At 34.5% G+C, this 144179-nt stretch overlaps 1 protein-coding gene and 1 pseudogene across 1 annotated transcript; both read right to left on the minus strand.

Moving 5' to 3' along the window:
• Window positions 1–20185: 20185 nt before the first annotated feature.
• On the minus strand, window positions 20186–90670 carry SCN7A (sodium voltage-gated channel alpha subunit 7). Its single transcript, XM_031678410.2, has 25 exons — window positions 90380–90670; window positions 71950–72188; window positions 68588–68700; window positions 68126–68215; window positions 66960–67088; window positions 65458–65549; window positions 60416–60622; window positions 58185–58254; window positions 56241–56382; window positions 54430–54636; window positions 48306–48402; window positions 47379–47617; window positions 43883–44056; window positions 42080–42436; window positions 38854–39291; window positions 36240–36345; window positions 34516–34670; window positions 32288–32461; window positions 31282–31389; window positions 29536–29814; window positions 28732–28785; window positions 27829–27966; window positions 26278–26382; window positions 25688–25958; window positions 20186–23032 (listed from the first exon to the last, which is right to left on the minus strand). Exons 1-25 carry the CDS (start codon window positions 90408–90410, stop codon window positions 21966–21968), a joined length of 5082 nt encoding a protein of 1693 aa, XP_031534270.2. The 5' UTR covers window positions 90411–90670; the 3' UTR covers window positions 20186–21965.
• Window positions 90671–90784: 114 nt separating this feature from the next.
• LOC102543033 (DNA primase small subunit-like) lies at window positions 90785–121580 on the minus strand (annotated as a pseudogene).
• Between the last annotated feature and the right edge of the window lie 22599 nt (window positions 121581–144179).

Raw genomic sequence — 144179 nt, forward strand, 5'->3', positions numbered from 1 at the left:
TCAGGGCTGGGTAGGCGTGCCTGTGGAAAGATATCTTTATAAATCATTTTGTGCGGGGAGGCGTAGGGGGGTGTGTGTGCGCGCGCGCGTTTTCTACAGCAGCCTGCTGGGAGAAAGAGCGATGAAAACAGGATTGAATTAGCTTTCTCAAAGAGAAACAGGAAATTTCCACCTAGGGAAGAAATTGAAAGATTACGACGTTGAGGCAGGGTGGATTTCTGGATTTCGGCCTTAAAAAAGGACATCGCTCTGCAGTGTAAACATGAGTGATGGGCATTTGCAGCCATAGGGTTATTTACTTCCACTCCTTTTATTGTGAAATGATACTTTGTGGGAAAGACACAGAATTTCAAGCCCCAGGGTTTACTTTTTTGGGCCGCTTACTGAGCTTGTGAGATTTGCCCTGGGGCTTTGGACCTGAGGTTCTTTTAAGAGGTGCTGTCGAAGGAGGGAACCTGTCAGTTTCTGAGGCTCTCCACTGAAGAGTAAACTCGGTCACTTGGGGATAATTCTCAGTGCCACATCATGGCCATGTCACTTTCTCTTCCTTAATTGTTTACAGACAAAGGAAGAAGAGTTAACTGTACTAGGAGTGACAGCCTTTTTGATTAGATGCAGGCAACATCACTGTCTTTTCTTACCACCTTGAAGTCCCTCCTCAACTAAATTGTCTGTTGTATAGTCACTAAGATGTAAAATGAGTTCAATCAACCCTTTTTCTTATAGCTCTCTGACATCTGATCTCCATCTTATTAGGAAATAATCCATATGACATTCAGAATCATTAGAACCCACAGAATTTCTAGTCCATGTTAATTTTTCCTTAAGAAGTTAAATTAGAGCATAAAGAACCTAGTTGATTAAGACAAAGAAAAAATGATCAATACCTCTGAAGTTACAAAATTGAGTAATATAATTAACACGGATTTGATCAAATTCCCTACTGAAAGCTTTAAAGACGCAACCAAGAACAAACCAAAGTGCTATATTATACAGAGTGAGCTTATTGGATTTGTTATTTCTAGAAATGGTGCAAAATGAAGGCAAAAATAGAGTCAAGATGAACTGATAAAAGATGGCACCATATGGAATTACTACAGGAAATTAGGGTCACTTTCAGTGGTTAACATCATACAGCACTACCCAGAAAACATCACTTGGTAGTGGTGAGATACTAGGCTGGGTGATCCATTGGTTTAGTGAAGTATAGCAAGTTTTATTAATGGACAAAAAAGTTCTTCCCACCTGTGTAGTAGGAAAGGGATTTGGTATCCCTTTGCCTCTGCCCCTTAGAAAATAATATACACCAGGTTTTGCCACTCTGAGAGTCTGTTCAATATACCTAGGTTCTTGTTAGGTCTTCAGAAATAAAACCAAATAAAAGTCCTTGGTTTGTCTGAGGGGTCCCTAGGGGATTTTGCCTGTGAATTCATTGGCAAAACATGGTGTATATTATTCATTATTTTTTCTAATTCTCTTTCATCGCCCAACTATTTATTTGCCTTCTATTTTGTTTATGTACCTTTTTCAGTCTTGCAAGCATTTTGTAATCTGTTGCCTTTAGTCTATGCTATCTGTGTTTTTTATTGCTTTTTTTGGCAGTCCTGGGATTTTTTTGTTTCAGTTTAAATTCAGAAAAAGACTATCTGAGTCTCTTATTAAATATTACACTAAACACCCTGAGAACTCACCAAACACTAAGTGGTGGTATCACATGCAGATGTAAGTAGGTAGTGCCATTGAGAAGTTTAAAGGTAGGCTTGAATTACAGGAGGCAGAGAAGATACCTGGTTGACACCAGCCAATAACCAATACATTTTTGGACTATTCACAACTGATCTTATAATTTGAGGAGAAAAAAGTAGAGATGTTTATACTTTGAAATTAACAAATTTCATACTTCATATAATTCATATAATTACTTCAAAACCAGAACTGATGAAAAATTTTGGTTTACTTAGTGGTAATATAGAAATCTACACGTCTATCTTTTCCACAATTGCCACTCCAATTTTTCCAAACAATAGAAGCCTCTGGAAACGATAGATAGGCAATAATATGAAGAAAATAAACTAAAAAATAATTTAGTTTAAATAGTACTGGTAGACTTTATTTTTTCTCATTAAATAAGATTCTGATAAAAACCAATTACACTGTTACAAAAATGGAAGAATACAGCTACAAGTTTTTATGCATTATGTAGCTAAAAATAGGGTCAAAAGTAGAGTTTCAAAGTAGAATTAAAAAGAACTAGAACTACAATTAAAACATGTACAAAATACAAGGAAGCATATCAGACATAGGTTGGAGTGATAAGAAAGCCAGACAAAATGCACAATGAAACAATAGAAAAAAAGCAGTTCCCTAAAAATGTATCAGCATCAGAGTGACTGATGGTCTAATTTGACATGGTCTTGACTTTTTGTTCCAGTAAACTCATGTGAATAAAAATAAATGAAATCAATCAATCAATCAATCAACCAACCAATCAATGTGTTGTGTTTTGTATGTAGTAGATGCTTACTAAGTTTATTGGTTGATCAACTCATGAAGAATTCTTCCCACAAGGTCAGAGAGCCCACCCACGGGTCCTTTACCAGGAACAACACTTTTGCTGATGATGTGCTTTCTATGGTATGTTTTTGCTCAAAAAAACACTGATATCCAAGTCCCCTTCTTGCAGAAGCATTAAACTAGACAAGGTTACACAGTACATGAAACATCTGCTTTTAGACATTTGGGCAACACGACACACAAAGCTGTGAACCCTGAGAGAAAGGAAATAAACAAGGTGAGTCCCATGATTGTCCCAGTTCACTACATGAAATTGGTTTTCAGACTGTAGCACAGAAAGAAGGAAACCCCAAAAGAGCCCCACCCTCTTCCTGAGTTGAGAAGACAGAAACTAGAGTTTGAGAGGCTGAGGCAGCTGGAATTTGTGGTCTAGAGTACCAGAGAGAAGGAAAGTGCATAGAGAGTATGCCAGGGACCTGCAGGTCCATTTGTGGTTGATACTGTTGCGCCATTGGGTGAGAACAGACATACCTAAGGCCAGGGAAAGAACTCATGGAAAGCACCATGTCAAAAAATTCTTGGTCCTCACACAGGGCTAGAAATAATTTGTGTTCCCCTAGCCGAAGGGGAACGACCTCATCACATGTGAAATGTTGGTAGGCTCCTTAGAAGGGTTTTGCCTTCGTAGTGGGTCTAAATTAGCTTTAAAGTTGCTCTGGATTTACCCTAACAGAGCTTAAAAGCAAGATTTAAAAGGATCCAACTGGTTTCAACCTAGCAACATAAAATTATCACTGACTGCCATTCGTTTTAAAAAAATTGCCACACTTGCAAAGAAGGAGTTTATACAGGCCTTTTTTTTTTTTTGAAGTTGTTTTGATTGCTGTCGGAAGTAGACTATTGTCAAATCGGAATGTGTATTCTAGGATGTAGTAATAACTGAGTTTTGCCAGAGTAGGAGATGTTAAAGCAAAGATAGGTGGAGTATTTGAGAAAGAAGAAACAATGGAATAAATGTTCACAGTTTGTGGGTCAGAAGTTCTGAGTGCTTTAGAGAGAGCTAAGAGAGGGAGGGCTCTGCCTGGGCAGGTCTGCAGGGGCCCAGTGTCCAAAGGGTCTGAGATGCACTTGTAAGGACTTGTTAGCTCTTTATAGACCCCACATTCTAGGTACTGCATTTGTTGTTTAAAGATCTCCACTGCAACTTTTTATCATGTAAATACTAATTAGTTAAGGTTTATTTCAGAAATCCCAGATTTCAAATGATCAGAGTACCATTGTTGTGGAGTTTTTTGACATTTAAAAAAAAATTGACATTGTGTTTTAAGCAATTCAGTAAATAGACTCAATTTTTGTAGTAGTGAGGAAAGGTCAAAAAGAAAGAAAAAAACTAAATTTTCTTTAAAACAGAATGTGTTTGTATAACGATGAATAGGATATGATAAATTTTAAATCTGAAGCCTGTTTAAGCAATATCTAAAATAGCTACCTATTCCAAAAATATTCTGAGAATGCACCATTATATGAAATGTAGTGAAGATAGACCGAATGGTAAATAATACTGTTTTTTTTTATTGGTCAGTATATTTTTATAAAAAAATTCAGAAAAGTAGTTAGATTTAACACAAAATTATTTTGGTCCTCACCAGTAAAACTTGTTGATATTTTAATATATAGCAGACATTGTTTTAAAAACTTGTTTAACCCATTTAACCCATACAACAACTCTTGGAGGTCAGTAATATTATCATCCCTGTTTTTGCAGGTAAGAAAACTAAAATATAAGAGGTTAAACAACTTGCCCAAGGTCACTTAGCTAATATGTGGACAGGCCAACGTGTCAGCCTAAGTAATCAAGCTCTGGAGTCTGTGAGCTGAAGCACCCAGAGATGTTAGCTCCGTAGGAAAGTGGCTATGCTATGTCTTACAAAGGCAATATACACATTTAGAGAAATTGTCCAGGCTACATTATAATTATGAAGTGAAAATAAAACTGGTAAATGTAGAAGAACAATATGAACATGAAGTAAGTAAACCCCTCAGTAGTTCATTTATTTACAGATAAACCTGTTAACTGAAATCAAGCGTTAGAGAAGTTAAATTGCATTGTATTATAGTGGAAAGAGTACAGAAGCCAGTGCCTGACCTTCCAATTACTACTGTGTCGTTAATTGGGCAAGGCTTCTAATCTCTGTGTGTTTCACTTTTCTCTCCACAAGTAGGAAGCTTTGTAGTACATTATTTTTAAGGTCCTTTCTTCACTAACTTTTAGATTTGTTTTTATATGAATAGGTACAGTTTTTGTAAGTCAGATTTAAATATTCTTGAAACATGTTACCTACTGGGGGATTGTCGTTTGTGAGCAACATGTATTCATATTTTTTGATGATGGCCACTTTAGGAAGGTGTTGCCAAAATGGCTAATTAAGATCTGTTGATATAAGTTAAGGGAAATAATCAAATGAGACTTAATTGAATAAAAACCATAGACTCAGATACGAAGTTATCTTTACAGCACTGGATTATGATGACTGTTTCCTTCAGAAGTACCCCAGGACACATTCCATAACACTGCAGGTGGACATTCTGTAGATACTATTAATTTGCATATACAACGTTCAAACTGTTTCCTCCTCATACATTCATTTTTGATAAATGCTACATCTACTGCCCCCTGGTGTTCAAAATAAGTCAAATGTTTTAGGAAATCACCTCAAAATCTTTTATATTTTCTTTTTCTTCTATTTTTTTATACTTTATTTTGGTGGGGGGCAGTTTTAGGTTTACAGCAAAACTAAGAGGGAAGTACCAAGCTTTCCCATATACCCGCTGCCCCCATACATGCATAGCCTCCCCCCTTATCAACATGACTCTCCAAAATGGTATTTTTATTTGTTTGTTTTCCCCCAGGTTTTTTTTAAAGTTTATTTATTTATGTATTTATTTAACAATATCACATTTTTAAACTGAAGTCTAGTTGATGTACAATATTATATGTTGCAGGTATATAGTATAGTGAGTCACAAGCAAAGCAAACAAGTAAAGCATCTCAGAGATATATATACAAATTTAAAACAAAACAGAGGGACAAGAGACATAAGTGTAGAAACTAGCATATTTAAAAATTTTTTCTAAAAATTTAAATGTAATTAAACACTTTATGAAGCACAATTTAATTTAAAAATATAATGCCTCAAATAAAATTTGTCTGCATTTATGAACAAGCTATTTTTACTTCTTTCATCACAATAAAATTGGATAGAGAAAATTCACAAGTGGTGGTTAGGGTTACCAGGTAAAATCACTGGCTAGACAGGAAACCAAGGAGGAGAAAAGGAAAAGGCTTATTAGTTCTGTCTGAGTAGCATTAAGAGAACAAGGTAGGTGATAGAGTCCATGAGGGACACACACTCTTCAGAAGAGATGTGCCTTCAGGTCCTCAGGGAAGTCTATTAGTTCCAGGGCTTTGGTTGTCTTCTAAAGCCTGAACCCATCTTATATTGGATTACCCCCAGGTGTGGCAAGGCTTTGGATAATCCTCAGCAGACTTCTAACAGGTCTCAAACCTGAATGCTACCCCTTATTTCTCCTTTACTTTTCCTACCTTCACTAGTATATGCTTTTGAAGGGAAGGAGAAAGAAAAAGAATGGTACATACAAGCAGATGGTGGGAGACATCTGACAATGATCTTTGCCTTTTTTTGATGAAATGCAGAAACATAAATAACTAGAGTGCTATTCCAGAATTTCGTGTCTTTGCTTCTGGGTTGGCTTTGAGTGCCTTTTGTTCATAAAGAAATAATCAAAGAAATTCTAACATATGTTGACACAAGAAGAGGTCAATAGCAAACGCTGGAGATTTGGTGGAAAATAGAAGCTGTTTGTTTTATCTAAGCAGAAGAGAAAGGAAAGAAGTATAGAGCAAACATTTTTTCCTGAGATAGATCTTTTTCTTTTTCTTTGTTTCCTTCTTTCTTTTTCCTTCCTTCATTCCCCTCTCCCTTCCTTCCTTTCCTTTTCCTGCCTTCCTTCCATTATTTCTTTTTCTGGGGGGGAAATGCATACCAAATTCTCTCAAATTTATTTGTTTATTTCCATTACTATTCTCCAATTTTATCTTGAGTGGCACGAACTTCTATCTGGGTTACTGACACAGTGTCCGTATCGCTTTTGTCAGGCTTCTGCATTACCAATTCTAACCAATTCTCTATACTCCCTATTTAATGAGTGGCCCTGAAGATGATGGTCAAACCCTCTAACTTATGCATTACCTCTAGCAGGAAGGATTTTACTTTCACACTTTCTGATGGAGCACTCAGACCCAGTATCTGTGCTTAACCCATTCCTATCATTCTGCAGATCTCAGATATCACATTCTCTAAATCCTGCTTGAGGTACTAAGTAAGGTTAAATTCCCTTCCCTCCTACTTCCACTATAGCCTGAAATTCCCTTATCAAAACATTTATCACATTTTATTGTAATTGTTTGTTTGGGTGCCAGCAAAGGCTTCCCAACAAAGTGATGCTTGAGCTGGACCTGGGAGGATATTCATGAATTATTTAGGTAGATGGGGTTGAGGATAAAAACCTTCCAGGCAGAGGGAATGTCCTGCACAACTGCAGGTGACCTCGGTTTCTATTTGAATGAAATTTAGGAAGCACCTGGGAAAATGAGAGACTATAAGCCAGGGGAGGAGGAGGCATGTGGTCATAAAAGATCTTGAATTTACCTTGATAAATCGTCTGGACTTAATCCAGAAGGGTGATATTTGACATGTTTTTAAAATATGAATTCTCACCATCATATTTGACTTTTAGAAGCATCATTTCTGTTAAAAAAAGAAAAATACATTTTACTCTGGCAACCCTGGGAAGGATGGTTTGAACAGAGGAGGAAAAATAAAGATCTAAAGAAACTGATGAAGTAAAAATGGAGCAATATGGTAAAAACTGATAGTTTTTTTCCCTTAAAGGAGAGTTTTTTAAAAAGTACATACTTACTGAATTCAGATAGGAGAATAGATAGAGATATTTAGGATAGAGCAAAAGTTTTTGACACGGGTAACAACAAATGACAATGATGATCTCATTAACAATCCTCTTCTGCCCCCCAGAAAAGTTAATATTATAAGCAAAATAGACTTAATGAGGGAAGATGATGAGTAAAGATTCATACATACTGAGTTTGAGCTGCTGGAGGACGTCCCAGTGGAAGTGTTTAGGAAGAAATCTGGATGTGTGGACTCAACATAGTGCTGTCATTAAAAGAAAAATCCAAATGTGATATTTAAAAACCTATATTTTAACATCAAAGGAGTACACAGAACATAATCTTTGAATAAAGTAATGTCCTTGACAGAAAAAAAAATCTTATGTGTGCTTATATACTTTCTTAAATTGAAAACTCAATTTTATTTGGCAATGTCACGTTGCATGTAATTATTTACTTGACTTCTGCTTGCCGCTTTAGGAATCTACATTTGGTAGTAAAACACAGAGAAGCGAATATCTGGTGTACCCCAGCCCCAGTGTATCACATTTACTAAAAAGTAGTGGATGCTGTGGCGTGTTTCCCATCCCCTGCAGGAAAAACAAACTCATTCCTGAAATTAGAGGGATTCATAGGCTCCTGATGGCTTATAGCTGTGATCCTGTCTGGGTCTTATCCTTGACTGAGGGGAGCATCCTGTCTCAAGGGGTGGCCCTCCCCCAGAGGCAGCCCACATCCAGTGACTGGTTAATGGGAGGGCATAAAGGCCCAGTCCCCTTGCCTGGATGTAGGTTAGGACTTCCTGTGAGTTGACTGAGGCTGCTGTTGCAACTGCATGGCCATTTAACTTCTGCCCGACCCTTCATCCTTTGCTTCTGCTCGGCTAAGTCTGAGATGACTTCCCATAGAACTTCCATACAATTCCTTATGTCTGATTCCTCTGGCAATATTTCTGACTTTTCCTTGAAAGCCTGAGAATAAAACTGTTGGAGGCCAGAGAGTGAATTGGCTGATTGTTAGAGCTGTAAGAGCTACTGAGACAGCTGGTCTCTCCAAGCCAGCTAGATGGCTGCTTACAGCAAGTGCGCAGAGTGGAGGAACTGACCCCCATTATAGAGAAGTCGGAAGTTGAGGGCAGGTGAAAACTCCTCATAGATTTGTACCATGGACAAACATTAACAACCTCTTGTTTGGAGATTCTATTATTATTTACATTACTCTTTACCATAGATTTTTAGTGTGATAAAAACATGGAGTTTACCCCAACTCAAATGATACACAAAAGATTTAGTACGTACAGACATCTTTCACTCCAAGTTCTTATCAGATATCGTATTATATTCTGTGTTTCAATAGCATTGTTGAAAGAGAGGCTACTAATGATTTGGCCATCCATACGTACTTCTGACTTATGGACACCCCCAAAGTGTATAACTGAACCAGACCATCAGAGAAATGTAAACCGAGACCCAGCTGATACCATTGCTTTTCCTGATCTCTTAGGCCACCGGCCCACAATGTGGGATGTTAGCATCAACCTCATGGGAACTGGAGAGGGAGGAGGATGGTGACAGAAGGCTGAAATGGTGGCCGCTGGCTAATTGCAGCTTTCAACGATCTACCCTACAGGTTTTGGAAGTCTCCCATATTATAAATATTTGGGAAATTATCTGTATCATTAAGCTAGGTTGGCAAAGACATTCCAGTTCTCAGTTATTAAAAACATAATGACTCCATTTCGATTGACTTACTTCCTTTTACATTCTTCTAACAATCACTTTGCTTTCTATCCTGTTTCCAGTGATTTAACTTTGTACTATAACTAGTTATGAGCTGTAGAATAATGTAATCTTATCTTGTTTCTCTCCTAGGTTTGAGTTCAAAATTCCTATATCTAAACAAAGCTAAACAAAAATGTTTACTGTCAGTATTAAAGAACATCTTTAATTTTTTAAAAAAGATGAAAGGATGAAGCATACTCTTGTGTTTAAAAGCCTGGGCTTTAGAGGCAGGAGAAGCTTGTTAATTGTGTTATTATGAGAAAGTCATTTAAATACTCTATTCCCTATTTCATTTTGGGAATACTAACACCTGCCTTATATGCGTCTATGAGGATTTCATAGGGCCATATTTATATAAAAACATTAACACATCAACACTAGGCTTTGTACATAAAATAAATAGTTAATACTCCATAAAAAATAGGTACATAAATAGAATAATAGCCAAGTTTTTGAGGCATTGGCACACAATCGCATTAAATCCTCACTGCAATCCAGGATTTATTCATTTTTATTATTCTTATGTAACAGATAAGGATACTAGGGCTTATCTTAAATAAATAGCTTTCTATGCAAATAATGAATGATACTATACCACCTCTTTTGACTGGAAACAAAAATCAACAACCAAAGGGATGAGGGAGGAGAAGGGGGAATAGCTATTTTGATATCCTGGGCTGATTATTTCATAATTAATATCACAACTAAATCTATTTCTTTTTATTTCTGCTAAAGAGCCATTTTTTTTTGCTCCTTCCATTATCTGAAAATTTTGATTAGATACTGGACATTGTGAGTTTTACATTACTGAGTGCTGTGCTTTGTATTCCTTAAGTATGATATGCACTTAAATTCCTTTCAGATATGTTTAGTCTTTTTGAGGCTTGTATTGACACATATTTAAGTCAGATCTGGAGTAGCCTTTAATACAGGGCAGAGATCCTGACTTAGTTGTCTCAGGACACATTCTGTCGGATTTCATAATCTTGTGCTGACTATTGTTCAACAACTAAAAATGTGTGTTTTGTGCATTTTGTTTTCTAATTATTTACAGTGAGATGGAAATTCCTATATCAGTTAATCTTTTGTAAATGTAAGCAGAAGATTCTGACTTCAATTTTAAATAACCTTAACTAAATCCCTCTTCCCCAATAATTGCACCGAACATTAGTGACAGCTTAGAATTTAATTTTTTCTCTTCCATATTAGCGTATTTAATTTTCATACAGATAAGTTGAAGTAACTAAGATATGGAGAACATAACCATAACAGAGTAATGATAAAAACAAAGCTTTCTACACACAATCAGTAATATAGCATCTCCTAGATGAATTACTCTATAATTTCAGAGAGAAAAAGCTAATCAGCTACAGCTAGTATTATGTCGGACTTACTGGTAACATAAGAGCCAAGAAGGTGAACAATATAAAATAAAACAAAATAAACAGAAATTATTACATTGATTCCTTACAAATATATGTAAATGCTTACCATAATAACAGTTTATGGTCTGGTTAGGATAGTATACCACATTTCCATCTTCTTGTTAAAGATTTGTGTAAAAGAGTGAAGAGGCTTCTATTTGCAGTATATGACTTGGCTGTGGGGGCTATCCACCCTCCCCCCAACAACAGCAGCAATCAACTTTAGCCAGTTCTGTCGATAATTCCGGCAAATGGAGGTGATTGCACAAGGCTATTATAATGTAGGTTTAACACATAGTCCGTGACTGGGAAAAAAAAAGTGCTCACTATTTTTTTCATCTAAAATAATAAAAAGATCATACTGGAGATTAATGATGGCTGTTCCAGGAAGGTGTCTGGAGCCTCCTGGCATTTCTTGTCATTGGTGTTAAGAAAATGGACTACAATGGATTCGTAGCCTACAGTCTGTTCCACTGTAGCACATCAGCACTCAACACTGCCTCACAGGCACCCATCCCATTTTCAGGTGACCTCAAGCTGCTTTTGCTCCTTACATGCTCTGCAGTGGATGAATTGTTCTAGATTTTCATACAAGTGGCTTTCAAATATTTTATATTTCTGTTTAGCACTACGGTTCTGGTTACTGCTACAATTTAGGTGGGTTTTCAGTAGGAAGCAATGCAAGTCAACGCGAGCTAATGCACGTGCAATTGATGTCTTGCAAAGCTTTTAATCACAGTTTCTTCCTGTACAGATCAATTGCTAATGAAGGTATCCAATTACTTTCCTTGGAGTGTGTTTGGGAATAGCATTAAGTGAAGAGATCTTGATATGGCCACCTGTTTATAACCGTGCATTATTCATGAGACCTTTCCTGTGTATATCAAATGCTGCAGCACTAGAGATGCCTGGCAAACCTCGGCTCGTTTTGCTTGGGTTGCATTGCAGTAGAATCTTTGTGTTCACTGGAAGGATGCAGTGTTTTCTTCTGTTGAAAGCAATGTAAGGACAGGGAAGTATGTTTAATATTTTAAGACTCAAGAGAAAAGCAGACATCTTAGAGATGATTCTTAGTCACTATCTGTGACGTAAAAGAAGGGAAATCAACACATCCCTGTTAATCAAACTGATGCTACAATTGCAGACTTTCTTGTCCTAGATATGCCAGTACTTTGCCTTGATCTAAAGAAGATTCACTCAGTTGAGAGAACGAATACTCTCCGCCGCCAGAACTATCAAGCATGATTGATAGAACAATTAGAAAAATATTTATTCAGCAAAAGATAGCTCTTTCATATACTGAACCGGCACAATGCATCCAATGATCAAATAGGCACTCCTATTTCACACTGCACTATTTTATGGGTTTATAATAGTTTCCTTCCAATTCATTTGGTTGGGATTCTTAGAGAGATCCGGACTGAGCAAAAAGTAAAAGCCAGTGTAGGATTGGAAACTCCTGTCCATGATATCCATATGGCTAACAAAGAGCCAGTTACAATGGGATATTATACTAGACTGCTATGCTTTCTACTGCACTGCTGGATAACGTATTTCCAGGTTTAAACTCTAGAGAATATGATTCTGCTATAATGGTGTGAATTTTTTTTTTAAGATTTGGACATTTGCCTGGAAATTTGGGAAAGAGGTTTGGGTCATGTCTCAAAGGTTCTTATTTCTCTTGATAGCTTAGTTAAAGGAGACCAAATGTTTCCTGCTACTTTATGATTATCTGAACCAGGTTCTTCTATCTTGTGGCTTATCATTCATTGATTGTTGGCCTTCTTTGTTTCTTAACAGATGGCCCACTTCTTCATCCATGTTCCAGTCAGTGGAAAGAAGCTGAAAAGGATAGAATTTAGTTATTTGGCCAGTCTTAACGGGGGAAAAATGGTTATGAGATATGGTGTTTATTCCAGCAGGCTACATATCTAGCTAAGAATCAAGAATGCTATTGCTGTATAAGAATGGCAGAATAAATTGGGGGGAACAAAAAGTCATTTGTAACATACTCAGAATCTTCTTAATGATGAGAAAATAAATCTCATGTGCATCTAAAATGTACACTTATTAAAAGTAGTTTACTGATCAGTTTTCATTGCTGTGCCTTGGACTGTCTGCTGCTTTGCTCAGAATGACAGAGTGTGGTGCCCATTTGGAAAGGAGGCTACTATCTCTGTTTCTGCTAGATGGACTGGAACCTTTGAGACCATTAAAACTCAGTACCCTTGATGATGGATTTGCAAGTGCTCAGGCTGAGCTACGGCAGCAAAGACATGATTTTCTGAGCAGAGAAACTTCTAGTAATTGGGAGTTGAAGCTAGTGTGTGGTCAAAGGCCAGATCAAGTCTTATGGGGATATTAATTCAGCAGCTGTGGTATATTTCCTTCTATTAATAATTTGAATTGTGGCATATACCACCTTTAGTTATTTTTATATCGTTTTATTTATAGTCTGTTGCGCCACTTAGATGACAACTTCTTGAGGTCAGAGAGTGTATTTTACTCAGTTTTTATACCTAAATATACAACTTGGTAACCAGAACAGACTGGCTTGTTAGTATATATGAGATAGCCTATGTTAGGAAAATTTTAACACAAAAAGAAAATGAGACTCTATTTTGCATATTTTCAGATATTATTTGTTACTTGTTCAGACTTTTTTTTTCACTCTGTGTTTTATCTCTTGCCTCCTCCTTCCCTCACTTTCCCCACATTCAGACAGAGTACTGATTTCTCCTTCCAAACTCAAGCAAATCACGGGTCAAGGCAGAAAAGGGAAATAGCCTCTAAGTCCTCTGGCCCTTGTTTTCGAAAAGCCTAGATCCTTAGGAAAACTTGTAAGTTTAGGTTTCAGATAAAAACAAAATATCTTGAGAAAGCAGAGGAGAAAGGTGACATTCTGCTCTTCAGACTACAGAAAGAGGCTCTCCGTTTGAAAAGAGGAGTGCTTGTTTCACGGCAGGGCCCTGAGGGAGGTGGGAAGACCTGAACAATTCACTCTATCAGTCTCACCACACACGTCACTCCTGTCACTGCTTCCCCAAGCTTTTCTTGCTCATATCCAAGTTTCCTTCCCTAACTCCCATGTTCTCAGAGCTGTATATTTTTCTCTGTTGTTCTGAGCAATTGATTCAGCTGTGGTTCCAAGCTTGTTAACACACACAGCAAAATGCAAGTATCATAGAGTGTACTCTTCAATAACACTTGCTTGCTTGCTTCCTTCCTTCCTTCCTTCCTTCCTTCCTTCCTTTCTTTCTTTTTCTCTTTCTTTTTTTCTCTTGATTTAAAAAGTTTTTAAAAAAATAAATAAATAAGAGAAATAAGATTTAAGCTTACTTTGAGGGCAGTTATTACAGGAGATAGAATTTGAGTTCTTTCCATTTCAAAACTATGAAAGGCCAGAATTTTAGCTGGTGTATGGATCAGGGATAAGCTCTTATTATGGAAAAAAAAGTCACATTAAGAGGATAATTTGTGGAGAGTTTAGCAAAGGGTCTTACAAAAGACATGGGCAAAGTTTAAAGAGAAATCAAGGGATTGTGCTTCTAGGCCTGAAGGTGGGGCAGGAAGTGGCATTGGGGTGCAGAGGGCGTGGTTACTGGAAGTGCCCCAGGATTAGATATAGCTATGAGAAAGGGTCCTCTAGAGAAGTTGTTACCATAGATAAAGAGTGGAAATTAAACCTAGTAATCTGGGAGGGAGAAAAACACTTGTTCTGGTGCTTCTTATTGGCCAAACCCAACCAGAAGCCAGAGGACAAGAGAACCTAGGGAAGCAACCATTGTTAGTGACCCTCTAAGAGCACAGAGCAAGGAGAAGGATGGAGAATGGTTTGGGCACAGAAGAGGGAAGATATCCAGTACAGTTGAAAATTTATGGTTACAAATGCATTATTTCTGACAAATTTCATTTATTCCTAGATCATTGCTACCTAATAGAACTCTCTGAGACGATGGGACTATAGTAAATTTGTGCTATGTGGTAGATTATAGACACAGATATTTACTGAGTACTTGAAATGTGATTAGTGGGATTTAGAAAATAAATTTTTAGTTTAATTTGGATTCTTTTGCAAATTAATTTAAATTTAAACAGCCATATATGGTTAGTGGCTACCATATTGGCAGTGTACATTGATCTAATTGTACAATTATCTAATTGTTTCTTAAGCTTCATGTACAGTAGAATCACTTGAAGGGCTTATGCATTTCTGATTTATACTTAGGTTATTGAGTTTTCGTTTCTGAGAAGTTCCCAAATGATCTTGATACTGCTAGTCTGTGGAACACACTTTGAAAACTAGTGCACAGGATCAGAACTTATTTGGACAAAAAAATGATTATAATTTTTGATGGTCTAATTCAGTTTTTATTACTATTTCTTACTGTGTTAAGTATTAATGCTTTATTAATAATGATAGTTCTAAACATCTTGATTAGTGACATAATTTTATGTTTCTTTTAATATTTAGCATTTAATACTAATTTTATAGTATTTTTAGTAATTTTTAGAATTTACCCATATAATTGTCCAAATAAACTGCTGCCTCATTTATGTCACATTGGAAAATGAGATATTCTATATAATCAACCTTCTCTTTAATAGTTTAAATAGACCTTTTAAAAATATATCATGGGACTGAGATGTCATAGATTATATTTTCCCTGCTCTTTTCAGTTAAATATAACTGGAAATGGCATAAAAGACAACCAAAGAAGGACTCTGAGAGTAGTAAGAAGGCTAGCTAGTCTGAGATTGAAGGACTGGATAAAGAACACAGTGAAGGGCATCTTGCATCCCAACATCCCACAGCAGGCGGCCACTCGCCTTTGTTCTAAAAACAGAAGGCTAATTCTTTCCCTAGATCTGAAGAGGGTCTCTCTGGCAACATCAGACAAGCCTATGCTACTGACAAAGAGGATCTACTGAGAGCCGTACCAAAAGAAAGGTATCTGAGGAACAATTCTCCTTCCTTGCTGGGCCTGAGACTTCTCTTCTCTGGAGAAGCAGGTGGGTGGAACTGGCAACAGAGGCCCAGCTGCAGCAGGTGGCCTGATCCAGACAGCCTCTTTGATCCAGAAGTCGGCCTGAGACTCTCTTTCCCTGCCCAGACACCTGAGTGGATGGGAGGAGCCAGCAAGGAGGATGCAGCTATAAGTAGCCATCTAGAAAGTCTCCTAGTCCTCATGAGCTATTAGTAGAAGGACCCTCCCTCTCTCCTTCCTCCCCCATCTCCTGTGAGAAGAGCCAGGTTGACTGACCTGTGGAAATCTCTTTCAGCCCCTCAGGCAGCAATAGCAGGGACCAGTGGGCTCCCAAGCCACACAAGTTAAAAAAAGACCAAAATAACACCTCAAAGTTTCTGAAAATTAAACTACCATGAGAATCATAGCCCACATAAATAGCCCAAGACTGTGCTAAACCTAAACAGTATGATTACCTGCTAAAATAAAAGATTAAAGTAGAATCCAGTATCTCTTAACATAATAAACAAAATATCCAGAGAATGATTAAAAAAAAAACACCCAACATACTAAGAACTAAGAAAAATAACAACTTGGAGGACAAAAGAAAACTGACACTAATTCTGAGGTGATTCAGATGTTGGAATTATCTAACAAATATTTTAAAGCATCCATTATAACAAATGCTTCAACAATTAGTTATAAATTCTCTTAAAACAAATTAAAAAGTAGAAAATCACTGCAAAGAAATAGATATAAGAGAAAACTAATGGATTATAGAACTGAAAATACAATAACAGAAATAAAAAAAAATTCATTAGATAGGCTCAGTAGTAGAATGGTGATGATGGAGAAAATCAGTAAACTTAAGTACAGAACAATGCAACTCATCCAACCTGAACAACAGAGAGCAAAATAGATTGTTAAAAAAAAAAAAAAAAGAACAGAGCCTCAGGGATCTATGAGACAAGAACAAAAGATCCATCATTCATGTCATTACCATCTCAGTAGGAAAGGAGAAAAAAGAAGGGCTGAAAGCTGTTTGAGGAAGCATTAGCTGAAGAAGTCCTGAATTTCGTTAAAGACACAAATCTATCATTCCAAGAAGCTGAGTGAATGTTAAGCAGGATAAATACAAGGAAATCCATGCCAAAGATACCACAATTACAAATTTTGAAAACCAAATATTAAAAATTATTGAAAGAAGCTGTAGGGAGATCACATATTACCCACAGCAGAATACTAATTCAAAAGACAATGGATTTCTTATATGAGGTTGTGGAAGCCAGAGGAAATGGCAAAATATTTTCCAAATGCTAAAGGAAAAGAATTGTCGACCACAAATTCCATATCCCGTGAAGTTATCCTTCAGGAATAAAAGAGAAATAGAAATCTTCTCAGAGGAAGAAAAGCTAGAAGTATTTATATTAGAAGATATATTATTTTTAAACATTTAGTAATATATTCTGTTTAATTTAATATATCAAAAATGTTATCATTTTAACATGTAATAAAAATATTAAACAAAAATAAAATCTCTTAGATTGGGTAAGCGCAAATCTTCAAATGAAAATTACTGATGAAAGAATGAGGGAGCATCAGGAAGGGAGAAGGAATAATTCAAAGAGCAGGAATATGGGCACATACAAGGGACTATTCTTTTCCTCATGAGTTTTAAAATCCTATTTGATGACTGGAACGTAAATTGTAGCACTCTCTGATTCCCATGACAATAATATTTTAAAATGGGGAAGACAAAGAAACTTCAATGAGAGTGAGGTTCCACATGTCACTCAAAGGGGTAAAATGCTGATACTAGTAGACTGTGTAATTTGTAGATAGATAGACACACAGATAAGTAGATATAGTAATACTCAGAACAAGCACTACCAACAATATACACTTAAAAGCATTGTGAATAAATCAAGCTGAAATCCTAAAATACTTTCAGTATTGTGCAGGAAGGTACGAAAAGAGAACCAGAGAAATGAGACTGAAGGGAACAAATAGAAAACAAATAATAAATGGCAACCTGAAGTGTTAATATATCAATAATCACCTTAAATGTAAATTGCCTAAATATACCAATAAAAAGTGGATTAAAAATGTGACCCAGCCATATAGTGCTTACAAGAAACCCACTTCAAATTCAAAGATACATGTCTATTGAAAGTAAAAGGATGAGAAACAGAAAGATTTCCCTCACCAATGTAGGCAGGCATTATCTAATTCGTTGAGGGCGCAAACAGAACAAAAAGGTGGAGGAAGGATGAATTCCCTCTGTCTGTCCTTGAGCTGAGGCTTCTATTTTCTCCTGCCCTTGGACATTGGAGCTCCTGGTACCAAGGCTTTTAGATTCGGATTCAGGGACTTACACCAAAGTCCCTCTGCCACTTCTTAGGCCTTTGGCCTTGGATTGGGAGCTACACCATGGCTTCCTGTTTCTCAGGCCTTTGGATTTGGACTGAACTGTACTGCTGGCTTTCCTGGTTCCCCAGCTTGTGCATGGCACATCTCAGATTCTATAATTGTGTGAGCCCATTCCCATAATAATAAATTTCGTGTATGTCTCTACATATCTGATTAGTTTTGTTTCTTTGGAGACCTTGACTAATACCTTTTTAAGGATAAGGACAATGTTGTTTATCTCTAAATTGCTGTGCCTAGTACCTAGGTGGTGCTCAATAGATCTTTATGGAAGGAAGAAAAGAAGGGAAGAACGTTGATGAAATTTTGTATGAATGGGGACTCTGAACTCAAACGAATGGGTCATTTGAAAATGTTACACTCACGAAGTCTAGACTAATCCAGGAGTAGGGGTGTCATGCCACCTGGATGGTTAGTAGAGTACATAGCTGGAATTGAGAGAAAACCCTTTGAGCTAATTTGTAATGTTGAAGAGGTTCACTTACAGATGAGGAGGTGAGTTAAGTGTCTGACTCTGAGTTTTTAGGTTACCTAACAAAGATGAAATCTCCACCAGTGGAGTGAAGACTCCGTTATACACTGGGGGCACTTTACTGAGTGTTAGAGCTAGAGATGCAGATTTGGAATTTATTGAAAGAACCAGTTAAGGGAGGGGAGGGTTCAAGAACAAAAGGGCAAAATTAAGCATGTCTCGAAGAGGTTCAGTGTACCCAGAGTAATTCTGCTCCAATTTTCTATCCAATCCCTGCTGTGAAAGTTTTATCCTTTTGATTCCTTCCTCTCTTTACTATCTACCTTGAAGAACTAGAAACTGGAAACTTAGTTCTCATCTCCATATGAACTCCTCTCCTTAAAAGTGTCTCTGTGTTGAATACAGTTACTTTCTTCTCTAATTGATAACATCTTTCTTTTCCTTCAGGGGCTCACTTTACTAACATCACCTGCACTTTGTAATGCAGAACCCATCATTCTTTCCTGTATACATACAGCAGTTTATCTGAATAGTACAAAAATTACCATATATTATAGCCAGCTGTATAGCTATGTTTTCCCCAGTAGTCAGCAAGTTCTTTAGTCTCAGATTTATCTTTATATGGATCTATGTGCGTGTATGAATGTACATCTATCCAGGCTCCGGGTTTACCTCTAGTATTGAGCATTCAATAAATGTTGAACGAAAAATATCTATAGTTTTATCCTTTGTACCTTTCCTTTTTCCAGAGGTTGTTGGTACTTCTAAAATTCTTTTCACTTGGGGTGGGGTGTGGGGTGGGAGTTTGGGGGCAAGAGAGAGCAGAGAGAATGAAGGCGATTCCTTATCTCTGTACAAATTTAATTCATGTTAAACTTCCTCTGTCTTTACCTAGGTCAGGTCATTCATTACTTGACAGTGACCATACAGAGTGGGTAAATATTAAGGCTCTGTAACTAGACCTGGTTTGGATTCCTGGCCTTGCTAATTACAAGTTCTGTGTCATATGAAAGCATTTATAACCTTGTTAAGCCTGATTTTTTTAATCTACAAAATGAGAATTATCATTGCTTCATGAGTTGTGAATGCTCAGTTCATGCATGATAAACACTTAGCACAAGGCTGGGCGTAACAGTCTGCTCAATAAATGGTAAGCTATTTCCAATACCTCTAAAACCATGTTAAAGTGAATTATATTTATTAAAGATGTATAAAGACAAATTTTAAAGAAGCAGGTATTGATAAATAGTAGCATAGCAATCAATTTAATTTCAGCACTACCTTCCATAAGGCAAATTCTAATAATGTGGAGATATATCCTGCAAATTTAGGATTTTGTTAAGAGGAGTACTTTTTACATTTTTTCAATGTCTAAGGGTCTCTGGTAAGCTTACTAACATGTATTTTACAAAATTAAGTTAATCCAAAGGCAGCACAAGTATTTACAGTTTTGAATTTTGAGCCTGAATGAATAAGCTTTAATGTAAGGCTCATTTAAAAAAGTTCTTATACAAAGTTGCCAATATAATTTACCAAAGAAAAAGAACCAAAGCTTAGTGTGGTTAACAGGTTGTATTTATTATTTTCTTTAGTATCTAAAAAGTAGACTATATTGTAAGATTTTGCTAAAAATAATTATTTTCATATTTTTGGAAGGTTAGTGGCAAACACGATTTACAATGAAAAGATAAAATTTTCAAACTAAAATCAGTTCATAGTCTTTATAGAATTGACAGAAGCAAGTTAAGATTCAGTTTAAATACCTGACGCAGTTTCCACATTAAAGCATTTCCAAGAAATAGAAAACTGAGATGCTTAGATAAAGCACCAGCTGTCACCATGTCACCTAATTAACACTATATCTCATGATGGAGAACAGGAGGAAAGAGGAAAGGAACACTTATAGAAAGAAACAGAACCCTGAAATTACATTTGCTTAGGGGATCCCCCGAAGGCATCTTGGTCAGGTTAATACATTTCTGAGCAGCAGAAATAGATTATAATAGTTAAGGCTCAATCAAAATCATGCATTTCATAATAAAATACAATTATTAGTAATACTAAACGTCATACAACATATTTAAAGCTTGTCATTTAAGTCAACAGTATATACATTTTCTTTTTGAATCCTTTAGGACTTTGTAGGCACACTAAAATCAATCTTCATACAAATGAAAGAAATATCAGCTCTCAAAGGGCAGGGATGCAAGTGATTGCATTTTTATGATTATGTCAAAAACAACTCTTTGTATGTATCTTTTAAAAATAATTTTAATAGTGAAAATTAATGTTTAGGATTTTAAAGTTTTCAAACATAAAACATTTTACAGAGTAATTATTTATGTGATAAGATAGAAACAACAAAACCTTGAAAAGGTAAATGAGAAAGTGAAAACTAACTTGCATACACTAATACTATAAAACACCACCGCAAACATACTCACACTTTGATCTCCTAGTTCAGGGTCTGCACAGTTTTAGTGATCATTTTCTTTCTCAAAGTTATTTTAAAAAAAAAAACATAAAGTATAGTGAAAAAGTACTTCAAAGGGGCCACTGTTCCCCAAAGAGAAATGAGAAAAATTAGCAAATGAAGGCCATAACTGTGGTTCCCTTTATTGTTGCTGATTGTTCTAGGAATCCATTCTATTAGTGAGCTGGAACTTAGCTGGAACTTGGCAAAGAATTGAGAAACCAGGAATCCAAGAACAACAACAAAACAACATTAATTTCCATTACGAAACATAAAATAAAACAAAAACCGTCAAAAACAAAACCGATGCTCTAATCAATCTTTTTCAAAAGTGGTTTGAATCAGCCCAAGAGTCTCTGTGATCGATCTCAAAGGCACTTTCTAAGAACCGCCTTTCCTCTTCCCTTAATTGGCATTTGTCCAGGCAAGTAATGATTTAATGGTCTGTAGCATTGTACTATTTTTTTAAAACAGCATCCCACATTAAGAGAGTACTTGTTTATTTGTAACTAAGTCCTCTATTAGTGGTAACTTGAATCACATCAAGTTAAAGTAGATATAAAATATATAAGGAAGCTCTTATTGTTACTCATCTCTACCACGACTCTCCCCATCCTCCAGAAGAAGCACACACCATAAAAGCCATATAGAGAAAACAAGCATTGGATTCTCAAATGACAAGTTTAACCCAATCTACTCTGCAGTGATATTAAGGGGTTCTCTTGGTTAGACTGAATAAATAATGGTAAAAGTGAATTGGACAAGGGATCTTGTGAGCACAAACTTATCCTCCATGGGTTGTAAACAACTGATTATTAAGTGATATCTTTACTTCCTCTGATCTTTGCTTTTATTTCTGATTTATACTTTCAACATTTTGAGGATATATAAAGAAGGTGAAAAGGTAGTAAGTGGGATTAGAGCTGGCTTTGAATAGTTGACTTTCCTTCAACTTTGTCAAAATGGGAATCTTCTTTGGCAGCTTGAACTTCCCTGTCACCATCTATCATGTGACTGTCTGATGTGTTTTTGTCGCTCTGCCTCAAGCGGTAACTTTTATAAGCTCGCTGAATGATGGTTGCTGAGACTGCCTCTTGTTTTCGTTTCAGAGTGGTTGTAATTGGCTCATATGTGATCTTAAAAGGGTTGGCTAACATAAATCCTGATTCTATTTCTGAAAGAACTTTCTCCATCTTCACATCTTTACCCACAACCCGCTTTGTTAAAGCAAGCAAGATGTCAAGGCAATGAATCCTGTCCCCAACAGCCATGGGAAGATCCATGGCAACGAGCTGGCCCTTGTTCGGTTTTGCCATAAAAAGAGGCGGATCAAGAGCGGCTGCAAAATCTGAAAGCTTGCTAGAGTCTATGTACTGTGTTCTATCAGGATCAAATCTCTTCCAAACCTGAAAGAATTTCCTAAAATCATCTTCACTCAATGTCTTGGCTCTTTTTTTGGAAGCCATATTTAAAAACTCCATGACAACAACAATGTACAGGTTTACAATGATCAGCCATGATATGAGGATGTAACTGACGAAATAAATAACCCCGACAAAGGGGTTGCCACAGTCTCCTCTAACCTGAGTCCCAGGGTTAATTTTATCAGGATCACAGTCAGACCCTTGACTGTTGAAAATGGCATTGAGCATCCCATCCCAACCAGCAAATATTGTAACTTGGAAAAGACAGAGCATGCTGCTGCCAAAGGTTTCAAAATTGGACACATCATTAATTCCAGCTTCCTTTTTAACATAGGCAAAATTGTACATTCCAAAGATGGCATAGACAAACATGATCAGGATGATGAAAAGACTGATGTTTAACACTGCAGGGAGGCACAGCATCAAAGGAAGCAGCAGATCATGGAACACCTTTGGTCCCTTCTCAGGACGCAGGATGTGGATGATCCGTGAGAGAAGTATCAGCTGCACAAGGGAAGGAGGTACAAGGTAGTATCCCACCATCAGAGGCAGAAATAGTCCTTGGTGTAGGAAAAGAAAGCAGGCAATACATTTAGAGGAATATAAATTGTTTTACATTTCAGTGTTTTCTCCGAATACACTGAATGTTAAGACAATTTTAATTAATCCTTCCCATATAATATTTAGCATATATTGAAAGTTTGGGTTAAACAAATACTAGTTGTGGCAATGCTCAGAGTGTTTAGCAAAATTTGGAAGAGAATTATTTCTACCATTGTTGTAGTAATATAGATCAAGCACTTCTGAAGTCACAGATGGCATGAATCCATAATACAGGACAGTAGTCACATTTTTTTTCTGATTGTAGTTAGATCAAGAAATATAGTTTAATCCAACATTTATTGGATACCTAATAAAGGTGTCATGAAAATATGCAAAGACGAATGAATAACTTCTGTCCTCAAAGACCTTATAATCTAGAGAGTAGAGGTAGACATTTAAACTACTTATAATACAGGTCAGAAAGATCTAATTGATAAATACAATTTTAAAAACCTCTGACATTCAGTCATTCACAGATCAGAATTTATTTATTTCATAAATAGTATTTGGGCACTTAGGAGCTTTAAATGTGAATTGAATTAATGAGTATTTGCCTAGAACTTTTCTTTCTGGCAGTGTGGAAGGATGAGGGACTATGGAAATGAGATATATAGCTATAAAAGAAGGTGAAATTATAATTACCATGAAAACATAAGGGATGCTCTCTGGAAGCACTGGAGAGACTGTGGTTCATTTTCAGTTGAGAAGGTGGAGAAGGAAAATCCCATGAAATTTCTACATGAAGTTTCTGAATCCGGAAGGACCATGCCTCACATTTCTGTCATTTGGTCACTGTCATTGACATCATTCTGTCTGACATTCTATCTTACTGTACCCTCCTCTCCGCAGTGCTATAGCAAACCTACTCTGACTCAAATTTTCATTTCTCCTCCATCTTCCGAACTCTTTCCATTATGCAGGAGGTATCCCATTTAACTGTAAACAACTTTTCACTTCCTCATCACTAGATTTTCTTCACTTCCTTTCTTGTCTAAAATCTGACCTTATCTTGAGGACACTATTTCCCCTGCAACACTCTCAAGCACAGACAGATCATTCTTCCCCATTCCACATTTCTCAGAGTAGAAAGGTTGAACAAGCAAGCATCTTTCTTTCCAGTGTGATTTTCAGATACTTTTCCTTCACATCAATTTTACAAAAAAAAAAAAAAAAAGAAATTTTGCCGGTCTGTGGACCACACCATTCACCTACACCGCCCCTGCCACTCCTCGGCTCTAGGACCTACTCACTCCTTCTCTTTCATATTCATTGGAGACGTTAGTACTTGGCTCACTGCTGCCATTTCCATTCTATCACCTACCATCAACAACTCATTAAAAGGCTAATCTTTCAGTCTTTGGCCTTCTTAACTTTAATAATCTCCATCGTTTAACTTTAATCATACTCATCTATGGCTGCATGCTGGATCCAGGATACCTGATCACCTGAGATCTCAAATTCAGTTTTCTCTGATTGCAATTTCCTCTTTCCAGACATCTGATTCAGTAATGCTCATTTCAGTCTCTTAGGGTTCTTTCATCCTATTTTTGTCTGTTTTCTTCCTATCAGCCCCTTCCCGTCTTTATGTACTTTTCTAGCAAGCTTCTTGTCCTTGTCTATCAATAGTTAGTTGCATTGCCTCTACTTCCAGCTACATGAGTGGAAACACAGCTGGGCAGACACTTTTATCTACACTTTATCTGCACCTTTCATTACTGACTGCCTAGAATAGTGCTTGACAATAAACATTTAAATATTGGCCCTATTCTTGTGGAGCTAACAGTCTAGTATGTGTTTTATGGGAAGCAGACAAAAAAACCCAAGCTTTTCTCTGCCTAAGACACTTTTATCCTTGATTCTTTCTTGGCTACCTCCTTATCCAGGAGGTCTTTATTTACATTCTTCTTCCTCCATGAAGTTTTCTCTGGCCCCCCTTACTGATTAGATGCACCTCACTCTATTGTGCTGCTCGCTGTAGCACCCTGAATTTCTTCCCTTAGCATAGCCGTAACAGCCCAACACTAAAATGTACTGTTTATTTGTAATCCTCAATAGATTATAAACTATGTGTATACAGAAATTATGCCTACCTTATTTGCTACAGAATTCTTTGCATATAGCATAATATCTATTCACAAAGAGGGTAATCAAATATATTTGTTAAAGAAAACACTGGGATCTCTAGAGTGAGAGGAAACTTGTGACAAATTCATTAAAGCCTAAAACTCTGGTGAAAATAGTAAACAGTTTTAGAGATTAGAGGAGAGGGAACAATAATGAGTTTGAATGGTTACAACATGCTAACACATAAAGATCCTTCTAGGGTCATCTTAGAAAAATAATGTATGTGATATACTGAAGGGGTAGTCAAGCATTTACCTGGTGGTCTGTCAGGTGAAGTCTATGTGTCAACTTAAGAAGTATTTTTAATGTCTGATACCTGTTAGGCATGTGTACATGTATGAATGCAAAAATATAAGGCACTCCTGTTGGAAATAGGGTCCTGACCTGTTTTGCTTATATGAGAGACTATAACTTAGGAGATGTTTACTATAAGAACTTGCCTGAATTAACATTGTTACAAATAAAAATCTGACTAAACAAAATCTTACCTGTGATAGAGAAAACCACCACCATAAAATCAAAAATGTTCCATGCACTGGTGAAATAGTTACAATGGAAAGCGATGAGCTTCAGCACACATTCCCCGGTGTACAGCATAACAAAAACTGAGTGACTCCAGTAGAGAGCAATGTCCATTTTTGGACTCTGTTCATCACTTTGTATCATAATGGTTATTGCTTGGAAACAGATAAGAACCATAACGATGACATTAAAAACTTGATGTGTTACCAAGTCAAAGATGAATCCTTGGAATTTGTTCTGTGTGTAGAGAAAATATGTGTAATATTCTTATTAACACGGTATTTATACCTACACATTGTCTTTAGATTTACAACTTCCCTCCCAGCATAAACAGGAGAATAAGTTAGGACTAAGTTTTTACCAAACTATAATTATACCATATAGTTCAAAGCAAACAAATGAAAAGATCATCAAAAGCTTTGTCAAGGAACATATTTTTAAATTTTGTCAAAAGCATTTGTTGTTAAGAATTTTTAAAACACATCTTAATTTGTAAGAGAGAATATATAAAGGATACTTTTTCAGAAACTTAAAAAGTGTCTAGACATTTCCTTACTCCTGGGCGAGGTATTGGTTTTTGAGAGTCCTCATACATCAGCTTCTTCAGCACACGGTATTGTTTCTTCTGTTTTACTGTTATAAAGATATTTGAACCTCCTTGGTAAAGAAATAAAAGAAAAAGATATTAAAATCGTATTTAATCCAGATTTTACCTTATGTGAATATGCATTTTAGAAAGCTTGGCAATTACTGGTTTAATCCTTTAAAAAGGCTTAACTGCAATGGACTAAATCATGCTTAACACGTCTGACTTTCTGCACAAAAATCCACACAAAACACTTATAGAAGATACCCTGGAAATGACTGACTTTCAGTTGTCTTTTGATGCACTTTCCTGTGGGTAGTCAACCCTATTTTAATTTTTTAGTTACTGAAGCTTGTCTCTTGCTAGACAGAGACAAAGGAGAAACAGAAGGGGATATCTGGAAAGGTTACCAAGGAAAGTTGAACTCAAAAGCTAAAGGTAAAGTTGGTTTGCCCTTTTTATAAACAGGAAAAATGAGAATTGGTCATATATGTGTTTTTATATGTTCCTATGTTGCTTAAGTTTCCAAATACTATCAGAAGATACTTTTTCACTATTATTTCAAAAGCACCTTGTGCCTACTTCTTCATAGCACCTTCTAGGGATTATTCATGTTTGTGTATCTAGTCCTAATTTTGGTATCTTATACAGAATACACAAAGTGAGTAAGAGTGAAAATTAAATGTGTTAATCTAGGAATTAGAAACTGTTAATGCCCAAGTCAGGACTTGGTCACTTAAAATTGATAGGGATCACCAATTTGAAGCCTCCAGAAGCAAATCCTAGGATGTTATCCCATTGGGTTGAAGTCCTTAGGAAACTGAAGCAGCCAATCAAATGTATAGTTGATCACTGATCTCTCTAATCCCATCTGATTTGTGCAGAGGCAGAGTGATTTGTTTCACAAATTCTGAACATGGCTAAACTTTGACGACATGGCTAACAGGGGAATTTAAAAATTATACTCTTCTTTGATTTATTAAAAGACTTTACTATACCTAACAGAAAGTAGGTCCCTGTGGCTAAAATAAGTGGATTTATATGACTTTTGAGATGTTTTTATTAATTCAAGAACTCCTATTTAGGTCATCTAATCAGGATTAATGACTTTCTCTACTTCTAGCAGAAAAAGCTATTCCAACTGACAAAGATGTCTCTGCTGGTTATGACTCTGAAAGTGTCCAGTAAACCAGAAAGTAAAAAAGTGTGTTTTTTTTCTTCTTGAACTTGTTCACATATTTGTGCAAATGCACGTTATTTATCAGCATGTCATTATTTACAAGCAAATATATAAAAACATTTGTAATTTTTAACTTTTACATTTGTTTGCATTTATTTGAATACAGAAAACAATGTAAAGATGAACATTTTAGCAATATTCATCAATATGCAGAAACATCAATCATTTTTTTTAAAGTACCAAATAAAAATGACATCATGCAGAATCCAAAAACCAGTTATGTGAATCTGGACGTTTTTTCCCTCTCAGGCACTTGATGAACAAAGAATATTTATACTTATCTTTACTTTATGCTTGTTGAAATTAGCAACAATAGCACCAATCAACATACTCAGAGGAAGAAATAATCCAATGATAATAAAGTCAATAAAGTAACAATACATGTAGATCGTGTCTTCAAAATTAGGCTGCATATCTACCTAAAAGTTCAATTAAAAAATAAGCAAAATAAGACAGAGCCTAGAAGATTTTTAAGGCAGTGAAAATACTCTGCATGATATTACAATGAAGGGTATATGTCATTATACATTTGTCCAAACCCATAGAATGGTAAACTGGACTTTGAGTAATCACGATGTGATACTGCAGGTTCATTCTTGGTTAAAAAAAAAAATGCAGTATTATGGTGAGTGATGTTAATAATGGTGAAAGTATGCATGTGTGAGGGCAGGAGTATATGGAAAAATCTCTGTATCTTTCTCTCAATTTTGTTGTAAACCTAAAACTGCTCCAGAAATTAAGTCTTTAAAAATAAAAATAAACTAAAAAGTGAGAAAATAAACAAAATATTGATCCTGAATTTTTAAAACGTAAGATTTGATTTGGAAAACAATTTATGACAAGAATATCCAACAATGCTACTTGAGGCAATATTTCCTATTTGTTCTTTGGTAAAGGAATATCATTGCTTTGTTTATGTGAATTTTAGAGTTTACTGCATTGGTTTAGTCATTGCTATGATAATCCTTCAAATGGGCCATTTGGTCCTCAACTATCCTATATAATCTTGGAAGGAGTTCATTGTTCAAGAAATATTCTATCTGAAATGTATTTAATTTCCATCTAGCATAAGCATTTGCTTTTACCATGTTAATTACTCAATTATTGCTTGTGTCCTGTTCCTGAATTGCAAAAATCACTTTGACTGAACCTTAACAATGGCTCTAAGATTATATTGTACTTACACCAGAAGAATCAACTGCTGAATTCATAATAGTGATCCATCCATTAAATGTTGCCTATAAAAATGGCATGTATTTAATTCTTATGGAAATCTTATGCTTCATGGCAAATAAAAATTAAAACTCAATCTGTTATTAATACTGTAAAATACGTGATTAGTAAGGCTGACCGCACTTCAATTTACTGTGTAACAGATCTTTACCATTTTCATTATTACATTTATGTTGTATATTAACAACTAATTAAATCTACTTAGCTTAACTGTAGTTAATAACTTGAAATATTTTAAGATAGCATAAATAAAAAGAGATAGATAGACGGATCAATGGTAAGTAAACATATGCTGCCCAAGTGTCATAGTTACTTGTAACTTCCATACATGTACTTTACTGAGAGGGAGGTAGGACAGAAATGATTCACCTCCTTATATCTGCTAGATGTTGGGCAATGGAGTAGCTATTCCTCAAAGCACTAAGTAAAAACAAAATAGTAGTAACCTGAGTTAGATGAAAATTGTGAACTTATTATCTGATCAGTGATGGAGGAAACAGGTTTGACCAGCACCTACCATTTCCTCTGGCAGTCATAACTTTACGTCCACTCTTTCTCCCAACAGGGCAACGGCTATATTTCACTGTTGTCTTTCCAACTAGGCTTATGCCTAGTAAGTATGTCCCATAACATGTATCTACTAACAAATAACTGCTTAAGTAATCTAAAAACAACTTTATTAATCACCTACATTTTGTTATGTTCACTTACAATATGGATGAACGTATAAGTAACAAATTCAAACATGTACTTACTACTTGAAGCAGTGAAAGAAAACTGATTCCAACATTATCAAAGTTCAGTTTTGCATTCTCCCATGACATGGATTCATTAAACACAAGGCTTTCGCATTGACTTCTATTCATGACTTCAGATATAGGAAACCTTTCTCCACTTGTTGGGTCAATACATTCATAGAACGTGCCAGCAAATAAGTGTATTCCTATGATGCTAAAAGCCAGCCAGATCATAAGGCAGACCAGAAACACATTCAATGTGGGTAAAGTTGTTTTTATCAAAGCTCTCACTACCACCTGGCATATAAAAAACAAACATGTAAACTTTAGGTAAGAAATGTGGAAGTATTTTAATTAAATTGGAAATACTTATTAATGTAATATCATGAAATAACAACAAAAAAGCTATCTTTAAATATTTAATAGGCCATATGCTGGTATTTGAATAACTTAAATAACAAATTTCAATTAAACTATGTATCAAAATTTCAGATATTCTCATAATTTTTGCACTAAAAATTATTAAAAGACAACAGAGCTGATTAGTATAAATACTGGAATAAATAATTATTTCACTGATTTAACACATTTATCCATTTCCTATATTATGCCAAAAATGGGCAAAACAACTGCAGCTGTGTAAATGCATGAGATTATTTAGAAAGCATGTGAGAGTAAAACAGGCCCAGACCCAAGTCTTGGGGATTCTAACTTTAAGGAGGATTAGCTTACAAAGGCGACGATAAAGAAGTGGCAGAGGAAAGAAGAGGAAGACCAAGAGACTGCAGATCAATGAAGCCAACGCAAGAGACCGTTTCAAGAAACAATGGGCAGCTGTGCCTCACAAAACCACAGAGCTTCTCTCTGAACCACTCTGTCTCTGGTGAGCCACTGCAGAGTGGGAACTTTGGGAAATGAATCCACCACCTTAACTTGAATGGCGGCAATAGTCTATAATCACTGCCTCCGTTTCCTCAATTCCCTTTATTCTTTTACTATGACAATCAGAATTTTATTCTTATCACTCCACTAAAGCTGTTACAGCAAATGTGAACCAGTGGCTACACCCAATAAATATTTTCAATATCTCTTTGTTATCTCTTCATCTTTCTTTTATCCTTTACGCTTTTGACTCCCTTTCCCCAACCTCACTTCTTTCTTTTTTCTGATTCACTTTTCTATCATTCTAACCTTTCCTTCCCTCAGCTGTTACTGAATACATAGCCTTTTGCCTGTAATTTCTTAATTATATTCCTTAGTTTTCTGTCCTTGAATTAATATTTTGACTTTTAATTGCTCTTTATTTTGCTTTTAATTACACTTAACTTTATCTCTAAAACTAAGTCACAGATCCTTTGTTGACTCTTCAGATATTTTAAGAGACCCACTAATGCCTCTGATGAAAAAAAATGCCCTATTAGAAAATATACATAAATGTAAGAATAAAAGCAATAAATATGGTTGAAACAAAATTTTCAGTAGTAAAGTACCCATATCTTTATTGGTCTTCATATCTTATGAGCAAAATGGCCTCAAATCTTAATAAGCATAATAAACTTTTAATAAACTAATAAGCTTTTAAATAATAAATAATCATAATAAACTAATAAACTTTTCTTCTTTATTTTTAATTAGTAGTATATACATTTGCTGTATTAATACTGTTAAACATACAAATGAGAAGACAACAAAGATTGTTAATTCATGGAAGTTTATTAATCCTAAATATAAACCTACAGATTAGATTGGAAACTTTTCTCTTACCTTCATTCTTTCAAATTGAGATAGAACTCTAAGTGCTCGAAGGAATTTAATGGACATAAGTGGTTTTAGTTCTTCCCGAGATTTGCCTATTAAACTAAGACAAAACACCTGGATATATTGAAAAAAAAAGTGAATAGGATTTAATTTTAACTTTAATCAAAAGAGTATGTAAAGTGAACTTTTATTACAGAAAAGATACACAGTCAAAGTCTACCAAGAAATTTGCAAAATATTTTAATATATATTTCAATATATCTTAATGATGATTTACAGAAAGGCATAAGAAAACCATTTTCTGTAAAAATCACTTTAAAAAGATAAAACAAAATTCTTTTCTGGTAACAGAAATATATGTTATTGAGATAAAGAAAAATTTGTATAGTTGATATTCTTTATCATCAAGGATTAACATTTATATGCATTTTTTATTTTGAAATTAGATTAAGAATCTCTGAGTGAGGGGTGTTTATTGGAGGATTTCAAGAGAAGTGAGTTGAGCTGACTTCTGTTTTACAATGGTGTGATGTATGTGGTTGCTATGTGGAAAAGAGAATGAAGGTGTGCAATGGTGGAAATAGGGGTCTCAGTTTGGAATCTATTGCAGTGAACCAACTGAGAAGTTCTGGTAGCTGGGATCAGTGTGGTACTGGTGAAGATTATGGTAAGTAGTCTAATTTTGGATGTATGATTTAAAGGTAGAGCCAACAGAATTTAAATATTTTAGAATGCTAATATTTCAAGATACTGTGCAATAAAACTATTCTGTTAATAGATTCATAGGTAACAATTAGAGTAATCCAGGAGTTAAGTGCTGAACTATTAAAATTTTAGAATCAAAGGGATGGATGTTAAACATTACAGATGAAAAAATATGAAATGTTGGTAACTGAAAATGTATAGATAGAGGGAAAAAAAGATACAAGTAAATGGAAAAGTAAGTCAGAGTAGAAGTAAAGAAGAAATAGTAAATCAAATAGCCCTTAAAATTTTTCTTGAAAATACGTACAATAACCACAAGGAAGTCTAGTTTGTACCAGCCATTAGTGAAATAGGCTTTAAGACCATATGCCATCCACTTTAGAAGCATTTCGAGAATAAAGATGTAAGTGAAGATCATGTCAGCATATTCTAATAAGATTTTAATAGTCTTTCTTTGATCAATATATATATCTTCAAAAGCCTGTGGGTACAAAATTTAAAGATTAGTGTACGTGTAAGTTCTAAAAACTCTTTTGGCATAGAGGGGGAATGAAAACCCATCTCTAGATAGTGAACATTGTCAAAGATTGTAGTCTCAAGGACTCATTGACTGGGTTTGGATTTACTAACATAATCTATATCCATTTTCTGATGCCATGTCTATAACAGACATCATTAATTGATTTAAGAAGCTCTTCTTATAGAGACTGGACTTGGCCTCACAATTGTTCTAAATAATAATCCAAAAGTCAGTTAATAAAACTGAAGAGATGGAACATTTAATCACATCTGACATGGTTCTCGTACCTAATTCCACATCTCACAGATATATGTCACTTGCTAATAGAGGAGCAGAGATTAAAAAAAAAACCCAAAACAAAAAACCAAAAAACCCAACACCTGTGTTTTCAGAAATCATGTAATTTCAGAAATTACATGAAAAAGTCACAAAGTTTGTCAGATAAACCAGTGGAAACACATGAATATGATGTAAAACTATGTTCCTCCAAAGTTTTACAGTTTTAATAGGTTAACTTCAATTTCACTGTGGGAAGCAAAATCTGATAATGTTATTCAAAGCAATTTCATAGTATTTTTAGCACTGAAAAAAGGCAATAAAGTACCAATAACCTCAGGCAGACTTGTTTCAAAGGGCATCTGAGCTCAAAAAAGTAAACAAGGATGAAAATAATCTTATGTAAAAAATGGTGTTTCCTAAAAGTCTACTATTAAATAAAAGTAAATATAGGCTAACAATAGTTACTGACCTAATTGAACCAATTATGGAGTAAAAGTGTCTGTATAGGAAGATTATAAATACCATCTAAAGTTATTTTCAAGTATTTTATTTTATTACATGTATTTACATACCGAATAGTTCCATAATGCAAAATAACATAAAAAGATATACAGAAGCCTCCACTTCAATTAAAACATTAAAAAAAAAATAGTCAAAACCAATCTGTAGCAGTTGAAGTCCACAAACTCCCTACCCATATGGAATGGGGAAGTAACTGTGAGGGGTCAGAGATGATTCTGGAATTCTGGTAGTGTTCTATTTCTTAAGCAAAGTGACAGTTACTTAAGTGCACTCACTGCTGAAAGTCCTTTATGCTATACACTTATGATTTGCATGGTTTTCAGTATGTATGGTAAATGTTAACATAAAGTTTACTTAAAAATACATGCAGTATAAAGTCTGGTTCCCAACCATGATTCCATCATCTCTGTTCTATGCATCTCACAGTTAACTATTTCTTGTGTATCATTCTCAGATCTTCTTTAATTAAACACAAGCAAATATCAATACACATTCTATTTTTATTCCTCTCCTCCATAAAATGTAGAATGCTGTACATTTTACTCTAGATCTTTCTTTTTTTCACTTATCACCAAATCTTGGAGAATTGCATTATCAGCATGCAGACAGCTGTCATATTTTACAGAAAGCTGCACAGTATACTATTGGATGATTGTACCACAGTATATTTAAAGTCACCTAATATGGATTAATTTTGCTTTTCAATCTTTTGCTATTACAAAAAATTCTTCAGTGCATAGCCTTGTAAATACATTTAATACATGTTTAGATTTTAGGATAAGTTCCCCAAATTAAGATTATTGGGTCAATGGGTAAATATATTTGTAGTTCACAGGTCCTTAAAAGTATATGCAATATTTTTCTTTCCTTATGGAACAGATATCAAGGTACTAGCACAATATGTGCATATTATTAAACTATTTCATATATGAAATTTTATTAAAATAAGAAGAATTGGGTATTTGTTAACATTCTGCTTTCCTGTTGTCATTAATATATTTTGAAATTGTATTATTTATTTAATATTGATTGAGGCATAAACAGATTCTCTAAGAAGCTGTAATGTTGTATCTTCCAAAATTAAAATCATAGAATATGAAATGTGGTGTTATAATAAGTATTCTGGGGAAAAGTAATTTGACATGGTGACTTCATGAATAAACAGACTTAAATGCATTTTTTTCCCCATAAGAATCTCACATAGTCTCACTTACCAGAGCACCCGTGCTGAGTAGAGTGACAAGGCCAATGAAACCCTTAAAACAATTGTTTTCTACTATTTTGCAGCAAGTTTTCCTTATGTTCTGCCAGATTTTTCCTTTCTTGGATTCTCTACTGATTTGAGCAGATGAAGATCTTCGTCCATAACCTGCCAAGAATGAAACTATTCATATAAGAACAAAAATACAGAAAATGCATGAAAAAATAAACATCTCAAATGTTATAGTATTTGTTTACAAAATTTAATATAGGTGGTCTCTGACATAAAAACATTTGATTTTTACCCCAACTGTAGTGACCACTGCAATCATTGAGGAAACAAAGAAAAACTTAACTTGTGAGTTTGGTAATAGTGGGAGGAAAGAAACTGTGAAAGGCAGAGATGACTTAGAATATCCTCTTACCCTGCTGAACAGAGTCTGAGAATAGAACTTACCCCCACGCTTACCTCCACCTCCACTTAAAAAACACACATAACACACACAACACACACCATCTTCTGAATATTACTTTTGTATAATGCCTGAAAACTTATCCTCTGAAGATTCACATGGCATAACAAGCATTTCCATTTAAATATACAAATATTTATCACATGTTAAGATACATAATGTCAGTAAAGTCAATTAAATTAAACCCACTTCTTAGGTGGCATGGGAACAGAAATTTTGATTGAGACTATTTAAGGAGCTAGCCTGGATTCCGAAGTACTTTGTGGGTAGGGGACATGTGAATGAGGTTGAATTCTACCTTCTAGTCAAGAGAGTTAGCATAAGGAAAACCTGAAGCTTGAGAAGGGAGTGATTAATAGGTAAGAACATGAAGAACAGAGGATGGGTGGAGTTTAAAGTCAACATATTTTAGAATTTACCATAGAGTCAATTTATACATCTTTGGTCAGAAAAATATAGGAAATGTTTCCTTTTTGGTTTTAGATGATACATCTCCTAGGCCTCAAGCTACTGAGAGCAGATTCTTATTTTGAATACAGGAATTTGGGCATTCAGCAGTTACCATTTTGATGATTTCCAGTGATTTCAAATATTCTGAACCTATAGTTATTTGTTAATCTTGTTAGGAAACTAATTTGAATTAGTTTGAATTAAGTCATTGAGAGGTGCATGCTATGTATCTAGTGAGTCAGTCAACTGATTGAAGCCTTATATATATGTCTTAATATACATGTGGAATATAGAAGCACATGACTATTGCATGATTTATTTTCCTATGAAAGTTATAGGATGTTTTCATATGAGTATTTTAAATATTGACCCTATTCCATGGGTTATAAAAACATACACACACACACACACACTAATTTAATCTTTTTAATAATCTCATGAAGTGAGTCTTATTAATGTCCTCATTTTACATATTAGGAAGTGAGTCAGAGAGAGGAAAAGTAAAATCTAGTCAATGGTGGACTGAGATTTGAACTCAGGCTATCTGATTTCAGAACCAATCATCTTAATTACTGCATTAGGTGCCCTAGGAAGTAGGTCTCTTCCCTCTTTTTCAAATACTGACTTTTTCCTTGATACTTACTATAAATTTCTATTGGGATTCACATGGGTATATGCACATGTGCATTTGCGTATTCCTTAGTCAAATTAATACACTTTTAAAAATTAAAACTGTATTTAATAGTATTATTTAAGTTAGGAGAAATTTAGTCTAATTTCAATATAGTGATCAAAGGAACTTATTTTTTTCTTACCATTTTTAAGATGCTTTGGCTTTTCATGCTCATAAACCATTTCTTCCTCTTCAGAGATAGCAATATCAACTGTACTACATTCAGATGAGCTAGATTGCTTTACCTTCTGAAAAGTAAAGTCCCACCAAAAACATTGTGATTAAAGTTTCACTTACTCACTGTAGTCAAAGTTTATTTCATTTTCAGAAAAAGGAACATTATGTACAGAAAGACTTCTGTCAAGTGCAAAAGATTTTAGGCCAATTTCCTGATTGATACTAAAATGCATATATATCTCTGGGAGTTGAAGTTTTAAAAAAATAATTTTAAAGTTTAACTGAAGCAAAAATAATTTTTACATTAAAATTAACAGTTAGTTAATAACACTGTTCTCCTAAAAGATGTATAGGCTATCTCTAATTTCTAAAAGGAAAGATCTAGTTAGAGTATATAAAATAGGAAATTATGAATATTTTGTTCTACCACTTCACTTTTTGCACAATAGTGTCAGGAAATAAAATTAGGAAGTTTTGTTTGCTTTAGACTAGATATAGTCAATTGTAAGATATTATAGTGCTCAATTAAAAAAATAAAATATCTAGCAGGATATTACTCTTAAATAAACAAATCTTTTAAAAATAATTTCATTTCCCTTTGTATTCTCTTTATTCTTGATGAAATAAGGGTATAACAATGCACTGATTTGGGAGTAGACAACAAATGAATATTATATAATGTTTAGGCATTCAATAACTAAAATTATACAATTTATATTTAAATGCTTTATTAGAGTTTTAAAAAACTACCACATAAACTATTTAATGTGATTTTCCCCAAACCCTGTGCATAGTTGTCATTCTAAATTTATAAATAAATAATTAAGATTAAAATTATAAATCACTTTGGTAGAAGGTTACTTAATGGCATCAGAAAGTAACCATGATATATTGCTACATTATGAAAAAATAAGTTACAAAATCTGATGTAAAGTTTGATGCTACTTTTATAACATTTATATAGTTATATATTTGTAATAAAAGATGAAGGTTTAAATAACAAAGAAATAAAAGTATGTATCTCTGAATTATCAGATCACGTGTGATTTTTATATTTTATTCTTTTGCTTTTGGTAGATCAATGTCTTAAGTACTCATGGCCTACATAATATGGAAAGTGTCTGACTAAATAAATATATAACAAAATATATAAATGAATAAATCTTCTGTGAGTAGTTAACCAATCAACAGGACCAAATAACTATGCATTTAAATGACAACTTCTGAGACATCGACATTTACAGTTACATTAAGTTCCATCTTTCCTGTAGACTTTCATATCTCAGACTTTCTAATGAGATTGGCAAGAAGTTTCCCAGAACATTTACACATGATGTAGCAATTTTACCCAGAAATGGATGGTAGTACATGTCTTATGTTGTTATTGTAATTTAAATAAAATAAGCTAGCATTCTATAAATGTTCATAAATGTTTGTTTTAAGTGAAGATATAGAAGTGTGCTGAAGAAAAGTTTTTTCATTTTCTAACAATGGTATTAATTAAAGGAAAATGAACCTAAGAATACCGGGTGTGCTAAGAAGTGAGAATGTTTCTTTAAAACAAAGATGCCTTCATGAGAAACTGAAAGGACTTTGAATAATTGAAACTTAATTCCTGTTAGAAGGCCAATTTGATAAGTTACTGCAGAGAGAAGATGCCAAGCCAGAAGAGGTCTGGGAGACAAGATGATCCCAGAGACTTTGGGGACTTGGAAAGAGACATTTTCTGCCCCTCCCCATGCCTGTGGATGATCTAAAATGACTCCCTAGTGAGGTTCTAATGCAAGAGGCTCACAGTGCAGATGTGATCTCTATAGATGTAGCTTCATATTAGAAAATATCTCTTTCTAAGATATTATGCTCTTGCAAATGAAGATAATAAGTGCCCAATAGGGCATACATTTTAGAAGCTAAGTCAACAGCAGTATCTGCCCTTCTTTGAATGTGACCCTTTCCTGTTTTTTTGGGTTTTTTTTTGGCCAGGGGTTTATAAAGTTACAAAATGTTCACAATTCAAACAGGTGTTTTTCCTTTGTTCTTAGTTCAACTCAGTTATATATGTTATATGTTGCAGAAACAAACTGATGAGAATCTTAAAATTTTAGCAAGCAAAAAAGCATCTTGGCAATCTTCTAGTCCAATCTTACATTTTAAAGATGATAAAGCCAAGGAGAGTTTAGTGATTTCTCCAATAATATACATTGATTTAAAAAACTTAGTTTTCTTCAATATGCTTTTAATCACCCCACACTGCTTGCTTACTGATAGAATAATTAAATTATCTAATGTTTATAAGTGCATACTATATACCAGGCATTATTCTATACACTATTAAGCTATTTTTCTTAATTCTTCTATCCTCCCTGAGAAATAGATACACTTTTACCCTCATTTATAGACAAGGAAACTGAAGCTTAGAAAGCTTGAGAAACTTGATTAGAAGCACAAAATCAGGCTCAAGGAGTTCTATAGCTAGGATTGAATGGGCAATCTAACTCTGGAACATCCCCACTGATTCGCTTCCTTACCAAAAATGCCTTCAATCAACAATGAGCAATCATGACACTGAAACAACTTACCTCTTTGCTGCTTCCATCACCTGACTTGCTCTGAATCTCCTTATTGTCCAGATTTTCTATATCAGATTCCTCTGAAGCAATCGGTACTGTTTCTGAGACACTCGGACTAGGGATAAGTGATTGACTTTCATTTTCAGTCACTGTGTTTTTCTTTGTGCCATTGCTTTTTTCTTTATCTTTGAGGAAATCTTGGGTGTTGCTCAGTTCAGAAAGAGTATGGTCAGAAATGTTCTCTTTAACATATATATCACTGACGTTGTCCATTGTTTCCTCTAGAACATTTTGTTTTTTGCATAATATTTTAGAAAACACATAATTTATTCCTTTTTTAATCCTTGCTATTGCACGCTGGAGATTTTTTGCTTCATTATTCTCTTCCATTGTTGCAGCCTTGTATGAACTAAATGAGCTGACCAATGCCAGAAACAGGTAAAGTATCTGAATGAGGAAGTAAATGAGGTTAAATGTTATCTCATTTTTTTGGTTTCTTTCGGAACTACCACAACAAAAATCTATCTTTTTAAAAAGCTGACCTGAGATTTGAAAATAGCATACAAACTACAATGGTGTTTAGACTCTTCAGTTCTTACTCATCTACAGTGGGTCAGGTGCTGTGCCAAGAGTTTGTATAACCAGAACTCATCGTAAGGTCATAACATTCTATGAAATATCATTTGTTTCTCTTTTACAGATGTGAAGGACAAAACTTAAGGATGCCTAGTACCAAAGGTCATACAGGTTGAACTCAAGTCTGTCTTATTCCAAAGCTTGTTTTCTTTCACTAAGCTAGGTGAGAAAATGAATTGCTATTCCAGGTGGCTGACTTCTCTTCAGCCTCAACCCAGGAAGATGTGTAATGACATCCTCATTGGTTCTGCAAACCCCTAAGGAATCTCACGGGGGGAAAGCTATCCCTGGTTCTGAAGCCCACATTTAATTCTCCTTGTGACATGTAAGCATAGGAATTGGGTAGGTTAGTTGATTCTCTGTGGTATTTCATTTAGTCAAATAAGAAAGAGATGAGTGATGGAAGAATTATTCCTAATGTTTGCAAGCTATTCTGAACACAAGAATAGTGTGTATTTTGACCTTTGCTGTCACTGAGAAATATGATTAGGGCATCTTAAGTTTCCAGAGAATCAGATTTCTATTTTGTTTGTGATTGTAGAGTGCAGATTATAATGTTGGCATTTAGTGTTTCAGATTTATACTGATTATTCTCTTGGACTTAGAGTAATTACTTGAGTCTTTTGCAGTTTTATCTCCTCTCTTCAGATATTTGAGCTTTTGAAGATTTAATTTACTTTATGCATTACATTATTTTTAAAGGGAAAAATTCAAATGGTAGACATATGTAAGAATATGTATAAAATTTGCATAATATTTTGCTGCCTGTATTTCTGATTTCTTCACATATTAAGATTTGCTCTTTAAAACAGTTATACTGATAATTTACATGTACATAAAATAAAATAATTAAGTATATGAAGATATGCAACATTCATTTGTTAAAATTTCTTTCAGAATTTTGGAACTATGTGAAGAGATGAATTCTCAATTTATTAGAATTCTCTAATAAATTGCTGTGTTTCTCATGTACATATGCACCTAAAATAAAATGAAGTACCTATCAATTCATGTTCAGTTCTAATGGATTATTTTTGCTTCTCAATACCTAGATATTTATATATCTTAGGAACAGAAAGAACCCAAATATCAAAACACTTTTGCTCCCTACATGCTCCCTACAGACATATACATGCATACAAACATATACAGTGAAAAAAATTTTTAAGTTTGAAAATTAAAAAACTAAAAAATTGAAAATGAAGTTTCAAAAGACTTCGGAATCGTGTTTAAAAAAAGACTTTATAATACTATAAAATGCTACTGTTTTGTTATAAGCATGCTCTGAATTAAAAATAGCCTAGTCTCTTAAAAGATTAATAGGAAGAGTCATGATCCGTTCCTTGAGGGACCTTACAGTTTAATAAGGAATATAGACAGGTACATTAACAATTAGACATAATGCCAATGTGATGTGCATGATAGGGGTATGCCCAGGGTAAACAGAAGCAATGAGGAAATAAACTGATACAATGGAGTCTAACCTGTGATTTTTTTTACTCTTTTGGGATATGTACTTCTTTGTTTTGTTTTGTACTTTGTTCTATTTCTGCTATCCTTTTTTTTTGAAAATTGAAGTACAGTCAATTACAATGTTTCAATCTCTGGTGTACAGCACAATGTCTCAGTCATGCATATACATCTATATATTTGTTTTGGGAGATGTACTTGATCTCTATGACTTATAAGTAAAAAAGTAAATATTGAGTCCTTTTTTTTCCTATTAGAATTTTTTCTTATAAGCTATTTCCTTTTCTTAGAAGTAAAAGGTACTTCAATTCATGTAACACCACTTCAATTACTAGAAATTTAAAAGTTAAAGTGTTCCTTCTTAGTTAATGCACAATACTTTTATAGACCAGTAGTTTTCAAACTTTGCTGCACAATCTAATCAAATAAGGATTTTTAAAAAATCTGATGACAAGGGTATATTCACCTACTGATAAAATCAGAGTCTCTGGGAATGAATCTAAATTATTAGCACATCTTTATTAATTCCCCAGGTAATTCCAGTCAAATCTGACAACGAGTGCTACATTTAAGTGCTTCTTAAAATTTAATGTGCATACAAATCACCTGGGAATATTGTTAAAATGTAGATTTGGCTTCCATAGGTATGTGATGGGGTCTGAGAGTCTGCACTGGTAACTATCTCCTACATAATGCCAGTGCTACCTAGAGTAGCAGGTTGTACACCAGTGCTATCTAATGGAAATATGATGCACATCACACATGCAATTTGACAGTAGTCACATTCAAAGTGTAAACAAAATTGGAGAAATTAATTTTACTAATATGTTATATTTAACTAAATGTATCAAAATATTATAATTAAAATGAATTCAATATAAAAACTATTAATGAAATAATTTACATTCTTCTTTGGGGTAAGACTTCAAATTCAGTGTATTTTACACTTATAACACATCTCAAAGTGGACCACTCATATTTTAACTGATCAATGGCCACTTGTGGCTAGACGCCACCATACCAGACAGCACACTTATAGACTGCTAGCTCCCTTCAGTCCTCATCATGAAAATACCAGACTCCAATATATTAGTTTTTCAAGGAAAATGTAAAAGCATGGATTACTTACCAATAAGTTTCCAATTAAAATCACCATCATGTAAAAAGGAATACAACTGAATTGGCTTGCTACCTTAAAGCAATCCCATAAAGTCTCTATCCACTCTCCACAGAGAATCCGGAACACATTCAGGAAGGAGTGGAAGAAATCATGCATGTGCCAGCGTGGGAGTTGACAACCTTCGTCTATGTTGCAGACACATTCTTTGTAATTGGAACCAAATAGCTTCAGGCCAATCACAGCAGAAAAGAATGTGAATGTGAACAACAGCAGGACTAAGTCTTTCAAGGCCACCAACGAGTTACTAAGAGTCAGCATCAGAATATTAAATGTTGGCCAATATTTCCCCAACTTGAAAATTCGCAACTAATAAAGCAATGTAAGAACAATGAGAATAAGGAAAAACAACAAAAAATCTGGTCACTATTCATTACGATGTACATTTAAAATTTTTATCAGCATCATACACATACCCATATGTAGTCTTTAATGTAATGTTCAGTTTTGAGTATTATTAATATTAACCACTGAAAATTTATTTTATGTACAGTTCTTAATACATATTCTGTATTTTTTTCACTAAATCATGCATATCATCTTCTATCGATCTGTCAATTCCCATTCAATATTATGCTGTTGTAATTACTCTAGTTTTATGTTTTAATATCTGGTAAAGCAAGTTTCCATTCTTTGTTTTGTTTTTTGCAATATATTGAATATTTTCGTACATTTTGACATATAAGTGATATTGGAAAAGTCTTTAGGTTCCATCGAATTCCATTGACAATTCTATTGTGTATTTATATTTAAAAATAACATATGAAAGACTAAACACTACATTCTAAGTTTAGCTTGAATATTTCACTTATTTTCACTAGATTTTAAAATTTCTATTTATATGGCACAAAATCACCTTAATATTTGGGTCATCTAAAATCTGAATATTATTTTTATATGTGCTATAACTTTGCCAACTTTTTCTGGTATATAGTTGGCTTTCTGGACTCAAGGATAGAACTTAACATTTATTAATTTAAAACTTAATCATCTTAGATCCAGTCTTTCAGATATTTTGATACTGTCTTTTGTCACATCGTCTATATTTCCCAGTCTCATTTCACCCATAAATTTGATAAATACATGTTTTATATACTTCTCTTACTTGTTAGAAAAGTTTATAGATAAGAACTTAAGATACAGTTTTGAAGAATTATTTGGATAAGATCAAATCTACTTAATTGTTCTTTATTCCTGATACATTCCTTCAACTTATTACCAGAATGAGACAATATTTTTTTTATCAAATGCTCAACATTTCCATAAATATCATTCTAATAACATTGTTTCTTTGCCTATTTTGTGATGTTTTTACCAGCACCTATATTGTAGGCATATAGTGATTTCAACTTAATTTTCATAATAACGTTCTATTGGCCTGACTATTGTTCTTTTCAAAGTTTCCTACCCTACATTTAGAAATACTCACCTGAATCTAGTTCTTTAGTTACACATTGGCATTCAGCTTCTGGAACTCTTTATTATTCTGCTTCTCAAAACTGACCCAGGCCCATTTTCTAGATATATCTTCCAAATTTGCTGCATATCTGGCTTATTTCCTTTAATGCCTGGTCCAAATAACAGCATTGGAGACTGCTTACTCTTTCCTGGGTTACTTTCTAAGCTCGTTATATATGATTTAATTCATTTAATACTCCCAATATACCAACAGGATAAGTATTCTTCTCGTTTTGTGTATAAGGAAACTGAGATAACTTTTCATAAAATAAAATTTAGGTCTTGGATTCTACTTACCACCCTGAATGATCGAAAAACAGCCAATCCATGAAAACTTGTTACATAAAATTCTGCCAAACCATGGAACACAATTAGGCTATCATAAATGTTCCAACCTACTTGGAAATACCCATATGGATGCATGGCAATTATTTTAAAAATCATTTCTGTTGTGAAAATTCCAATAAACACCTAATAAGAAACAAAATGCAGGAATGAGAGTGTGATTCCAATAGCTTTATCAAAACCATCATACACAGACAATGTAATTTTTCACTGATACATTCTTCATATTTCCTCTGTCAAGATCTGGTTAGTTTTGAAGTCTATTACAAGGACAGACTCATACATTTTGCTGAACAATCTAATGCCAAACACTATATAGAATCTTCAATTACTTTAATAAAAGCAATCCTGGAAGAACACAAAAGAATATTTCCAAGTGAAAATATTTTCATTTTGAATAGTTCTTTTTGGGATATGGGGCACGTATTAAGAAATTTAATGTTTTAAATTTGAAAGTTTTTTTTAAGTTTATATGATCCAGAAAAAAGTAAACCTATAGAAACTGTCATTTGAAAACTATACTGGCAGAAATAAATAAATTATGGTTTTGGTGTCAAGTAAATGTATAGTTCAAAATGGGAGTAGTTGGCTGTTTGTATTAATATCAAGCAACTAAACAAAAAAAGCAAATTAAATTAAACAATATATATTTGTTGGAATATGACTTGTTTTTAAACTCACAGAAATCTTTGTATTTTTATTGAAATATAGTTGATTTACAATGTTGTATTAGTTTCAAGTGTAGAGCAGAGTGATTCAGTTATATATTCTTTTTCAGATTCTTTTCCATTATAGGGTCTTACAAGATATTGAATATAATTCCCCATGTTATACAGTAGGTCAGTGTTGTTTATCTATTTTATATATAGTAGTATGTATCTGTTAATTCCAAACTCCTAATTTAGCCCTCCCCAACCTATTTCCCCTTTGGTAACCATAAATTTGTTTTCTATGTCTGTGAATCTATTTCTGTTTGTGAATAAGTTCATTTGTATCAATTTTTTAGATTCCATGTATTAGTGATATCAAGATATTTGTCTTTCTCTGACTGACTTACTTAGTATGATAACCTCTAGGTCCATCCATGTAGCTGCAAATGGCATTATTTTATTCTTTTTTATGGCTGAGTAATATTCCATTGCACATATACCACATCTCCTTTATCTATTCATCTACTGCTTCCATGTCTTGGCTATTGTAAATAGTGCTACTATGAACATAGTACGGGTGCATGTATTTTTCAAATTACAGTTTTTGTCTTTTCCAAATATATGCCCAGGAGTGGGATTGCTGGATCATATGCTAAGTCTAATTTAGTTTTTCCCCCACACTGTTTTCCATAGTGGCTGCACCAATTTATGTTCCTACCAACAGTGTAGGAGGGAGGGTTCCCTTTTCTCCACACCCTCTTGAGCCTATAATATTTGTAGACTTTTTGATAATAAAAGGATCAATTCAAGAAGAGGATATTACACTCCTTAACATATATGCACCCAATATAGGAACACCTAAATACATAAAACAAATACTAATAGATATAAAGGGAGAAATTGATGTGAATATAATAATAGTAGGAGACTTTAACACCCAGTAACATCAATGGATAGATCTTCTAGACAGAAATGTAATGTCAACAGGGACCCTAAATGACACAATAGAACAGCTAAACTTAATTGATACCTTCAGGATATTACATCCAAAAACCCCAGAATACTCATTCTTTTCAAGTGCACATGGAACATTCTCTAAGATAGACCACAAACCAGGATACAAAACAAGCCTCAACAAATTTAAGAGGATAGAAATTATTTCAAGCATCTTTTCTGACCACAATGGCATGAAACTAGAAATCAAACAGAACGAGAAATGAGAAAAAAATAATTACATGGAGACGAAACAATAAGCTAGCGAAAAACCAATGGAGCAATGATGAAATCAAAAAGGAAATTAAAAAAAAAATACCTTGAGACAAATGACAATGAAAACACAACCACACAAACTCTATAGGATGAAGCAAAAGCAGTTCTAAGAGGGAAGTTCATAGTGACACAGGTCTTCCCTAAAACACAAGAAAAATCTCAAATAAATAACCTAACTGACCACTTAAAATAATTAGAAAAAGAGCAATCAAACAGTAGGAGGAAGGAAATAATAAAATAATGGAAGGAAATAAATAAAAAAGAGATTTAAAAAATAGAAAAAAAAAACCAAGAGCTGGTGTTTTGAAAGAATAAACAAAATCAATAAATGCCTGGCCAGGCTTACCAAGAAGAAAAAAGAGGACCCAAATAGACAAAATAAGAAATGAAAGAGGAGAAATAACAACTGATACCACAAAGATACAAAAAATTGTAAGAGATTACTATGGACAACTGTATGCCAACAAATTGGACAATCTAGAAGAAATGGATAAGCTTCTAGAAACATACAACTCACCAAAACTGAATCAAGAAGAAATATATAACTTGAACAAACCTATCACTAGAAGTGAAATAGAATATGTAATAATAATAATAATAATAATAATAATAATAATAATAATAATAAATCCCTGCAAATAAAAGCCCAGGACCAGATGGTTTCACAGGAGAATTCTACCAAGCATACAAAGAAAAACTGATACCAATCCTACTTAAACTCTACCAAAAGATTGAACAGGCGGGCACATTCCTAAAGTCATTCTATGAAGCCACCATCACCCTGATACCAAAATCAGACAAAGACACCACCAAAAAAGAAAATTACAGTCTGCTATCTTTGATGAATATAGATGCAAAAATCCTCAATAAAATCTTAGCAAACTGAATTCAACAACACATAAAAAGGATCATACACCGTGATCAAGTTGGATTCATTCCAGGGTCACAAGGATGGTTCAACATACACAAATCAATCAATGTGATACATTAGATTAACAAAAGACAAGACAAAAACCACATGATCATCTCTATAGATGCAGAAATCTTTGTCTTTCATATTGTATGTGGGGAAAAGGATAGTTGAATTTCAAAAATACCTTGCCAAAAGGATAAGCTCCAATCTAAGGCAAGGACAGATGTTTAGAGTAGACAGGGTTAGGTGCAGTTGTATCAGGATTCAAAATTCAGGTGTCAGTAAAGACTTTGTATCTATTGTTTTGCCTCTGTCTTACTCTGATCTAGGGGCCACTGTAACAAGGGAGGGGATATTTGGGAAGGGAGAGGAAATAATTTCTACTTAACCTGACTGCCATGCATATAAATCTTAATAAGTGGTTTCTAGCTATAAATCTATTCAATGATAAGAATATTTCCAAAGCAGGACTGAGAGAGGTGAGGTGGGAAAGCATGAACCGACTTCATCTAATGCTCATCTGATGCATTTGCAATATTTTGGAGTCATAAAATAACAGGATAATGATGACCAAAGAAAAGTTGAAACTGCAAATAACGTACAGTGAGAGCCTTACCAGGTTTCCAATGCTGAGGACATTGCTGGTTTCTGTGCTCATTGGATAGTGTTCCAAGGCCAGAAATTGTATGTTTAGAATTATGCATATGGTAAGGAAAAGGTCGGTAAATGGGTCCATTATGATCATATGGAGAAACTCTTTCAACTTCAACCAACAGGGAGAACAATTCCAGATCAAGAAAGTTTTAGCAAATCTATACCAACAAAGTGGGCATCTCTTCCTGGATTTTTTAAGCTCTGAAATGAAAGAGTAGAAAAGTTAAGCATTAATTAATTGTTCATTCAGTTCTAACTAGTAGAAAATTTTTACTTTTGCATGTAAAGGGAGGTTTGAAACTGGACTTTTGATTTGGAACTAGCAAATACAAATACTTCGTATTAATAAAAATCAGAACAAAGTAATTTTCCTCTATTTTGTTCATGCTTGCTGAGTTAGACAAATGACAATGAGACAAATTATGTATTAGAATCAAAACAGGAGTAACTGTCAGGAAAACAAATATGGAATATGGTTGAGTATTATATTTACAATTTGTAGGTTTATATGCTTAACAAAATAATGTCTTTCAATATTGTCTATAATGAGTTACTGGTCATATGTGAAAACAACAACCAAAAAAAACAAAGTATAGAAAGAACCTTAAGATGTTAATGTTATATACGCCAACCTCTATTTTTAGTTACAAGTTAACACTTCATATTGTTTTCAGTATTAAACAGAGAAAATTTCTTGGCATTCTTTGGTGACCTATTTCAGTGTTTAAAACACTATGCTTATGAAATTTTTAAATATTGTTCATCCTAATATTTTCATGTTATTCCTTAAATTTTAGTTATTATCATGCAACATTCTGAAAAAATTAGAGGATTTCTTTAGTAGTGAGTCATGGTATCTTTCATAATGTCTAAATACTTTAAAATTTACCTTCTTTACATCTGATGGTAGCATCATCCAACATATCCAAAGAAGTAATCATAGAAGTTGATGATCTTTTCTTCATTTCTATTTGTGTTGTCTTGGTCTAAAAAGAAACTTGATAAGTCTAATACTGGCTTCTCCTTCTTGTACATCCAAGACTATAAATATAAGAAGGTTTATAACCTTCATAAAAATGCTGATTCTTACCTCCAGAAGCCTTTCCGGGTTCTATCATTTGCCACTCTTTATACTACAGGCACTATTAAACTGATTTAGGATTATTTGGAAAATGAATTGTATTACTTGCAACTCAACAAAATCATTTTACATTATGAGGTCAACTATGAAAGGAGTAAACCAGAGAATGTTACTGGTATCACCCATAATTGACAAAGAATTCAATGAATAGTTTAGAATTATTGTGAAATATCCAGTTGGCAAACATGCTGTTGAGTAGTAATACCTTATATTTCTCTAACACCTTGCATTTTTTAACTTGAGGATATGTTAACTTTATGACTTCGTAAATTCCTTTGATAAAATCAAAGTTATTTGGTGTTGGGATGATAAAATATATCTTGTATAATATTAGGTAACAAAATGAACTAAAAATATAATTTTAGTTAGAACATACGTAATAATTCCATAAAGGAATCACTTCTTTCTGTTTCTCATGTCTCTTGAGAAATGGTTTTAAGACACCCTCTGTCTTGCTGATATAGTTACACAGAGTTAAAAAGAATCCTTGCATTGGAAAGGCACTTGAAACTCCTAGGCTTTGACGTAGATGTTACAAGTTCTACACATTCCTGATTGTTACAGTATGGCCCCAGAGATTTCTAGTGACCATGTATAACATTTGTATTTGAATTTAAACTGGAAGAAACTGACAATGGGCAGTTGATACTGCACCATAGAGCTCCTGAAAGTTTTTACATTTGGCACACACAAAGAGTAATATTTGCAAGTTTGTTAACTTGGTAAATAGGTGAGGCTAAACAGGTGAAATAAACAGTAAATAAATTTTAATAGGTGAGGCTGTTCTTGAATAGAGATAACTGGCACGGGGCTGTTGCTGCTCTGAAACTAGGGAATTAGCAGTTGAGGCTCACAGATAACCCACACCCAGCACACCCTGGTTGGCAAGTTCTGCTGTGGTCTACCTGAAGTTGCATAATAGAAATCAAGGGAATCATCATACTCCTCTCACTCAGTATCAGTCAAGTCTCTTCTAACCTCATGAATACTAGAGCTAGAAGAGGTGAAAACCAACTGTACTGCATACTGAGTTCCATCAGGAAAATGACAGGTTCTGCAGGTCTACAGATCTCTGCTGCCTCATTTTTCTTTAATTGAAAAAGTAAACAATAGCTAATTTATTTATTTAAACCATGATTATTCCAGAATGTATTTTATAGCTGACTTACAAATCTACATAATATATGTGATAATTTATATAATTCCAAATTTCCATGAGATAAAAACCAACAGAAATTTAATTTTTGCTACTGAAGTCTAACAGGAATTTCTCAGGAGTTTCATCATAAAGGTGATAGATACTTTGTCATGTTGTGAATAATATCCTCCACTATATTCTTAATATAGAGGAATCACTTCTCATAGAGTTGTTTCTGATAGGGACAATATTTGATGGAATCACATAAGAGGACAATCCAGTAAAGATAATCATCTGAGTGTGGGGGGAGAGGGAGGTGGAGTGAGAAGAATAATGCTATTGTCGTTAGAGTCAATACTCAATTCTATACTAAATTGGCTTGAACTATGGGTATATTTTAGGATACAAAATGAACAAACCACATATCAGTCTGGTAATATATTCATCTCAATTGAGCTTCTCAAAAATATTGAATACATAGCCACACGTTGGCCAACTACTAAGGTTATAGCTATTTTACAATGCAACTTGAGAAGATCATGATTCAAAAATCTTCTTTTTGAAAGTTTAAGAGCTGAAAAGGGCATATGCCTGGATTTTAGACAATACAACATTAAAATTAGACTGGAAAAAGGGGCTAGAATTCTTCTCACCACTGGTTTCAATTTTCTCTGGAGGGGAGGTATGAATAAACAATAGCCCAGTCATATTTCTAGCATTTAGCAATGAATAACTGAAGTGTTCATCTTGGAAAAAGCCTTGCTCTCTCTACTCCGGGCCTCACTGGCCTTTTTAATCCTCTGACCCATCTTGTTCCCTCCCCCCAGGTAGCAGGGACTCATTCTTCAGATTTCGCTCAAGTGGCAGGTGCTCATTAAAACTTTTCTGACTCAGAGAAATCCTTCATTACAGGCTCTTAAATGTTTCTCACTTTTATAGCACTTCCCACAGTTCCATTTAATTTTTTTTTAGTGGAGAATAATATCGTGACCCACCAAGCAACCAACAGGTGGCTTCAACCATTAATGACATTATACTCTTCATTTTTCACATGTTACTCAGCCTACCTTTTTTCCTGAAGTATTTTAAATCAAATTTCAGACATCATATAATTATCAGGATAAGCTTTTTAAAAAATAATCAGATCACCATTATCACAATCACCAAATCAGTAATTCCTTAATATTATCCAATACCCAGACCATGTTCAATTTTCTTTCATGGCTCAGAAACATTCTATTATATATATAGTTGATTTGTTCAATCAACATACAAAAAGGATACACATATTGTATTTAGTTTGCAGTTCTATTTATTATCTCATGATTTTAACTGATCTTTTTCCTATATGATTTATTTGTTGAAGATACACTATCACTTATACTGTACAATTTTCCACATTCTTAATTTGGCAGATTGTGTCTTTTTCGTGAAGTTTAATGTGTTATTCTTTCTTTGGTTGTCTTTGGAAAATGATGGTTAGGTTAGGTCCAGAGGCTTATTAGATTTAGCTCAGATTTTGGCAAGAGTATATTGTACATGGTATTTTACGCTTCCTATTTCATGACATTTGAAAACATGTCTGGTGGTCCTAGAGTTACAATCTGTTTTTATAATAATTTTATAGTTTATCTCCCTGTTAGACCATTAGCTTCATGAAGATAGACAATATATTTATATTTATTAACGTTTAAGTCTCCAATGCTTAGTACAATGCTTACCATATATAGCAGATTGACAATAATGTTTTATTAGTTATACAGATTTAACTGTAAGGATGTCAGTTTAGATGGGTAAATATTTTTTAAATATTTATATTCCTACAGTTGTGTATATCTGATTTTCTTCTGAGGTTTTTGTCAGTAATTGACAATTCACAGGAAAGTTTTGTCTACAAACTGTGTAATTGATGAAATAATGTTGTTTCAGCGTTGATCCTCAAGAACAATGATGTAAAGTGGTGAAAAATGGGTTACCTTTCTCAGTGTTGAGAAATCAAATGCCAATAAACATAGATCAAACTTTGCAAGTGAAACTCCACAATAAAGATTAAATTTGAGAATTCATGAAGGCACTTACCATGTGTCTGGCACATGGTTGACACTCAATAAACATTACCTACTATTATTATTATCATCATTATTATTTTAATTATCTCTAAAAGTATCAATTTCAGACATAGCCAAAGACTTAAGAATTTTACGTTGATGAGTATTCTCCACTTGCTGTGCCTTCTTGCAGTTGTCTTCCTGTGTTTCCTATAGTTAGCCATTACCATTTTTTTCAGTTGCTAAGTACTGCTAAGTGCTTTACAAGCATTTATTTAATTTGAATCTCATAACAATATGAGATATGGCAATATACATCTTAGAGATAAAGAAGCTCAAGTTTAGAAAGGTTAATAGACTTGGCAAAAATCATACATCTATTAAGTGGCTAAAATGAACTGAAATTTCTACTTATCTGACTGCAAAACTGCTTTTAGCCATTATGATATACTGTATTCTTAAAACATGAAAATATGACACATTTAAGCAATTTCCCAGCAACTCCAACACTGGAATTAGAATCTGACTAGTGTTAAATCAGACCAGTCACCTAAAAGGTCCTCAGTGTGTTCCATTTTAAATTCTGCACTCTCCAGTGTATTTCCTTATGTATAAATAAAAAAAGAAAAGAAAATACATTTTGTGAAAACGACTTTTACTCTCATTTCCCAGAAAACTTTTGTATGACAAAATGTTCTAGTACTCTTCTAGGAAAAGAAATCCTTTATAATTGAAAGATTTTAATTGAAACCAGGAAGGCTTTATTTGATCAAGAACAGCCAAATGAATGGAGATATTGGGAAATTGGGAAATAATCTAAGTTCTTCATAAGCAGTGTTAATAGGGTATTTCATCTGAAATAAGAGAAGTATTGTGCTTTTGGATACATTGGTTAATAGACCATGATATTTGAAATGCCACTTCAAAACAAATTACACATTCAACATACCATTCAGACTGTAATCATTCAATCTGAAGGACCTCAGACCCATTTCTAGAGACAGAAAGCTTTTGTGATTTGTTTTTCTGTGATATCCCCATGGGTAACATAATAGCGATACTCAGTAGCTTCTTTTAATATGTGTTTTCGTCATACGGTCTATAATTGTGTCTTGTTTCAATAGAACGCATCGAAACATCATACATATTATCTATCAATAACTTGTCATTTGGTATGCTCCTACATAATGTCACTCAGGCCCTGCTTTTTAGTAAAATGACTTTTCTTGAGTTTCTTTACTGATGATGACTTAATAAAAGAGTAATATGTGTAGGGAACTTAACATTTTCCCCTTTTTGTCTCAGAAAGAAACTTTGGTATTATTGAATCTCTTAGTCTCCATACTACACATTTCACTTATGCCAGAGTGAATCTTGGCCCTTCACTTTTCCCCAACTCTTTTTTATCCTTTTTTGTATGAGAGTGTTGTAGATACAGCTTCTTTCTATCTATCCTTTGCTCCCGCAATCTGTCCTTTTTACGTCTACTAGAAAATGTAGTTTCAGTATTTTTTAGCTTGTGTAGACAATTTCATTAGCAGGTGTTAAGAGTGCAAAACAGTAACAAATCAAGAGGGGTGGAAAAGAAGGCAGAGCATGGCTCTCCTCCCACAAATGACGCCCCTGTGAAGCCAATGGGGTGGGAGCACTTGACTTGCCTGTGATCACTTTGGGCTGAGCACCCTCCAAAGAACACGCTCCGAGGCAGGAAGGGCTCCCAACAATACAAGGGAAGAGAACAACATCCCAGAAGAGGCATGGGCTCTGTTCCACCTTCAGCTGCTTTGGCTCACTGCATACTGCACACCTCAACGGCTATGGGGAAGGGTATTAGGAGACTGGGCTAGCCCTATCCCTCTTTAAACCTAGGGGCCTGTGGAACACAAGAAAACTACTTTTGGTTGCTTTCCTGGGTCCTATTCTTCCTTTTAGCACACTTATGCACAGTTTAGATTTTTAAAGATAATTTTCTACAACTTCTTTAATGTTACTTCTGTCAATACTTGTAGATTCATAGACCAGATCTTTTGCTATGAGGCTAAACATCTGAAAATACATTGAAACACAACACTAAAGTAATTGAAAATTAGAGTAAAACCATATTAAGTTTTACTAATCACAGATTTAATTATTCCACAGATACAATGACTCCCTATATCATGATGCATAGTACATTTCCTCTTGAATGAGCTAGAAAGTCAATAAAGAAATTTTTTCCCTTTTCACAACTTTAGTACTATACTTTGATCCATGCTTTCAGTATTTCTGATTTCTAAATTATGGAAGGCACTGTCACTCTTGAGGTGAACACCAAAATTTTCCAAAGTTAATTCTGATGTGCTGTCTGGAGTAAGTTTGAATTAATAAACTATACCTGCACTAAGAGAAGTCACACTCAAAAATACATACAATATATCCATAATTTATCAGCAGTAGTAACACACATTTTGAAACAAAAATATTGTATATACTAAGGAGATCTTAAAGATGTTGGTCACTCTTACCACATTGCACTCAGGAAAGAATTTATGTAGCAAAAATGAGCCCTCTTGTCAAAATCAGTTATGATCTTCTTATCATGCGTCACACCCAGATATTGAGCATCTGTTAGAAGGCAATATGCTCCAAGACCCTGAGAAGATAATTCAAACTCTGATTCTAAGAAAGCATTAAAAAAAATCTATACCTCTTCTGTTTTTTTTCCTTCTTGAAGTTCTGTTAAAGCCTGCTGAAGTTCTGGCTCAATCTTCTTAGCTTTTTCAGCAGCTGTCTGCTTTTCTTCTTCACAGGACATAGCAAGTATGCCTAAGAACAAACTTGCTATATAAAAGGCAAACCAAAAACTTATCACAACAAAAAATATCATGTAGACCTTCCCAGAAGCATAAAGGATCTAAGGAGAGGTGAAAAAACAGGACAGAGAGGAAATGTTATTTGTCTTCCTGTAATCTCCTATTTTAAAATGAAAAATGAAATTCTGTGATAAAAATAATTCAGTTGTAAATTACAAGACAGTTTAATTACTGGCTCTACTTGGAGAAATAAATGAAAAGCTCTTCAACTTTAGACTTCTATGTAAGGTACAAAATATATGGTACAAAACCAAAAGAAGAATTTAGTAATTTAGTTAATTCAGGGTCAGCATTTGACTTTTAAGTTTTCATTAATAGAGAAAATGTACTGAAAGGAAAAAATTGTCATCATTCAATAAAGAAAGCAGGACCGTCTGAATAAGAAAGATTATTGCCTTTCAGTATAACTTTTAAGTATATGAAGTATAATAAAGTCAAAGAATGAATGTTTGGAGATTACTTTCTTCTGATCATCACTTTACAGACACATCACAACAAGGTACAAAACTGCGTCTATTTAAAGGGGTAGGGAATGGGCCTATTTCTACATCTGTCAAAATATCTGTTTTGGTGAAGAACCTCTAGACAAATCACATTAAGAAAGTCATCTAATTCACTTATATGAAGTCATTTATAGATAGAAAAATATAAAATTGTTGATTTCCAAACTGAGCATTGAATAGCTTTTATTTCATAATAATTACCTGAGATATATCAGAGAATTAAAAAATTTAGAAAATTATAAGTAGATATTACAAATCTAAAATATAGTTGACTGGTTTATCCTCATTGATTAAAAGTATATGAACAGAACTCAGGAAAATAAATGGGAATAGTTTTAATTTTTAAGTATCCATTTGAATCAATAGACAATTATTTACAGAAAATACTGTGTTTATATAACAGAATTAAGGATGTTTACAGATTAATAGGGAGATCTAACATTTAATCAGAAACAATTTCTTACTAATCTATACTATATTTTCCTTTAAAGGTATCTTTAATAAACTCTATTATCCCAGTGAGTTAGCTGTTTAGGGTTTGGTCAAATATTTTTCCCATTAAATATCTGTCATGTGTAGTTGTACATTCAGGAGCCAGTAATAGACATTGTGGGGTATACTGCAGGACATGCAGACTAATAAATACTTTATGTTTAATATCTCGTTAATTCTGTGCAACACATTTACATAATATTTACTATTATTTCTAATATGCAGAAAAGAAATGAAAAATAGGCAAAATGGCTTGCATGATATCACAGAGCAGGGTAGTAACAGTATCTCTGGCAGATACACATGTTGTAATTTTGGAGAGGTTATCTAACTACTCTGATCTTAGTGTCTTCATATAAAAAATATATGTGTGTGTGTGTGTGTGTGTGTGTGTGTGTGTGTGTGTGTTTATCCTGACCTTGTAGATTGTTTCAAAGATTAAAGGAGATATCAGCATCATACATAAGAACATAGACTTGGGCTCAGTATTAACCAACAGTTTGACATTTAATAATCCTGGTTCTTTTTTTTCTGTCCTCCAATTCTTCTTCACATAAAGATTTAATAAAGTATATACATTTGATCATTATTTTAGAAGGGAGGAGCATGGCAACATTCCTATGTGCAGTGCAGCTTCTCTGTGTTCTTACCTGATGATAAAGTGCTTCAGGGTAATCTTGCATCATTAATCGAAATAGGGCTAATAAGGCCCAGCCAAAACTGTCAAAATTTGTGTATCCGTAATCAGGATTTACACCAGCTTTTACACACACGTATCCTTCAGGACACTGACTAAAGAAGACAAAGAAAAGAAAAACTACTTACTCTTAGGTGACTTTCAGATTACGGCCAAATCACACATACAAGTAAATCAAATATAGATGTAAATCAAATATAGTTATAAATCAAATATAGAACATCTGCCCATGGATAATAAAGGACTCCCTCTTCCACGGGGAGTAGTCTTCTTCCAATTTCCACTTAAAAAAGCTGCAAATGAGTTGGATTTTAAGTTGATATAGGTGAACAGCATTAATTAAACTAAAAGACAACAGAGCCTCACAAGTGGTTTTTGTCGTTTTTGTTAAGATTTCTTTACTACCCAGTATCAAAGTATGTATAACTGATGGAAAATAATACTGATAAAAATAAAACTTCAGTAGTTGAAAGTTTAATTTTCAAATGATCTCACCTCAAACCCTTAGATCCCATTATTTAAGGGTGAGAAAACATTTATCACATCAATAATTTATAAGCAGTACTGGAACTTTGGTAGAATGATCAGATTAAGTATTTATCGCATTTCCTTTCATGCAGTCTCCACACTTTTACCTCCTGGAGGCTTGGGTGTTGAGGTCCATTATTATAGCTGTGGCCCAATAAATAGCACTTCTTCCATCCACATCTCTGTAGTTCTGTCCTACATTATTCTGGTTTTGGCCATGTGACTTGTTTTGTGTATTTGTTAGTAGTTAACAAATGTGATGCAAACAGAGGTTTACAAAGTACTTGTGTGTTGAGGCTTGCTAAATTGCTGACCTGCAGAACCTGAACAAATGAATTTGTGTTCTTGTCTTAAGGCACTCGCTTTTGGGACAGTTTACCATGCAGCAAAGTATGATGGCTGCAGGTGAACCATTGCATGACTTTCTCTTCTGGCCTTGACATACTGTACTGTATCATTGTGATTCTGACTATCCATGGCCAGATACCTTCAACATGCATTTCAGGCCATATCTGAGTTTAGGATGTCCATAAAAAAGGTTAACTTGAGTGGGATGGGCAGACACAATCCGATGGGTTCACAATCTGGACTTGAAAATAGAATGGAAGCCCAGCACTAGCTGGGCAAAAAGAGTTGAGTAAGTGACAAAGTGTCTAAATCACCCTAGTACAACTAAAACTACATAACTCATGCTCCCCTCCTCCTAGGTGCTTTTTTGTCAATCTAGGCCCAGAGTCTCTAAGAAAGAGCTGGTTTACAGATGGGTGTCAAGGGGTCCTAGCTGAGGAAAGTAACATAAGGAGTTAAAGGAGTCATAGTACTGCTGAGAAGCGCTCTATTTTTACCATCTTATCTCTTCATCTGAAATTATAGGATAATAAAACTTGAGAGTTTTGTCATCTCACTGAAGAATTACTTATAAGTACTGTTTTTAAGAGCAATAAGCTTTTTATTAATGTAAATTATAGTCATTATAGATATACAAGCCATAAAATAAGTGAAATAACATCACATAATTTAATATTTCTTTTCTTCAAAGGCTTCTGGCCAAAGTAAAGATTATATTGTCTTTCTTGATAATTGCTATTAGCTCTGGGAGAAACTGAAAACAGAAAAAATCAGATTCTTAAGTCCCATCTCTGTCATTTACTAACTTCTTGATCCTGAATAAATCATTTAGCATATCTATTATCTTTTCCTGTAAAATCATATTAATAGTATTCTATATTGTATGCTTCTCAGTATGGTTTTGATGGTAAAATGAGATCATATAATAAAATGGGAACCATTAGTAAAAGCAATAATCACTCGATAAATATTATTGATCAGTGATACAGACTTGGTAGAAGAAAACATTAACACCACTTACCCAGCGTCTGTTCTGTTGCCACAAAGAAGAGCATATCTTTCTCCTTCCAAATAATAAAAGTTTTCTGTTTCTGGAAAATAGGAAAAAAAAAGATATTCTACATTTAATCTTGAGTGACTAGCATATCTGAAGCCCAATTAAATCTGCATAGATGAACATCCCTCTTTACAATGAGAAGGAAGCATACAGCCTGGCCTTTCATTATCTAGGAAGCTGTCCTAGAATCTGATGTACAAGCCAAAAGACAACTGGCAAGCCATCTACTCCAGCCAGATATGACCAGACCCTGAAGGAAAAATTCCCAAGACTAACCTGTTTGAAAGTTGAGGATTGTTCCTTCTAAGGTTTATTCCTGAGCAGAAAATCAAATTTTTCTGTCTCTGGGTTTAATTTCCATTCTCTTCCCACTTTGAAGCTTATTTTTCTATATTGAGTGTCCAGTGCCAGTTACTTGTTCTGATGTCACATGATTTCAGTTATAACCCACACTAACCTGAATCATAATAGCCCACAGCATTTATCCCGGTATTTTTATCTGCTGTCAATGAAAACATTAATTGTTTATTTATAGACATCAGTTACTAGGGTTGGGAACATGCATGCTTAGTAGCATTGGCTTTTAAGTTCTGAATTCAAATCACAAAAATCAAACCCATGAGATCAGTCCTGAGTAAGTGTGTATATGTGTTTGTGTATGTGTGCGTGTGTAGATAAAATTGAATTACACCAATCTTAAATAATGTCACTTTAATTTGGCACCTAAAATTATTTTAGAAGAATTTAAAAATCATAGTTAGGAATCATTAATCAAATCTTTTGAGTAGCAGTCAAAAATGAAATGAGATTTGACATAGAAACTGGAAGTCCCAAGTACTCTTCTAAATACAAGGACCATGACATGGAAATTAGGTTAAATAATGTTTTACAGATAAAATATTTTCAGCCATTTCTAACATCCTATTTGAGAAAATGGAATGGCTAGAATTGGACAAATTTTAAAATAGTAATCTTTAAATGTGATTTCATTATAATATACATACTTTAACAAAGATAAAAAGAACCTGGGCTCCATTTTTTTAGCAATAACCAGTGAAGTAGCAAAATTTGTTTAATTTTTAGTAATTAGCATATTTTGGTTTTAACATCAAAAAAACCAAAGAGGATTTCAGTTGGAATCTAAGATTTAACGTCCATCTCCTATTGTCCTTACCACTAGAATTAAGATCATGAAATAGCATATGTAATAAACAGTTCACATACTCATATACTAACAATTTTGCATTACTTGCATCATAATCATATGGGGTAAACCAAAGTGTGATTATTATTTGTTTTAGAACTTATTAAGTCCAAAGTATAAAAAAATTAATGTAGAATGACTACATAAGATTCATCAGTATTTTTTTTTATTAGTTGAAAAACATGCTTTTTTCCCCTAAATACTGTCAGGAAGGACTTGATAATTTTAATATGAGAGAAAAATCTAATAAGAGAAGATGGCCTGGTGAAAAGGCAATGAGTTTTAAAGCCAGATTGAGCTTAGCTAAGATCCTACTTTTACCACTGAGTGGTTACAGTATACTGGAACATTCACTGAATTTTTCTGAATTCTGTTTCTTTGCTTGTAAGAGCAGTAATTCATATCTTCTATGCAAGATTATGGTGAAGATATGTGATCAGGCATGTGAATTACTTATGTATAAGAGCTAAGCAATACTTACTCGATATTATTTGTTAGCCTAAAATATTTTCATTATTCATCAAAGTACAACTCAAAGCATTTAAAATGAGCAGCAGTAATTGAAATCCAACAATAGTAAGAATTTTTATATTGTAGGCCATTTTTTGATTTATATAGTTCATCACAAAGTTTCTAATGACCACACAACATTTATATTTTAAATAAACAATTTTGTTGAAGAAAGGTAGTATTATGAGGCTTCTACTCGGATAAAATTGCAATTAAGACTTTGGTCGTATTTATTTATTTTTTAAAGCATAAAATTTGCAAGTTTTAGCAGTTCTAAATTTAGGTTTCCTGATTTAACTGTCTGAAGACTGGAACTTTGCTATCTTGATAAACAGATGCATATTAGTACTTGAGCATACTTATAGCATTTACATGAAGGTTGTTCTGAAGGTGAATTGAATGTTCAACACTTCTGTGAAGAATGTTTTGCCAGTAAGAAAAGTTTGAATTTTTCTGATATAAAATGGCAAGTGATTCTTACCTCGAATATAATATGGATTTCCAGTTCTGTTGTGTAGTGTTTCAGTTTCATTTTCTCGGGGCCATCGCAAACACTTGTGCTTCAGGTTGCCCATGAAGAGTCCCATCCCAATTAGAGAAAATACGCTCAGAAAAAATAGAGTTAGGATAATGACCCCAGTAAGTTTCTTCAAACATTGGATCAGGATCCCTACAAAAGACTTCAGACCTAAAAAGAGAAAGGTTTGTTTTTAATAAAATAAAATATCTTAGTAAAACAGCATTAGCAAGCTTCTCCTATGGCAAATGCAGATGCCATCAAAACCAGCAGCTTTGTGTTTTATAATTTAATTCATCATTATCTAGGCCAAATGACCAAAATGAATAAAACCCTAAACCTTGAGGTTTCTGTATTATTGCTAATTTACTTCACCTGACAAAATAATTCAGACACAGTATTAAAAAATTAGTTGTTTGTTTCTTTTTACCACAATTAGTTGTTTGTTTCTTTTTAGTACATGAAGAAACAGGACTTCTCTCTTGGTTACTGCTTTGCATACTAATCACCATTACTTATAAGCATAGGTAAAGGCGTAGAGTTGTAAATCAACACGGGTTGCAAATGTTGCTGAAACAAGAAATAGTTTGAAATAGCAGAATTCTATATTGTTCTTTCATTGACTTCTTAAGAACTCAATTTTTGGAGTTGATTAAATAAAACAGGAAAAAAATTAATGATTAGAAATGAGAATAATACACAACTGTGATTATATGCAGGCTGTATTTACATCAGAATACTTACTAATGGAGAATTCAACTTTAAAACTAGTTTTATTTAAGGACATTCATTTTCTATTCATTAAATAATACATGCTCATTCTGAAAACATAGAAAACAAAGAGAAACAAAAGAATTATACTACACAGATGAAACCATTAGGCTTCCTTCTTCCTTTCTTCTTTCCGTTGTTCATTCGTTCCTTCCTTTTTTCTCTCTTTCCCTTGGTCTCTTTTTATTTGTCGGTCTGTTTCTATTTAGGATCTTAATAACTGTTCAGTTCAACAATAGATGAGAATGTAGCAGCTCTGTGACAGATCAAGTTACCAACATTTCTATGCTTCTGTTTTATTATTTTAAAAATTCACATAATAATGCCTATTTCATACATCATTGTGAGAATTGAAAATCTATTTTTCAGATGACCTTATCAGATGATTAGATTTCTTGAGTGTAATAGAATATGGTTGAAATAGTTATTCCTGTAGTTAAAAAATGTGATGTCTAGATTAAATATATAATTTTAATTGCTATCATACTGAGATACAAAGTTATAGCCTACTTTTGTCATTTACAATAATACCATAAACTTTCTTGCTATATGCAAGTCTTTTTTAAGTATTACATTAGAAATGGAATTTCTGTGTCAAAATATATGATCACATTTAAGTATTGATTCATATGCTCAAATTATTTTTTAAGAGATGTTGAACCAATGAATAAACCAAAGACTATAAATATGTAGTCAGACCTTCACTAAAACTAGGACATAAAAAAAAAATATCATTGCCAATTTATTAGAAGAAAAATAGGATAATTTTACTTTGATGTAATTTTTATGGGCACCATAATAAACTTTTAAAACATGTATATTTGCACTGTGTGATTTTTATTTGGTAACTGTCATGAATTCTCTGTATATTTTGCAACTGAAAAAAATTTTCATATTGTTTTGCTGAAATTACCTTTAAGAATAGAAATTCTTAAATAAGAATACATATGTGTATATATAAACATAAATTCATGCAAATATACTTTATTAATAATATTATTAAATTATAATATATTACATAAAATATTTACACAAATAAATTTACATAAATTAAAACATTTAATATATAAATATAAACTATTATAATATTAATATAATTTATATATATTATATAATATGTATATAAAGCCAAATTTTTCTAGAGCATTAATTTTAGTGGTGACATTTGGTTTGGAGGTTAAAAAAGTCACTATTAAATTGTACAGAGTCAAATTTATTAACAATTTTCATTGTTATCTATCATTCAAAGTTCTGAGTCGTATGCCAATTTTGTTTTTAATTTCTTGGTATAACTTTTCTTTGTTTTCACTTTTAAATTTTCATTTTGTTTTAGTTTAGGTATATCTCTTGTGGAGTTTAACTTATTTCTGATTTAATATTAAGGTTTCTACATCTTGACAGAAAATTTTAATCCAATTACATTCATTTTCATAAATTGGCTTTATTTTTGGATTGGTTTTTATCATTCTGTTTTTTGATTTCTAAATTCACCTTATGATTTACTATGTATCCTATTCTTTGTAAATAAACTTTAAATTTTTCTTCTTCAGTTTTAGATAAACTGTATCTATTTTGAGAACCTGTCTCAAATGTAAGTTCTTATTTTAAAAAAACATGTACTCTTTACATTAAAAATAAAACTGTATTGACTATAGTCTCACCATACAAGGAAATAACCATAGCTACTTTCTCACATTTCTTTACTCCCACTTCTCAGTTTTTGTTTATTTATGTAATTTGGGACTTTTTGACCTAGTTATAATTGTTGAATTTTATGTACTTTGCATTATATACTGTCTTTCATAATTTATAGAAAAGGTAACACTCAAATCATTCCAAAGACTTGTCAGGAAACATAAATTCATGCAGATAAGGAGTGGCGGGGACTTGGGTGAATATGCCTGACTTAAAAATGCAGCTGCCCTCAACTGCAGCTGGTAGTTGCCATGCAGGAATGCTGATAATTCATCCAAGTGAATTTAGAATTTAATGTTAAAATCATCAGATTTTTATATTGTTGGCATCTATTTCAAAGTTTTCCAGAACGTAAGCAAAATTTGTCTCTAGTTGAATGAAGAATAACCCACATGTGTCTACATTATAACTTCTGATTTATAATATTCGCATTGTTTTGCAACCTACTAACAACAGTAATTTGGAGTTCATTCTCTGTTGAAATGATTTCAGAGTTCATTGCCATTACTTTTGGTACCAAATAGTCCCATTGTTGAATATTTTACTTTCATAGTTTCATTTTTCAGGAGATATTCAGGAAAGATACACATGTAAAATTTCAGAATTCTTGTGTGACTGAGAATATCATTCTGTTGACTTCCCTTATGAATGGCAGACAGGTATAAAATTCTGGTGTCACAACTTCCCTGCCTACACTTCCCCCAAGCTCTGAAACTTCACTGCCTACTCATGTTTCATATTATCAAGAGGTCTGTGAAACCTTTCCATGGGTTCTTTTTCTTTGCTTTTTTGCTTGTTTTTATAATATTTTGTTCTTTAACGCTTTAAATTTGTAAGATTTTATAGCACATTTGAGTAATTTATCTTTTGCTTTAATCTGGTCTCTTCTTTTTTAAGGATCACCAATTATCCATATAGTGGAATTTAGTTTTCTCTCCTTCATTAACCCATCCCATTTTTGGTTCTACTAGTTCTCTAGTTTTTCTTTTCACAAGTGGTTTGTATACTATACCATAATACTATATTTTATTGCTTCTATTACCATCAAATTATCACCAAGGATACTATGATTTTTATCACTATTTTGTTTCAAAGGTACTTTTATTTGTTTATTTTATTATCTCATTTTCATCTTCTGCTTGAAAAGGTCTAGGCTTTTTTCCTACTGGGACTACAAAATAGATGATTTCTTATGCTTGCCTATGTTTCTTTAGAGTTCATCTTTTTAAAAGAAAAAAAAGAGGATTATTTTCATTCTCCTGAGTAGTATGTTTCTCTCTCTGTATTGCAAAATATTTTCATGCATTCTATATTGCTGATATCTGCCTTGATTATTTTCTCCCTTAAAAAAAAAAGAGCAGTTCCTACCAGCCTGTGGGCTCTGAATTCTGGTTAGTGTATTCTTCTTGTATTAACTTGGATTTACCTGAATTCTCCTATAATCTTTCCCTCTGATCCTAAGATGAAGAAGCAGGTGATACAACGTTATGCTCTAGTAATTTGCGGAGAGTAGTAAGAAAGCTAGGACTGTGGAACTTCCTGCCAGGGCAATTCCCACTGCTGGTTTCTTCACTGTGTTTGGTGAAGCTGCCATGCCACAGACAATTTTTACTGAAACAGTTTTATTGAGATATAATTTATAAACCATACAATTCACCTGTTTAATGTGACTATTCAATGTTTCAGTATATCCACAGGTTAGGCACCCTCACCATATTCCCCAATCTTTAGGCTGTTTTTCCCAGCCTGGACTCCAAGTACAGAGTACGCATGTATCTGGCCTTCTCCATGCTGTTCCAGTGGATGAAAGTTGCCTACAGATCTTATTTTTGGTATTGTCACACTTGCTTGTGTGGTTATTCATCCAGCTATTTCATAATACTTCTGACCCATAGCAGCTAAAAATACTCTGAGTAAAGTTATTCCTATCTGACTGTTTTTATTCATTCTAAACAATGGGATTCTCTAAGATATCTTCAGAAATGGGAGGTGTAAATTAGTCCTCATCATCTTCCACCAATGTGGTCACAGCTCAACCTTATTTAGCAAAAACTTTTTAACTTTGTGGCATGTGGAATGCACCTTATCCAAGCACTGAGAACAAAAGGGAATTTATCTTATTTTATATTACTTTGTTAATTTCAACAGGTTTTTAGAAGCAACAAGGAAAAGAAGAAGGCAGATTAGAGATCTGTCTAGACTACTTTCTCTCTCAGAAGTCTAAGGGCAATTTATAAGTTCATATTTAAGAAGTAAGAATAAATAAATAAGAAAAAAATAAAAAATAATATATTTTGACTGAGCTCTACATTTGTTTATTATAAGCATCAAACCCACTTCAAATAAATAACAAATGTGATATTTTTTCTTGCCATTCTAGGAGTGACTGAAATAAATTTGAAGATCAGATCATTCATTGATTTCAAAGCTGAAACATTGTTCAGTTCAGTATTTCTCCAAACAATAACAGGGTTGTTCAAATGAATACATGGGAGTACATAAAACAAAATGAAGAAAAAACACTCAAAGCCTTTTCTTACCTTGGTTTAAAGGAATAATTTTCAAAATTCTCAAATTTCTTGTAATTTTAAATATTGAAATGGAGTTTAGAGGTGAATATCTTGCTATATGCCTGTGGAATTAAATTAGAGTCATTTAGAAGTCATATTGAGTCTTTGTCACTTATCTTTAGCTTTTTATACTATTTGAAACTTATTTTTAAAATCATATATCCAAACATTTCCCTTGCTTTCATTATTCCATTTTGCAAATAGTGTTATTATTGATTGGAAGATAACAATTGCTACAGTGCAAGGTATCCAAGTAAATATCTATGAAAAATGATGAGAGTTTATAAAGTTTGACACTGTGAGTAGTCAGAATTCCATATCAAATACTCCACATTATGTTCATAAATATTTTGTAATCTGATTGGTGAAAAGATATTAAAAATAAGAAAAATTCATAGTCTTTCTAAGAAATAAGATTTAAGTATTTAAACTTCTGGTACTGAAAATAATGGTGATATGATGATGATGATGATGATGACATTAATGGTGATGGTAATGATAGCAGAAGTCAGGGTGTGTAGTGGTTAAAGACACAGACTCTGCAGCTACACTGCCTGTGCATAAATACAGGCTCCACACTTGCTATGTGGATATGAAAAAATTACTTAATCTTCCTTGCCTTGGTTTCCTCAAATGTAAAGTAAGGATAATAATAATTCCTAATTTTGAGGCTCTTAAATAAGTTAACATATGTAAAGTGCATAGAAAAGCACCTGGTACATACTAAGGGCTATGTGCTAGCTAAGAGCAATAGAAACAGCAGAAATAATGGTAGCAATAGGAGAAGTATCAGTGATAATAATTTCAATGATACTAGCTACTTTTTTTGGATTGCTTACAACATGGCATACACTAATTATGCTTTTATAAAGGTTATTTCTTTTTAAACAATATGACCCCAAACCTATAGAATATTATTTTAAATTACTTTTAACAGGACTTTGATGCCAGTGATAATTTCTTTAGCCACGAAGAGAATACACGAAATAAAAGTATTGATAAAAATCAATACATATGTAAATTATTAGAATTTAATGTATCATTCTAGAAAAATGTGTATATATATAAAATATCTTACATTGGTATCTAGACTATCTACAGGTCTTAAGCAATGTAGGTAAATAAAATGTAGATTGGAGACACAATCATATATGCTAGGATCCTCTCCTAAGTCTCCAAGAGATTTTTCTAGTCACTGAAAATAATCACTTAAATGCGAAAATTCAACCTCTATCATTTTTGCTTCAGGTATTAAACAGAGATAATATCCCATTGCTTTCATTTCTATTGCACATTCTGAGGACTATTTCAGTTGTAGCTGCCTGAGAGAACTCATTATGGCTATGATTTATGAATTACCTTTACTCACAGAATTTTTGCAGGCAGAAAACTTTGTCAACCTCCATGTTTCTTTATGAATATATTTGCTTAGCAAGGTATTAAGATGTTTGCAACTTAAAAGAAATACTCACTCAAACAAAGTTACACTGAAATCAAGCCAATTCCATGGATCACCAAAGAAATAAAAAGGTCCTGCCCAGATACCTCTTGCAATGAGTTTTATAAGGATTTCAAATGTGTAAATTCCAAGCAAAGTGTTCCTGCAGAAAATTTTTCATGTAAACATTAGAAGTGAGAATAATACATAGTTACCTCTGAAATATATTGTCTATGATAATTATCTAGCAACCAACCAACCAATCAACTAGACAACCACAGGATAGGGCTTTAGTTAGGGCTTCTAGAGTGGGTTATATCCTATAGCAGTAACCATGAAATTTGACTAAAAAGTCAATTTTTTCAAAAAGTTCTAGCTCAGGGTTATAGTCTTTATATATATTTAGGTAATAATGAAAATATAAAATGAATATAAAATTTATTCCATATTGGGACTCACACAATAAGTGACTGAACTGTAAGGGAATATGAAAGAACTAATTTTATTATATGCATATACAAGGATTTTTACAGTGAATCAGTATTATACATATTTACCTCCCATAGTCAACTAGTTTTAAGAACAGAATCAAACCTTAAAGGGTTAGCATCAGGAAAGCCTTCTTCCCTATTAAATTAGAACATTTAATAGGCCTTTCCATTCTTACAGCCTAATGAAAGCCAAACTACTCACATCCCTCAGGAAAGGGAGGTAGAAGAGAAAGGAAGAAAAGAAATAATTTTCTTAAAGAATAGAAAGGAATAAAAGTTATCTGTGTTTGAAGCAAATCAGTTGTGGGACTTCAATAATAAAGAAAATCTCAGGTACTAAAATATATTAATCGTTAGAATTAAAATAAAACCTCATTTGTATGATGCCATAGACATAAACATATATATAGCTAAAGACTCAAATACTTGTTTCATGTTAACCTAACATGCTGGGAAATAGAGGCATTTAAAATCCAAGTAAGAGTAATGAAATGGTAGAAAAATAGTAAAATTGATTAACCAACATACAAGCATATGTTTATTCAGAAAATTCATTAATCATGGTATATGCATAAATATGATTATGTACAATGTTTATTATATGTAAAATATTAATGGTATAATGTTATATAATGTACACTAGTACAATGTGTTAAATATAAAATACAATTACAAATGCAATTATACATCATAAAATTATATAACTTACTGTAATGCTGGCCACCATTTTGGCACATTAGTCATGGACATAAATATGCAATCAATTAGGACACTAATTAAAATTAACAGCTGGAAAAGAGTAGGTTACAGTCAAGGAATAATGGATAATAAAAATAATATTGGAAATAGATATTTCTATAATATATTATATGTACATACACATATAAGATTAGTTTCTTAAATGTCAAAAATATACTATTCATATTGATAAACAATGAAGAATAAGATTAGTTAATATTTACTATTGTTGTACGTACAAGAAAGTATATTTTAAATGTATTTCCAAATGTGGAACACAGCGCAGTTATAATCCAGATTTCAATATGACTTAATATGAGATATCAATTCAAAGGAGAAAAAGACTGCAGCAATATTTGAACAGAATAGCTGCATTTGATACTGTATAATACAATTCTAAATTCTAAAGTCTAAAGCCAATAGAAAAGGATATGGATGTACCAAAATCTTAATAGTTGTTCTTCTAATTGAACTGAAAGGAGACAATGTACACCAGGTGGCATTGAATCTGAAAATTGTTCTCTTTTTATTTAATACCATGAAAATCTGCAAGAGAAAAAAGAACATCAAGTGAAATTAGAACTGAAACCTGTAATCTCATCAATTATGCAACTATTGCCAATGATCATTTCAGTCATAAAGTCGAACAGTTATATTTTGATATTTTTAAGCAATTTTTATGAATATTTAGGCTTATCTACTATTTATTTATTTATCTATTTATTTTTGGCCAGGTTCTACCTAAGAAAGTTATGTGCCACCCACCAATCCTCAAGTCTTCCTGCAGAACTAATGCAATAGGAAGAAATCTTTATCTGTTGGCTCATGGATATGCATTTAAACACACCAAATTTCAATGAAAGTAAAAAAAGTTAATTTATTTTGAAGCAAATAAGGTGTAGGATTACAATAGTGAAAGTTACCCAATGTACTCAAATATTACATTAATCATTAGTAATTATCTATGGTATAAAACTAAACTTGTATGTTATCATCGACACAAACATATCTAAAACAGAAATTTACATCAATGTAAAACTAATATGTTGGGATATAGAAGCATTAAAACCAAAAAAAAAAGGAAAGATCAGAAATATCCTAAGAAGGAGTCATATGTGTATATATGTGTATATATGTGTGTATATATATTCGTGTATCTACAACATATATATTATAATATATACACAGGAAAAGTGTGTGTCTGCATGTGTATATATACACACATATATGCACTTTTATTATATATACATATCCATTTGCAAATTCATTTATTGTGGTGTGTGTATAAGTATATTATATATAGTAAACAGTATATAGGTTATTGTAGTATATCATATATAGTATATAATGCAATGGGATAAAATATAATATACTAAAATACATATTACATTAATCTATTCTATATTATATATTCTGTAACATAATTACATAGAGGTATATTTGGTGACTGTATGTTTGTATTTATATTTGTGAATATATACAAAATGCATTCATCAGTATCTCATGAGTACATGTTCTAAATGGAAACCAAACTGTACTATAATCCTCCTCAATAGAATACTTTTCCAACATACAATCTGTATATATTTTGGCTGATGTTGTAGTTCTTTTCTCCCTTTGCATTTTAAAAGCAAAGAGAAATTAAAAAGGGCTAAATAAAATAAGCCTTATTATTTAAAATTGCTTTCCATTTATTTTCCAAAACAATCTTAAACTTCACACAAGACATAGCCAATCAGCTTATGTCATTGTGAAGGAATGAGTAGTTGCAGAAATAATAATTTTCCCGTTAATGTTTAAGTGCTAAAACTGTTTATTTAACTTTAGAAATATTTACTTATATGCCATCATTAAGAGAATAAATTAAATATAATTCAAAATCTTTAATAATTTTGGGACATCATTAATAACAGTAGTTTTTATATTAAGCTATCCTTACAGTTTTTGCCTTTTTTTTTAACTTTCATTTTTCTTACTCTTTTTTAAAGTATTATTTTCTTTTTGAAGCCCAGTACTTTATCCTTTTAGGGGGGTACAGGGGGAGGGAAATAATTAAGTTTATTTATTTGTTATTATTATTTTTTAAATGGAGGTACTGAGGACTGAACCTAGGACCTCATGCATATTAAGCATGCAATCTAACACTGAGCTATACCCTCCTCCTCTCCTCACAGTTTTTGGTTTATTTTATCTTTCAAAATCTTTGATTTTGTCTTCAATAACAAACCTAGATTTGCCCACCACATCTGCATACATTACAAAGAACTCAGACCTCTGCTATAATAGTTACCTCTAAGGTTTCTATGTTATATCAATGGTTATGACTTAAGCATAGCAACAGTGAAAGCAGAGATAGCTGAGATGAGGATTTACATTTTTCACTAAAATAGTCTTAAGATTTTACAGGTGTTTTATAGCAAATGATATATAATGCCCATCGAGGTTACCAGAGATACTGGAGTTTTTTTGTTAATATATACATTTATATTGTAAAATGACAATATATTTCCACTATGCAAAGTATTTGAAAGAATTGTGGTCATACAAAAAGATCACTTTGCTTTCCACTCAGAAACTGATTCCATTCTATTTCACCCATTTGGTAATATCATTGAATGCCCTACAAGAATATCGAATCACATTTGACTACACCGGGGTTAATTCCCATCTCCCCCAAACTTGGTCTTTTTTAATAGCTACTTCATTTTTGTCAGAAGCACCTCGAATCTTTCAAGCTGGAAATCTTGACATGATTAGTCAGTCTTCAAATCCTGCTGTTTCTTCTTGGATGTGTTAACTCTCTCCTCTGAGACACTCCTTTATCCAGGCCGCTTGACTTCAGGCCTGGATTACTGTCTCTCCTATTACATCTCTCTGATCCTACCTCTTCCATGCAGTAGTAATTTAGAAATCTCCAGATTAACTTTACTTAAACATTGCATTCATCACATCAGTTCCTTAGCCAGCACATTAAATCCATGTTATCATCTCCATTATCTCATTTTATTTCCCACAATCTGTTGCACGGCTACAGGGTTCTAGTTGTCTCATCACCCTGTCTCTTCCCTACTCCAGAATTAATTTCTGCTCTTGCCTGTTCAAAGAAGATCTTCCCTTTGCCTTGTAAAAATTTCAAGTGTTCTCCAAGCTATAACTCAAATTCTATTTCTGTAACTTTTTAAATTCAATTTCCTAGACTTTTTCAGCTTTGTCAGTCCACACAGATCTGTCTTTTCTTATTTTAATAAGAAATAATTATTCTTATTTTTATAATTTTGTGCATGTTCTTGAATTGTTCAAATATTTAGTAGGTTCCTCAAGTCATTCTGGGCATAAGACAGAATGTGAAAGTCTAAATGAATAAGATTTATAAATAAAATATGGATTTGCTTTATTTTCCCAACTACTGAGTAAGCTCATCAAGTTGAACATTTGAAATTGTTGTACATGTTATAGAAATTTTGTATTATAGTTATTTTTAAATTAATAATCTTAAGTAGCCAATCATCTTGCTCCTATAAAATAAATCATTTACATTAAGGCATAATGTTACAGCCCATTATATACAAAGTAAAGTAATTCCAAACAAACTAACCTACCAGGAAAATAATCAGCTTTGATACAAATCTCAAATATGTGTGAAATTTCTTATCCAGTTTTCTATAACGTAAAGTTATTCTTGAAGAAATTACTTCTTAAAATTACTTTTTCTTTATTATTCTTTCATCCTATCTCAATAACATTTTTTGCATGTCTACATAATAATAAAATGTAGTCACAATAAGTAATCCTTACATTTTTATTCCTGTAGTATGGGTCCACATCTTCCAATGGTTCTGACACCATTGCTTGAGGAAGATTTCCGTAAACAAATGGAAGCTCTTTTCCAACTTCCAAGTCAGTGTCTGGCTTCAAATCTTCTTTGTGTTCCTCACTGTGTCCTTTAGCACTACACTGTTCCACAATTTCAAGAGACTCTCTGCTGAAGGGGACAAGATCCTTAGATTCAGAGGAAGCCATTTCCAATTTTGTACCTGCAAGAAAAGTATTGTCTTCAGTTCTAGATAAAATTTGGGTATATAAAGGAAAAATTTAAATTATAAAAGTTTAGAATAAAATAAAAACTTAGAATGAATAAAAAGGGAACAGCAAATTGAATACATGCATTCACAGAAAATTCTCTGAGTTTTACAGAAATCTGAGTTATTAAACTTGGTTTTGTTTCACTTAATATTAGACTTAATTTGTAATTTCATGAATAACTCATTTTACTTCATTTACTCATCCCTTGAATCCTCTTTCTTTTACAGAAAACTGCCTTTCAAGTTTCTCCCTTATAAGGAAAGAGTTCCAAAGTGGCTAGAGATTGTTAGAAGGCCTGACCAATTATTTCATTCTGCGCTGTATTTAACCATTGACTAGATTTTCCTTACCTAAACTCAGGTTTCTTTGCCTCTGAGCCCCTCTTCTGTGTCTTTTCTTATCGCTCTGATTAAGTCTTGACTTAATTTTTCCTTCCAAATTTTAACTCTGATATCCTTTAAAGTTCTGCTTTTCCCCTCTGTTACATCCATCTTTTCGGTAAATACGTAGGCAAACACAGAGTTTTACCTATCGTATTTTACAAGTACCAAATGTTTCCCAAAACACTCTCTTCCCTCAGTCATCTATGTGGCAATCCACCAATGACAGCAATTTAACAAGAAAAAACAAAATTCATTGTTTCCCATGACTAGAATCACTCTATAACCTTCTAGACGTTGTAAAAACAAAAACACACATATATACTCATTGTTTTGAAAATTACTCATGAAGTTTTCCTTTGTCATTAATCCCTCTAAAAATAATTTTCTTACAATTATTTTCCATTACGTATTTAAATATTATCCATTTTTCATATACCTACTTCAAGATAATAATCTTTGTAAATCTTTATTTGGATTGCTCTAGTAGTGTTTATAGATTTCTCTCAATTCTAGTCTTTACCTATTTCAAGTCATCCTACAAGCCATTTAAAGTAGTCTTCTCTAATATAATTTATGCATCAGTTTTCCATTTATGAACCTTGTTCTTCTGTCTCAAATAAAAAAATATTTTTGATGATTTTTTCCAGCCCAATTCTTGTCAAAACCTAGTCTTCAAGTGATCCTACTCAGTGACAACTGGCTGACTGACTGATTATTCTTTATACATTTCCCTTAAACCTCTTGGTAATTTTATTACTATAATTAAGGAAAAGAAATTTTGTACTTGATATTGTAGCCTTTTCTATATGTATATTTTGTCTCCTATAAGTGCTGGCCTTAGCTGAATTTCTTGTATAATATTTTCCTGAGAGAAATCACACATATATGTACACACACATATTCTAATCCAGAACTTTCCACTGTTGGGTGAAATTGAGATGTTTAGTAGTTTAATCCATTACTTGCTATCAATGGAAAGTAAGAAAAAATAAATTAGTTAATCATAATGGAGTGCTGATCATTGTAAGGATCAGACTCCTACTAGCTTAAATAAGTGGTATGTGAGAGATACTTTAACTAAACAAATGGCAATCTTATAGACGGTCAAAGAGAGGACACATAGTTTATTTCTGTATCCTGGAAAATAAAAATGGAAAATAATTCCTGGGATAACCCCTTATGCCTTTTATGGCATCACAGTTTTCTAGGCTTTTCTTATTTGCTGATTTCTACTGCATTCTACCTAAAGAATGGCTTTCTTTACTTCTAAGAATGCACATAGAACAAAATGCCATCCCTTGCTTCAACTTTATTTGATTTTTCATTTTAAGTTCCCACCATATGCCTATAGCCTCTATCTCAAAAAATGTAAATAAAAAGATACTCTAATTGGTCTATCCCAGCCTATGGATTTATTTCCCCTTGGTTCAGTCATTTGTGACCAGAGAGAGGGAAATTTCCACAATAGCAATGGCTGCTTACGCCCAAAACCCTCAAGGGATGTTGCAAGGATGAGGTGTGAAGCAATTTTAAAGAAAGAAATTTGGAATAGGAATGTTAGCGTATATCTACTTGGAACCCTCTTTCCAGACTAATAGTATGAAAACTAACAATTGTTCATCTTAAAATTTACTTATTTTCCAAATATTTTGCTTTAATGTCATGCATAAAACTGACACTTATTGAAAGACTGTTCAGAATTATTTATATATACCATATGCACAAATAAACTCATGTAGAGTAACACTTCACACATTTATTGAGAGGAGTCAAATGCTCTGAATAAGTACAACTTATAAAGACAAGCTACAGAACTACAGTTTGCTTTTACTTGCATATGAAATTTTCCTCCCTTAAAATATTTAGTGAACTTTCAAAATTATATTCCTTACATGGAGTTCCTTAAATATATAGTTTCTTAGTGACTCATGGTTATAGGCTAGTATAAACAAACAGAATCACAAGCTTTTGAAATTAGAAAGACCTACATTCAAATTCTAAATTCTGTTATTAATATTCTTACAGGTCTCAATCAAATTACTTTATATTCTTGAAACTGTCAATTATAAAATTGGAATTCTTGCTCCTGTTAAATAAGGAGCAAGGAGCATAAAAAAATAATACAAGTGAAAATACCTAGTACAGTGATTGGTACATAGGTGAAAAGTAAAAATGAATTTTTAACTATGGTATGGTTTTATATCTTAGAAATATTGGCCAAATCTAATAGAATAATAATATAGTAGGAATACATGTAATGTTTTTAACTTTGGAGCATAACAACCAATCTGCACAAATGCAGTTGATATGCTTTTGCAGCAGAGAAAACTGTCAAGGGGGTTTACTTAATAGTAATTGCCATATAGATCAATATTGATTTGTGTCTGCCAAGAAAGCTAATATCACCTTTATCTGTACTGAAGGAGGATGAAGAAGGCAGTTTTTGTCTATCCTGCTGTACTCCATGACCACACCCAAAAGTAATATATGTAAACTGGAAGGTCTTCAAATGGAATTAGAACGTTGATAAGATTCAAATCATGCCATCCATAGAACAGTTAAAGAATAGAGGATATATTAGTTGAAGCAGAAAAAACTGAATTAGAACATTACTGTTTTCAAGTATCTGAATTATTCTTGTGTAGAAGTGAAATTAGACTTAAGTTTTTTTTTGTTTTTTGTTTTTTGTTTTAGGAAAAGAGATGAATTAGGAGCAATAAGCTGAAGACAACAGATTTGGCTCAAGATAATAAAGCACTTTCTAAATAGTTATCAGAAAATGGAATAGTTAATTTGGTCATTAATTCGTCTCTGTAAGTAGCAATGTAGAAGCATGGACTTGTTAACAGTTGGGTAGAATAATATAAATGGGTCCAACCATATAGTTTTAGAACTTTCCAAACTTAAAATCTTTGAATTGACTTTTCAGAGTATCACATGATCTAAAAGTCTGGACTAAATATTAACTAAGCTAAACCTATGCATCACTGAATTAACAAAATTAAAAGCATTTTTACATCTGTCTTTTCATGTTACAATAAAAGTGTTTCTTATATCTTATATTTTCAGGGATCCATTCTAAATGCTGAAAAAACATTATTAATTTATGTGCATACAGAATATTGTCCTTAAAAGTAGATACAAAGGGAAGTTACAAACTTATTGCAAAGATGCTGCCATTAATGAAAATATTTTTCAAAACCTTCCATTGAAATTTAATTTGTCAGCCAGTCTTCTTATTGTATAGTCCAACTATAATCTTACCATCCCATAGCACAACAATCTCATTCAGCCGCCTACTAGCTATGAGATCTTAATAATATAGCCTGAGTAAATTTTGGAATCCCTCATGTATCTCACAGGGCCATAAGGATTAAACCAGACAATATACAGAAAGTCTGCACCAAAGTGCTGACATTGGCAGTGCTAATTTTCATCTCAGAAGACTTCTTTAGTCATGATTTTGATGTTGAATGAAACAACATCTTGTTGTTGACTAGGTGAATGAATGGATGGTGGACATTGTCTTCAGTCTTCAAATACAAGCACTTAATCAAATAAAACTGACATCTGACTTTTAGACAGCTGAGTGCTGATTGTAAATTATTAATCATTAAATCATAATTCAGTAAAAGCATTTCTGTGGGGAATTTATGAAATATGGTCCAGGCGCTATGCTTTCTGGTGAGTGATCTTAATACAGCACTAATGCCTGAAAAATATAGAAAGATTAATAGTCAATCTGTCCATTAGCCTGCCCTTCTAAAAAATTCAATAGCTAAAGTAAGATTTTGGCAAGAATTGTATCGAAATCAACTTAGGCTTGGACTCTAACAAGTTCCAGTTGTACTAATATTTTATATTATTGATTAAAGTGCCAGTCTTTCTCTTGGACATCAGATGAAAGTAGCAGAACTGGCAACAGTATGGAGACAAAAGGTGTATTTTTTACAGAAAAAAATTCTTGAAAGAAATGTTAAGCATTTCAGCAGAAGCCAGTAGTTACCATAATAATCATGGTAGTTATAATTATAGTTGCCAAGTGACTACCATTTCAAGGCACTGGACTAGATGTTTTTAATACTATTATCTCATCTTCTCACATACCACCCTTGTGATCACCATTTAAAAATGATGAAGCGGAGACTGATGAATTTCATGACTTCTCTATCATTGTATAGCTAGATAGGTAGTGGAAATAGATGCTAACCGAGGTGTGACTAATTCTAAATTTGAGTATGTTTAAACTACATCACAAAAGTACTTACAAGCTGTCAACTTTTCAGACAAGTGGAAACAATTAGAGATATGCAAAAAGCAATGGGCTTACTGGGATAACGTGCTTCACTGAATAGCTGACAGGCTGATGTCAGATGGGAGTGTTTAGAAATTTTCATCATGTAAATGTCAAAGTTAAATTTTTATAAAATTTTATAAAACTGAAGGTGAGTAAGCCTAGTGGACATTAGTTTGGAGGGAGGAGCCTAGCACTTGCCTAGCAAAGTGATTCTCTACATTGATTTAGAGAGTTTGTTATTAAATGAATCATGATGGGAGACCTCCTGCAATAGAAGTGGAAAGGACCAAATAATGACTTTTCTAGGATCCCATGGATCTAAGAAGTGACCACACGACCTTGACCAAGCCAATAAAATACATCAGCTCAAGATTTCTAATTTGGATTTAATGACACAAAAGAAGAGAGGCAGTGGAGAATCTCTATTTGCAAGAGAGGCAAAAGCTTAAGCAGCAACTTTTCAGCAGTTTAGGGAGCAATAGGAGCAATGGAGTCAATAGCAGTGACTAGAGGTATATTTTTGATTATTTGATCTAAGGTATTATTTGTGCCAACGAACTGGTTCTGTCATACAATATTGGCTGTGATCTTGGCTGTGACTTAGTTAGCCATCCCCTTACCCCTTCTCCCATATTCTGTGGATGCTCAGATTTAAGATTATTGAGAGTTGAGTTTTAATCTATCACATGATTTCATTTCCCTCAAACTGATTTTGTTACTCTCGTTAAGCATAATTTGAAACACTAGTATAATATAGAGTCTCTACAAAAACTGTAGTTTGTTTCAAATCAGAGCAGGAAAATAGAGGTTATCAAACAGGCTATACAGAGAAGTTTGTGGAAATGCTTTTTCCCCCAGAATTTTCACAATGAAGGTGAGCATTCTTTCTGTCAGTCATTTAAAATAGAATTTAGACTATTTTCTATAAAGACTTGGAGTATGAGAGAGAGTGCAAATGAATTTTTTTCCTTTATAGGCATTTTGAAGTTTGGGCATTCTCTGCCTTCTAGTTACACTGAAGGTGTGAGTTTTGTGTATTGTTATTTGCTTTTCTTTTTGTACTGTATTCTTCTGGAATACATATGTGAAGGTTCAGCATTGGGCAGTTCACATTATCTTTGGAGCCATACACTTGTATCCAAATGAAATTTAGATGACTCAACGATTCAAATCAAAACAAAATTAAAAAAAAAACCAAACAATGAAACATATAAAAGGAAGCATAAGTTTACATATTTATAATAATTTAAAATGGAAGCCCTAATTTAATGAAGCAATGTACTGCCTAAGATGTAAGGAAATAAAGCACTCTAATAAACTTTTTTGGTACACCTTTTCTAGAAGGAAATCTGACAATAGTTCTCTAAATTAAAATGTATATATCTTACCCTTGCAATTTGAGCACTAGGAACTTACTTTATGGATACACCTTAAACCAATTTATGTGCACAAGATTGTTCAGAGTAGCATTTTGATAGCTAAAAACAGAAGCAGATAACATGTATTTTAGGTACAGCTACTAAAATATACATACATATATATATATATCTTTATAAGGGACTACTGTTAACTTTTTATGCTTCTATAACCTTATGGATTTTTAAAATATATCACAGAATTATTTTAAAAATAGAAACAGGTGTTAACTAGAAAATGATGTGATTCTTACTATCTTTATAAATTAAAAAAACCTAACAGTTGATTTCTAACTATGTATGCAGATCACAGGTTCTGACAGTTAGGTCTATAACATCTGGACTTTATGACTGACTGCCATACCATATAGAGAATATGGAAGAAGTAATAGTTTAGAAATTATGGGAGGGAGAAATAATGTTTTGTATTTTAAGGATTTGAGGTACATCTGAAATACCCAAAAGTAAAAATTCAGAGATTAATTGGAAATATCAATGTAGAGCTTAATAAAGAAAATTAGGCTGTGTATGTGTATATGTTCTATATATATTCATAAGTACGTGTGTGTATGTGTGTGTGTATATACATACTACATATGGTTATATAGTTATATGATATATAAACAGCTGAAACCAAAGGAGTGAAAAAGATTATGTGTATTTGCAAAATGTATGGAATTCTTTATAGACTGATTTCCAGGATAGCCCATTGAAAAAAATCTATCTATAGTTTTACCTTTTTGATGAAAAAATAGTTAAGAAAGCAAATTATTTTATATATCACTACTAATAAATGTTTTAAGTCACATGGGTCAAATATTAACAAGGGATATCATGGTCAAAATAGTAAAAGCACATAAAGAAAAATAGCATGCTATATATTAGGAAACAATATAACAATGATCACTGGCTTCTCATCACAGAAAAAGAGAAACCAGAAGACAATGTAACAATGTCTTTAAAACATTGAAAGATAAAAAAAATGTAAAGCTAGAATTACACATACACCAAAAGTGCCTTTCAAGAATAAAGACAAAGATATTTTCAGATGTTTCAGATGGAAATTTAGATCTTCAGGAAGGAATGAGGAGAACGAGAAACGATACATATGTAGGAAAATATAAAAATTGTAAAGCATAATTACCAAAAATTGCAAGGAGCCCAGGTGTCCATCCACAGAATAGATAGAAAAACTAAAACTGTGGCATATTTATACAAGAGAACAAAATTTAGTGATAAAAATGGGTGAACTACTGATACACACAAAAATGACTGTGTCCAAAAACATGCTGAGTCAAAGAAGCCTTACACCAAAGTCTTCCACCAAACTACATGATCCATTTCATGTGAGCTCTAGAACAGACAAACTAATCTCTAGGCGTGAAGCAGGAATTGACTGGGGGGCAGGGATGACGGAACTTTCTGAGGTGATGGGAATGTTCAACAACCTGATAGAGGTTTGCTGCACAAGGGTATACATGTTTGTCAAAACTGATAGAATACCAGTAAAGTTTGTGCATTGTACTTGGTTTTACCTTTAAAAAGCCCATAAACAAATACTAAATTCTAGTTATCTATATGAATTATGAAGTATTTATGGGTGAGGCCTATTGGTATTTGCAACTTATTTTGAAAGATATCAAAAAATAAGAATTGATTGATGGCTTGAGGATTGCATTAACAAACATGTGATAAATATTATAAAATGACAATTGAAGACTCTAGGTGCTGAGTGTATGGGTGTCCATTGCATAGTTCTGTCAATTTTTTCTATGCTTGAAATATTTTAGAATAAATATTTTTTAAAAGTTTGGGTCTGGAGTGAGATTATCTGGATTCATATCTGGGCTTTAGCACTTTCTAACTGTGACCTTGAGTGAGGCACTTAACCTCTCCATGACTCATTGTTCTCAACTGTAAAATGGGAATAATAAGAGTAGTTACCTCATAGGGTAATGAATATTGAATGAATTAATAAATATAAAGCACCTAGACCAGTGCCCACCAGTAAGTACTATTTTCTATTTTCAATCCATTAAAGTACAGTATTTTTCTGTTTAACCATCTTCTTAATTGAAATTGCTGACTAATTTCTTGGAACTTATAAAGGGAATATGCAGTATGTAATTTAATTTCCTACTGACAAATTAAAGTAATAATAGTATTCAACTGCAATAATAGACTGTAATACTGTGACATCTCTATTTTTAAAACTCAGAGCTCTGCTTTTTACATTTTCTTCTGCTTTATTGATTTGTTTATCTTTCATCATCAGACTTTTAGATTTATTCTTATTGTTTTCCAGTTGCTTGCTTCTACCTGTTTCCTCTTCTAACAACTGCCTCTAACTTGCTAGATGTAAACACCATAATAAAAGGCTGTGAATGGCAGTCCCAGATCTCCAATGGAAAAAAAATCAACTATTGTTTTCTTGTCCTGAGATATAACTTGAAGGGTTGAGACTGATGAATGATGACTCCTGGATTAATAAAGCACAACGTACTTCTTGTAGATTCCCAGATTCCAGACAGGTTTAGAAGAAGCTGACGATATTTCTTTTTATTATAAGTATAATCCAAAATACATCACATTTATTACCTGTTAACTTAAATCCCCACAGGTAAAAATATTCCTATGTGGAAGGACTGACAAAGGCAGCTAGCTGGACAGACCAAACATCTGATGAAAATAGCCAGGGACATAAGCTCTAGTCTCCAAAACTAGCTCAGGCTTCACCCCATTCATTGCATAACTGGTTTATATTCTTGGATTCTTCTTGTACTTACATCTCTTTACTCTAGTGTGGCTAACATTTTCTTTATTCCAACTCTTTTTCTTGTCCCTGAGATTGTTTTACTCTTTCCTAATTTAAATGACTTTTGATTTATGACTCTTGTCTTTACATTCTCTGTAACTATGTTCTGCCCAGAGTTTAGCCAGTTTTGGCTAAGGCTCCTTGATATGTGTGCCTAACCTAGAATTGACCTACTTTGGGTTCCAGTTCTGGGCATTTTGGTGGCTTCAGATTTCCTGATGGCTCAACTCTATTCTTCCTAAGTTCCTTTGTCATAATGACTCTCAAACCCCTTGCAGCACATTATTGGAATATGCTGTCTTGCAGAAAGTGGTTGCAAACAAGTAAGTCCCTCCAAAATATATTTATAATCATATGTGCTTATTTTTATTTATAATTCTATATTTCAGCATTTTAATTTCAGATATATTTTTATAAGTGAGCTCCAATTTTTCATTAAAAGATGTTCTTTCAGTTTTGTATGTCATATAGGGCAATACATTTAACCATGGTGTTTGCTTTTGACATTCATTTATTTAGCAATCATTTGTGGTACATACATTCATTAAGTGCTAAGCACTGTGCCAGGTATCAGTGCTGGAAATAGTAAGAAATTAGAGTCACTGAATTTGAGGACAATGGGAGACAGACTTGTAAACAAATAAGAACCAAGTTATCTTGGTCATCTCTGAAAATTACTACATTTCTAGAGCAACAGAGACTGAAATTAAAATCATCTCCAACACTGGTGGACCTGGATTCTCCAGTGTTTGTTAAATTTTCCAATAATCTGACAAGAATTAACACCTTTCTTCATGAGGGAGGCAGCAGTCTAGGACATTACGCTTCGGAATGACACAGTCAGTATAGACAATAGGATTAGAAGTCCATAACCAGTGTCAGATAGCAAGATCTCCCCATCTGCTTCTGATTGCAAATTTTCAAAGAACAGTGAACAGAAGGAAAGCTTAGTGGCAGTTAGAATACCAGGAAGGGATCTAGATGACTAGGGATAGGACCCCAGTGAGGGTCTCCTGCCTCACTAACAAATGCCACTATGTCAGTGATAAAGGCAATAGAAAGTGAGGTTGCTGGGAACACAAAAGTAGAGTTGATTATGCCTTAAACAGTCCTCCTTGAATCTTCTAAGACACAAATGTTTTGGTTCCCTACCAGTGAGTCTGGGAAAGTGGTCTAAGCCAACATTCTAAGTCTCTCTCTGTCCCCATTTTCTCCAGTTGTTCTCAAAATTCTACTGCTTTGTGAAATTGGCCTCTAGGATTTCTGAATTATCCTTTGTTACTCCAACAAAATGAGCAAGTTGTAAAATGAGCCAAGATCTTCCTAGAATTGTTTTTTCTGGTAAATTCAAGAATCTGTCAGATCCTTGACCCAAAATTCCTGGCCAGTGGCCACATTCGAGCTCAACAAATGAAATAAAAAAGTATCCTTTGTTACTTCCCAGAGGAATGCAAAGGGATTCCATCATGCAACCAGATTCTATAACTTGTCTTCAATCCTAATGTCCTTGATGCAACTGGTTCCCCTGAGATGTAAGACCTGATCTCAATATCTGTTTTAAAAAACCCAAAACTAGAACTATACCTTGGAGCTCTTGGGGACCATTCACAACCAGCTGACCTCCCAAAGTATTCTCTTAATCTGAAGTGAGACTGTGGATTTTCTTGGACCCTCTTTGTTGCTCAGGTTCTCAGCAGTGGGAGTAAGCTCATAGATCCACAAACCATGCCCTAAATCTGCGACCAGATGGAAAAGCTCTGAACTCTATAGCTGTCATAAAAGGCCAACCATAAACCTCTAGCATCTAGTCTGGCTCTTGGTTAGCTTGAGATATGTACAAAACCTTCAACAATGTACCAGGCCCAGGGTGGCTGACTAGATGTGACTGTGTCAAATCTGCAGTTCACGAATCTTGGGGTCTCTCAGAGGATGGAGAAGGGGAGAGGATGGTAGCCTCTGATCAACAGTCTGGTACTGAGAGCTGTAGGGAAAGAAAATCCTCTCAGTGCAGCTGATTTGAATTATACCAGCTCTTGAGTGCATATTAGAAATCTTCTGGTGCTAATATTGAAAATCTAAGAGCCAGAGGCCCAACCTAGACAGAAAATTTCTGAGTATCTTGGACTGGGGGTCCCTTGAGATGAATCTAATATAGCCTGCTAGACAGAAAGGTTCCTTTGGCTGATAGCCACGCTTCACCCAACCACCTTTATAAAGCAAGCAAAGACATCATTACATTTTCTATGGTTGTTTTTTCTTGTCTGATATCCTAAATATGAGAACTGAAGCTTATACTGGAATTGCTGAGGCAAATACCTGCTTTCGAACATTACTTCTCCAGAAGATTTACATGCCTTTCACTTCTCTGGGCACCTTCTCCTCCTCAGCTCAAGAATATTCCTTCTTCTATGGGTGCCTGTTTGGCAATGACCTTACCAGATGTTGCCATTCTGCCACAGATGTCCTCGTGCAAAACAGCTCTAAAGTTTGAAAGTAAAAAAGGAAATGCAGCTGGGAAATCCACCTTATCCTCTTGCTCCCAGTCCCCTCCAAAATAACCAATCTAGCCATTTCCTTCCACTCTTTTCTTTTGTTTCCAATCCACCAAATCTCATATTTAAGCAATATGACTAGAAGTCACACGGTTCTGGGGACAGTCTGGGTTTATGCCTGTTGCTGAGAACTAAATTATTCAGGTCATTCTCTTTCCTTTCCAAAAGCATCTGAGTTAGATGATGAATGACACAGCCCCTCAATCAGTGAGCCAAATGCTTGGCCTCTCTGTAGCTTAGTTTCTAGGGAAGAGGCTGTGAGGATAGATAAACATGGCATTCTCTCTCAGCACCTGCAGCTGCATTTTCTTAGAGATAACGAAGCACACGGAAGAAAGGGGAGGCTAGAAGTCAATGTTTTTCCTTGCCCTCCTTCTCCCACTCCTCATTGCCTTCCTTGTCCCTCAGTTTGATTCCCAGAGCACAGACTGCCAGTAATGCAGTCAAGCTGTAAAGACAGATTCTGCACATGTGGGATGTGACTGCCCAATGCAATCACAGCCCCCTCACTTTCATTTTTCCCACCTTAGGGAATTAAAACCACAGCATCTAAATAATCAACCTTTATGCTTTCTGGGAAGCTGGAGTTGATCCTAGGGGTGAGAAACAGATGCTAGAATAGGCTTGCCAAAGAGAATTATGAAATGGTCTATATGTGTATTTATATTTAGATAAATATATAGAGATTGATATATAGATAATATATATATTATTCTCCTATGCATTTATCAAAAGATTTAGGGTAGCTTACAAGGGTACGGACCATAAAGCAAGATAATATAAACTAAGAAAAAATGAAGCAAAAAAAACAGGATGGCAGATTCACATAGTAAGGATAATTTAGCAAATGTTAATTTCACCCTGAGAGGAAAAAGGAAGTGAAGGGTAAAATGACTTCTCACCGTGTTTCCAAACTATTTTGAAACAATTATGTTCTCTATCAGACATTCACAATCCAGCAAACCTCTTGCACCAATGACATTCAGAAAATTGTAAAAACAAAAAAACACAAAGTAATGATAATAATGACAAGGCTGATAAACAAGTTAACTTGGGACTAGAAGGTACTGCACACATAAGTGAAGGAGACAGAGTTAATGTGATTACTAACTGGAATCTATATTGTTGAGAATGTAGGAACCATACCTGCTTTTATGAAGTGACCAATTTAGATTGATACTTTTGTTCATTGGAAACACTTGACTGTATTTCATAGAAATATTATGGCTTATATTTCACTTTTCCCACATTCTATGATGACTCACAGCTAAATTCTCTGATGCAGAGCATTTTCCCTGAGAGCTCTCTGATTAGCAATTTTTTCCTCTAGAGTTTGAGCTCAAATGATATTAGATGCATTGCTTTATTTCTTGTGAAGGATATGAAAATATTGTCTTTTAGGAATCATCATCTTTTAGGAAGCATAAGACTGTGAGGAAAGATGATTGAAACTCATGAAATTTTGAAAGATATGGATAAGATTAAAATAATCAATAATTTTAACAGTAAAGCCCTAGAGACATAATTGAGACTCTTCTCAATGGATGCGATCTTTGGCAGGCCAGGATATGGAAGCAACAGCCCCTCTCACAGTTCAAGAGAGCGAGTAAGTAAGTGCACTTTTTTCCCTGAAGGACTCATTGGCAATACTTTCCAAAATAAAGTTGCATATACTCTTTTGCTCAGCAATTAAACTGCCCTATGAATATTTTGCTGAAGTTTGAGAAGTCGTGTTTGCAAAGTTGTTAATCACAATATACTTTCAATTTCAAATACTGGAAAAAATCAGTGTCCACCCTAAGGAGTTAACACCATAAATTCCAGTGTGTTGCTCTCATGGAACACTATTTAGTCACAGTGAATAATGATACAGACCTGTTCATGTTCACGTGGAAAGATTCCCCAAATAAATTATTTAGTAAAAAAAACATAATGTTGAGAACAGCTTGCACTACATTCAAAGAACAGCTTTGAATAAAATGTTTTAGGAGGATCATATACATAGGGGCATACATGCTAGCAGATGCACAATGTTTTCCCTCTGGAAGGAAAAAAACTGCTCTATCTACGGAGAGGCACTGAAAAGGTGTCAGGGGATTCTGCTGTTTTCTGGTTAGTTTTTCTATACTAGTTGAACATAATTTACCATGTATATGTACTACTAAAACCCAGAAATGAGAAGTTTACACGCTGAAGGCTTAAGAATAAAGGACAGATTGAGCAGAACAATACCAATCCACCTAGAACTTTGCAGCTGTCTGTTCCCCTTAGCTTCAGCCAACCTGGTTTACTGCTTTTGGATTATTTTCACATCAGCTGCTTACTTCCTGCTTTGCTTTGATTATCTGACTCCCACACTTTACTTCTCCCTGGCATACAGCTTATCTCACCTGGCTTAACTAACTTTTTCTCCTTTGTCCCTGGACCTGGAGTCTGCCTGCCGCTGAGTTCCGCAAGCAGGTCAGTCTATTTTGGCTTCTTTATATCCACTTAATTCTGGACTCAACCCCTTCACCCTGACAACTTCAGCCAACACATTCCTAGAGTATGTCATCTTGCGAAAGAAAATTGTGAATAAGTAATTTTCTCAAAAACTAAGTATGCATTGCTATCTTGTTTGGGTTTATTTCTTAAGAATTTTTATTCCAGACATTCTTCTGGATTTAAAAACTAGAAAAACAGTCTCGTAAATAAATGAATACCAGCAAAAATCCAAAGGGACAGGTGTTATTTTTCCCCAGATAAAAAGTTCTCCATTTTGGAACTGAACTCTCCTCAAATCTGGTAAACTTGGATTCTGGTGGTATTTCATTAAAACAGTCAGGAGCTGAGGTCTTTGCAAGTGTTGACCATCCATTCAGACTGTTATGACTTCCACTGAGGAGAAGAAATCTGGATGAGTCTTCACACCTGCTGGTCTCTTTTCAAGTTCATTTACAAGAATGAGCCCAAGGAAAGGGTAGTGGATGTCTGAATGCTTTGAGGGGATGCAGAACACTAAGAGATGGAGCCTCATCAGGGCGAACCATTATGACTGTCAGTGGTTGCAGAGAAGGGTTCCAGGAACATGAAGAAAAGCTGCCTGGGTTTTAACTATGCCCACTTGAGCTTCTCTATGGCAACCTCATGGTTCACTAGCAGGGTCCCTTGTTTCTATGGATATGATAATAACTTCCAAGCTGTGCCTGTCCAGCCCACCAAAACAAGCATGCTGGGGGAAGGCCAGAAGCTTTTGAGAACTAACTGTTCTAGTAACTGTAGTCAGTCAGACCCCTGACCAGAAGAATCTGACCAGAGGCCATTTAAGAGCTCGAGAGGAAGGAATCTATTCTTGCCTGGGCTAGAATAACACAAAAGACAGCTTGTTATGCATGTAATGCATGTATTTTCTATAGTCATCAGTAATCCTGAGACCTTCTGGCCTATGGTTTTAGATGCCACTGAATCTGTGGAATACATGATTAAAAAAAAGTTCCAGAACTGGCACATTCACTGGAACTCTGGAGGCCTCCCAGAACTGGCTGTTGACCTCTGCTCCCGATCACTCTGAAACAGTTGGTCTGCTTTTCCAGGATCTACACACACCCCCCAAACTACTCTAGCTTTTCAAATGTAGAACCAAACACATAGACAGCGACCTCTTCTCAAGTTAGAGAGCAACTAGAGAGGAGCTTGGAAACATTTAAGGGTGAGACTAGATACAGACCAGAGCCAAAGTTATAGCGTGTAATTAGGTGCTAAGACCATGCAGCCTCTGGGAGAACTTAGAGAATGAGAGGTTCATGAATGTGGAACCTTACTCTGGAATTTAAAGCAGAAGGGAAGGACTATTCCACTCAACATCATATATTCAGCTGGGGACCATGGCCCCCAAATCAGCATCTTTTGATGTTCTAGGTTAAAACCAAGTGCTCCGGCCTAATTTCAGAGTTTTAAAATCAGAATTTCCCTGGGCAGGGCCCTGGCTTCAGCATTTTTGTCAGCCTCCTGTTTGATGCTGGTACAGTCAGTCCAGCACCTGGCTCCCACCACAACCAAAACTCTCCACAGGGCTGGTTCTCCTCAGTCAGCAACCAGCTGAGTCAATCCAGTCAGAAACGCTGTGTATACAGCAGGGATATCTGTTTGCCAGACAAATGGGGGTTCCCCCATTAGCATGGAGTGTAACTAGAATAAAACTGGCTTATAAATAGCAATGAATGAAAATGGAAACCATGATCCTAGCCAGGAGAAAAGATACACATCAGCTGAAAACCATCCCTAGAAGCCCTCCGATGAAAACTCTTCAGCCGTAAAGCTTCCTTTTTTCAGTGTTGCAGAGGTGAGACCTTGCCTGCATGGCCTTGGTTAGCTCACATTACTAGCAGGGAAGGGGACAGCTCAGGGAAGAATGAGATCTGTCCGTACAAGTTAGTGTCATACAATGGTGGGTGACTGTCCATTGCTGATAGCTAGTCAAGTTGGGCAGAGTTTACAGATGTCCTCTCGTAATAGACCAATCGTGATACGGGTGAGAGGAAATAATAGGACAAGACTCCCAGGAATCAAGAATGTCCATTTTATGCAAATTTCCCCACCACAAGTTTTCAAGAGTCTCTGGTGGTTGACATAGGGCTGTGGGTCAGCCTCTGAGGACCCCAGTTGTGTTGCAGAGCCTGAGTAATGAGATCTAGGGCGGGGGCATGTTAGGATACTTCTTCTATAAGTAAAGAATTGAACAAAGTACTGTTGTTTCCATTTCCAGTGTGCTTTAGGTCTGTATTCATCCTACCTGGGCAAAAGTCGTGGGAGTGTGTATCAACTGCCCCCTCAGAGCCTCTCCCGCAGGAGGCTATGAGACAGAATGCCTGGTTCCTAGATGCTTAGCTCTGGGTACCCCCCTCCAGTGGAAACTGACACACATTAGGTCCAGGGATCTGTCCATGTTATCTGGAATCTGTTGGTCCTTTTTCCTGAACCTACATCCAGTTTCAGGGTTTTTTCTTTTTGTTTTAAACCCATTGATGGCTTAAAAAAAAAAAAAAAAAACGGAAGCTCATAGTACCTCTCCTCTGAAGGCAGAATTTTAATAAATCCCAGTAGTCAACAGTAGCACATTTATGCCAGACTTTGATTTCTCCTATCTTAATTAGTGGATCAAATAAATTCAGCAATATTCAATATACCTGATTGTTTCATGCAAAGGAAGACCACATACCTAAAACAAAATTTAAAACTGAAAAGAGAAAGATGTTAAAGCATATTTTGAGAATATTCAAAAGAGTTTAAATACGAATTGTTAGTCAAAGCATACACATTTTTTGAGGCTGGAGGTTCACAGGTTAGAATATACTTTAAACTGTACAGGTGGCAAAAGATCATGACCTGGTTTTGAATCGTATCACTTCCTCTAGTGCATTCTAGTGAGGCCTGTCAAAGCCCCTTTTACTCTTATATTGAACTGGACTTTAAATGAGAGCTAAAGAGTGAAGTGGATAAAAAACAGAACAATTTCTTATACAAGCAACAGTTACACATGTTATTACCCTTCACAAAACCGTGTAATCTCTGTTGTTTTGTCCTTATTAGGATATGTAAATTTTTGATGCGTCATTTACAAATAAGAAAAATAAAGCTTAATCAAAAGTTAAATAACTTCAATTTCACAAAAATGGAAATCAAATTTTATCATTTTAAATTCAAAGTCTTCTTCACTGGACTTCCAGTACATCACTAATTAGCCAGGTAACCTCATCAAATTATTCATGAGCCTTATCTTCTTTATTTGTAAAACTAGAGGCTGGATTATAGAAACTAATTAGAGCTGGTCATAGCAGGTATGGTGCTCAGGACTCTTTATGACAGGGCCCAGCTTCCTTCTATTTTGCTATAAACTACTTTCCTGAATGATAGCCAGGAAGAAAAACATCCACAAAAAGCACCATCCAAACTCCTCCGCATTTCAAGAGATTTTTCTAGCCAACATCCAAACTTGACTCCATCATTTCCATTAATGAAAGGAGCCCATCAGTGTGTCATTCCTCATGTATTCATCATTTCTCCTGCTTAGACTGGTATCTTACTTATTGAAAGCAATATATAACCAGAGTCACAATGACCACATCATCACTTCTAAAAGAAAACCTTCAGAAGGTATGCATATTACAAAGCTAAACAATGAAAAAAAAAAAAAACCTGTTGATCCAAACAATACCAAAATGCCCAGCCGTTAAAACTGGGCATGGTATTTCCCATCACATCTACGCCTCTAATCTTATACTGTTGATTCTTACATAAATCACTAAGTTACTTGGAGTAAAAGATAATACTCCTTAAAAGAAGTATACTCCATCCTGCGTAAGCTTTTATTCCTTCTGTTCTATCATTGTGTCATGTAACCTAAAAGTCACTGCCATACAAGGTTTCTAGAAATTTTACACTAAGAGATCATCTTGGTTTCAGAAGCTTACCTGGTGGGATGAGAAAACTGACCACACATACATACAGTGCAGAGCAAACATCCACGGACCACTGCTGCTCTTGAAGTAGCTCTCTTAATTTGAGTCCAGAATCTTAATCTCCTGCTGGGGACCCAGGGGTGTGTAAGGGGTGGGGCAGGTGAGGTGGGTGGGAAAGGCTGGCAGCAGATGGCGGATATCACCGTCCTGGGACTGGGCACTCAGCAAGAAAAAGGCACTTACTTGCTACCATGTGACGGGTCTCCACCAGCATCTAAGGGAAACCTGAGAATCTGGGCTCTTTGGAGCCCCTTTGTCCTCCTGGGCTTCTCCTTCTTCCAGGATCCCTCTGGTTTCCTGAGCTCTGGTTGCTTAGGTGGTGTTGCTAGGCTGGCGTCTGCCCTCACCAGCTGATGCTACTCAGGCCACGGATAGCTCAGCAGTAAACGGGCCCCACTGAATTGCTGGCTAGAAAGAGTCTCTGGGGCGGCTGCCCAGTCGCTGACCCAAGGACCCCTCCTGCCCAGATGCGCAGTTGAGCCGCGCCCGCCGCCTCGAAACTGTTTTTGTGTCCTTCCCACTCCTCCCTCCTCTCTCCAAGCCACGCCACCCTCTCCCCCGCCCTCATCCCTAGGCCTGTGCAAGACTTCAGCCTCCAGACCGGGAGTGGGCGGGGTGATGCTGACAGAGACCAGCAGCAGCGGCTGCTGCGGCTGGAATAGCAGCAGCTGCGGTGTCTCCTCCACCAGCTGCCAGGGAAGGGCGGGGCGAGAGGAGCGGGATGGGGCGGGGCGGGGAGCGGGAGAGGGCTGGAGGGCAAGAAGGAATGGAGAATACAAGAGCAGGGATGCAAATGAGGGTGGGGGAAGAGACGTGAATGAGGGAACAGGAGGGAGAGAAGACGAGAGGAAGCTAGCAAACTCAAGGCTTTACCTCGGTTACTGGCTCTCTCTCCTTGCCTAGCTACCCCCGTGGAGCCTGTCAGGGACAATTGTCAGCCTGCATCACTCAACTCTGGACATTGTTGTGGGGGGGGTGTGGGTGTGTAAGTGTGTGTGGGTGTGTGTGGGTGTGTGTAGGTATGTGTAGGTATGTGTAGGTGTGCAGCTGTTCAGGAAAGAGTGGGTTGGAACTCCTAAAACCTTCTCAATCTAGATTTCTTTCCCACTCTGGTGAATTGAGACCCAAGGACAGAGGAACAATTATGCATATCTTGGAAAACTAGGGCACAATAGTGTAGTTTGGGGGTGAAGAAGGGAAGTGTTGGAGCTTCTTTCCCAAAGGGAGTTTGGAAAATTTTGCTACATCATAGAATATTCATTTTATAACCCAACCTTGTTCAAAAATGGTGTAGTTTCCTTAAAAAAAAAACAAAACCCTACAAACACACTTTGGAAAGATAATAAAAATGAGGAAAAGGGAAAGGACCTCATGTATATTTACAACAGGCTCAAATTTTATGTTCCAATGCATTGGATAGAAGAGTAAAGGGAAGCTAACCTAACATCAGTTCTGTGCAAACCATGTCAGAAACAGCATGTTTCATGATTCACAGAAAAGGCCTTGTTACATGTACTTTGTTTAAATTATACATTTGTTATAAAGATTTTAAATATATGCAAAAATACAAAGGAAGTGTAATAAACTCCTGTGTACTCATCACTCAGCCTCAACTATTGTCAACATGTAGCCAATTTTGTTTAATCTATACTGACCCTTTCACCTTGGACTAATTTAAAAGTAGTCCAGATAGCATATCATCTTATCCAAAAATACATCAACATATATCTCTGAATGTTTAAGGACTTCTAAAAAACATAACCCAATACAATTATCATACCTAAAATTAATAATCATTATTTTGTAGAGTCAAACTTCCATTTGATTTATTTTCAATAGACAATGTGCGAACTACCAGCTTCTCTTCCCCACACTTTGACAATACAAGTGCATTTTCTAGTGCACAGAACTTTTCTCAGAGCAATCCAACTTATGCATCTCTTCACATCCAGTAAAGGTCTATGAATCCTTCTGTACATTCAAACATAATGTAAATATCATAATATAAACTTAAACATAAAAACATCAAATATTTTAAAGCTCAAGCAAGATCTCTGACACAAAGAGAAGTACTGCTTTGTATAGTGTGCAGCTGTAACAGGAAACTCACTCCAAGATGTTGTGCAGACCAATAATAGAACAAGAGGCGAACAGAATGGAAATCAAGGATTTATCTTCTTAGTTGGACAACCATTTTTTGCTGCTGTTTTTCTGGAGCAAATATTTTGTCCCTACTATTAGATAATATTACTAAGTTAACTTGACAAATTTGGGCAATGATTATGCTCCCAATACTGAGCTGATGAGACCCGTTTGGGTTGCTTGGCAGGGGGAAGTGTGTTGGTGGGAGAGGTCAGTTGCTGTTTGTTTTCCACACTTCTGCCTTAAGAACCTTATAATCTTATGCTCTAAGATGTGTCTCCTAAGTATACACATTCAGAAGACTGAAGTGTTAGACCGCATGCCCTACCTCGTCAAGAGAAACCTCTTCTACCACACTACAGTTGAACCAGATGAGCCCCTGGGGGAATTATTTCCCTTGTGTCCTGATCGTGGAAGCTGTTTATTCTAACTTCAAGAATGTCCGTGTCTGGAGTGTAAATGGGCCAGGTGTTTTGATTCTCACTCTGTATCACCACAACCACGGTTGATAAAACTTTAAACAATTCTCCCCAAATACAAAGGAATCAAAACTCTTTCTTTGAAGGTACGTCTGCTAGCTGTGTCATCCTTTTCTTTTTCTGGACCAGCATTCATCTTTTGACTTTATAAATATTCTTATTTATTAAGGATTTATTTTGTGTTTGATTGTCTTCCCTTCCATCTGGACTTTATTACTATTACTCTTAACAACTTTCTTATCCATTTGGATGTCAACAACCATTTGGCAACTTCCAATAGCCTAGCTTCTAATTTCCTTCCTAACAGATGATTTTTCTCCACTTTACATCAGCTATTAATTCCCGCACTCACACTTTGAACCTTGTCATAGCCAGCAACTGCCTTTTTTTCTATAGTATTTATCTGACATGTTAAATATCAGTTGCTCATTTATTTTTGGTCTAGTCCCACCAGAATGCATGCTGCATGACAAAGGGGGCTTGTTTATTCCCTAAGATAGTGTTTAGAACAGAGGTGGTAAAGTAGTGGGTACCCAGTAAATTTGTTAAAGGAATGAACACCAAGTGTACCCACAGTGCACTGTGTGTTTCTCAGAAGAATGTGGTGATTCACCACAGAAATAGATCATAGGGCACATATAATATGAAGAATATGAAAATTGTTTGTTGATGTGCTTTCATTCTGCTTACTCTCTGATAACATATACTTTAATGTGTCTGTAATATACAGGTGTGAAAATTTCCCCTGGCTCTAGAATCTTAACACAAAGCACAGACATGACTGAAAAGAAGTGGTAAAAATAAGAAAAGCCCAGTTTTGTCTATGGGGAATGCCAGGGCACTCAGAGAGATAAAGCATTCAGCATCAAAACAAAACAAACAGAAAAACAAACAAACAAAAACCTTCTCTACCCTTATTCTAGTCTAGTAAGGGAGAGGCATTGGTTTGGGATTGCTGTAAAAATCCAAGCCTAGATATTTTTAAGGATGAGTATAAAATAACCATATTGTAGAAACACATCAATGAATCACTCGAACTTTATGATTCTTAAGATTTTATATATTTTTAGCAAATGCTAGTTAACTTTCACATGTCGTGTAATATCACAGACAAATAGCTATGATCCTTTTTGTCTCAGTCAGGGCTGCAATAACAAAATATCACAAACTTGGTGATTTATAAATAACAGAAAATTATTTCTTACGATTTTGGAGGCTAGGATTCTGAGATCAGGGTGCCGGCACACTCAGATTCTGGTGAAAGCCGTCTTCTGGGTGGCCGACTGCAGGTTTCTCCACGTATCCACACATGGTGAAGAGCTGAGACAGGAGAAACGCTCTCTAGTGATTCTTATAAAGGAACTAAATCCATCACCAGGGATCCACCAACTAACCCTAATCACTTCCCAAAGACCCTGTCTCCTAATACATCACATCAACATATGAATTTCTTTGGAGGGGACACAAACATTCCATCTATAATACTTTCTTGTCAGTTTTTTTATTATCCTCATTTACTTGCATCAAGACAGAGCTGCAAAGCCAGAATCAGTTCCTGATCATTATTTTTATTTGTATAGCATTCTACCTCTGATTTTGACTATTTATATGTTTGAATTCCTTAGGACTGTTCCAAGAAAACCTTGCCACAGTCTTCAGTTCTGTCTCAAGTTCCAGAACTACAAGAATTTGGACAATAAAACTGCAAAAAGGTGTTATAGCTGCAGAGGAACAAAATAAATGTCTTGAGTCTCAAGGATTCTCAGAAATGAAAGAACAGATCGTAGATGGTAAGAGTCAATTGGGGTTCTTTACAAAAAAGTAGAAAAAAAATCCTTTTAGAGATCTAATTTTCAGTGGATAAATTTCTAAATTGGTTCCAATTTCTCAGATCCTCTGGGATATATGCATTTGAACACAATGCCCCAGTTTGATTCTTTCTAAAAATCTCGCAAAGATAGGCATAGTCAATAAAGAATATCAGTAAAAAGCCAAATTAAACATTAGAAATTAGCAGAGAAAAATATGTCAAACATTTAATTTGGAAAAGACACTCACATAGTCTAAGGTGGATCATTTTGTGCCTCTGTTTACTTCATAATTTGCTATGGTACTAAGAACCAGATTAGACAAATCACAGACACACTGGAGTTTGTGTTCAAAATGTTTTTGATCACAATGCATTCCATTTTGCAATTCTATCAAGTAATTTCTAACCAGTCTTGGCAGAAGTCCAGAATATTTTCAAGAAAAATAATAAAATAGAAAACAAAGATAGTTACAAAATCTCAGTTTCTGTGGCATTTATCTGGATGTTCCATTATAATTTATGTGCTCGTATATGGAATAGTTGAGTATGTGAACATCATACATAAAAATCAGATTTGACTGCTGTAACAAAAACTTAAAATAACTGTGACTTAAATATGACAGAAATGTATTTCTCTCAAACCTAATAATCCAAGTACTAGCAGTTCAAGGCTACAAAATACCACTGAATCAAGGTTCTTTCAATTTTGTTGATCTATCTCTACTATATTATTATCCTTGTTTGCATGATCAGGTGGCTCACATACACATTTGTATTCCAGAAAGTAGGAAAAGGGAATAGAGAAAATGGAATTTATGCCCATTTCACTAAAGGTTACAATCAGAAGTTTTATTTTATACATTCTTGAGTTCATATCACATTGGCCAGGACTTAACTGTATAGACACAACTATCTGCAAGGAAGACTGAGGAATGTCATGTTCATTCTGATGTCTATTCAGGGAGCCAAAGTTGAGGTTTCTACTAAGGTAGAGAAAAGTAAGAATAAATATTGGAAGATGACTAGTAACTTCTGCCACATTCTAATTAGACTGGATGCCCTCACTACACGGCAAATTAGAAAAAATTGTGTGACTACTAAAGATTTAAGAACTTACAGAATCATAACTAAATGTATCAACAAACACCTCTCCCCACCTAAATTAGAATTATCAGGCAAGAAATTCTGATTGAAGAACAACCAACTGAACAATGACAATATTAGATTCTAGTTTGTTTCCTCAAACACATTAGGTTTCTTGCCTATAAAGAGTGACATTGATGAGACTCAAGCTAATCATCTCTGCAGAAAGCTAGAAGATCTAAGGAATTAAAGCGACCTGATTATCTTGCAAATAGGCAAGTTTGGCTGCTGAAAATAGGAAGTTGCTTGAAAATCTGTAGCCTACCAGAGGTCCAACTCTAGCTCACCCTGCTAACTACCTTATTCCTCAACTCATGGTAGGAGGATTGTGAAAAATTTGGATTGTAGAGAATTGAAATCTGAAATATTTAACACAGAGGAGAATAAAGAGAGGTGCTGGACTGAAAAGAGTAACCCGAATACAAGTTTACATTCTAAATGATGAGACTCTCTCCTTAATCAGCACTCAGAATTCTGAGTCACATTTTACATTTCAGCAGGGAGATTCTAGGATCTTCCTCTGGGAAAATCTGACTTATCCCATGTGATAGACTCATTGATACTGATATTTTCATGTCTTCAACAAAAAATTTAACTGATTGCTGGATCATTCTAGAATAAAATCTTGTAGTCCACAAGATTTACTTCCCCAACCTTCAAACATATCCAACTGGTTACTTAGTGATCACTAAACGAGAATTACTGGACATTTGAGAAATGCCTTCAGCATAGCAGAGAGGAACTGAACCAAATGTATTGAACAGAGTAACTCTGTGGAGGTAGAGTCAGAGCAAGGCCCAGAAGAAAATTCCAAGAAAATATAATTAATGCAAGAAATAATATCAACATACCCAAGGACCAAGGATAGAATGTCCTATTTTAAAGGAACAGTACATGAAAGAGTTCTTGGAATCTTAATCTACGAAACGTTATGATGAGGAGGAGGAAGATAATGATGGAAGTATTTGAATAATAAAATTGTGGAAATCACCAAGAATGTACAAAGAAATAGACAACAGGATTTTAAACATAAAATCAGAGAGTACATTCCAAAGGTTCAACCTTCAACTGGCAGGCAATCCAGAAAGAGAGAATAGAACAAGTGAGAGTAAATTATCAAATCAAATACAAGAAAATTTCTCAGAATTGAAGAACCCGTGTCTCCCAAGTAAATAGGCCCACAGAGGGCCCAATCAGTTTAAATAAAAAATTTCCTGAACAAAGAAAATCATAATGAAATATGAGAATTTTTAAATATAGATAAGATTTTAAAGGCCCCAGACCAAAAAAAAAAAAAATTGAGTTATATACCCATTGCCCCAATCTTTGGTGCAATATTATTCTCCAATAAAATCAACCAGAATTCCTATGAGAGATGGCTGATTCTAGGACTGGGCAGGTATTATATAAGATGAGTCTGGAGCATTGCAGCACCAGAAAGTAAGAAAGTGCTCAAGAAAACTTCACATTAATGGGGGTATGTCAAAACAAACGGGACGTGGGAGCCAACTGAAAGAGCTACTAATGTCCAAAGCTGGAACAATTTGAGCAACAAAAGAAATAAAGTAGTGTTGAATTATAACCCAAAGTATAAAATATCCATGAGTCCATACTGATATAAATAAATGATTGAATAAATTAATAAGTGTGGGAGAAGAGACAAATCTCCCATGCAGAAGAATTCTGAATAATTTATGTAGATTCTCCACACTAAAGGAGAGGGAGCATAACTCCTCACCTCTTAAGTGTGGGTTATACATAGATACTTCCTTCCAAAGGGTACAGTATGGGAAAAAGAGTAACTTTGCAGTGCGGAAACCTACCTCAGCCAGATGATCAAGGTCAACATCAACGGTCATAAATCACGTTGATAGTATGCGCTCTTGAAATGACCTGATGAAAACAGCACTTTACCTCTGTGATCTTCCTCCCAAAACTTATATCCCCAGACTAGTGGAAAAACATCAGACAAATTCTGATAGAGAAACAACCTACAATATACCTGACTAGTTTTCCTAAAAACTGTTAAGGGCATCAAAACAAGGAAAAGTCTAAGAAACTGTCATATCCAAAAGGAGCCTAAGGATATGATAACCATGTGTAAATATGGTAAGCTGGATGGGATCCTGGAACAGAACAAAGGACATTGGTTTGAAAACTAAAGAAACTTGATTTAACTATGGCTTTAGTTAATAATTATATATCAATATTTGTTCATTAATTGTTAACAAATGTACCACACTAATGTAAGATGTAAATACTAGGGGAAACTGTGTGTGTGTTGGGGGATGGCATATGGGACTCTCTGTATTATCTTCTCAAAAAATTTTTTTGTAAATCTAAAACTGCTGTAAAGAAATAAAGTATTATGAAGATGGAAGTATAATGAGAAACAGGATATTCTATAGTTTCAAAGAATCTAGTCACAAAATAGGCTTCAGTTACAAGGGAAAAAAATAGCAACTTTATAGTTGAGTATCCTGACAAGAGGCCAACATAATGAAATGATCAAAATTAACATCACCTATAATAAGACATGCAGTATTTTTCCAAATAATCATAAACTCAATTTAATCTGGAAAACACACATGGCAAACTCAAATGGAGGGAGAGTCTACAAAGTAACTGGCTCATACTCTTCAAAGATGTCAAAGACATTAAAGGCAAAGAAAGACCAAAGGACTGTCATAAATTACAGAAACCAAGGAGGCATGACAAGTACATATAATGAGGAATTTTAGATAGGATCCTGATCCAGACATATGACATTGGTGGGAAAATTAGTGACATTCTAATAAAAACTGTAGATTAAAACCACAACAATAAAGGATTCGGCTATAAATGATATAGTATTTGTTAGTTGCTGCATTGGGATCCAAAGGCAATGGGGTAGTAAGTTCAAATATCTAGAAAAAAATTATTATCAATCTAGTATTTTACACACAGCTAAACCATCAGTCAATGTAAGAGAAGGATATAAATAATTTTCAAATACAAGAGTTCTCAAAACATTATTTTCCATGTCCTTTTCTATCTGTGCATTCTTACTTAAGAAGTTACTGAAAAATGTGACTTAACCAAGGAGAGAACAATATAAAAAATGTTCTTGGGATCTAATAAACAGGGTTTCAAAATGCAAAGAAGCATTTCCTCATGAAGAGAATGAATGTGACAGAATGAGGGAGGCATTGCAGGCCCTGAGAGCACCTAGTCCAGGCTGAAGGTGGAGGTGCAGGTGGTATTTTAGAGAAATGTTAAAGAGTGTGAGACTACTTAGTCAAAAGTTTAAAAAATAAGAAAGTTTAAAAGTTATTTAAATATTAGCCCTAGAAAAGACAAAAACACATATATGTAAGAAAATATGATTATGGTACTCTCCTTGACCTAGCAGAATTATAAAAGCAACATTGTGGGTTTAATCTGTGTTATACAGCAACGTTGGCATGGGTAGGGGGAAAGAAAGGAAAAATGCTAATTTCCATAGTAGAAATGTGATATATAGTATCTAAAATTGATGAATCAAAAAAGAGCAGTATCCACAAATTATTTGTAAATTTGGTAGAAGATTAAAGATAGAAGAGCTAAAAAGGGTTGCCTGCCTAAAGTCAAGAAGATGAGAGGGTTTGATATATACCTTTTAGGACTATTTAACTTCTTAGTCTATGTTTTTTACTTTAGTAAAACATAAAATTAATTGAAAATAAAGTTAATACATGACTTCCCAGGAGGTTACCACACCAGCATGAAGATGTAAACAACATTCCACCTCTCCCCCTGAGGGCTGCTTTATCTCTTCACCCCACAGAAGAAAAAACAGATTTGAAGTGAGGATTTCACAAAATAATTTTTAAGAGATGACGCTTCAAAGAGATGGCATCCCCATCTTTTCACCTCACCAGAAATGAGAGGAATTTCCACAAAGCCACCAAATCTTAAAAGCACTCTTCTCTTATAAGTGAATATTGCATTTATAGCCACATATGTCCAAACTCCACTCCCACATTCAAGGAAGCCTGCCTACAGACTCCATCTTGTGACCCCTTGTAAACAAAGGAAAACAGAGTGTTGCTGACCACCCAGTTCTGTAAGGACTTAGTTGTTAGCCACTGTCTCTGACTAACAGTGCACCCCGAGAGGAGTTCAGGATGAAAACAGGATGAGGCCCTCTGTGCTTTGGATAAACATGCTTCTCATAGATAATTAAATGTATATCTCAGGAAGAGTTTAAATGAACCCAGATTCTTGCCTCTTTCTATATACTGGAAAACACTAAAATGATTAACTTGAGATACCTGTTCTTTGTGACTAACAGTAATCTTTTACCACGATGTATGCTTGACTGCATGTATTCCCGAGCCAAGAGCCACATACCAACTGGTTTTTCCCCTACCTCTTGGGAGCAATTTCCTTAGAGCTACTGAGCAGCTCTCTTGCGGGCTATAGTCTTCACTAAGGTCCCTGAATAAAACTTAAACTCACAACTCTTAAGTTGTGCCTTTTTCTTCAAGTCAACAACCCCTCTGCTGGCAACTCTCCCCCAGAAGTAATTGCATCTATTCCAGAAACAGAATGTACTTGTACTTCAGGACCCCCACACCCCATACTCCCAACATTACAGCTGATGGAAGGAAAAAATCCTGAGTGAACCGATAGTACAGGAGGGGTCTGTTTTGCCAACACCATCTCTTCTGATGCACAATAAACATCAGCTAAGGTCAACAGCTATATCATCTAAACCCAGCATTCTGAAATGTCTGTTAATGGCAGAGATATCAGGGGTTTTTTTCCTTTACCACACTATACAGAACAGAATTAACTATTGTTTCGTTCTGAGTCAGCTTCTTCTCCAACAGTATGCCAAGCCATTTTGCCTCTTACTTTATTTTCCCTTCAACTGTTTATCCTTCATTTTAAAAATCCTTAGGAAACCCTTTGCTGCCTCCTACCAAACCAAGTTAATTACCCCAGCTATGGGCTTTCATATTACTTATTGTAATTAAGATATTACCTGTGTCACTATTTGTTTAACTTACATCTTTTTCTCAGGAATCAGTGAATATATTATTCTTACCACTGAGCTTCAGTATAAACTTTGGAGATTGAAGAATTGTTGTACATGTTACCTATAAAACAAGATAATAATAATGTACTAATGTCTAAAGTCATTGGGATGATTAAATGATGCAATGTATATAAGTCTCATTGACTTATAATAATTATCTAATAAATATTATATTTTATTGTTATTAGACTTTTTATTACAGATTATTAAGGAATAATCAGAACACTAACAGAATAACAACACAATTTCCAAACATCTACTTTACAGTAAAATAAATATAGAGAAGTTAAAGGAAATAGTACCACATTGTAATTAGACAGGCTTCCTAGGAAATGTGCTACTTAATATAAAGTATAATGAGGATTTTGGATACACTAGAGAAAGGCAGAAAATAAATTATGCATGATGAGTAGAAAATGTACAAAATTATTAAAATTATACTGCACTGGGTCTTTCTTTGCATAGCTCTGGTCTTGATACAAGTAAACATACGTAAGAATAGTAAAACATAGTACTAAGTGTAATCAGCTAGTAGTAAATGCTTAGTTAGTATTTGCTGATAAATTAATTTATAATTTGTGTTTTTAGGTAGTTTCCACAAAATATAATATATTGTTTACCAGAAACATTTTTCTATGTAGAGGCCATATTTGGCAAAAATATTTGGAGAAGTCCTGGGTGAAACCAAGAAGAAATTTAAAGCTCTGTAAACAGTTTTGCAGGATTCTCAGTTTGATTATTCATGACTGATTTTCTCTGCATATACAGCCTTTCTTCCCTATGATGACCGAAACTGAGGCTTTTTAACTCTTTCCTAAGATTTACTTCTCCCCTCTCTTCCTGATTTCTTTTCTTACCTTCCTTCTCTGGGACCTTGCTCAATCAATTTTCTCCTTTTATCTTCAAATTCTTTTGTTAGACTAACCTATAGACATGCTACAGGAAAAGGCACAAATGCACAAAACTAGAAAGTTTTGCACTTAGTTTCATAAGATTCATGAACCAGTCTAAAGTCCATTTATTAATAGTACAGTAGACAGTGCAGTGAAACAAACTCCTGGTCTTCTGAAGGCTACCATTCTTTCTTTTCTCCGCCACCTTAAAAGAACAGCTTATACCTGATGTTTTTGCTTCCTCCTCATTCATTCTTTCATTCTACTCTGGAATTTGGCTTTAAGCTTTTTCTCTCCCACTGAAATTCTCTTGCCAGGGTCACTAAGAAGAGCATTTTATGTGAATAAAATACCTTGCAAAGGACACACAGGTTGTGGTTTTGGTCTGTATAAATTGCCATATTTGTTTATCTTTCCTTCAGTTTATATTTTCACAAGTATTTTGCAAAACTTACACCACAAAAATTAAAACTGGACATGTTTCAGTGTTGATTAACTGATATTATGTATTACCATGTCATAATTCAGTAATTTCATTTTGTTAACAATTGTTTACCCTCTCTGGAAAATTATGATGTTATGTTGGGAAATTGGAAAGTGAGCAGGCACTGAATAATGTTATTAAAAAAGATTTGCTAAATGTCAGAATCAATGGACTCTTTTCATTTTCCATCTGCTTAATACCTCTATTGTATTATTATTTCCTTCTTGAAACTATCTTTTTCTTTGTGTTTGCTGATGCCACACTTTTCTAGTTCGATTTCTCTGACACATCATCTCAAGAGACCTGGTTTTATTCCAGCTCTTTCTCTAGACCAGAGCTATCCAAAAGAACTCTCTGCAGTGATGAAAATGTTCCATATCTGTCTAATACACTAGTCATTAGCCACATGTAGCTATTGAGTATTTGAAGTATAGCTAGTGAAATTGAGAAACTGTAATGCAAATTTTATTCTCTTGTAATTGATTTAAATTCAAATAGTGATGTGCGGCTAGTGGCTACCATACTGGACAGAATAGCGCTAGAAATGAACATGATCTTTGAGAAGACATTTTTCTTTTCAGTTGCTTCATTTGCAAAAATAAAAATGTCAGAATAGCTCATATCAATGATTATACTTTCAGCTCTAAAATTTTTATTGTGCTCTGTCACATTTAAACAATCATGATTTTCTGAAAACAAAAACTGCAAAGAGTTTCCTTTTTATGATTTGAAGTAGTCTGAAGACTAGAGAAGAGAATTAGCACTCAGGTATTGGCATTTATTCAGATAGCATTTGCATAAAGGGAGTAAAATGCCACTTAAGAAATTATAGTTTAGTTGCTAAGACAGTAGATCTGAAAAGTTTTTATTAAGAAAAATAATTTGTAATTGTGTGTAATGATGGATATTAACTAGATTTGTTGTGAACATTTTACAATATATACATGTATTGAATCACTGTTGTATATCTGAAACTAATATAATGTTATCTGTCAATTATATCTCAATTAAAAAAAGAAATTATAGATTGCTGTTGTAAGGGACATAAATATTAGCTATTTCAATTTTAACTGAATTAGGAACCACTGACTTAAATGAGGTAACAGAACTAAAGCTGGATCCAGTAATTATTCCACTTTAAATGCCTATGAACTGTGAACATTATTTCATAGGGAATTTCTTCAACATATTTTTCAAGGGTCTGCACACAGTGGGCATTGAATAAATGTGAATGATTAAAAATGCTTCAAATTAAGTTTTACCCTTATATACATTGTATTTTAAATAAGAAAATGCCCTACTGCCCCCTGGTGGTCAAATTAAACCTTAACTGCTACATGGTCTACCTCCCTCTACAGTACATTTCCATTGTTTCATTTAAGCCTTTTCTTTTTAGAGATACTGTATTGTGCAAAATTTTGGTTCAGAAAGCTTTATTTTCATTTCAGCTGAAATTTTGGTGAGATTAATAATTATACTTTGCATGTTTGAGTTGATTTAATTGGTATATCTGAAATAATTCCTGTCTAAAATGTAAATTTCAGTCTCTATTTGCTCTCTTTACCTCCTTCTCCTTCTTCCCTTGCTCCTTTCCTCTTCTCTTTCCCTCATTAATAATACATTGATGTACATTTTCAATGATGCAAATTCATTTAGCTTCCCTTTTGCCCCTTCTGCTCAAATTAACTATAAGGAACAGCAAAAATAAGATACTATTATACATTCAGAGTAGACAATAATCTCTAGTGAGTATCCAGTTCAACTTCCTCATTGTAAAAGTTAAGATATATTTCACAAGTCATATTTAAGATAATAGAGTGTCAATAATAGGGTGTTAGATGTCCTGCCCACCACTCAGGCCTTTTCTTTCTTAATTCCTTCTTAAGTTTCCATCTTGGTTGTCTTAAAGCAGAAAGGGGCTTTGCATTGCTAATTTTATATACTATTATTGGTAGAACACCAACCATGTTCCAGATACTGTATTAGGCACAAGGTAGACCCTTCTTTCCATTATGAAAATTATAGTCTAATAGAGGATACAGATACATAAATAGGACTTACAGTGTAATGTGATAAGTGCATTAAAAACAAATAGAAGGAGGATCAAGAAAAATTGTTTCGAATCTATATGGCAAGGATCAAAAACACTTCTCGTCAGAATTGGTGGCTAAGCTTTAACCAATGCAGCAATTTCAATAACCCCATAATAGTTAGGTTGTAGCTACAAGAGTTTCCCCATGAGGTATAAAAGCAAAGAATTTATCTTTCTACAGGCCATGCATGTTTAGAGATAGGGATTGATGTATAAAAAAGAAAACAAAAACAAATTCATTCTCTTCCTGATTAAATACCTGAGCCTCCCCTAACCTAGGCATAGGAAAAGGTAAGGAAAGACAAGAGAGAAATAAGTAAGCTGGTAGGAGGCCATTGGAAGATTTTACAATCATTTCAGTAAAAAACAGTAGCACTAAAGAGCTTCAAAAAAGAACCACATTGAAATACTAGGCAGACTATGGGGAATTTAAATGAAATCAGTGCTCAAACTTTATTTTAATAGGATAATTTGTTTTAAGAACTCAGAATGCAAGGGAATTTTTGTTACATTTAGGGGGAGGGTAGTTGCAAAAAAGTGGCCATTTATATTGGAATCTGGGAAGGAAGAACAACATTTTGAGGGATCAGAATTAGTTGCAAGTTCAGGTCTTGTTTAGAGAAATATTTGTTTTAGGAAATTATGTTTTGTCTTTTCATGATAATTGAGAATTTGTCTTTTGAGACAGCTATAATTGCAAATTTTAAAATTTATACAAATACTATAATTGTGACTAAAAGAACTTTCTGTGTATAATCGATTGCAATTGCTTTTTGGCTTCCACTCTTGTAGTCATTAAGAATAAATGTCAGTATTTGTAATGGCACAAAAATTAGTCTTGCTGCAATGGTAATGATTTTCAATAGTCCAAGAACAGGGAAGAAAAACAAAATGCATTTAGAGTGAAGCTAATGTAAGAAATATATTACTACTTAGGCAATTCTTGGAATCTTGGAACCTTGAAACTAAGAGTATCGTGATTATCTGAGAACTCACAATTGTAACTGAAACACAATGGCTTCATTTTACTTCAAATCAGTTAAAAATTACTAATAATTAAAATATTTATTGAGAACATTATGTACAATACATTCTTTAGCTCAAACTCAAACTTATGGTAGGTATTCATTTTATGGAGGGTTAATTATTTATTGAAGTCAGAGGCATAATGGAGTATGTGAATAATGTAGTATATTGTACTCTCCAATAATTTGTTTGCTTGAAAATAGCCCAGATTCTCTTTTTAGTTAGGGCTCCTTACTCTCCTCACCCAGTTTCCTTACAACTGAGTTATTCTCACTTGTTTTGAAACTTCAGTTAATCCTGAATTGCTTACTGGGTCCCAGTTACTTGGGGGCAATTCAGCCTATGTTCCTCTGACATTTAACAGAGCTGAACAATGATGCTTCTACTTAAGTAATTCTAGGCTTTCCTATCTGTAGATAAGTAACTAGACCATAAAAAATAGGCCCCCATATCCAGAAAAATGCAGGACACTAATTTTTTTCAATTAAAAATATTCCCAATTCTGCAGGTTGGAAATCCAGATGAAATGTCATTCAGGGTGTCCTTAAAGGGGAAATGAATTTATTAAACAGTAGCCCACAAGGAGCGAAAGCATTTACAATTTGGAGCTCTCCTTTGATAACTGCCATTGCAGCCAGCATTCATCCAACACATATTATATGCTGAGCTAAAGGCTCATAAGGGAAGTAAGATTATCATCTCAGCACATGTAGAGTCCAGGTAGACTTATTCCAGGATCCATGTTCTTAACCCCTAGTATAACCTTTTAACCTTTATATTCTAAGCCAATTTATGGTCCCCAAAATTTGGTTTGCGTAAAAATAGCTAAAAGTAATTATTGCAAATCTAGTAGATATGGAGTGAGGTCCAGGGATCAACATTTTAATTGCAATCCAGATTACAAGTGTAGACATTCTGAAGTACTAGGATATACCAGTTTGGTAGGGATCATGAATGTAACAATGGAATTACTTTGTACATGTGAGCATCAGGTATTTGGTTTGCGTTAGTTGAGGAGCTAGCTTTTTTACTTAGTACCTTTCATCCACCATCAGCTGCCTCTACTCATCATTGCCCAGCACCAGGCAAGCTCCCTTCTAGGGATGCTCTGTTTATCAAAAAAAAAAAAAAAAAAGGCTTCTAAACATTCACTTTTCCTAATGTAACTGCTTTGGCTAGGCATTGACATCTTAGAATAACATGCCTAGAGTTGAAAGAACATAATGCTTTTCACAGGCCCACTGGGATTGCTGAGTGGAGAATATTGAAAAGAAACACTTTCCAAGCTTTACTAAAAGCCATCAGTGACAAGTTAAATTCTAATCCATCTTCTAAACACAATTAATGGAGATGCTAAGAGAAATGGAAGGATGGAACTAGCCATCTCTTATGCAATAACATAATTTCCCGGTTCATTGTAACTTTTATGTAAAAGAAAAGTGTTAAACAACTTGTAAGCCAATTAGCATATTGGTAATTTTTATTCCTTGCTTCTAACCACCAGTTCTCCAACTTTACTTTTTTCTAAATGTATTTCTAAATTTATTTTACAGCAAGTATTATTTATAACCATATAAACTAGTTTCAATTTTAGTCATCACATCAAGTTTTATAATGCCTGAGAAGTGCATAGCACACTCAAGATAGGTTAACACAACTAGTGAGTGTACTCTAAGAAGTGCTATAAAAATATGAGACAAAAATGTGTTTGGGTAGAATTATTCGTTTTGATAAAGCTGTGCTATTAGCATTGGTCTTATTAATATATTCTTAATTTCAACGTATGATTTATTTTTTGAATGATAAATTACTTGGGAATATTAACTTGAAGGTGCTCGGCTGGGAGGTGTATTCCAGATCTTAAAAAATGTAGTGTGGAATTTGTAAAAATCAGGGGGTCAATCTAACAATCTGTTATTGAGTATCAAAATGAAAACCAGCAAATAATTTTATTCATTGAGAAGTCAACACTGGAAGTATGGAATGTATTTCTAGTTTAACAGGCAGACGTGGGCTATATAAATGTATTGGGCACCACTGATTGCCACCACAGAACTCACACTCATATATGTTTCCTAGACCAATTCTTTAGTCCCAGTTGCTGTAAATCCAACCTAATACTGAATTTTGCAATGCTTGCTCCTTCCACCACTTCTGTCTAAAAAACAAAAAACAAAAAACAAAAAAAAACCCTTCCATGCAGCAGGTGGAGGAATTTGGCTTCCCTATGGGAGTCAAAACAGTCAGGTGAGACATCTGGAAGTGAAGGTGAATTAATTCCCTTCGGGGAAAACTCTGACTGGAACAGAAAAGAGGCCAGAGGGGACCAGAATACATCCCTCTTAACATCCTCCTGGTTTGTATTATTTGAGATGCAGTAGTTCCATACTGCTTCTATGAAAATATTCAGAAAGGCAAAGCTGCAAGTCATCCTTGTTAGAAAGCTGTGGCTGCCTTACTCTTGCATATCTGTTCTCGTCTTAAAAAAAAATCGGAACTTGAAGCAAAGCTATTTGCTTATGCTTTCTCAGTGAATGCAGTCCCTCAGACCTCAGTTTCTGTGGTGTTGGAATCATCAATAAAAAACTGCACATAAGCTTTTACTTCAGATTCTATATTCTTTGTAATCTTATCTAAGACAATTTGGCTGGCTGGGCAGTGTTTATAACATACTTTCAGTCCTAATGCAAGTTTCAATAGGTATAGGGGTTTGTTCAACTCCCATTGAAGGGAGCATGGGAAGCCATACAGAAATATACTTCACCAGAGAAGCCTGAGTTAGGGAACACAGAAGTTGTTCCAACTGGGAGAGTTATACGCTCAAAACCATTTACTCAAGGCTGTCTGAGTGTTGCTAAAGGGAGATTTGGAATCGTGGTTGGTAGGTATAATTACAGACTTTAAGAATAAGAAGTCTTCTTGAAAGGCAAGGGAAAGGAAACATGATAATATTTTTAAAAAATGAAGTTGGGAAAATAAAGACACAAAAGAGGCAAATGGTTCAGAATTCAGCTGAGAAGGAACCCTGACTTGGAACAGGGAGTCTGGAATAAACTGCTTTACTCACATCCCACCAGCTTTCCATTCTTGAAGACTCATCAGTGTAACCATTGCATATTATCATTTTACTATATTATTGGATTTGATTTGCTAATATTTTGTGTAGGGATTTGCATCTATAATCATGAGAGACATTAGCATGCGATTCTTCTTTCTCATAAAATCCTTATCAACACTGGATCCATGGTTATGCTGACCTCATACCAGAATTTAAGTAGTTTTTCTATTTTCTGAAAGAGATTATATATATGTCTAGAAATGTTCATATGTGAAATAATGGCTTTAATGCCTTATTCAATTGCTTAAATAGGTCCTGGAGAATGTCATTCTAAGTGAAGTAAGCCAGAAAGAGAAAGAAAAATACCATGTGAGATCGCTCATATGTGGAATCTAAAAACAAACAAACAAACAAAGCATAAATACAGAACAGAAATAGACTCATAGACAGAGAATACAGACTTGTGGTTGCCAAGGGGGTGGGGGGTGGGGGGTGGGAAGAGATAGACTGAGATTTCAAAATTGTAGAATAGATAAACAAGATTATACTGTATAGCACAGGGAAATATTTACAAGATCTTATGGTAGCTCACAGAGAAAGGAATGTGACAATGAATATATATATGTTCATGTATAATTGAAAAATTGTGCTCTACATTGGAATTTGACACAACATTGTAAAATGATTATAAATCAATAAAAAATGTTAAAAAAATTTCTTAAATAAGTATAAAACTATTTACATTTTCCATTTCTTCCCAAGCCAAATTTGGAAAATTGTCTTTTTAAGAAATCTGTCCACTTCATCTAAACGTTTAATTTATTGTAATAGAGCTGTCCACTATACTCTCTCTTATCTTTGTATTCTGGAATATGTAATGATATTCCATTTAAAAATTCTTGATTTGGTAATTTCCTTTGTTTCTTGATCAGTTTTGTTTAAAAAATTTTTTTTCTTAGTCTTTTTAAAGAATTAAATTTGGTTTTGTTGGGTCCTATATTGTTAATTTGTTTTCTGTTTCACTGTTTGTGAATCTTATCTTTATTATTTATTTTCTTCTCTTGTATTTTGGTTTGATTTGCTGATATTTCCTAGCTTTTTTAGATGGATTCTTTAAATAGTAATGTTTAGGCTTTCTTCTTTCCACAATGTGCATTTAAGTCCATAAATCTCACATAGCACTGGTATGGCAAAATGTCCTTCTGTGATTGTGGATTTGTATATATTTCATATAATTTTGTTAATATTTGCTCTCTATATTTTAAAGCTATATTTTGGGCATACAAAGATAAAATATTGTGATAACTCCCCAATATGGTCAACTTTTATCATTATGAAATACATGTTTATTTCCAGTGATGCTTCTTGCTTTAAAGTTTTATTGTCTGACTTTAGTAAAACTACATATTCTTTTGTTTGTTTAATATTACACGGTATAACCTTTTATATCCTTTTACTTTCATCTTTTCTTATACTTAAAGTATGTTTATTGTAATCAGAAAATGGATCTATTTTCATCCAGACTGAAAATCTTCAACTTTAATATTATCACTGGTATTTTTGGATCTAGATTTATCAGCTTACTCTTTTTTTCCATTTTTCCCTTTTGCTCTTCTTTCCTTTTTCTTCTTTCTTGACCCATTATGAATTAATCAAACGCATTTTAAAATATTTCTATTTTCCCTTATATTGACTATAGATTCTGATATTATTTTGGGAAGAGGAGGGATCAATTTCCTAGAGATTACACAATGGATCCTTGATTTATTGTATCCACCCTAAATTAATACTTTACTCTTTCAAGGTAGTAGAGATGGATACATAAATTATAGCATATTCAGATTACTGCTGCATACAGCAATTTGGATGAATCTCAAAATCGTAATATTCAGCTAAGGAAGATATATACGAAAGAGTACATGCTTTATGATTCTATTTCTATAAAATAATGCAATCTGCAAAATTAATTTATGGTGATAAAAATCAGGATAGTGGTTTCTTTGGGGGAAGCTGGCAGAAATGGGGCACAGAGAGAATCTCTTGGGTGCTGATGTTTTCTATATTTTTATCTGTGTGTTGGTTGCATGGTTGTACTATACCTATGTTATGAAAATTCATTGAGGTATACACTTACATATGTACTCTTCTACAGATATATTTGCATATGTGCTATAGAATATATATATTAACCTTTAATAAATATAAAATAAAAATCTAGTCTTAATAACATTCCTTGAGGCTAACTTCTGTAACTTGTGAATCACTCCTCTGTTCTCATAACACATTGCTCCTATGGCTTTCTGAGCACTCATATAGGTACTATACTGAAATGTGCACATTCATGCTTTATAATTAAATAATTCATTTTTCAAAGAGGATTTTGGGAAATGTAAGGGCATGATTCTTTAAGTGATCATAGTAGTCCATCTTGTAATCAACCCTGATTTCAGAAAAAAATAAAGAAATGTTCTCTTCAGTCTGCCTTAGGCTTGCTCTGGTGATCCTAGGGCAGGGATTGGCAAAACAGCCCATAAGGGACTTGGAGTGTCTTTCTTCAAGAAGATGAGACTTACTGCATGACATCTAGTTCCTTAAACCTTTCTGCTTCTTTTTCCTTAGTCCTGGAATCTTGCTACAATTATCCTCTTTTTTTTCTCTTCATTCTTTACCGACTACCAAGTAATCGATATGTGTGCTACCTGTGTAATTAAAACAGATTTCTTCTTGAAGAAAGAGTCCTCTACATCTTGGTTCAAGATGTAGCAATCTTCCAAAATACTGGGTCCTTGTCACTCAGAGTAGAATTTCTTCTCTTTAAACCCATAGGCAGAGTATTTCTACCCTTTTTGTTTAAAGAGTTGTTATAAATTCTGCATATGAATCCTAGTTACTGAACTACCTCTAGTGTAATGAGGGCTTCCTCTGCTGAAATACTGTCTGCCGGTGCCTGACCCTGCAGACCTTTCACTCAATTGACAACATTTTTGTTTCTTCAATGGTTTCCATTTCTCTTGTGTAATAAGAGCTTATTGTTATTTTAAATAGATTTATTTTCTCCTCTTTTTTTGCACAAATTTCTTAAGTCTCTAATAGAAAACAACCCTTACTACCTTCAGATTTTATAGCAGCAGCCAAGTCTTCAGCCTTGGCCAGCAAGGCAGTACAATGGCTTTAATTTTATTCAGGCATGTCTAATAATGACCATCACTTTCCAGCCAAGAAAAGTCCTACTGCTTTAGAAATTAGGTTTTCATGCAAATTCGGTTGAAAATATTGTTTAGTTTGCAGTTTCACAGAGAAGTTTCCCTGGCTTTCTCAGTGTAATGAAAACCAATAAACAAACAAAAACATTGCACAGAGTATTTTACATCTTCTGTTTGGATAAACAACTTTTTTCTCCAAATCACAACTCTAGTCTGGTCAACTTGCATGCCTTTCAACAGTAAATTTCAATATCATATATTCACAGTTAAGCAGTACTCTTGACTCATCTCTAGGGTGATGATTTTAATTCTAGATAAACTCTGCTTTCATTTTGAGGATAAATATTTCAATGAGTCAAAAATAAACCAGCACAATTTCTAGTTCCCTCCTGTCTGTCCAGAAAACAGCTACTATTTGTTCAACTAGTTACTCAAGCCAGAAACTTGGGAGTCATCCATGGCATTTTCTTCTTGATCCTCACACCTATTCCATCATTATTGGTGAAACTTGTCGATTCATTTTTAAACAGCTTATAAATTCATATTCTCAGCCACATTTTTAACATCACTACCCTATTCCTAGCCACAATCAGCTCTCACCAGTACTAAGACAACAGCCTCCTACTGGTCTACCCACACATCCTCTTCTATTCCAAGCAGTCTCTGAATAAAAATCCTTTGGCAATATAAAACTGATTGTATCAACCCATTTCTCCTAAAGACAAGATCAAAATCATGATTAAGGCCCTCATGACCCTGGCATATTTCTACCCCTTCAGTCTCCTTTCTGTCCAAGCGCCACCTCACTAAATGCACCTCAGCCACGCTTCTTCCTTCAGTTCCTAGAAAAGGCTACACTACTTCACTTAATCATCTTTCAGATTCCAAGGAAAGCTTTGTTGATCATCCTGAGTATACCAAACTTCTCTACTTTTACAATTGTAGCAATTGCAGCGTTAATAATTTAACATCTGCATGTCCGATTATACAGTCAACGTTTGTCATCTCCCTTGAATAAAAACTAAATGCAGACAGAAACCTACTTTTTTTCTTCATGACTATTACAAGAACCTAGCACAAGATATGACACATTGTGTTAGCTTATTGATAATTTGTTGACTGAATGAATGAAAAACATCATCTGGCAACCCTAAATAAAGGCAATTATAGTCTCTACTTATATTGTCTTAAAAATTCTAAAGTCTCAGTATCTCACTAAGGTATGTTCTTAAAAATTAATTCCCTATTTATTCACTTTCACTATTTCTTATACCTCTTGGTCATCTCTGTCTAAATGTAAATTAATCATCTCCCGAGAGAAATTCTGTGCTTTAACCAAAGCAAATCCCACTAACCTTTCTTCTTTTCCAGGTTTCCCTTGTACTAACTATAGGGATAAGCATGGGGATCTTTGGTTAGGAGATAATCCTTATAGAAATAAGTGAGGACTATGAAATAATGGTTAACATCAGTACTTAACATGGACTGATTCATTTAAACTTAAAAAATACTCATTATGTAAGGCTTAACAATTAATGAAACACATTCTCATTTTATTGAGGAAAGATATGAGGCACCAAGGAGTTAGTAATTTGTCAAGATCAAGGATGATAAATGTTTGAGTGCCATCGGAACCTAGAAAGTCACTGTCTATCACTAAGCAGTGCACTATATTCCCCCTAAAGCAACAAAATAATTCTCTGTGGCAGTGAGCCTGGAAAAGGCTGTGAAAACTCATGTATTGTGCTTGTCATACATACCCCCATGCAGTGTCTAGCATAAACTCTAGAAAAATCACCAATAAAATATCAGTAGAATGAACTAATGAATGAAAGAACTGATTAACCAATGAATCAGTCTGTCAAGTGGCATGATTTAAGGTCCTGAAGCAACAAAATGATGGATAAGAGGCATGTGTTAAGAAAAATAATTTGTAGAGGATAGCCTTGGAAAAAATACCAGTAACTAGACACATAATAATTTACATAGGAAGTGGTAGGTCTTGGACTAGTACATAATCATGAAGCTGATCAATAACTTTTTATAAAATGTCTTGAATGTGAAGTTCTTTTTCTATTTTTTTCTTACTTCCAATTTACATATCTGTAGAAGGACAGATAAGGCACATGATGGGAAAGAGAAGGCAATTTATATCGATAAATTGCTTAAATATATCATGGTTCAGATTAACAAAATTACTTTCCAAAAAAGGCCAGCTTCTGCCTTATAGAAATTATTTCCCATTTAATATCCCATAGGGATTATACTAACTTCTTTCATTGTGGTTTTAGTGATAAGGAAGGAATTTAAACTATTTCCAAAGGGCCTTTTTCTTTTTTCATCTCTGTTATTTCCCTTCTCTTCCCTAGACCACATTAAATTTAGACTCAAGTTTACAAATGCTACTGAAGTAGACAGAATACTGTCCTCCTTTTTTCCTGCCAAAGATGTCCACATCCCAACCCTCAGAATCTATCAGTATGTTGCCTTACCTGGCAAAAGGTACTTTGCAAATGTGATTAAGTTAAGAATCCTTTGATGGGGAGACTATCCTGGATCATCTGAGTGAGTCCAATGTAATCACAAGGGTCCACATAAAGAGGGAGGCAGGGATGTCAGAGTCAGAGATAGTTCTGCAGATGGAGTAAGCGGCTATCAGTCAAAGAATGCACGACGCCTCGAGAAGCTGGAAAAGGCAAGGAAACAGATTCCTCTCTAGAGCCTCCAGAAAGAATGTAGCCCCTATGACACCTTGATTTTAAGAGTTCTGACCAGCCATAAGATAATGAATTTGTATTGTTTCAAGCCACTATATTTCTGATAACTTGCTACCACAGCAATAGGAATGTAATGTTTCTATAGCATTCCCGTAACTTTGGTTTTTCATTTTACGGTTGGCAAAGGAGGAAAGGATTAGCATTGATTCACCTAAAAGAGTCAATGATTTTGCTGAGGACAGAGACAATGAAAGTAATTCTCGGAACATTATAAAGTTAAAGATATCCAGTTTTGTTTTGTCTTCAGAGATGCTTTAAGTGGCTTCAATATAGTATCTTAGTTTTTGAAAACTGGATTATCCCTGGAGGAGTAAAAGATTTGATAGTTGGAAAAGGGAACGAGGCAATGTAGATGTAAAAACATGTAGACGTAGATTTAGATATGTGCTTAATCAATACTGTACCAACTTTTTTATTCCATTGTTTAAGATTATCAGAGGGAAAAACTCCTGGGAGTTAATGATATAAATCCAAGCATATATCATTTTGATATAAACTTTACTACATAAAAGACATCTGGAATTACATTGTTCAAACCAAACTTTTCTGGCAAGTTAGAAGCAATGGCTACATTTTCTGCTGTGTTAATTACTCCCTTTTATCCATAGCCTAACCTATAAATTACATTTCAAATTGTATATTTTAGACTGTAGTACAGTCTTTCATTAATTTACTCATAATCTAAAGCATAACTTCTCCACTGTATCCAATGAATACATGTTTATCTTTTCCTATTTATTGTATATCTATGCTACCTATCTGCTGGTCAGAAGCTTTTCAAGGCTAATTGAGTTTATTTTTAAATAATAGTGGAAAAATTCATATCTTGATATAATCTTATATTCAAATACAACAGACTGGGAAAAACACTATATTCTTTATATGTTATTACTGATGCTATGTAAATAAACCAGGAATAATTCCAAAGTATCTTCTGTCTGTACTTCTTAAATGATGTGTGATTCACAAGTTTTAGTCCTCAAAGTAATTTAAGGAAAAAAACTTTCTGCCTGCCAGACATTCCTCTCACCTCTGTTACACTTACTCAGGGAGAATTCTCACAATCCAAAGTTTTGCTTTCCCAGTAGCTGCAAAGTGCAAACTGACAGGCTGTGATCTCGCTAGATTGATGCCAAAAGAATCTGTTATTTCTGCCTGATTACATGAAAGCATAGTTCTGATGAGTGCTTCGAGTCACAGGCCTAGGTAAGACCTCCAGAATCTAGAATCTAAAAGAAAGAGCCATTTAAAATGTCCATTTAAAGTGTCATAGATAAATGAGTTTCCCCCTCATCTCAGTAACTTCTTGGCCTTGCCACCATTTTTTTCAGTTAAAGACTGTATCTTTGTGTCTGAATTAAATTCTTCTTACATTAAGGATGACCATTAAAGATCAGTGAAAACAGAGAATTGGTGACTATCCTTCCTTTTACATACTTGTCCTTGCATCAGTCATCACTTTGTAGTTGAACTTCATCATGTCAAACAGTTCATTTAAGTGGTGACTATCACTGACTCTTGTAATTCATTCCACAGTCTCGCAATTTCACATTGTCTCATTAGGTTCAGTTCCAGCCCGTTTCATGATCAGGCTGTAATTTGTTCATCTTCCATTTACATCATTATAGGCAATAATTTAAGAAACACTCTTAAAGAATTGTCAAATGGAGGGAAATTCAGCAGATTTTAGAGTTACTCTGCCTTTGGGTATACTCTAGATAGATGGTAACATTCCAGAAACAATTTGGCCTTGTTCTCAAGTAGCCTCAGACATGTGTTGTAATTTCTATGGTTCCTATAGTCAAGAGGTTTGAAGGAGCCTAATTAATCACTCTTCCCATCTTTGAGAACTTAACCAATATAAGTCAGACAAGGAGCCATTAAGTATTAAAATAGGCTCAGAATTTTTACCAGTAAAGCTGGATTGAAGAGTATGGGGGTGGTGTCTTTCTACCTTTATTTTTAATTCTAGAATTTGAGACCCCCAAGTCTCTGACCTGTATGTCTTATTGCACATGGATAAGCTGGGCCTAAAAGAAGTTCTATTTCTTTAGCTCACTCCATCAAATTCACAAGAGCAAGCATTAGCTTTACCCAGATACAGTTCTCTCCAAAAGGAAGACAGAGAATTGGGTTCATTCTGCCTAAATTATAATGCTTGGGTCCTAACATCATGGTTATGTGATTCCATGGTAGGCAGACTCTTAAATCAGAATGCTCACTTCTTCAACCATGGGGGGAACTCAGTGCTGGAACAGGTGGGAAAGGAGGATGGGATGAAGTGTTCCTTCCTGGGAAATGGAGTGAAAGTAACTTCAAAGAAAAATGAACATGGAGAAATAATTCCCTGCACTCAGGAAAAATACCCTGCCTTGCCAGGTGTATGACACCCCGACTTCCAAGTATTTCTATGGAGCTGTTTAGAACTTGGCTCAGCAGAGGTGACTTTAAATCTCAAACTGCTACCTTCAACTGGAACACTGGATAAGTATCTTAAATGTCTAAAACTCTGTTTCTTCATCTGGCATAGGGCAATAATATCAGTACCTACTTCATAGGGTTGATGTGAATATTAAATGAGAAATTATACCTAAAACACCATATAAAGTGCCTGACCTATAGAAAGAACCCACCAGAATGATAGCTATAACAGTCACTGTAATTATTATGCTATTCTCAAATGAATATCTTCTTTTTAAACTGACTTTGCTTATATATTCACATTCATATCAATGGTGCCTATTCACTTATTGAAATCTGTATTTAACTTTAACCCAGAGTCAGCAAATGCAGCCTATAGGCCAAATTCATACTCAAATTTCCCTCTTTTTTTCTTACAAACCAACTTGTATTGGAATACAGACACATTTATTAATTTACATATTGAATATGATTGCTTTTGAGCAACAATAGCAGGGTTAAGTGGTTGGGACAGATGCCAGACACCATCCTCCTCACAAAGCCTAATATTTACTTTTGGACCCTTTCCAAAAAACATTTGGCAATCACTCCTAACCTCTGCACAGGAATGTGTGAAACATCAAAATGGGCCCAACTTGGGTAAGAAACATGTATGGCAATTCAAAATTAGATAGACCATTGATACTTTTGAAAAAGTTAATGACTAAAAATGTCAAAATATTTCTGATTTGGGTTTACAAGGCAGTCATACTTTGAAAACTTTGCTGGGATGAGTTCGAAATAATACTGTGTTTGGCTCCTCCAACCAGACACAAATAGGCATGTTTTTGTTTTATATTATTGTTTATTAATAAAATGTTTTAAAGTAAATTATCAGATATACTGATTGGATTATTCAGTGTATATGTATATATATATATATATATATATATATATATATATACACACACACACACACACACACATATATGTATATATATATATATCTTTACTTGTTTTTTGTCTGCTATCTTAATCCAATTCCAAAATAGGCATATTAAAATCTTCCCATCACTCACACTAAAAGAAAAAAAATGCATAATATGACCTTATTCATGCATATGTAAATTATCCTTAGATATGTGTGAACTTTCTCATTCCCAGGTGTTACTGACATTCTAATTTCCATCACTATCTCATTCTTATTTCTACCAAATCAGGCTATCATCTCAAACCTTTCTATTTTTAAGGTTGATATATGAATGAATATGTCTATAGACTGGCCCTGTAAATATTTGGTAAATTCCTTAGATCCAAGAATAGAATAGCTTCTTTTTTGTTTTGTTTTTTTTAGTGGAAGTACTGGTGATTGAAACCAGGATCTCACACATGCTAAGCACTGTGTTCTACCACTGAGCTATACACTGCCACCAAGAATAGCTTTTTTAGCATGACTATTTTTCAGCTCAGTAAAGAAGAAACACCAACATCCCTTTGACTGTACCTACTTTGAGTCAGTGCCCAGCCTCCTGCTAGCTGCCTAATATTTGAGTCTTGCCCTGGATGTATTAGATTTCGTTTCCAAGCTGTGATTCCACTATGGGACACTAGGTGGGACTAAAATCTCATCTAACGCTCATAAGTCCCACTGCTGTAGGTTTTCTCCCAAATCATCTCTGATTTATGTTATTTCATACTTAGCTATTTCTTGATCCTCATATACAGATCACAATCCAAAGTGTGTTTGTTTTTGTGCACACAGTCTTTAATATTTCTTTGAAAAATTAGAGAAGAGAAAGAAACGGAAGGCATTTCATTGTGTTGACTGCATTATAGTCTATTCTATATAAACCAAAAAGATAAAAGAAAAAAAAGCTGTATGCCTATAGAGAAAACAATGTTAAAGGAAAGAAATTTTTCATTAAGCCATGGAAAGCACTAGCCCAATAGTTGGCTTCTCGATGTTTCTCTGAAGATAGAATGTAAACTAGAACAACTGCTTTATTTAGATTGGTTGCTAAACCAGGTGAAATATATCTGACACTTCAAAATCTATCTCACAAAATCAAACATGGAAGAAACAAAACTTTTAAAATTCAATTTAAGTATCTAGATACATGGAAAGTCCAAGTGTTTTGACAAATATAACAGGTTTTATGTTGGTGAAATGAAGTTGGTTATGTTTTTCTCAGCTGTTTCTTTAAGGAAGACTAATCCAATTGTCCTCTGAGGGAAGAAGTGAGAAACAGTTGTAAAAAATGGCAACAGTTGTAAAAAATACTACTCTATGAAGCCCCAATTGTAATCTAGTAACTCATACCTTTTGTTTATTATTATTTTATTTGGGGGGGGGGTAATTGGGTTTTTATTTATTTATTTATTTTTAATGGAGGTACTGCGGATAAAACCCAGGACCTTGTACTTGCTAGGGACATGCTCTGCCACTGAGCTATACTCTTCCCCATAACTTCTGAATTGAAGTTTTGGTAGGTTTAGATGCCCAGTTCAAAATAACTTTTAAAAGATGAGCAATGAGGTGTGACCTGACCAATAAAATATTAGGAAGTAAAATTAAGAAGTGGCTGAATACACAATTGATGTATAATTAACTTAAGTGTCTAAGACTTAAGGACAAATCCCTCATTCACCTAGAATATTCAGTCCAGAAATATCCAGTGAGCTGAGATTAAAGTCTTAGATATATATACTACTCACTCACCTCTGTATGTTGCAACTGGTAGAACTGTGTATTCATATCAGAAATCTCAGAATTATCCTTGTACAATATTCAATTTTACGAATTGATCTGCAGTCCACTTATTCTTCCCATTATGGCTCCTTTCAGGAAATTTAACACTCTCCTTTGGTGGTCTCAGGAATCTTTTCAACAAAATTCTTTCTCAAGGAAAAAAGAAATTGCTTTGAGCGCTAATATGCATACATGGTTCTGCCATATTTATTAAATGGCTCATGAAGTATTTGATTCTTGGTTGAAGGTAGAAGACACCCAAATTGGTTTGAAGGGAGTTGTTATCTTCAGAAGTCTTTTTGAAATCACTCTTCTTGATAAGATCTCCTTTTTGGGATTTATCTAAATTTTCAAGAAGCTGTCCAGACACTGTTACATAAGGAGCTAGACTAATCTTCTTACAGTCTCTGATTCTATGTTTGATATCAGATTCAGCTTCCTTCTCTTTTTCCTCTTCATGAGTGGAATTTGTATACAACTCATGGAGTTTATGATTGGAACAGTAAATGGATCAAACTGATCTATTTTCCAAAAATCAACAAGCCCAGAAATGCAAGCTGTTTTAGGATGAACACTAAAAGGGCTCTTCAGTCAATGATTGATTCCTTTCCTAGCAATGATATGCAGCTGTGGAAAACTGCTGGGTTTTTCTGTACTGTGATCTCTCACTCAAGCCAGGGTCCACATTTGTCATTTTCGATGTTATTCTGACATCTGCTGGCTACCTTCTTCAAATGCTCCCAACAATGAAGTGAACTGTGATGATTTTGGAAGCTTTGTTGAAGTTTACCTTGAATTGTTTCAGAAACAAGGGCTAAAATATTATCCCAGCTTTCTTTATTTTCAAGAAAATCTTGATCAATCAACATGTATTCTTCCATGTATTTTTAAAATCACATTTATAGATTTTCTGACAAAAGGGTAAATGTTTTCACTTAGGTTAACTTCATTTGTAATGTCTCGACCACCCTTAACAAGCCTCAACTCCACAACTATCCCAGACGGTACTACTGAGGACAATTCTGATTAATCAGAGACTCAGCAATGAACACCTTTCCTTCTAGAATGTACCCAGAGATAGTCTGCTGGTGCAGAGGCCCAACTCAAGATCTGCTGACAGGACTGTGGGAGTTCCCATCTGTGACTGCAGAGCCCTCAGGGCAGTACCAGCACAGGGTCCTGCTGCAGGAACTGCAGAGTTGGATCCCCCCGCGGCCACCAGCCTCCAGCACCTGGGGCAGGTGTTCCGAGTGTACGAGGGCCAGCAGCCAGAGAACTGCAAGGATTCTGAAAGATCCCAGGTGTCACTTTGTACAGATGGAAAAAGCCCAGCCCAGGCCAGCAAGTCCTGGATAGTTTCTTTCAGCCCCACATCTCCGCTGATGTACCCTAGCCTCAGCAGCGCTTCCCAGTGATGCTTCTGGAAGCCCCCACCCCCTCAGAAGCCTGTTTAATAAAGTGCTTATTTTTGTATTTTATATATATATATATATATATATATATATATATATATATATATAAAATACCCAGAGACGATGCTTAAATCCAAAGTCCTCCTTCAGTGCTCCGTCGATGAGGCGTATGGCCATTGTCATGAGAGTCCGGCACTTAGAACACACGTCTACGTCTCCTCTTCCAGATCACTCTGCTTGTCGGAGGATTGGTAGCGAACGTAAATACCATCTTTCAATGTGAATGAAAATTCTCGGTGTCGGAGATAATTCCTTATCACTCAGCTGTAGTCGAGTCAGCTATAGCACTGGCGTTCGAAAAGAGCCTCTGGTAATAAATCTTAAGCAGCTCAGGCAGCTGGGCGGGGTCAAACTTCTCCACGGAGGGCGGAACTCCTCCGCGGTGGGAGGGGCACGAGAATTGGCGGGAACTTTGAACGGCAGCCGCGGCCACTGCGCAGGCGCGTCGTGGCCTCTGCGGGCAGCCTGCTGCTGCCAGGAGAACTGTCGCTCGGCTCTGGAGACGGCTTGGGGCCCGGAGGCTCTGCCCGGTCTCCGCCCGTCTGCCGTGACGGTGGGTCCACTCTCAGGTGGACAGAAGGAGGCTGCGCCCATTCCAGAAAGAAGTTCTTCTGCGGGAAGGTGAGCCCCTGAGCGTGTCGACAGTTGGCAGCCAGGTGAAGAGATACTTAGGGCCAGGTGTGTGGGAGGGGCGGGGAGCTTACGTGTCGTCTCCAGGCGCGCCCCTCTTCTCGAGTCTTCACCGTGTTCACTAACCGGAAGCTCCCAGAGTGATTTTTAATACACTACAGATTGCTAGCTGCAAAAGCCTATGTTTGCCTGAGGAGGAGCGGGTTGAAATAAAAGGAAATATCAAGGTTTCTGCCCGCACTGCTCAGATGTAACTGCTGCTAGGAGTCTGAGCTCTATAGAGTATAATTAACTTTAGATGGAGTTCAGAATTTACTTATTAGTCTCCAAATCTTCATGGCCAAGATGGTTTACAAATTGGCCAAAATAACACATGGTTTTTCTCTCTGGGTAAAGCTTTAGTCAATTCTCTCAGACCTAGGAATCTAAATTTTGCAACAGTGAGAAAAAGAAGCCAGTCAGTTGGTACTTGACTCTCTCATTCCTGGGCATATATGTGGAGAAAACTCTAATTCAAAAAGATGCACCCCAATGTTCATAGCAGCACTATTAACAATAGCCAAGACATGGAAGCAACCTAAACCTAACCAGCAGATGACTGGATAAGGAAGCTGTGGTATATTTATACAATGCAGTACTACCCAGTCATAAAAAAGAGTGAAATAATGTTATTTGCAACAACATGGATGGACTTAGAGATATTATGTTAAGTGAAGTCAGACAGAGAAAGGCAAATATCACATGATATCATTTATATGTGGACTCTTAGAAAAAGGACACAAATGAATTTATTTACAAACTAGAAATAGACTCACAAAGGTAGAAAGCAAATTATGGTTACCAAAGGGAAAAGATGCGGGGAGGGATAAATTAGAAGTTTGGAATTAACATATATATAACACTATGTATCAAATAGATAAACAACAAGGATGTACTATATAGCACATGAATACAGCATATTCAATATGTTGCAATAACCTACAATGGAAAAGAATCTGAAAAAGAATATGTGTGTGTGTGTGTATGTATGTATATATATAGACAATTAATCTCATATTAGCACTGCTTACAAACACCATACTAGTGATACTACTCATACTAATTGCATTCTGACTCCCCCAATACACACACACACACATACACATATATATAACTGAATCATTTTGCTGTGTACCTGAAACTAACACAGCATTGTAAATCAAGTATACTTCAATTAAAAAAAATAAAACAATGCAAAAAGTTAGCATTACGTTTTTGGGAGCAAATCTGTTTTAAGAATACTTTTCCCTATTCTAAGACCACAAATATATACTCCTATATTTTCTTTTAAAATAGGTCTTTATTAGTCCAGAATGTATTTTGTTTTAAGTCCTAGTGAAAAAAAAATTTGCTGAAAAGGCCATGGAAGGGCTTGGGTACCATGGAAGATAGAATATATTAAAGTACTCTATATTTCAGGAAGATAGAGATAATGTTAATTAAAAAAAAAGAAGAAGAAGAAGAAAGCAGAGGTAGCAACCAGAAAAAAAAAATTGAGCGATGTGTGAATTTAAACCCGTCAAAGGAAATTTGATCTGTCAAGTGGAGGCCAGGACAGGAAAAATGAAAAAATATAAATAAAGAAACATAAAGAAACTTGGACAAAATTTGTATTAATCAGGTCTGGCTCTCATAACAAAATATCATAGACTGGGTGGCTTAAACGACAGGGATTTATGCCTCACATTTCTGAAGGCTGGGAAGTCCACTGTGAAGATTCAGTTCCCTAGTAAGAACTCTCTTCCTGGCTTACAGAAGGCTACCTTCTCACTGTTCTCACATGGTGGAGAGAGGAAGCAAGTTCTCTGGTGTCTTTTCTTATAAGGGCCCTAATCATAAGGCTCACACCTTCATGACCTCATTGAAATCTGTCTCCATCTCCACTTGCCATCCATTGGCAGTTAGGACTTCAACATCTGAATTTTGGAAGGACAGAATTCAATCCATACCATTCTACTCATGACCCCACAAATTTATACCATTCTTGTATTCAGAATATATTCATGTCATTCCAGTAGCACCAAGCCTTAAATCTTTCGAGAATTAATTCTTAACTCAAAGTCCAAGGTCTCATCTAAATAGCAAAATCAGATGTGAGTGTTATTCAAGGTATGACTCATCTGAGGCAAAATTCCTCTCCAGCTGTGAACTTGTGAAACCAGACGAGCTATGTGTTTCCAAAATACGGTGGTGGGACAGGTGTAGTATAGACATCTCCATTCCAAAAGGGAGAAATAGGGAAGAAGGAAGGGGTGACAAATCACAAGCAGGTCAAAAGGTAGCAAGGTAAATTCTGTCAGGTTGTAAGTCTCCAGAATAATCCTATTTTGTTTGATGCTCTGCCTTCTGGACCCACTGAGGCAATAGTCTTGCTCCTGCAGTTCTGCAGGGCAGGGGGTCATTCCCTTAAAACTCTGTCAGGTGCAGGTCATTTCCCTAAGGCTCTTCTGGGTGACCCCAGCCCCACAGCTTCAGTTGGAGGCCATATGGTCTGTTGAAACTGAAGTGGTGGCCTTAATGATCTCTGAATTATCTTCAGGGTCATTCTTTTTTTTTTAATTGAGATATAATTGATATACAACATTATATTACTTATAGATATACAACATGATTTGACATTTGTATATATTGTGAAATGATCACCACAATAAGTCTAGTTAATCTCCTTCATCATATGCAGTTACATTTTTTTTTCTTGTATGAGAACATTTAAGATTTACTCTCTTACCAACTTTCAAATATGCAATACAGTATTATTAACTATAGTCACCATACTGTATATTACATCCCCATGACTTATTTATTTTATAACTGGAAGTTTGTACCTTCTGACCGTGTTCACCCACTTTGTCCACTCCCTCTGCCCCTCCCCAGTCTCTGGCAACCACCAATCTGTTCTTCTCTGTATCTATAAGCTTGTTTTTCCCCCCCAGAGTCATTCTTCCCTTTTTGCGAAGAATAGTTCAGGTTTGCAGCTGAACAGCTTTTTTAATCCTGTCCTGTAGAATCTAAGTCCAATAGACTTTCTTTATTACATCATGTCTTGATCTTCTTCAATTCAAACTGGCAGTGTTTCTGCTTATATAGTTCCATAATCTCTTTATTAAGTGATAATCCAGCATATCCTTGGTGTTGTCTTCTGAATATACTTTCTCATTTTTTGAAATATGGACAGGCTAAGAATTCTCCAAATCTTTGAAGTATTGTCCCTTTTTGCTTAACAATTCCTTCTTTAATTCATTTCTTTGAATTTTACTATAAGAAGCTGGAGGAAACAAGCTGTTCCTTTAACATTTTGCTTAGAAATGTCCTCAGCTAAATATTCAGTTTCATCACTTGCAAGGTATACCTTCCAAAGAACACAAGAACAGAAATGTTATTCACCCAAGTTCTTTGCCACTTTATAGCAAGTATTACCTTTCCTCTGGTTTCTAATAACATGTTCCTTGTTTCCATCTGAGACCTGAAAATGGCCTTTACTGTTCATATTTCTGCCAATATTCTGCTTATGATTATGTATTTTCTAAGAAGATGGAAGATTTCTCTCCAGCTCTCTTCTTTTTTTCCCCTGAGTTCTCCAGAATCATTCATGTACCTCAAACTAAAACTCCAATGGGAAAAAAATGGACAAATGAAAGAGACAAACTACCATAGATCAGACTTCTGCACAGCTTAACAGTATACAAGGAAACTCTCTTAATTATAATCATATAAATGCAAATGAAAGCAGTGAGAAATCACTTTACTCATATTAGAAAGATTATATTTCAAAAGGATGGAACATCAAGTGCTGGTGAATGTATATGGAGTGCTTTCACTCACAGTGGAAAGTAACCTGGAAAGTAATTTTTTTCTAAATTAATTATTAATCCTATTCTATGATCATATTATCTCTATGATATATATCATATAGAAATTCTCAGAAACATCCATATGTAGATAAAGACAAGGATACTGATTGTGGTTTCGTTTATGGTGATAGAGTTAGTGGCAACTTCAGTGTCCATCACTAAGACATGTGATGGATATTTACAAGTGGTGGATTTTTACTAAAATTCACTATGAAATATTAAGAGTAAATGAACATGTTCCAGCAACACTAAAATACCTCTAATCATAGGTTTGGATGAGAGAAGCAGAAAACGGACTGAGATTTATACCATATAGGTAAATTGGAAATATCCACAAAACACATTATGTATTTTATAATGTTATATTTAATGGGCATAGATCAAGCATATTAGCTATGGGATGAGGGGAATAAAAACAGTGATTACAAAAGAATGGCAAAAATTAAATGAGAAAGATGACAGGCAAACATAGATTTTAGCAATGTGCTTCTTAATTCAAAAGTGTGATTAACTTCTTTCAAACTGAGCTCCATTAGAAAAACAAAGGGGAAAAAAAGGAAGAAAAAAAATAGTATTTGGTGTTTACTACTTGGAGTTCTGAATTTTTTTAATACTTTGTTTAAAAAAGGAACACATTGAACGTTTTAACTCAGTGGGCCTGACAGGAAGAAGTGAGTTCCCGCTGATATATTTCTAAATGCAAAGTTCTTTTTCATTACTGATTCTTGTACTTTTATTGTTACTATTGTTTATTACTGCACTACTACCATTATGTCACTACAATGCATTGAAATAGTAATTAATTCTTATTTATCCTGCTTGTTGTTCCATGTGTAATTTCCAATTGAAGATTCATGTTTTTCAGTTGTACTAAAATATTCTCAGCCTTACCTCTTTGGGTATCGCTTCTGTAGTACTTCCTCATTGTCTTTCCTGTACATTCTTATGAGAGATATTTTAGATCCTGTGACTAAATCTGTCATTTAACATCTGACTCTGAACTTCTTTTTTTTGTGCTTTTACTCTTTACTGGCTCTTCTATGTGCATTCTTGACAGTAACAAGAAAATACTCTAATCCTTTTTTTGACTGTGTCCCTTTTCAGCCTAAACATTCTCTTAATCTTAATTTTTAAATTTCGCTCATTACATTTTTAATACCTGATATTTGGAACTAGTGGTTTTTCATATTTTCCTACTCTTGTGTTGCCTGGTTTCCTTTCTTCTATGCCTTTGAGAATCTGCAGCATACTTATTTTAAGCTCATCTTAGATATATTATTTTGTACTGTATCTGCAGTGACATTCTCCTGAATTTTGATTTTTAAAACTATTGCTATTAGAATTTTTTCCTCATTTGTTTTGGAATTTTGGTTTGCAGGCCTGTCTATGATGGCATTTGCCTCCCCTATCCCCTCTCTATGCTCCTATTTCCCTTGTCTGTAGTTTTGTGTGTCTTAATTTGGCCTTTGTAGTACTGTGTATATAACCAGATCTTATATTATCAATTTATCACTTTAATCTTCTGGGGATATTGGGAAACTTCAGATTAAGTCATGGCATAGCAAGCAGCTCGGTACCTGTTCTCAGCGGGAAGATTTTTCTATTTTGTCCTCATGTCTTTAGATATGCCTCTTTACATGTTATATCCTTGGGAAGAGTTACAGCTTTTCTTTGCCTCTGCCTTGTAGGCCTGGATTCAAATAGTGAGCCCTTTAGTGTCTGCTTCTATGAGGCATTTTTAATTTCTTCTTCTCCCTGTCTACTCTGCCTGCTGCTGGAGGCAAAGCCCAGTGGATCTGAAGTTTCAGCCCTGCTTTCTGCTCTTCAAATCTGATTCCATTTTTGGTTCTATAGATGTATATCTTATTTTTGAGGATTGTTACACTTAAACCTTTTTTCTTTCCAGATTTTCTCTGTAATTGAAATTTGTTTAATATACTGAGGCTGTCTCAAAGAGTAAACTGGTCCCAGTCTTCTTTTTCATTAAAAACAAAACAAAAAATAGCTGTAAGAAAAGAGATTCCTTTAAAGTCATTTAAAAGAAATTCTTTTCTGAAATAAAGTCTTAAAATATATAACTATGTTCTAACCTCTATTTAAAAATTTTTCAGAAGTGATGTTTTAAACATTATTTTTGTAAATTCATGCAAATTATTTTTAATCTGCTAGTTACTAGTCAAGACTTTTAAAGTTTTAAATGACATAATTAATAGCCTAGAAGAGTTAAGTCACTTTTTTGTCTTGATGACATGCTAACAAAACATAATTGCAAATAGTATTGCTTAAGAGACTCATTTTAGTAGCTTAGTTGAATTTATTTTCACATATTTATTTTGTAAAAATCAAACTTAGGGATTGAATATATTTTACCTGAGTCATTATTTGGGGCCAGTCTCTTCATTGGAAAGTGCAATTTAATACCAAAACTTGTTAAAAGGTAAAATTTTGAAAGTGCACTTAAAGTAATGTAGTACTTATAATTTTGCATGAATATTTTGATGACAGAGAGAGAAATCTACTTTAATATTAATAAGAAACATCTACTCAAATGTGTAGTAGCTACTTGAGTGTGGGTTTTTACAATAATACTATAAAAATGTTCATTTCTATGAATCATCTTTTTCAGATATCTATTTGTCATAAAGGTATTTATTTACTCATTTGTGCCTCGTATGTTTAGAAAATACTAAGTACATATTTTTTTCAACAAATAAGTTGCCAACTTAATTTTCATAAAATATAACAATGTTGAAATTAAAGAGATTGAAAATATATCATTTTACTCCCTATAAGGCAGAAATAAAATAAATTTCTGTATTAAATTGCTGCATTTGAGTGATTTTAGTCTTCTTTTATTCTTGAGCAATTAGCTAGTTTTGATTTCGTATGTCCTTTAATCCCAACTTCATTCACTTTAATAATTTAACAAATTTATAATTACAAATATTTGAAGCCATCTTCAGTAGTCTTTAGCTTAGTTTTTTTAATCTACCATTACACTGGAAGAACACCCCAGTCAAAAACTAGGTACATGAAAACAAACCTGACCAACTTTACATAAATTAAGTATGAAAAGAACATGGATTCTGGAGTCAGAGAGAGCTGAATTTGTATTCTGGCTTCACCACTTAGTGCCTCTGTTACCATAGGAAAGTAATTTAAGTCTCAGTTTCATCATCTGTGAAATGCTGGAAACAGCACATAACTTCCAGGTTTGTTGGAGGATAAAATGAGATAATGTAAAACCATTGGCCCAACACCTGTCCCTTATCAGGGACTCTGTCAGTGATGGTTCTCTCAAATATGAGAGTCCTAAATTATTGATTCCTTGGAACCAAAGTATCTAAACAAACTAATGTCTTAAAAAATATATATATATATAATATATATAGTTTTTTTTAAAATCAGTAACCATTTTTTGAATACTTATTGTGAGGTGTGTAGTGTCCTATTTGTTGGCAGTGCAAACATGAGCTTGAATTCGACTCTGGGGAGGAAGAACATTTATAATTATCCTAATTTTCCTAATTTCAAATGGAATTTAGTTAGAGGAGCAAGAACCTAGATCTATAAAATAATCAGACACTAAGAAAGCTATTATTCCTATTTCCTGTGCTCTGTTTCTCTTTTTGTGTCATATTTTCTCTCATCCCTTCTTCTTTTTGTGAGTCAGCTTCTTTCATCTTTCTTTTTGCATATAAGATTTCTTTGTTCAAGTTGCTCCTGGTAGCTCAGTGACAGTCACATAAGACTCTTTCAGTACAGAGACTGCATCTTTTAATCTCTCTGGGTAAAGACTCCATATTCTTTGGAGACACATTCCAATTGACCCAGTTTTGGTTGACTGTCCACCTAGTCCAGTTGGCTGTGGCAGGTGGAAAGGTCATGGAGTAGGCTGCTTACTCCAAAGAAGCTGAGAGAAGCCAGAATCTAAGGGTGTGGTCTGTAGAGACTGGAATAGGTTAGTTTCTATTCACTGGTAAATATTCTTAAGAGAAGGTATTTCTAAAAAAAAAAAAAAAAAAAAAAAAAAAAAGGAGCTTTAAAAAAAGCTGGCATAGGCTGACTGAAATAAGATCACCATATCATATCTGACTTCATCTAAATTTTCCCATATCAAGATATCTTACTACAATGCAGTGACAAAAAATATTTATGAGAGTTGAAGAAACTGTTACACGAAACCAAGAATCCCCTGGCTTTTGGTATCTTGATAAAATGTTATAATTGTATAGAATTTCTTAGACACCTTTATAACCTTTATTTATTTGTGAGCTCATTTGCTTTAATCACCTTGCTGATGTGAACAAGGACACAAAACATTTTAGCTTCATTCTACTCCATTGATACAAATTGTTCCCCAAACCCCAGTCAGATAAAATCTATTGATCTAAAAGATGAATAGGTGAGGCTCTGTGTGTATGTATATTTAAATATATATGTTTTTTCAACAGTATTTGAAAAAGGATTTATGGTAGCTCATTCAATATTGCATCAAAAATATTTCTTTACTAGAAGAGTGTTTCAAACACCATGCCCTACTAGAAGTGGATAAAGGGCATCTCTCTACATTATACACAAAAAAATCAATAGTATTATCTGGGATTTAGATATAGGAAAAAGAATTTGTGACATATAAGGACAAAGAGTAAGTCAGACAGAAGTAGAAACATAATTTGGATTTTTAACACCAATTCTTAACACTAATTCTGTAGTGAGGACAGTAAAATGGGGATGCTAAAGGGGATGGAAGAAGCATTACTTTAAATCTAGGGAGTTAGAGTATATTACACTGCTGAGCTTAAAGAATTGGACTGCTTCTAGGGCCATGTCATATTTGTGATTTTCAAAGGTGGATGAAAATCTAGGCCTAACAAAACAGTCTTGCTGAAACGATGTAGACACTATTCCAAAAAGCAGAAGGTGATACAGAATAACAGAGCAATGGTTGCTGACTATTTTTAATACCTTCATTGTTGATTTATTGGACTTAGTTTCTATTGCTTGGGAGAATTAATTTTATTGGTGTTCCCTGTTAATGTTTTTCCTTCTATTTTTAGTGCATTATTTGTACACAACATCACAAGATAACAGTTTGCAAATAGGGTGTTAAAAAGCATAGAGAACTTAATTTGATTTACTGTTGAGATTTATTACCTTGAAAAAAGAGACATAGGAAAGAACTTTATTGTACAACAAATTGAATGAGACTGAAGGTTGAGCTGTTAGAATATAAATTAATTGATTAATATACACTCTCATTGTAACAAACATTATGATGCTATTTATGTTCATCTCCCTTAAAAATAGATAATTTCTGCTTGAGTATGGTGCCTACAAATTGAAAATATAGTAAAAGCATTGTTATATTTTTTCATAAATATGAATAAATTTTGTTCCTCATATTTAAAAGAATATTTCACTTGTAAGGACTGAACTGTGGCTTTGACAGGCAGTCAAATTAAACTCATATCACTGAGACAGAATGATCTTCCCATCCATTCATAATTGTGACATCTAGTTTAACTCCTCACTATATATAAAACATGTGAGCATCTAATTCAGCTTTCTAGAAAGTTAAATTTAACAATATTTATGTTGTTTTATATGTGACTTTGAGTATTTCACTTAAAATGTATAAATTTGCTGTTATCCTATACTCAAAATCTTAGGCATAATTCACGAGAGTTAAAACTTAAAATGAGGTACACAAAGAGCAATGCAAGTGAGTTTTAAGTTATCTTTCAATTAGATTTAAGCTGAAGCTCTTTGACCACACTTCAACTGGTGCTATATTGTTATTTTTAAGACATTACTGGAATTTGCTGTATATGAAAATATGAAGACTTTCTGCTAAAATTTGAAACGGGCAAAGGCCATGCAGAGAAATTATCTTTTTACTGCAGGACTGCTATACACTTAAGGGCTATTAATTTTAAATGGTTATAAAACAGTATGACAACTATTATATTTATAAAACATTAAGCCTGATTCCTTTCCAAGAGGGCTTCACCAGTTGCCTGTTTCTGAGATTTTAAATGTAAATTATTCAATATCTTGTTATTTTTTGTATTTTTTGTGATTATATACTATAAATATGGATGGTTTCAAAATAAAACAAACTCACAGTGGACTATGGCCTCCAACCAAGACAGAGTGGAGTAACAGGATTTATACTTTCATATGACAACAACAAATATGAAAATATATATATATATATTTATTTCAATTATTAGATACTAGGCAATACAGAACAGTGATCTCTGAGCCCTGAGAGAGCCTTGAGAGAGAGGGAAGAAAAAAATTTAGGCCTTAGCTCATTGCCTGAGACTTTCCAGGATGCAGCAGAGGAAGGGGGAACTCGTGGAGGAGACTACTGAACTTCTTGAATTGAGAAGACGGAGCTTAGTACCTAGGAAGGCCAAGGTGTTGATATGTCACAAGCCATAGTTCTGAAGAGGGAGGAGCTACACAGAGTGCCTTGGAGATTTTCAGAGGGCCTCATTCAGGTGTTCAGTAAGTAGAAACTACCTGAGGTCAGGAAAAGATTCATCTGAAGAGAGCAGAGGGAACAATCTGGAAAGCTCACACAGGGCCTGGAAAAGTTGGTCTTCCTACTATCCAAAAAACCTTATTGTCTAGGTCATTGAGTATGGCCTTAGTAGCAGGATATTGCTTAAACAGTAAGGAAAAATCACCCTAAATTAATTCTTCTTTGCTCCCAGATAAGACATTTTAAAGGTATGTCTTGAAAAGATTAGAATTCCTAAGAATTTTCTGGAAAAACTCAAGAATATATAGGGGAATACAAGTATATAGAGTATCCAAAAAGATAAAATTTGTCTGGCATCCAGTTAAAAATTACCAGGCCTGTGAAAGAAAACACAACTATGACTCATAATGAGGACAAAAAAACAAACAAACAAAGAAACAAAACATACCCAGAACCGACAAATGATAGAAACTGTAACAAGCATATTACAAAGATTATTAGAACTACATTCCATATGTTCAATAAGCTGGGAAAAATTGAGTAAGTGAAGTAGTGATATAGAATATGTAAAAAGGCACCTAAGAAAATTTCTGGAAGTGAAAAAAAAATTCTTACGTGAAAAATACAATAGAAACTATCCAAAATGAAAATCAAAGAAAAAAATGACTTCAAAAACATGAACAAAGGAGCAAATAGCTGTGGGACAAATTTGAGACTTAATATATGCAATTGAATCTCAAAGCAGAGAAGTGAGTAGAAAACATATTTGAAACATAATGGTCAAGATTTTTCTAAATTTGGTAATAATTTTAAACCAACAAATCCAAGAAACTCAACCTAATCGAAGTACAAGAAAGCTTAAGAAAATTATACCAAATATTTATACAATGGAATACTACTTAGCCATAAAAACTGACAACATAACGCCATTTGCAGCAACATGGATGCTCCTGGAGAATGTCATTCTAAGTGAAGTAAGCCAGAAAGAGAAAGAAAAATACCATATGAGGTTGCTCATATGTGGAATCTAAAAAAAAACAAAAACAAACAAACAAAGCATAAATACAAAACAGAAACAGACTCGTAGACATAGAATACAAACTTGTGGTTGCCAAGGTGGGGGGAGGGTGGGAAGGGATAGATGGGATTTCAAAATTGTAGAATAGATAAACAAGATTATACTGTATAGCACAGGGAAATACACACAAAATCTTATGGTAGCTCACAGAGAAAAAAATGTGACAATGAATATATATATGTTCATGAATAACTGAAAAATTGTGCTCTACACTGGAATTTGACACAACATTGTAAAATGATTATAAATCAATAAAAATGTTATATTGTTGTTCAAAAAAAAAAGAAAATTATACCAAGACACATTATAGTCAGTGTCCAATATTACTCTGGATTATTAAATCATCTGTTGGGATAGTTCAATGCCATCTTGGTCAAGGGAAAAATATCTTTTAAATCATGATTCCTATGTTAGTCCTTCAATTCAGTTCAGAAAGTTTTCAAGAAGACTGTTGGGTAATGAGTAGTTCAAAAAATATCTTTTAAATCATGATTCCTATGTTAGTCCTTCAATTCAGTTCAGAAAGTTTTTAAGAAGACTGTTGGATAATGAGTAGTTCAAAAATAAAGGGTTAGTGGAGATTCCTCATTTTGGCACATGCTGTCATTTTTTTCCACTTAACTTGTTAGCACTTACAATGGAAAGACTTCTTTTCACTTTCTACTTCAAGAACTCTGATCGACAATTATTTTCCCATCCTAATCTCTCCTACCCTTTTCCAGCTCTGTTTTTATCCTAATTTTTTTAAATTGAAGTATAGTTGATTTAAATGCTGTGTTAGTTTCAGGTAACAGCAAAGTGATTCTGTTATATGTGTGTGTGTGTATAGGCATATACATATATATATATTGTTTTTCATATTATTTTCCTTATTAAAGGTTATTACAGGATATTGAATTTAGTTCTGTGTGCTATACAGTAGGACCTTGTTGTTTATTTTATATATAGTAATTTGTATTTGCTAATCCCAAACTCCTAATTTATCCCTCCCCTCCTTTCCCTTTTGGTAATTATAAGTTTGTTTTCAACGTCTGTGAGTCTGTTTAAGCTTTGTAAATAAGTTCCTTTATATCTTTTTTTTTAAGATTTCTCTTATAAGTGATACATGATTTTTTTTCTGTCTAATTTGCTTCACTTGGTACAATAATCTCAATGCATCCATGTTACTGAAAATGGCGTTATTTCATGTGTTTTTATGGCTGAGTTGTAATCCATTTTATATATATATATGTGTGTGTGTGTGTGTGTGTGTGTGTGTGTGTGTGTGTGTGTGTGTGTGTATACACACCATATATTCTTTATGCACTTATCTGTTAGTGGACAAATTTAGATTGCTTCCATGTCCTGGCTGTTGTAAATAACCCCTCTTCCCACTGATGACCACTGGTTTGTTCTAACTTGGATTGGGTTCATCTTATTTGGGACCCTCTGTGCTTCCTGTACCTGGATATCTGTTTCCTTCTTTCAGCTTTGGAAGTTTTCAGCCATAATTTCTTCAAATACATTTTCAATTCCCTTTTCTCTTTGTTCTCCTTCTGGGATTCCTACTATGCATAGGTTGGCTCACTTTATATTATCCCATAGGTCTTGTATATTGCTTTCATTTTTTTAAAGAATGTGTCTTTCTCTCTGCTCTTCTGATTGGGTGATTTTCTTTATTTTATCTTTCAGATCACTTACTTGTTCTTTTGTGCTATTTAGTTCGCTATTTACTTCCTTTAGCTTGGCTTTCATCTCAGCAAATCAGTTTTCTGAGTTTAATTGGCTCCTCTTTATAGTTTCTGTTTCCTTGTTTACAATGATCTGCATTTGTATCAATAGCCTTTCTTAATTCCTTCAGTATTTTTTCTTGAACTCTTCATTGAACTCACTATCTGGTAGATTGGAGAGGTCTGTTTCATTGCTCTTTCAGGGCATTTCTCTTGTTCTTTTAATTGAGAGTGGTTCCTTTTCTTTATTTTACTTATATTTCTCTGAATCTATGAATTTAGGAGTTAACAACTGTCTACTGTGAACTTGAAGGGCTGTTTTTATGTGGGAGTGTCCCTGTGTAGCCTATGTGAGTCTAATATTTTTGGTGCAAGGGCTGTTTTCAATATGGATGCCTGCCACATCCCTCCTCTGTGTGTGCCGGCTGTTATCTACTTGATAAGGGGTTGAATTAGTGTTGTGGTGACCAGGGCCTGCACTGGATATTGAGCAAGCTCTCCTTTTTGGTCTGTAGTTGTCATAGCCCTTTTGAGAGCCAGGTCTGCTCCCCATTTGTTGGAGTAGAAGCCCCCAGATCTGTTTCTGAGCTGCAGCATGAGGTAGATGGGACTGGAACACTTCTGCTGGGAAAGGAGCCACTGAGTATTTCTCTGCAGAAGCTGTCTTGTGGAAAGTGTGCTCTGTGGTGTCCCATGTCACCATAATGCGAACTCACAAAGTACACTATTGTTGACACTACCCTCAGTCCTGCCTTAGCAATGGGAATACAGGCAATCAGCCCAGATGTCCCTCATGTGCTGTGCTCACAAAGCCAGCATAGATCTACTGGCATGGATCCACTGAAGTCAGGCACCTGGACCTGCCCACGGAAGCTATGGAGTCAGCCCAGACCTCAGCCCTGCCTCTGAAAAGCCCCTAGCTGCTTCACCAGACTGGCACAAGCCATGAGAGCACCAGTACTCTGCTCAGATGTTTTGCATAGACTGAGCTTACAAAGGTGCCAGTGGCAAAAATATGCCAAGCCCCTGGGACATCTGAGTGAATTTCAGCCTCATCTCTGCCTGTGGGCAATCTACTAGAGCTTGCATGCTTCCAGAGCTTGGAGAGGTGGAGCTGCACCCACTGTGAGCAAGCTGAGAATGAGGCTATCATGGTGGAGTCCAGCCCTTCCCTTCACACACATGCATTAACAAGGAACTCTTATGGCAGACCAGACTCCCTCTTGCCCATGCTCCCAGTTGTGGCTCAGGCCACACTCCAGCCCCTTTGGGCTATCTCTGCATACCAGCCCCCGTCTTCTCCCCAGATCTGTCCGCTGAAGCCCAAATTTCAGCACCCAGCCCCTGCCTGCACCAGCAGACGTGTGTCTCAGGCTGGGGAGTTCAAGGTGGTAGCCAGGACTGTCTCTGCTGGTCTTTCTCTGTTCTGCCTGCTACAAGCTGGCTGCTGCATTCTCCTCTGAGCCTCTGAAGCTCCCTATCTATTTCGGCTGATCTCCCAGCCATTGAAGGGGGTTCTGAGTGAGGAAACCTTTCCTTTTTCACAGTTCCCTCCCAATGGCACAGGTTCCATCCTGATTCTTCTTCTTCTTATTATTATTTATCTTACCTGGTTATGAGGTGATCTTTCTTGTAGTTTTGATTGTGTGAGATCTACTGCCAGATTTCAGCAGGTAGTCTGTGAGAATTGTTCCATATATAGATGTATTTATTATGTATTTGTGGGAGGAGGTCAGCTCCACATCCTTCTATTCCACCATCTTGATCTCTGGCCCACTTATCTTAAATTTTGAAATGGAAAAACAAACTCTGCAATCACATACTTTATCTGTCAGTCTCTCATGGCTGACAGGGTTTCTAAGAGTATGTAAAGAGCACAAGAGTAAGAAATTATGGTGAAAATAAATACTAATTATTTGAAATATAATTGTGCTCAAGTGATTAAGATGGAGATGTCAGACATAGATTTGGGTGCTAATTAGGGGCTGTATGCTTAGACCAGATCATATCATCCAATGGTTATTTGGTAGATTTTTCTGATCTGTCTCTCATTTGTTATCTTTCTCTCTGCTCTAAATCTATCATCTCTTGGTAGTCTTTTTGAAAGTATCAGTAGAAAGCAAAATTTATTTATGTTTTGATAACAATATTTTATTTTGGTAACTGTAACTAGGATACCTATGCAGCAAAAAAGTAGAGGTTAGTGAAATATTTTTTCATTTTCATAGATAATAAAGGGCAAAAGGGATACAACTAATGACATTTTCATCTCTTTTATGGAGAAAGGTGTGACTTTTAGTAGATTAAATTAATACGTAAATTAAACAGACAAAAAACCAGGATCTGATTTTCAGAACCTTGACCTAGAATTTCAGAATTGTTTGATCCTAGAAAATACAAAGAATATGTTTGGTAGGGGAATAGATACTTGATCAAAAAAGTCTGAAATTGAATTTAAAAAGATAGATAGGATCACATGGTCATTTCCAAATAATAACACAATTCAAATCCATAATAAATTAAAAAAATAAAATTTAGGTGTTTCAAATTCAAGAGATTTTAACTCAGAAAAGGAAAAGTGTCTGTGGCTACATGTAGGGCTTTTTGATGTGCTCAGATTTTAAATATGCACTTATAAATGATGTAAGAAATATTACATAATCATAATAAAATTAAAATATCCTGCAAGAATAGAGTGAGAAGCTATAGATCTTACAGAAGATGTTAAGAAATGATGAATGCTTTTCAGACTATATTTAGGACAAGAACAAGAAAGAATTCCTATTTGTAATAAATTATCAAATAAGATAAGGAAAGAGAGGGAGAGAAAGATAGACAGAGGCAGAAAATACTCAACTACTATGTTTTGTTTTTTGTTATTTGCTTTTCTTAGTAGGAAATGTGTAAAAATTATTAAGATAATTACATTAAAGAACACTGAAAAATACTAGACATTGAAGATGTGAATGTAAGATCCCTGTTGGTTCTTTTTGATATAACAGACATAGGGCAATATTGAATACTGGTTAATGTTGATATTTTTTAAAACAGGAGAAAGTAGACTGAAGATCATGACTTCAGTTGTTGGTAATCCATGTGAATGAGTTATTAAAATTAATTACTTTTAAGTTATTTAGTAGAAAATTTAATCTCTGACTTTATTAAGAACATTTCTCTGGGAGATATATTCCCTTTTTTGATTTGTTTAATATCACTATAACAGGAAGCCAAAATATGACTTCTTGGTCTCTGCTTCAGTAGACTAACCTTATTCAAATAAAAGTGATTAAACACAAGCTTAATGTGAGCCAAGACAGTATGACTTAAAAGTAACATAAAGAATTTCCAGTAACTTAATTGTTGCAGCAGCAGAGAATCAAATAGAAGAACAAAGGTAGCAGAAGAGAAACCTCATGGGTTGCAGCTTCATTAGAGCCAGATAATAGGGCATTTCACTTTTGGTTAAGATGTAAAAAGATATGGACTGCTTTCACTCCTCTGGTAACACAAATGGAAACCTAGATAAAAAAGAAAATCTGTTTATTTAAGGGACTATTGAAGAGTACTGGATGCAAGAAAGTCTTGATGAACTGATTGCCAGGGAAAAGACTGTTTCATATGTGAGTAGTAAGCCCCTGAGTGATTCTGGGGCAACTGCTGGGTCTGGTTCAGGCAGACAGGAGAAAGTCTGCCAAAAATCATAAGAAATGGATTTACTGAGGAGAGGCCAGCTAAGCTATTGTTCAAGGTAGAGGCAAGCAGGAATGATTATAGTCTTGAAGACACTCAAGTGAGAGAATAGTTGATTGGGCCGAACGATTGTCTCTACTGCCCCACCACCATTACTGAGAAAGTACAGTGAAGGTAAGGCTGAAAGGCAAGAGGACAAAGCAAAACAAAACAAATCAAATGATCAGTCTAATGCCAAACAGTCTAACACTGGAGTCCTTGAGGAGGGAAACAAGAAGACAGGACAGAAAATGTTTAAAGAAATGATGATGAGATAGTTTCCAAGTTTCATGAAAGACCTAACCCACAAGATTATGACATTTGGTAAATCCCAAACATAATAATGCAAGAAGGTCACACATAGGCACCTCATTGTAATGCTGCTGGAAATTTATCATAAATTCTAAAAGCATCCAGAGAAAAAAGTCACATGTACAGGGAATCAAAATTAAATATGGTGGCTGACTTCTCATTATGAACAAAGTAAGCCAGAGGGTCACCTGGCTGGGTCGAATGACATCTGTAAAGTGGCTTAAAAACAAAAACAGAAACTACAAACATAGATTTCTATACCTAGCAAAAACAACTTTGTAAAGTAGAGGTAAAATAAAGACATTTTCAAACAAACAAAAGGCAATAGAACTGTGGCCAACAGTTCTGCGCTATGAGAAGTACTAAAGTCAGTTCTTTGGTCCAAATAGAAATAATACAAGTTGCAAAGGCAGATCTACAGGAAGGATTGAAGGGCACTGTAAGTGGAAAGTAAGTGCATATAAAAGACTTTTTCTTTTCTAATTTCTTCAAAATGCAATTGTCTGTTTAACGCACAAACAGTAACATTTTATTGTGGGAGTTATATTACACATAGTGATAAATTGCATCATAGCAATAGCACAAAGGAAAATGAGGGAGTAACATGGAAGATTACTTTTCAGATATTAAGAAAGTCTTCATAATTTTAAATAGAAGAGGGGTCTTATGTCTCATTAAAACTTAAACTTCATTAAAATTTTCAAGCTCCATTAAACTTAGTTAAGCCTCATTAAGTGAGGCTTAGTGTTTTTAGCCCTCTTAAACCAAGCTGAGAGTAACTAAATTTAAAAAAATTCTTGTTATGCTTTTAGGCTCAAAAGACTAGATAAGACTGGTTAAGCATCACAAGCTAATTAACCTGGGATCATTTAACATCTTTTTTTCATGGTTGACAGAACACTTAGGTTGTTAAGTCAATTTGGATTCCATCAAATAGTTCTAAATATTGTTAAAATTTATTACGCATCATTAATTCAGTTATCATAAAGACAGTAAACACTTAAAATTTTCAGTTAAAAAAATTCTTGGTTCTTTTGTACAAATAATTTTCAGTTTATGAGTAACTAATATTAATATTTCTCATCTTCCTTTAGAATTTAAACTACCCCTATTTAGAGATAAAGACATTGAATCAGTGAAATTATAAGCATTTCCTTTACTAACCTCTACATCCAATGTCGTAAAGACTCATTTAAAATTTACTACACTGTTTATGATTCAGAATTTCTATCTATATTGATATCTATATAAATGAATAATGAATGAATGTATAAAATTGCAGATATGATAATTCTATGTATGCAGTTATTTTTACTAGTGAATGGATTGCAAAGGGCACTTGAAGTAACCCACAGTAACTTTTTGTATCACCATCTGCTGTATGGTGAGTTGTTAGACTATATTTTTGTTTCAGCACCATATAGATTAATATTCAAGAATGTCTCCCTCACTCTTCAGAAAGTTAAATATCCTTAATGGTTTCCTTTTGTTTTATTTCCTTTCAACTAAAGAAATAATATCAATGAGAATAAGGTAATGTAAAAGGGAAATAAAATGTTTGAAAAATGGTAAAAAGTAACATTTATTCATTCTTTTAACAAGTATTTTTATTTATGCATGAAATGTTGCTGCTTATGTACAGCTTTGTCATTCAGTAATCAGATAATACACAGGTCATGAAGGATAGTTAATTTGAATTAATCAGTGTCCAGGGCCAGTCTCTACCAGGTTGCAGTAGCAGTCTGAGAGCTGTGCAGAAGAGGGCATATCCTTGGTCCCAAACCCTATATTCTGATTCCCTTATAACTTGCCAAATGCTTCATTTAGCATCTGTTCCACTGACACTTCCATTGCTGTTGGGTAGGTAATAAGGCCTGAGTGGGCAGGGGCAACTTACCTGGACATGCTGTGAAGTCCTTTCTCCATCCCACCCCCATGCTCAACTGTCTGGTAAATGAGTCAGAAGAGCAGACCCCCAAATGATATGTATTTTCTCCAATTATCCTAAGAATCCAAACAAACATTATGCTTCTTTCCTCATAGGATATGGTGTAAATTGCTTCTCACTTTAGAAGCAATATTCCAAGATACTCCTTTTTCCTAGATACTGAACAGATGTGTCAGACTCTAACTTTTACCAGGTTCATCTCCTATCCTCTTGCATGCTGTGCTTTACTAAGGCAGCTAGAGAGCTTGTCACATCCTGCCACCAGGTTGAATTAGTATAATGTCATCAGTATAGTGAACCAGCCTGAAAATCTGAGGAATAGCAAGATAGTTAAGGTTCCTTGGGACTATGATGGCTGGGAGCAGAAGAGCTGATATATCTTGACATAAGACAGTGAGGGTGTTTTGCTATTTCTGAGCATGGTTATCTTTATTGATAGAAAGTGCAAAGAAAGCATCATAAGTGTGTCAGGATATGTTAATTTTATCCACTAAAATTTGTTTCTCTATCACAATTATGATTGGTAAAATGATTTGATTATATTTGCAGTAATATATAATCATTCATTTTGCAAGGCCTGTCTGGCTTTTATGTCAGTCAGAAAGATAAATTAATGGGGATATAGTAGGAATCATCACCACTAAATTTTCCAGGTATTTGATAATAGCATTGATTTCTGTGAATCTTCTGGAATACAGTATTGCTTTTAATTTACTATCTAGGTATAGGTATGATATCATGGCTTTTACTTGGCACACCTACCATAATGACCCTCACTTCACAGGAACAAATCTAAGGGATTCTTCCAGTTACTAAGTATATCTAAGGACCAAGTAAAGTATCACAGCATGCAGCCATGATTCCACTGGATGCTTTGTGAGATGACTCAGACTGCATCTTCATCTTTTGACTAACCTCCAGTGCCACTAATTCTGCCCAGTGAATAGTGGAATTTTTATCAATTAGCTTCAGTTCCCAGCCAACCTTTAATAGCTGGAAGGTTTGGTAATTCCCTTTCCTCAGGCATCTTTACCTTGCTAATATCTCCATTAGCAAGTTGCTGTAATTCTTTTGGGTAAAGACTATCTTTTCCCAAAGTAGGTCTTTTACTTCTCCATTTGGGCTATGATAGAATAAAAATCTCTTGTTTTAGGCTTAGAGGCAATGAGAGGTAATGAGGTTGGGTCTACAAGAATTAGACATCCTTGGGACAACTACTTGACATACAAGTTCTGTGGACACTAATGCTCGTTCTCCCAGATGTGGATTGACTGCTTCTATAACTAAGGAAGGTTTAGAATGATTTGGTGAATCAAATTGCTGCATCTTATGTGTTTTTACTAAAATGACCCTGTACCATAGGTTCCAACATTTTCCACACCATGCCTATATGTTAGTGAAGAAACTTGGTAGAGTTCCACATTTGACTGGCGCTGCAGTTTTGTGACCCTTATAGTCAGACTCAGTGTTGTCTGTTTTGTGGCTGCAGAAGATAAGGAAGCTTTTGAAGCTTTTGTAGATATTTTCTAATTATTTTTCTTTTTCCCCATGTTCTGTCATGGGAGTTCAAAAACTTTCACTTCTCATTTTCCCCAGTACTATCTAGGGTTTTCAGAAGTAGCCATCCCATGCCACAATCTTTGCAATCCCTATTGTGACATAACCCACTAAAGGAACAGCAACTGGATATTCAAATATCAATAGAATTCAGTATTTTCCTTCAATTTATATAATAATTCAGTCTTTTAGAAGAGCTGTTTTTATAAATTAGAAAGATCATTAGAGGCCACAAAAATCTATACTAAATCAGTATGGTCAAATAGCAATGATCTCTCTGTATCTGTAAGAGCTAACCCTAAGCTAAAATTTTCCTTATTAAATAAGCTTATGTCTAAATGAGAACTTCACTCAATCAGAAATGCTAAGTCTAAAATGTAGGTAATAGACATTTAATCATCTTCCTAATGTATGATCTGAGGAATCTATAACATAACCATATTAAAATGACTCTTGTATAATCATGTGAGGTAGGCTTACAATGACATACTGATTTATGACCAGCCTTATATGGTGATGGTTGTCAGTATTTTCTCCAAATTGTTTTTAGGCTTAAGCCCAATGAGGATCTTGAGGCTTGAAGTTACTAAAGGCACAAGTGAGGAAATAAGCAAAGGTTGCATGAAATAGCAACCCTGTATTCAGTGGAAATTGTCTGAGCATCAGATCTGTGATCTGCTCTGCTTCTCCTGAAATACATGAACCACAAAGTCAGTTTTCCTCCCAGCATTTTCTAGATGAATTATCTTCATTATTCTCCGTAATCACCGCAAGCTGTTTGACTCCATGAGGACTCGTTATAAAATCAGAATGTTTTAGGATTTTTCCTCTGTAAATTTCTGTAATAGATTCAGCCAGACTCCAAAGTCTCCTAAATCCTGTTGTGCAGTGTTAGACATATACATCTTCAGTACATTGTGATAAAAGAATGCAGTCTGGTGCATTAACCTGATTGTTTTCATAATAACAAATGAAACCGAATTTAGTTTCACACTGTGCAAGAAAAACTCCTTGGTGTTCTAGGTGCCATCTTTCACTTATTTGCAAAAACCATCAATCTTAATATCAATCCACTTAAATTTTACTTTCTATCTCAGAATATGAACCAATTAGCAATGAGGAATAACATCTAATGAAAGAAACATTATGTTCTAAGTTGCTTCATCTTAAAAAATGACAGGTTTTATTGAATAAGTAAAATTTTGACTTAAAATGCATTTTCATATATAAAAATTTCTTTTAATAACACTCTCAACCATGCTATATTCAGCCTTGAAATAGACAGTTTTGTAACAGAGCAGGACCCTGTGGGGCCTTCCTGGGACAGACTGCTCCACCATATCCTCTGCTTTAGCTTCTTTCTGAAGTTCCTAGATAATAGTATCTGATGCACATTTCTGGAGTTGTTTTACAGATGCTAAAACCCCCACAAAAGAAGAAATTAAGTACTTGATAACTGTGAGCACATAGCCCCAGCCAAAGGATTGATAATGTTAACCTCTGTGACACTGCCCTCTTGCCCTGTTAGTTCACCATCAACCAATCAGAGAATTGTGCATGAGCTGATCACACACACCCTGGGACCTCCTCCTCACCTTGCCTTTAAAAATGCTTTGCTGAAACCTTGAGGAGTTTGGGCTTTTTGAACATTAATTGTCCTGGACACTTTGTATGGTGCCTTACAATAAACATTACACTTTCCTTTACCACAACCCAATGCCAGTAGATTGGCTTTACTGTATGCAGGCAAGTAGACCAAAGTTTGGTTTGGTAATAGTCTCCTATGGAAGTGGAACTTAGATAACTTGATTAAACAAGCAGCTTAATAATGACTTATAGTTAGTGTA

Source organism: Vicugna pacos, chromosome 5, assembly GCF_048564905.1.
Source record: "Vicugna pacos chromosome 5, VicPac4, whole genome shotgun sequence".
NCBI classification, from domain to species: Eukaryota; Metazoa; Chordata; class Mammalia; order Artiodactyla; family Camelidae; genus Vicugna; species Vicugna pacos.

Coding starts and splice junctions, on each gene's coding strand:
- SCN7A (XM_031678410.2), bottom strand. CDS start 90,410: ATGCTGGTGGAGACCCGTCACATGGTAGCAA. Junction 60,623..65,457: donor AATTATTCCTTTAAACCAAG/GTAAGAAAAGGC, acceptor TTCTCTTTTTAG/GTCTGAAGTCTTTTGTAGGG. Junction 58,255..60,415: donor AAATCCATATTATATTCGAG/GTAAGAATCACT, acceptor CCTATTTTCCAG/AAACAGAAAACTTTTATTAT.